Source organism: Fundulus heteroclitus, chromosome 21 (assembly GCF_011125445.2).
Source record: "Fundulus heteroclitus isolate FHET01 chromosome 21, MU-UCD_Fhet_4.1, whole genome shotgun sequence".
Lineage (NCBI taxonomy): Eukaryota > Metazoa > Chordata > Actinopteri > Cyprinodontiformes > Fundulidae > Fundulus > Fundulus heteroclitus.
The window spans coordinates 21,539,171-21,683,349 of record NC_046381.1 but is presented as its reverse complement, the minus strand read 5'-3'; the positions used below and the strand labels follow the sequence as shown (position 1 = coordinate 21,683,349).

Genomic DNA, 144,179 nt, shown 5'->3' with positions numbered 1-144,179 from the left:
TCCTAATATAATGGACCTTTCAAAGTGCTCTTTAACTATATTTTCTTTAGCTCAAGTTATAAAAATGCAGGACGTCTATGTTGTAATACAATCCACATACCCCTATACATTTTTAAAATTTTCTCACACTGCAACCAGTGGCACTAGAATTTGGGATTGTAAGTGACAGACCAACAAATCCATCCATCCATCCATTTTCTGTCACGCTTGTCCCTTGTGGGATCACGAGGGGTGCTGGCGCCTGTCTCCAGCATTCAATGGGCGAGAGGCAGGGAACACCCTGGACAGGTCGCCAGTCTGTCGCAGGGCGAGACACATGTTATTGTGAAATAAATGCCTGGCAAATAAAAATGATTCTGAAATGACACATGCTTCTTTCCATTTTACAACTGAAAGCTAAAATACGTATAAGGCCTCCTCTACTGTGATAGCCCTCGGTAAAATCCAGCAGCATTGCTTTAAGAAGACACTTAATGAGTGAATACAGTTCAACCTCTGTTCAATTTTATCTCAGATATTCTATTTCAGGCCTCAGGGGTTTGGTAATGAACATTAGAAAACAAGCCCCATCATGTAGACCAAGGAACCAAGCAGACAGGTCAGGGAGAATGTTGTGCAAAGCTGTAGCCCGGGGCCTCCTGAAGCCTGTAGCCCGGGGTCTCCTGAAGCCTGTAGCCTGGGGTCTCCCGAAGCCTGTAGCCCGGGGTCTCCAGAAGCCTATAGCCCTGTGGTCTCGGTAGCTTGTAGCCCTGTGGTCTCTGTAGCTTGTAGCCCCGTGGTCTCTGTAGCTTGTAGCCCCGTGGTCTCTGTAGCTTGTAGCCCCGTGGTCGCTGTAGCTTGTAGCCCCGTGGTCTATGTAGCTTGTAGCCCCGTGGCCTCGGTAGCCTGTAGCCCCGTGGCCTCTGTAGCCTCTAGTCCTGTGACCTCTGTAACCTCTAGTCCTGTGACCTCTGTAGCCTCTAGTCTTGTGACCTCTGTAGCCTCTAGTCCTGCGACCTCTGTAGCCTGTAGTCCTGTGACACCTGTGTCCTGTGGCCCTGCTTCGCCCTTAGATGATAGCCGCTTGTCTTCCAGGGAACTTTTCCACCGCTGGCCACATCAGACTCTGCTACTTCGCAGTCGGGGTCGGCCGCCGCGACGCCCGTTTCAGACTCTGCTGCTCCGCCACCGAGGTCGTCCACCGCGACGCCCGCGTCTAGCTCTGCCTCGTTGGGGTTGCCCACCGCGACGCCCGCGTCTAGCTCTGCCACGTCGGGGTCGCCCACCGCGACGCCCACATCTGACTCTGCCTCGTCGGGGTCGCCCACCGCGACACCCATTTCAGACTCTGCTGCTCCGCCGCCGAGGTTGCCCACCAGAGGTCCCTCCTCCTGGGCATCTAGTGCCTAACCAGACTGTCCTTTGTTCACCCCGTTGGGGTAGATTAGTGTTTTTGATTCGTCTGTTTTTTGGATTTTTTTTTTGTTGTTTCCCACCGTCCAGTACCTCCCTCCGCCCACCCTGGGTGGGTCGTTTTTTTTGTTTTGTTTATATGACTCTAGTGCCTTCGTGCCCTGGCTCCATCCCGCTTGCCAGTTCCTGCCTTCACCATCCTCCTGCTTCAGCTCAGCACAGACTCTTGGTTCCTTCCTCCACTATCCACAAACTTCAATAAACTGTTAAAACTTTACTCTGTTGTGGTTGTGTTCGGGTTCAATAACAAAACATGACAATTACGTTCAAAGAACTTAGGTTAGCTACACCCATTAAAGTTAAAGATGCTAGGGGGTGCTACATACAGCTTTTCAACAACAACCCTAATAGAGTTTGGAATGCTTTGAGAAACATCACAGCCTAACGCAGCCTGTCCTCTGCCCTGAGCAGAATCGGGCAGATGAGCTTAACACCTCCTACCATCTTCTCCAAATCTCACTCTGATAATAAAGCTTCCTTTGATACAATCCCCCCACCCCCTGACACCCTACTTGGTTTTAAGATCTATGAGGAAGATGTCAATACCCTTTTTCAGTGTCAAAAGACCAGGAAAGCTCTAAGACCTGACAATGTGTCCCTCTCATGTCTCAGGGCTTGCACTGACCAATAAGTTCCCATTTTCCATAGAATTTTCTACAAGTCTCAGGAGCTGCGTGAGGTTTCCCCCCTGCTTAAAAAGCTCCACCATCTTCCCAGTCCACAAAAAACACACCATCACAGGGTTAAATGTAGTCCTGGTGTTGGTGCTAAAACATCTGAAGGAGAACAGAGGTCCCCCACATGCCTACCTGCACTCTGCTTATTGGGTGTTGTTGCCATCAAGCAATGAGGAAAAGTCAGACTGAGTTGGAAAGAAATGAAACATGACACTTTCACAGGCACTAGGGACTGCCTCTCACAGCAGGGTGCCATACTATAAAGCCAAGCTCCCACAGACAATTGTTCTCATTCCAGCTGTTTCGTTGGAACGGCATTGGGGAGAAAACACCCTCCTCCTATTTGCATGTGAACTCTCGAGGAGAGGGTCCGCGTAGGGGAGACCAGCCACCCATGCGGGCTGCATGAGACTCAAAGACTCACAAGCATCTGCAGGGCTGACCAAGCTGAGTAAAGTGTGCTTTCTGTAAAACTGACATCATAATTAAATCAGCGGTGGTTTGTCTAAGCTGCCTTCTAAAAGCTGCATGGCTGCATGCCGCTGATCAGAAAATCAGCCTTAACCCTGCTTCAACTGCTTCCAACTGGATGCCCAAAGTGAACCAAACTGACAGAGAAGCACCAATAGATTTGGTAGCGAAATAAACAGGGAAAGTTAAATGGTTTATTTAGAACGGTTCACTGTGTTTGTAAAACACGTAGATCTTACAGGATAGCTCTCACTAGCTTCTTCGAATCCACGCCATGCTTATGTAATTCAAGTGTGTTTTTACGGTTATAACAAACGTTATCTCTACAAGGGTTTTATACATTGATGGGATATTGATGTTTTCAGATCCGCTCATTTTGACCAAAATTAAGCTGAAGCTTTTTAAAATTAGCGTTGAATGTCCACTAGCCTAATGCTATTAGCTTCCAGATAACATTCGCTCTTCCTGGATACGCAACGATGGTTCGTTTCACACATAAGGTTTGTTTTGTTTCACTCCGCCATCATTCGATAGTCCTACAAGCGTTATTACCGCATTAATATGGAACATTAATGTTGATTTAATGGTGTTTTTGTTTAACTTTAGGATTGACCAATTTTAGCGACCGCTCGCTACACTTACCCTTATAATATCAACCGTTCTAACATTTACTGACTTTTACTGAGCAAATCAATTTTTAAAATGTTTGTTTAACTCAGTATCTGCATTGTCAATGGGTTGAACACATACCAAATGTTGTTCTGAATTAGTTAAGCTGTTTAAGTTCCCATATTGACTGCAGTTAATGCAGTCAATATGGGACTACACTTCTTGCACCACCTTAACCACCCAGGAACAAACAGGTTCCTGTTTGTGGACTTTAGCTCAACTTTTAACATCAATTCAGACATCCTCCAATAGAAGGTGTCCCAGCTCATTTTGCTTGGTCATCATATATAGACACTGTTTATGAACCCTTACAGAGTGCCCATATCGATATCATGTTTATTTGCACCAATACCTTCATATTTTGGTAAAATGTGCATATTCATATTCATGGAAAAGTATGTACTGCATATCAGCATAAAAAAGCCGGGCAATGAAAGTAAAGCTCAGAAATTGGCGTTTCACTTTCTAATCTGTTTTCTGTACTACTGAGCTCCTACCATGGGTAAGGGGTGGTTCACAATGTTCAGCCTTTTTTAAAAGGGCACAAAAAAAGCTTCCAAAAAAGAGTATGTTTTGTACACTTTTGAATTGTGAATGACTCCTAAGTACAATGTTTATTGAAATGTTTTATTCATTATTTATTGAGCTGTGTATTCCGGGTCGGACCTATATAAGAATATATCTGGCTGAAAATTGTGTCTCTCTTGGTCTGACTCATGGATTTCCCATCCAGACACTGCTGCAGAGAAGTCGGTCTGCCCAGCCCCATTCACTTCAACCAGACCTAATTGCTACAATGCAATTTTCCATCAGATCGAACAGATCAGACACTTTGGTGTGTCTTGGCCTTGAGGCTGGCTTTTCAATTCAATGCAATTTTATTTATATAGCACCAATTCATGAAACGTGTCATCTCAAAGCACTTTACAAAGTCAAACTCAATGTCAGATTATACACATTGGTCAAAATAATTTTGGGTGTCCTATCTAAGGACACCCAGTAGATTGCATCAAGTCTTGACAAGCACCATTCACTCCTTCTGAAGAAGCATAGAGCCACAGGGACAGTCGTCTGCATTGTCCATGGCTTTGCAGCAATCCCTCAAGCATGAAGCAAGCATGAAGCGACAGTAAAAAGAAAAACTCTTAATGGGAAGGAAAAATCTCCAGCAGAACCAGGCTCAGTGTGTCTGCCTTGACCGACTGGGGGATAGAGAAGACAAAGCAGAGACACAACAAGAAAGACAAAAAAAAAAAACAGAAGCACACATTGATCGATATGGTATCCATATGATATGGTAATAGCGGGTGATCGGTCTTCCCTGGATGATTGACAGATTGCCAGACCAGGGTCACCTACTATAAAGAAAAAAATGACAGAGAACAAAAAGTTAAAAGCTGGAATGACATCAAGCAATGCAAATTGGAGAACAGTAGGATAACTCAGCACAGTGAGATGTCCTCCAGTAGCCTAAGCCTGTAGCAGCATAACTATAGAGAAAGCTCGGGGTAACCTAAGCCACTCTAAGTATAAGATTTGTCAAAAAGGAAAGTTTTAAGCCTAGTCATAAAAGTAGACAGGGTATCTGCCACATGGACCAAAATTGGGAGTTGGTTCCACAGGAGAGGAGCCTGATAATTAAAAGATCTGCCTCCCATTCTACTTTTAGAGACTCTAGGAACCACCAATAGATCTGCAGTCTGAGAGCGAAGTGCTCTGTTAGGAACATAAGGGGTAATCAGATCTCTGATATATGACAGAGCTTTATTATTAAGGGCTTTATACGTGAGAAGGAGAACTTTTGGTTTCTTAAGTAAAGGTTTAATAACAGCTACTTTAAAAGCCTGTGGTACAAATCCATTTACTAAGGATAGATTAAACATGTCTAAAATAGGGGCATTGATCAAGTAACTTAAGTAACTTGGTTGAAATTGGCTCTAACATACAAGGTAGAGAAGGTTTGGATGAAGCTAAAATTTTAGATAGCTCAGAAAGCTCTACTGCTTCTAAACAGTTCAAACACCGATCAGGTTCTAAAGCTTCCTCCAATGCTGCCTCACTTAATGAGGATGTGGTAATCATGTTCGAGAGGATGCCAATTATTTTATTTTTAATGGAATCAATTTTATTTATGAAGAATCCCATAAAGTCAATACTGCTGAGAGTTAAGGGAATGGATGGATCAACGGAGCTATGACTCTGGGTGAGTTTAGCAACTGTACTGAAGAGAAATCTAGGATTATCTTTATTCTCCTCAATTAATGATGAAAAACATGCTGCTATAACTCTGCGAAGGGTAATTTTATACAACAATAGACTGTTTTTCCAGATTAGGTAGGATTCCTCGCGGTGTGTAGAGCGTCATTTTCTTTCCAATTTCCTAACATTGTGCTTCAAAGAACGCAGCCCTAAATTAAGCCAGGGAGCCAGCTTCCTGTGAATAATCACCTTCTTTTTCAAGGGAGCTACATTATCTAATGCAAAACAATAAGGAAGTGAAACTGTTAACAAAGACATCTATTTGTGAATGGGAAGAAACAACATTGCTGCCATCTACAGGGCACATCTGTGACACTGAGGATATTAAAAGGGGGACAGACTCTAAAGTTTGATACAGCATTATCTGATAAAGATCTACTATAATGAAACCTTCTTTTGGGGACGGAGAACTCAAAGGTTCTCAAGGTTATTAAAAATGGTCAGATAGGACAGGGTTGCGAGGAAATACTGTTAATTCTTCACAATCAATGCCATATGTCAGCACAAAGTCCAAGTTATGAAGGCAAAAGTGCATCGGTTATGCACATTTTGAGCAAAAACCAATTGAATCTAGGATAGTTTTACAGGTTACACTAAGGTTATTACATTCAGTGTCAACATGAATGTTAAAATCGCCCGCTATAATAACCTTGTCAGCCAAATCAGATAAGAAGTCTGAGAACTGATCCAAAAACTGAGAGTAAGGGCCTGGTGGACGATACAAAACAACAAGGAGAAGAGGTTTTATTGCTTTGCAGTTTGGATTAGGGAAACTAAGAGTTAAATGTTCAAAAAGATTGTACTTATTAATTGGCCCAAGACTAATTAATAAAGCAGACTGAAAGATGGTTGCTATTCCTCCTCCTTTTCCCATAGATCTGCGTAAGTGGAAATGTGTGACTCATTTATACTAACGTAGTCCTCTTGTAGCCAGGTTTCTGTGAGACAAAACAAATCAATCTGTTTATCAGAAATCAATTCATTAACTAACAAAGTCTTTGGAGGGAGAGACCTTATATTTAATAGACCACATTTAATTGTTTTATTTTTAGGTTCAAGGTGAACCGTATTGAGTTTTATTAGATTTTTATGATTTGTTCCTTTTAGATCAGTTTTTGATCTGTTAAGTTTTGGCCGTGGGAAAGACACCGTCTCAATAGGATAATGGATGGGTAACAGTACAGAAGCTGCAGAGAGGTGTGTTAAACTACGGCTCTGCTTTCTGGTCTGGACCCTGGGTTGTTATGGAGTGAATATTGTCTTAAAAAGATTTGAATAAATATAAAAAAGATTTGGGGGCGCTGTTGAGCGGTTAATGGAGTAGAACGTGAGTGGCGATAGCTCCTGCCAATTTTGTTTACAATTCGTATTCAACCGTGCTTTTCATTGAAAATCAAGTCTTTGGTAGTTGCTTTTTTGCTTTCCGGTCCTGTTTTCATATTTTCGCATCGAGTGGCAATGTCAGGAAGGGGAAAATCTCGTACTATTCAGACGCAGCTAAAGTGCTGCTCACAGGCCTCATCTCCTCTGCCGCCAGATCTGTGCGGCGCAACTGCTCCGACTCTGACAGACCTGAACGCCGATTCCCTAAAGCTCGAATTACTGTCCTCTCTGAAAGAAGACATTGCCGGCATTATTAAAAAAGAGCTTCAAGAGGTCCTTGGTGATGCGCTGTCATCCATTAAAGCGGAGGTACAAGCCGTGAAGACGCAGCTAGCAAGTGACTATGCTGCTACTGATGCTAAGCTGGTTAAGCTAACGGCTACGGTGGGGGACGTGGAGGAGGCACTCACGGGTTGCTCTGATGACATTATCGGTATGAAAACCACTCTAGAGCAGCTTACAGCTAAGGTTATCATGTTGGAAGATAAGTGTGAGAACTTGGAGTCAAGATTGCGCCGCAACAATATCAGGATCATCGGCGTGGAGGAGGGCGGCGACTCCTGCTCACCTACCGCTGTGGCTGCGTTACTGAAGGAAGCGCTCGGGCTGGAAAAGGAACCGCTGGTGGACCGGTCTCATCGCTCGTTTCAACCCAAGCCCAAACCAGGTGAACGTCCTCGGGTAATTGTATGCAGGCTTCATTACTACAGTGACTGTCTAGACATTTTACGTCGTGCGAGGGAGCGCCAGCGGATCAGAGTAGGTGCGGGGACTATATTGATCTTTCCAGATCACACTGCCAAGGTCGCCCGGGCTCGAGCGGCTTTCAATGAGATGAAACGGCTACTTCGTGGCATCGAAGGGATCAGGTACGGTCTCTTCTACCCAGCGCGGCTGCGCATTACGCACAATGGAGTAGTAAAGGAGTTTACCGCAGCCGAGGACGCAAAGAAATACGCTCACACTTTGATTTCTGATTGAGCCCTATTTGCTCTTAATGAGCCTTGGCCATAGATTATGTTTGGGTGAATTTACAGTTCTTAATTCTGAGTCAGAGTCGAGGTTTATTCACATCACTCGGATATTAAGGATATGTTTGTATTTCATTCAGTTAAAATAATCAAGAAGGCTTGTGTTCAGTGGTATTGTTTATTGTTATGCTGTATTTTTCCCCATTACATTGAGATTTTGCGGTTCTCAATCTTGTTTTGATTTAATAAAAGCAATTATAATGGCATGATAATGCACATATTAGTATTCTGTTTTGGAGGTTGGCGGGGGTTATTAGCCAGTTTTGGTTAGATACACTTCCATATCTGTTCGCTCTGCTGTATCTCCGGGTTCACGTTTTATTGTGAACAATTGCTGGGTATTACACTGCTGTCTCCAATGTTCTGCTTTTTTTTTGTCTTTTTATGGAGACTTTGGGTGTGGTTTTGTTATGGGTTCCTTTTGGGTATGGGGTGTGGGGGTGGGGGTGGGGGGGATCTTCTCAGCTCTTTATGGTTATTCTTACTTTTATCTCTTTAAATGGTTAATACTACTGTAGACCCCGATATGGCAGGATCAGGCTCATCGCTTCGCTTCATTAGCTGGAATATTAAGGGCATGGGTCACCCTGTTAAAAGATCTAAAGTTTTTTCCCATCTGAAGCGGTTAAAACCTTCAGTGGTGTTTTTACAGGAGACCCATCTTCGCATTAAGGATCACAATAGGTTACGTTGTTCTGGGATGAATCAAGTTTTTCATTCAGATTTTAATTCCAAATCAAGAGGAGTAGCTATTTTGATTAGCAAAACAGTACAATTCTCACCCACCGATGTTATTGCTGATAAATATGGCAGATACGTGATAGTTGCTGGAACATTAATGCAGAAAAAGGTTCTTCTGGTAAATATATATGCTCCAAACATTGATGATGCTGAATTTGCAAATAGATTATTGAGCAGTATTCCGTTTCTGGATTCTCATTTGCTAATTTTAGGGGGTGACTTAAATTGTGTCATTGATCCAGAGTTAGACCGATCCAACCCCCCTAAACTAACTAAATCCCTAATGGCTCAAGCATTTTCTGATTCCATGAGGCAGAGTGGTTTTATTGACCCACGGAGATCTCGAAATCCAACAAGTAAGAAATTTTCTTTTTTTTCTAAGGTGCATCACTCTTATTCTAGAATTGATTATTTTTTCATCGACCTGGCTCTCAATTCATGTGTAGTTTTTTCAGATTACTTAAGTATAATTATATCAGACCATGCCCCATTATTATTAGATATTCAGTTAACTTCCTACAAACATAGCCGACCCTTGTGGCGGTTTAACTCTCTTTTATTAGCAGACAAAGAATTTTGTGACTTTATCTCTAATGCAATTGATGAGTTTCTGGTGTTTAATAAGAATGATTCCACTTCTCATTCATTGTTATGGGAAACACTTAAGTCCTACCTCAGAGGACAAGTAATTTACTACACATCTTTGTCTAATAAAAGACATAACTCAAGGCTTACTGAACTGACCACAGCCATCGCTAATATCGATCAAAAATATGCCGTAAGTCCCTCACCAGAACTATTTAAAGAGCGTATTGGTGTTCAATCAGAGATTGACTTAATATCTACTAAACAAGCTGAACGCTTACTTTTACACAGTAAAGGTTCTTATTATGAATATGGTGATAAGGCGGGCCGTTTATTGGCTCATCAGTTACGGCGCCAGGTCAATTCCCGTATAATACCTAGTATTCAAAATACCCAACAGGTAATTACAACCAACCTCACTGAAATTAATGACACTTTTAAATTATTTTACTCTTCTTTATATTCATCAGAATTTCCTACAAATAATAATAAAATGGAAGAATTTTTTCAAGAGCATGGACTCCTCACTCAGCCTAGTGGAAGTAACAAATTCAATAAAAGCGCTGCAGTCAAACAAAGCCCCTGGCCCGGATGGGTTTCCCATCGAATTTTATAGAAAGTTCATCGAAAAATTGGCACCACTGTTACTGGCTATGTTTAACGAATCCTTAGAACGTAAGACTTTGCCTCCGACATTAACACAGGCTATTATAACTTTACTTCACAAAAAGGACAAGGACCCAACTCTTTGTGGTTCTTACAGACCATTGTCCTTGTTAAATGCAGATGTAAAGGTGTTAGCTAAGTTGATTGCTTTTCGTTTGGAAAAGGTCCTTCCTTTGATCATATCTGAAGAGCAGAATGGCTTCGTCAAAGGGCGTCAATTATTTTTTAATACGCGCACCCTCTTCAATGTCATTTATTCAAAGCAGTCTTCAGATGTGCCCGAAATGGTCATCTCCCTCGATGCTGAAAAAGCCTTTGACAGGGTTGAGTGGGAATACTTGTTTGCGGTTTTGAAGAGGTTCGGATTCGGTGATAGATTTGTCTCGTGGATTCGTCTACTTTATGCGTCTCCCAAGGCCAGTGTTCATACTAATGATATATATTCAGATTATTTTTCTCTCGGGCGGGGAACACGTCAAGGCTGTCCGTTGTCGCCGTTACTCTTTATCATTGCAATTGAGCCTCTGTCTATCGCATTGCGTGCATCCCCCTCATTTAGTGGGATCTTTCGGAATGGGATGGAACATAAATTATCCTTATATGCAGACGATCTGCTGCTATATGTATCCAACCCCGCTATTTCTGTCCCCGCTGTCTTGCGTATTCTAAGTAATTTCAGCTCCTTTTCAGGCTACAAATTGAATTTGGATAAGAGTGAATGCTTTCCCATTAACACTACTGCTTGTGGTCTTCAACAATCTGATTTCCCCTTCAGGTTCAGTCTCACTGGATTCAGATATCTTGGTATAAATGTGACACGTTCTCTATCTGGCCTTGCTGCTGCTAACTTTTTGCCTCTTATTACAAAAATTGCATCTGATTTCCGGAGTTGGCGCAATCTTCCTCTTTCCCTTTTGGGCAAGATTAATGTAATCAAGATGAATGTTTTACCAAAATTTCTTTTTCTATTTCAATCTATTCCTCTTTTTATGCCAAAAATCTTTTTTGACTCCATGAATAGATTGATTAGTGGCTTTATTTGGAATGGGAAGCCTCCTCGAGTTCGTAAAACATTATTACAAAGATGTAAACTTAGTGGCGGACTCACATTGCCGGATTTTCAGGCATATTATTGGTCTGCTCATATACAGAAAATTTGTTATTGGCTCAAATCGTCCAGTTCTCCCTGGTGCAAATTGGAACTATCTTCGTGTGTTGGGTCTTCATTATCCGGTCTAATTTTTTCTTCATTACCTATAAAACCCTCTTTATTTACTAATAATCAAGTTGTCTTTAATACACTGAAAATCTGGTCTCAATTTAGAAGGTGTTTTAAGTTTGCTGGTGCCTCCTCTTAATGTCCCTTGATTAACAATCATTTGTTTCCTCCATCCCTCTTCGACCCATCATTTTCAGTCTGGTATGATAGGGGTTTAAAACAAATAAGAAGCCTCTACACATCAGGAGTATTTGATAGCTTTGCAAATTTATCCTCCAAATATAGTTTACCGGGTACGCATCTATTTCGTTATCTACAAGTTCGAAACTTTGCCTCCAAATGTTTCCCAAATTTCCCTTCTATACCTCCTGAACAGCCCTGGGAAAAAATTATTGCGTATAATCCGATCCAAAAAGGCACGATTTCAAGGATTTATAGTTTTATTTTAAATTTAAGAGTGGATTCTAATTTCAAGCTTAGAGATGCATGGAATAAAGAGCTGGGAAGCCAGTTGACACAAAATACTTGGGATGATGCTATTAACAGAATTCATTCTTCCTCATCCTGTGCTCGTCTTAGTTTGATCCAGTTTAAAGTTGTACATAGGATTCATCTGTCGAAATCTAGGCTTTCTCAGCTCTACCCGGATGTCGTGGATATATGTGATAAATGCAAAGGCTCCCCATGCAATCTGGGCCACATGTTCTTTTTTTGTCCCAAATTATATAATTTTTGGTTTAACTACTTCTCAATTATGTCCTCTGTCTTGAAAGTAAATTTGCAACCTTGTCCATTAGTTGCTATATTTGGTATTCTCAATCCTACTTTAGTTCTAAGTTCTGCTCAAAGGGAGATTGTTGCCTTTACATCTTTACTGGCAAGGCGAACTTTACTTCTACACTGGAAGTCTGATAAATGTCCTTCAATATCCCTCTGGGTGAAGGACATGATGTTTTTTCTGAAGCTTGAGAAAATTAAATATACCCTTCGAGGGTCCACACAGAAGTTTTACCAAAAGTGGCAATGTTTTCTTTCCTATTTTTCAAATTTAGAAGTTTTGCCCAACTGAAGGTGCCTGCCATTGTATTTTGTTACTTTATGATTAGGGGTTTTCTTATCTGATGAATGACACATTAACATATCTTATTTTCCATCAGTTGAACTTTGAGCTGAGGGGGGGGGGGGGGGGGGTGTTCCTTTTTTTTTTTTTTTTTTTTTTTTTTTTTTCTTTCTTGTTGTGAAAAAAAAGGGGGCTGAAACTGCTGTACTGTAACTTTGGAATTTATACTTTGGTGTGATGCTTCGTTAGTATTGTACTAACTGTATAGATCTGTGTGGGATCAAAGCGGGAGGCGCATCATGTATGTACATATATGTGAAGATATATTTTCATATGTATGCTTGTATGTATATATGTATATATATGGCTCTGTTTTGCTTTTTATTTCCTCTTTTTGCTCCAATAAAAATATATATAAAAAAAAAAAAAAAAGATTTGAATAAATATAAAAGGATATATATACATATACATACATTTATAAATATCTAAGTATAAAATACAAATATAAAAATGTGACATACAAATAAATAAACAAATTTATATAAATAAATGTGTCTTTGTAAATATATTTTTGAGATTTGAAAATAAATATGCTTGACTTTGTATGTGGAATATGCATTTGTGAATCTCCTTTTTGCATTTGTGAATCTCCTTTTTGTATTTGTGAATCTCTGTTTCACTTTCATGTCGATGACGTAATTTTGAGACATTCCTACTGCACACAAGATCCACAAATATAAATGCCACTAGATTTGAATGCGAAGACACCCTCCACTGAACAACCAGCAGATGGCAGTGTTGTGCAGCCACAGCTAGTCTGGCAGAGCAGTCTCGTGTGCTCGTGACACGTCATCAGCCTCAGCCCGCTTGCCCAGAATGCACCGCGGCCGCAGCTTGATTCGAGACAGTGCAAACAGTGCTCACAATGGTAAGTTAAAAATTCCCTTTTCTGCTGCTGTTGTTCTTCAAAAGTACGTTTTAAAATCGTTTGAGGCGAGAACATTATGCTTTTAAGCTTCCCTATGTGGCCTGTTTACAGAGTAAGTGCGTAATTTTAATAAAAAGTCCGACGATGAGCGGAGCAGAGAGACCCGCAGACCTCCGAGGGAAGCCACAGCCAGGGCTGATGTTAGACCGTCTTTAGGAAACTTCTGTCGGCCAACTAGTGTGCGTAGTACCGCTGGTTCTGATTTATTTGTTTTGTGTTTATCTGACTGACGTGTGTTGCTTTATTAACTCAATACTTGCTGGAATAAATTGCAGCATATAAAATTAATAAATAAATAAAACCTACAAATGTTTTTCCTATCTAAGTGAGTTTCTTCTGAGTCAGGACACAAATAATTGAGAGGAGAAAGAGGGAAAGAAAACAATAGTAATAATAGTATATGAAAATGACAGACATTTATTTTATACAAATGTTTTATCTTTGGAACAGAATGAAGGTGTAATATATTCAACAAATGATTAACAGTTACTAACATGGTTTAAAACAAATAAATAACTCCTATTAAGATCTTATACAAATAGACAACGCCTATAAACTTAGAATTAAAAATAGTTGGAATGGAAATTAATAATAATAATTATTTAATTTATTTTTACAGGTAGTGAAAACAATGAGATGAACCAGCATGTATACATGACTAGAACTGATGCATCCAGCTGGAGCAGCTCCCTGTCTTCAGCCGCTGGATGGTCATCCTCCTCTGGGTCAACCTCCTCATCCTCCACGTCTAGCTGGTCCCCTGCCTCTATACAAATATTGTGGAGGATGCAGCAGGTGACGTTTAGTTTTGGGGCAAACATCAGGCAGACCTCCAGCGCCCTTAAGAGGATGGAACGTCTTCAGAACGTCTTCAGACCACCAAAGGCACGCTCAATGATGTTTCTCGCCCTGGCGTGGTGCCTGTTGTAGCGTGCCTCCACTTGACCTGTACCAAATATAAAATTAACTTGTAATTTAGGTAACATGCTGATCTGTCTTAATGTTCTATTCAATTAATATCATCTATGTATCAATTGTGTGTCATTGTTGGCTCTATTTAAGGTCAAGAAGGTAAGAGATCTTACTGGCAAGCTGTTTCCCTATAGGATGCACCACAGGCCAGCCAGTAGAGGGTCACCAGCACCTCTATCTCCTGTGGCCATCCATGGACCTTCTGGATGGGCAGCAGCTGAAGGAGGACGATGGTGGCCCTGTTTAGCTAGAAGGCTGGTTTCAGGTCCCCTTCATTAAAAAATATTTGGAGGGTTGGCACAGAGGTGTTTATCCTCACATAGTTTGTTTCTGTTTCTTCCTGTAAATAAAAAATGCCAAATGTTACCAGAATTGTTTTTTTAAATTCTCACATTTTCACAGCATAAAACTATACCTGCTTAACATGCAGATTATTATAGTTCTCAAGAAAGAAAAGGTAAAATGTATAGTGTTGTATAGTAAATGTAACAAATGGCTTCCCTTCTCTGGTATTTTTACCATTTCACTGAAAAAATGGGCTGAACTAACTGCACATAATTTATAGATTAATCACTGTAAAGGTGGGCAGACATAAAAATGTTTTTTTTTTCCTTTCTTAATGATCAATGCTGTGAAGGTCAGTGGGTGTAATAAAGTAGCTTAACCATACTGTTACTTATGTTAAAATTGGGTTATCATTTTAATTATTTATAGAAAAATAGTCACAATTTCAACCTGATCACGTGTTTAATACCATCTTCAATGTTTTTTTTAAAGATAAAAGTAGGAAATAGGCTGTCAATCTTAAAATGCCTACCAGTTGGCAATAGATGGGTGAGCAAGTATTGAGTTAATAAAGCAACACACGTCAGTCAGATAAACACAAAACAAATAAATCAGAACCAGCGGTACTACGCACACTAGTTGGCCGACAGAAGTGTCCTAAAGTGTCCAAAGTGCCCTAATATATATATATATATATATATATATATATATATATATATATATATATACACACTACCGTTCAAAAGTTTGGGGTCACCCAAACAATTTTGTGTTTTCCATGAAAAGTCACACTTATTCACCACCATACGTTGTGAAATGAATAGAAAATAGTCAAGACATTGACAAGGTTAGAAATAGTGATTTGTATTTGAAATAAGATTTGTTTTACATCAAACTTTGCGTTTGTCAAAGAATCCTCCATTTGCAGCAATTACAGCATTGCAGACCTTTTGCATTCTAGCTGTTAATTTATTGAGGTAATCTGGAGAAATTGCACCCCACACTTCCAGAAGCAGCTCTCACAAATTGGATTGGTTGGATGGGCACTTCTTGCGTACTGTACGGTCAAGCTGCTCCCACAACAGCTCAATGAGGTTCAGATCTTGTGACTGCGCTGGCCACTCCATTACCGATAGAATACCAGCTGCCTGCTTCTGCTCTAAATAGTTCTTGCACAATTTGGAGGTGTGTTTAGGGTCATTGTCCTGTTGTAGGATGAAATTGGCTCCAATCAAGCGCTGTCCACTGGGTATGGCATGGTGTTGCAAAATGGAGTGATAGCCTTCCTTATTCAGAATCCCTTTTACCCTGTACAAATCTCCCACCTTACCAGCACAAAAGCAACTGCAGACCATCACATTACCTCCACCATGCCTAACAGATGGCGTCGGGCATTCTTCCAGCATCTTTTCATTTGTTCTGCATCTCACAAGCGTTCTTTGTGATCCAAACACCTCAAACTTGAATTCATCCGTCCACAACACTTTTTTCCAGTCTTCCTCTATCCAATGTTTGTGTTCTTTTCCCCATCTTAATCTTTTTCTTTTATTGGCCAGTCTCAGATATGGCTTTTTCTTTGCCACTCTGCCCTGAAGCCCAGAATCCCGCAGCCGCCTCTTCACTGTAGATGTTGACGCTGGTGTGTTGTGGGTACTATTTAATGAAGATGCCAGTTGGGGACCTGTGAGGCGTCTGTTTCTCAAACTATAGACTCTAATGTACTTATCTTCTTGCTCAGTTGTGCAACGCGGCCTCCCACTTCTTTTTCTACTCTGGTTAGAGCCTGTTTGTGCTGTCCTCTGAAGGGAGTAGTGCACACCGTTGTAGGAAATCTGCAATTTCTTAGCAATTTCTCGCATGGAATAGCCTTAATTTCTAAGAACAAGAATAGACTGTCGAGTTTCAGATGAAAGTTCTCTTTTTCTGGCCATTTTGAGCGTTTAATTGACCCCACAAATGTGATTCTTCAAAAACTCAATCTGCTCAAAGGTAGGTCAGTTTTGTAGCTTCTGTAACAAGCTAAAGTTTTTTCAGATGTGTGAACATGATTCCACAAGGGTTTTCTAATCATCAATTAGCCTTCTCAGCCAATGAGCAAACACATTGTACCATTAGAACACTGGAGTAATAGTTGCTGGAAATGGGTCTCTATACACCTATGTAGATATTGCACCAAAAAACAGACATTTGCTGCTAGAATAGTCATTTACACAGTGTGTGTATATATATATATATTAGTGCTGTCAAACGATTAAAAATTTTAATCGCGATTAATCGCATAATGTCGATAGTTAACTCGAGATTAATCGCAATTAATCGCATATTTTATCCTTTTATTTCTGAAAGTGTAATAGCCTGTTTGGGCATTTTAATGTGCAATTTTGCAATAAATGACACTAATAAAATACATGCTTGTACAAAACATATTTTTATGTTATTTTTCAAGCACTTTTCAGAATTGGAATGAAAACATCCTGGTGCCAAATGTTAAACTCTGGACTATAATGGCTAAATGACTAATCATGACGCCCTGATGTTTACACCATGTGTAAACAAATGTGTAAATAAATACCTGTTTTCATGCCGATATATTTTTTTTGCCTCTTAAACAAAGCTAGACTTGGTATTATGCATAAACATATAAATTAATAAAAATTGTACATTTCAATAAAGTTATAAGTTTTGTTCATTTCCTCTCTCTCTCTCTCATCTAATTCTGAGCTTTCACACCAACAACAATAATTTCTTTGAATATTTTTGCTTGCTGTTTATATCCATATTCATAGAGTTTAAGCCTGGAAAAAGGTTTTAAATCTCCAGGTCATTCCAGTCTTACACTTTGCTTGCAACTGGGCCAGGAGCTTAGTACCCTGAATGAGACTGTTTAGCAACTGTTTAGTAACTCCAGGTCCTTCGTCTGGCAACGTGATTTAGCCTTAGTTTGTCAAATACAGAGAAAACAAATTAATAAGCATTAAAGTACGGTTTATGGGTTGGATTTCTGCAATGTTATCAACGTGTAAAAGCTCATCTTCAGAACCAATCTCTGCATAAAATGGTGATCTGCACCAAGTAATCTACTTTCAGCAGTTATCACCGGTTATTGCACCGTAAACTGCAGAAAATACGTGCAGAGTTGCTCTGTCTGCCTTTACTACCGTCGGCGCCTATGGCGGAGGGATATTTCAGCTGGATACAGAGTGTGGGCAGTGCAGGCAGGTCTCATAATAACACCTATTTCGTCACTTATGTTAGAGCCCAAATAAGCGATTTCACTTTCAGAAACGTGCCCAAAAAAAACCGCAACCCGTGACTCATGAAATTTAGAAGCGCTTTTAGAAAAAAGAAGCCCAGAGTTGCATGTGTCCGAGGGTAAAAGAAACCCTTCCGGGCGGGTGTGTTTTGCTACAGTTTTCTAGCATTCTTGAAACTACGGAAAGCGCCGAGGGTAAAAGAAACACAGTCCGGAGAGCGCGGTGGGGAAAAACATTAGGGAACAGTGTGTGTGTTTTGACGCGACGCGCGTTAACGGCGAAAAAAAAATTGCCGCCGTTAAAATGGGTTTGCGTTAACGCCGTTAATAACGCGTTTAACTGACAGCACTAATATATATATATATATATATATATATATATATATATATATATATATATATATATATATATATATATATATATATATATATATATATATATATATATATATAAAATGCGTGTGTGTGTGTGTGTATATATATTTCAACTTTCATGTTGACAACTCTGAAGACACACCAAAGAAACTTTGGTTTAACTGAACATGTTATACAGCCAATGCACAAACAGGGACATATTTTAGACTTGATCATCACTAAGGGTCTAACCATTTCCAAGGTCAGCGTAACTGATGTTGCCCTATCTGATCATTTTTCTGTTACCTTTGAATCCATCATTTCTAATGACTTATTTAGCCAAAAGGGCCATCATAAGAAAACACATCTTAAAGATGTGTTTTCTTATGATGCCACTGAAACTTTTAACCAAGCTTACTCTTCTACTTCCACATTGTCCTGTAACTCAGTAGATGAACTTTGGATCAAAAGTTTCAGACATTGTTGACTGCATTGCTCCAATTACAGCAAAGGGTGTTTCTGCGAAAACAAAATGTCTTGTCCAAGTAGAAGTCCTCCAGCAGTTAGAAGTGAAAAAAGAAAGTGATGAAAAGCTGAATGCAGGTGGAGAAAGACTAGACTTAACAAACTCTCCTGTGACTGTGGCCTGCAATGCAAGTCTGCTGACACATATGTAAAACCCCTGAAGTTTGCAGAGGACACCACTGTCATTTCTCCGTATACATTGTAGTTGCTGTACTGCTTGTTTGTTTGTTTGTTTTTACACAATGTGAGCATTGAAATCTGAAGTCATATTTCTTGATATTTCTAGCTACTCTCAGCCATGTTCCAAGTACACGGTGAGAGCAGCGGAGCTAGCCAAGGAATTGTGTGACTGAGTGGAGTGACAACAGGACTAATTCTCTTACCATTCTCTGACTGCCATTCAGTGCAAATGGCAGATTGGTTAGAGTTTCTGCACGTCTCACAGAGATCTAATTTTTTAACCTCCTTTTTCTGGATACATAATGTATTCACTACTTTCAGGATGGAATGATGATTATACCTAGTATAACAAAAAGTGTTTTTGAACAGGATTACCAATTGTAGCTTTAAAGAATTATTGACTGAAATGTGTTTAACTTGAAGTTAAATTATTTCTGTTCATAAATTCTTATATTTTGAAGAGAAGTTGTTGTATATTTATTCAGGCCAGCTGACAGCTTTGCTAGGGCCCGGGACAACAAAGTCTTTTCTGGCCCCCCCTCTACCACCACCACACACACGCACATACACACACACACATACACACACCAAAAAAAAACGTCAACTTAACTGTATACTTCATTCTCATATGCCTTTTATTATATTCAATAATCTGCTGTTTACAGAAATATTTCTTTTGTCCTCCAAACAAGTCTTATATGACTTCACTTCATAAATGTGGTTAGACCCTCTGAATCTGCTGGCAGTTCATTTGCTGGCAGTTCATTTCATCTCTGAGAAAGGCTTCCTTTTTGCCGTTAAATGCACAACATGCATTCGATCAGAATCAGTCATATTTCTTGGCCATAACGCGGGATCATTGAAATTAACGGGGTGGTCCGTCTCTGAGCCACTGTGCTCAGACTATCCGATCGGGCAGTAAGCCTCTCCACCTGCACTTCTGTTATCAGTAGGGATGGTTCTCTCTGCCTCTTCCTCAAACACACGCTGTCTCAAGCCACATGTTCCTACGTTGTTCTCCTTTCTCTCTGTCCACCAAGCAGCTGGCTCTCCTGCTCCGCTCTGTCTTTCAGATTGTACCTGGACCTCTGCCATCTCTTTGCTTTCTGCTTATTTGGTGCTAAGCTCCAGTATTTCCGTAAAAGAAAAGGTGCCCCCCCATTCCACCCTTACACTAGCTAGCGGATGCTGTACTTTAAAACCACACTGATAAACGCATTGCTTTTTACCTGGCTCTGGATGGGCATCATTCCTCTGCAGTTATGTTCCTAGACCTGTTCCTGACTCATCCTCAGTTTTTAAAAAATATTTACTCATAAAATCCCTCAAGCCTTTCATGTCATCTTCTCTTTTTCGCTTTTCTCTTCTTTTCTGTGCACTGGTGATTCTTAGTTTGCAGCGGAACAAACTTTCAAAGTTGCCACCCAGGCGTTGTCTTAATGGTCAAACCATTTTATTTTGGGGTGGGGGGGAGTTTTAATGGCCCCTTATTTAAAGAAAACATATTACATAAACCTTATGCAGAAATATATCTATATACATAGTTACTCTAATATTAAATATGTTTCACACAAATATTTTCTGAAAAATTACTTCTGCCTGTATTTTAATGGTCAGTGTCAGTTTTGGGCCCCCCTCTGTCCTGGGCCTGGGACAATTGACCCGTTTGTCCCCCCTTCCATATATGTGCAGGGTTTGCTGTTTGAGAATGCCAGAGCTTGAATTGCTCTTTCATGTATTGTCCTAATACCATCACCAAATGGGGCTTGTATTCATAGGATAAAACATGACACACTGAAGGTTATTTGATAAATTATTAAATAACATAAATGTGGGTGCACTGGTGGTGAAGGGGTATCACACACAGCCCATGTACAGAGGCCTTAGTCCTTGACGCAGCTGACATAGGTTCGACCCCAGCCTGTGGTCCTTTGCTGCATGTTGATCCCCTCTATTAGCCACCCTCCCCTTCCTGTCAGCCTACTTTCAATAAAAAGACAACACTAGTGCCACAAAAAATCCCCTAAAAATAACATAAATACATTTCATCGCACACCACATCCCTCTAAGGTTGACCAAGGACCTACTTTAGAAGCCTCCATGCAAATGTCTTTCTCTTGTCTTCTGGATATAAAGTTAACTAACAGGTACTGTTTGGGCAGAGCAGTTTCTAAATTTTCTGGAACACAATCATCCATCTGGAAAAACTATTTAAGGCCCATTTACAGCATTAAATGCTGGCACTGGGCCTCCTGTGTGTCAACGCTGTAAAGTATGTTCACCCATTCTGCTGGATTGCACAGTTAGAGGTACTGGTGGGTATCTGGATTCCAACCAAAACAAAAGCACACCGCTCTCTTCTTTGTGCATCTTTAATCATCTGCTCCATAGAAAGGTCATTAGCAAGATTGAGCACTAAAGACTTGATATGATTGTAAATGATCTGGTTTCCATCTGGTTTCCAGTTGTGCTTTGATTTGTCATATTTAAGTGCTGCTACAGGTCTCTCTCTCGCGTGTACTCTCTCACTCTCTTTCTTTCTGTGTGTGCGTGTGTGTGTACTTTCAGCTGAGTGAGAATGTTTAGTGCACATCTTACTAGTAAAGTGAGGACTTTGATGTAAAGTGAGGTCAGTTTTTGTTCCGCAGTTTTTTTGGGCTAGAGGTTAGGTTAAGGTGGTAATTAGATTTAGGTTAGGGTTAGGCTGTAATAAGGGTTGAAAATGAATGGAAGTAAATGGAAGACAAGAGCCTCAATAAGTATTTAAAACAAGGATGTGTGTGTGTGTGTGTGTGTGTGTGTGTGTGTGTGTGTGTGTGTGTGTGTGTGTGTGTGTGTGTGTGTGTGTGTGTGTGTGTGTGTGTGTGTGTGTGTGTGTGTGTTTATAAAATGATGGCCTGTACTAGATGTAAATGTTTACTGCTGCTGAAAGTCTTCATGTTTAATCAATGTATATGTTCCAGTAAACCAAATTGATACAGAGCTCTGGTGTTTCTATGCTCACGTGGCCATGAAGTCTTTCAGAAGATGGCTCTCAGTTTAGACGTTGTAACAAACCGGTCAGCAAACAGGAAGTGACGGGGGACGCCCAGTCTTACATGCTTTTGTCTTAAAGGAATTTCCCCCACCCTCCAGAATCAAGGAGAGCATTTCCTTTTCCACAGAACTTTAAACAATATTAGAAATGAAGCTTCTGTAGCTCTGACAGCTGTGTTATCAGGATTATGACACTTCATCTGCAACTCACAATACTGGATCAATTTGCAATGGCTTTACTTTCTGGAATTATGTCTTTCAGACCAATAACTTGATCTGTAATGTGCACACAGAAGGCAAAATTAATATGTTAACCCTACATTGCTTTTACTCTCACCAGGCTTTAAAGCTATAGTTGGTAATCCTGTTCAGAAACACTTTTTGTTATACTGGGTAAAATTGTCCTTCCATCCTGAAATTAGTTAAAACATTATGTATTCACAAAAAGCAGGTTAAAAAAATTATTCTCCGTAGGAGCTGCAGGCCTGTAAAAACTCTAACCAATCTCTGTCGTTTGGTCTGAAGGGCATGGATTTGTCAAAGTTTAATTCCTGCTTGATAGCATAGAAATTGTACACTCACTCCCTTCTGTCCCTCAAGTTCCGGGGTAATTGCCTTATCTATTGGTTGTCCCACATACCAATCATTCTGACGCATTCACGCCTTAGATGTGGTACACAACCCAGAGAGAGCCATTCCCTTCAAGGACTCAAAAACAACACGTACAACTTTTAAGTTGTACTTGTTAAAGTTAAGTTAAAAGTATCCCATGAATGATCCTTACATTTATTTTTGGTAATATTCTCCGCATATTCAACATTAAACAATGTTGTATTTTTTTACGCTGTGCCCTACAAATGTGTGTCAAGAAAATGTTATACATGAAAGTGTACAATAAAATTTGGGCCCAGTTCACCACAAGACAGTGGGGCTTGCAAATTTGCTCTGCTTCAGTGACATTCCCACTCTCAATTGCCACTGAGAGTAGCCATTTAAAGCCATTATAACATATCCTTATACAAAATTCCATTCAACCTCTTATTTTCCAACAGAGGCTCCAGTTGAACCTGAAGAAAACACTCTGGTTCACTCATTCCAGACGTTCCAGACAAACCATGTCCTGTATAGAGTGGAAACTAGAATGAGTCTGTCCTGATCACTGGTACGCACAGAACCATGCTCAGGGTGGAAAAACTCAACGTCCTATCAGAGGAGCACACTCAGCTCTTCATGCAGCCATATCATTTCTTTATGAAAGGTTTTTAAAGTATTTAGGCAGAAAACTGACCAACCATGCCCTGATTTGAACATAGTTTGGTTTACATCTAGAGACTGGTGGGAAAATGACCCACTTTGTGAGCAGCTGGCAGGGCATGCTGGGCACACTCCTTACCTCATAGCTGTTAGATGATGTAATGGGTGTGGGTTGCCTCGCTCACCTGTTCCATCAAAAACCTGGGGCACCTGTACACCCCCCATTTTGGGCATTAGCACAGCCACCCACTCCACCCTCAAGGTAATGCTACCTACCAGGCATCCTCTTTTTATAGTTCTTTCGCTTCACATTCTGACCGTCTTTAGGATGTTCAGATAAACACGTCTGGACTCCTGATTTTCAGTTCAATTCAAATATTATGTATATAGCGCCAATTCATGAAACATGTCATCTCAAGGCATTTTTCAAAGTCAAATTCAATCAGATTACAAAATTTCAGCCTTTAGCTAATCAGGCTCCTGTTCTGGTCATGTCAGCTCGTTACAAACTTAATCATCTCCATTCCTGCTACTGCTCTGCACGTGCCACTAATTATGATTTATTATGATTATTTTAGTTATTAATTGAAGTATCATGCACCATCAAATGGTGCCCAGCCTACATAGACTTACAAGACACATAATTTAATTTATATAGCACCACTTCACAACACATATGATCTCAAGGCTCTTTCCAAAGTCAGTTCAATCAAATCCCCTTGACAAGTTGGTTAATAAGTTTTCTGTCTGAATAAACCCAGCATATTACATCGAGTTATTGAATTGCAGCATTCATTCCTGCTGAAACAGCATCCAGTCACAATGGACAGTCACATGCTAAAAATAAGCCATTATCTTTATTATAATTATGCATTATGTGTTGTCATTTCTGCTTTAACTTTCTGTTCTCTCTCTTTTCTCTTCATAGTAGGTACACCTGGTCTGGCGTTCTGTTAACTGTGACATCATCCAGAGAAGACGGCTCACCCGCTACTTCCATCTAATGTAGAACAGATTACTAGATCAATGTGTGCTTCTGTGCTTGTTTGTCTCTCTTGTTGTGTCTCTGTTCTGTCTTCTGTAACCCCAGTCGGTCGAGGCAGATGACCGTTCATACTGAGCCCGGTTCTGCCGGAGGTTTTTCCTTCCCGTTAATGGGTGGTTTTTCTTCCCACTGTCGCTTCATGCTTGCTCAGTATGAGGGATTGCAGCAAAGCCATGTACAATGCAGATGACTCTCCCTGTGGCTCTATGGTTCCCCAGGAGTGAATGCTGCTTGTCGGGACTTTGATGCAATCAACTGGTTTCCTTATATAGGACATTTTTGACCAATCTGTATAATCTGACCCAATCTGTATAATATGATTGAATTTGACTTTGTAAAGTGCCTTGAGATGACATGTTTCATGATTTGGCGCTATATAAATAAAATTGAATTGAATTGAATTGAATTATACTTCCTAAACGTTTTGAGTTTAACTATATTCAGATCACAAAATAAATGACCCATGTAAAGAAAACGTAAATCACAAAGAGCAAATATTGTAGTAATCTCTTTAGACCGAGGTAACTTTGAGCTCTATCCAAATTCAATGTCTTCCTGGTGAGTCTTTAATACCACCACCAATAATAATAATAATAATAATAATAATAATAATAATAATAATAATAATAATAATAATAATAATAATAATAACAATTATTATTATTATTATCATTATTATTATTATTATTATTATTATTATTATTATTATTATTATTATTATTATTATTATTATTATAAAAGAAAAACAGTCAATTTCATTGAACGCGCTGCTTATTCCATCCTGCTGCAGTTAACAATGGAATGGATGACATCAGTAACACAGTATGTCGCGTTAAACCTAGTCTGGTGACGTCACTGCCGGGCAGCCCTTATTTGGGCCCCACGGTGTCTACGCGATATAAACGGCACTTTCCTGGTGAACTGAGTGCAGTCAAAGAGCGGAACAAGCGGGATAAGTGGATAGCCCGCTGACAGGCTGGACTGGACTTTTTCTTCCATGAAGCTTACCTGACAAGATGAAGATGCAAACGTCTCTCTTCATGGTTCTTCTCTCCACACAGTGCGCCTCCGGTGAGTTCAGATGTTTGTTCTCGGGTTGTTCTCTGTGCAGAGTGACAGCAGAGAGGTCCTTCAGTGGACGGACACAGTTCCCAGCTTTAGTTAGACTGAACTAAAAAGTTAATAAGATCGGTTCTTTTCTCTTTAATGGCTTATATGTTGTGCTGATTTGCGTAACCTTTATTTCTGCACTTAAATATCTTTGCGTATTGTTGTTCATGTTCTTTAAAGGCTTTTATTTAAAACACCGAATGGGGTGTTCACCTGGAGTCATTTAGTTAATTGTTAACAAAGTAGGCCTACAACTTACTTTGTTTAGCTCAGATGACCAGAGTTCTGAGATTAAATCCAGGGACATTTCCAGCTCGTGGGGGGGGGGGGGAACAATGTTAAGACACTATGAAATGTAGAAAGATTGGGCAGTTAGAGTTTCCCTTATTTTTATACATTTATCTAATATATTTTTGACATGTTAATTTTTAAACAATAAAAAAACAAGTGTGTCTGTTAAACTAATAGTGATATAGAGCCGGGGTGTGTGTTGGCTGGGGGTGGGGTTACACTTGTGGGGACTTGCATACACTGACAAATGGCCATCTCCTTGTTCTCCAACGCCTGGATATCGTCCCTTCCCATCAACTTTATTTTCCTTAGATTGGTCTGTTACCTTGGTGGGCAATATGGGCTTTAAATTTTATTACAATATATTGTGTTAATGTGACAACGATAAAAGTGATGATTAACGACTACAACTTCTTCAGGTAATTGTGTGGGTGTGATTGCATGTCAAATATTGTTAATAAGCACAAAGAATTTCCTTAAAAATCTTAAGAAATTTACCAAATAAATAAATAAATAAAACAAAATTAGAAATATGTTTTTACTGTAGTTACATTAATAAGTGTGATTTTTATTACCAAAATGCACACAGTAACTGCATTTAATTCTATAATTTAATGTATTAATGTTTATTGATGCTCTCAATAAACCAACAGTGGAGAAAATAAGAAAAATAACAATCCTGCCAATACTGGCAGTTTTAAGGGGTTTCAGACACCTCTAGTTGGAATTTATCTCTGTCAAAATAAATCCAAATACTTATCATGATAAGAAATTTTTCACAAAAATGATAAAACGATATGATGAAGGCCCAGCCCTAATCGCAAATGTAGTTCTGCTTTGTTTTTAAGAGAAACACACCTTTAAAAGTATAATGTGTTATCACCGTGTGCCCATTGCAGACAGACTGTCTGTCTGCCTATCAATCTATCAATGGTGTTGTGGTGAACTAAACCGTTGAACTGTTTAAATGAGTTCTCTATTAGACTAAGAGCTTAATAATAACAATAATAACAAAACTAAGGATGCTAAAACAAAGAAGCAATTTTAATAACAATGATATAGAAAATATTAATTTTAATAATAATAATGGTACTAATAATCATGACAGTAATACCAATAATGTTGATAAAAAACAAACATAGCAACAACAACAATAACATTACTACTAATGATAACAATACCACAAATAATAACAATAGCAATATTAATAATGATAGTAATAATAATGACATTATCACTAATAATAATAATAACTAGAACTGCAAACAGTTATTAACAGGTTCCAAGCCCACCCACACCCCACACCCTTGAGCATGCTCCTGGACTTCAGTTCAGCGTTCAACACCCTCATCCCACAGCATCTGGTGGAAAAACTGGAACATCTGGGCTTCACCACACCCCTTCGCAACTGTCTGCTAGACTTCATCACCAGCAGACCTCAGTCGGTCCGGGTCGGACAGAACACCTCTGATGTCATCACCCACAGCACAGGCTTTCCTCGGGGCTGTGTCCTGAGCCCCCTGTTGTTCAGTCTGACACATGACTGCGGTCCCAGGTTCACCACCAATCACATTGTGAAGTTTGCAGACGACACGACGGTGGTGGGCCTGATCAGACACGACAAAGACCGGGACTACAGAGAGCAGGTGGAGCAGCTGGTGGGCCGGTGCAGAGACAACAGCCTAATCCTGAATGTGGAGAAAACGAAGGAGATCATCGTCGACTTCAGGAAGAACCGGCCTCGCCACGCTCCACTTATCAACAGCTCAGCCGTGGAGGTGGTCAGCAGCACCAAATTCCTCTGGGTACACATCACAGACAACCTCAGCTGGTCTGTGAACACCATGTTGCTGACGAAGAGGGCACAAAGCGCTTGCACTTACTGCGGAGGATGAGGAGAGCCCACCTGTCCCCGCCCATCCTCACGACCTTCTACAGAAACATCATAGAGAGTATTGTGACCAGCTGTCTCTCTGTGTGGTGTGGAGGCTGCAGCGCTTGTGACTGGAGGAACGTGAGGAGAGAGGTGAGGACAGCAGAAGGGATCATCGGGGCTCCCCTACCCTCCATTTAAGGCATTTCATCCCAGCGCTGCATGTCCCGAGGTCTGCTGGTGGTTCCAAGAGTCTCTAAAAGTAGAATGGGAGGCAGATCCTTTAGCTATCAGGCTCCTCTCCTGTGGAACCAACTTCTAGTTTTGGTCTGTCAGGCAGACACCCTGTCTACTTTTAAGACTAGTCTTAAAACTTTCCCTTTTGACAAAGCTTATAATTAGAGTGGCTTATGTTACCCTGAGCTACCTCTATAGTTTATTTAAGTACTTTTTGACAATATTTATTGTCATGAAACAAGGAGCTGAACATTCATGTCTAATTTACAGAGTAAAAGTAGGATGTCATATACAAAAGAAAACTAAGCATAACATTAAAATTGTGCATGCTCTGAAGTCACACAGAGGTCAGCCAGTTGCGAAGGGGTGTGCTGAAGCCCAGATGTTCCAGTTTTTCCACCAGATGCTGTAGGATGATGGTGTTGAACGCTGAACTGAAGTCCAGGAGCATGCGCAAGGGGGCGGGGCGTGGAAGGGCTTGGAACCCGTTAATAACTGCTTGCAGTTCTAGTTTCATTTTATTTTTATACATAAAAGTACAAATAAAGGCTATCTAATAATGTTAATTTATTGAACAGAAAAGATTCACATCAATCCTTCAATGAGCTAGCAAGGCCAACCAACACTAGATGGTCGCACATTATCCGGCAGAATGTAAACATAATGTGTGCATTTCCAGTATTTTGATTGAACGATTCGAACTTGGGGCCACAGGATTTATTACCCATGGCTGCCTACTTAGAGCATTTTGGGCATGCACACTGCAATTTCAGATGTTCATTATTTAAACAAACGGTGTATTGGCCCCTGTATTAAGGGGATTTTGGCTCTGAGCTTGTCAGTTTTCTTGCAGACTTAGATATTCACTTCAATTTAATTATTTTTTTTTAATTTGGTGCCAATTTGTGATACATGTCTTCTCAAGGCACTTTCCAAAGTCAAATTCAATCAAATTATACAGATTGGTCAAAAAGTTTCCTGTCCAAGGAAACCCAGTAGATTGCATCAATTCTTGACAAACAGCATTTACTCCTCATACAGGGACGGTTCTCTGCATTGTCCATGGCTTTGCAGCAATCCCTCATACTGAGCAAGCATGAAGCGACAATGGAGAGAAAAACTCCCCTTTAACGGGAAGGAAAAACCTCCAGCATAACCAGGCTCAGTGTGAACGGTCATCTGCCCTATTCAGGACCTTCAAGCTACACCAACGTAGCATCTCCAGACCTACACGTCTACCGTGTACATAGGTATAGATCCTGTATATATATATCTATTTTGTTTTGTCTGCACCATCAACTCCAAGTCAAATTCCTTGTAAGTGTAAACCTACTTGGCAATAAACTTGATTCTGATTCTGATGTTAAGTCCTTCCTCTCGTGGACTGTACAGCTCCCATACAACACAGTTATGCTGATACATAAAACACTCTCTGTGGTAGCTCTATAGAAGTTATTAAGCAGTTTAGTGGAAAGTCCAGCCTTTTCATTTTCTTGAGGAAGAAGAGCTGTTGTTGGGCCTTCTTTACCAGAGGTGTCAAGGAGGGGTTGGGGGAGAATGCCCAGGAACCTAATGCTGTCCACACGCTCCACCACCTCTCCACATATGTAGAGAAGAGTGTGTTAAGTCCTCCTGGACCTGATGTAGTCTATTATTGCCTCCTTGGTCTTACTGGGGTTCAGTATCAGGTTGTTCCTGGACCACCACTGTATAAATTGCTGACCTCATCCCTGTAGTGGGACTCATCATTGTTGGAGATGAGCTCCACTACAGTGGTGTCGTCCGCAAACTTCACCACTGTGTTTGTAGGGTGGACAGCAGAACAGAGTGAAAAGGGTGAGGAGAGCTGTGCTAAGGACTGTGTTGTGCTAAGGAGCTGTGTTCTTGTGTTGAGGATCAGTGGAGCAGATGTGCGTTTCCCTATCCTCACTACCTGGGGTCTGTTGGTGAGGAAGTCACTGATCCAGGAGCAGAGAGGTAGAGATAATCCCATGTTGTGGAGCTTCAGAGCCAGCATGTCTGGGAGAATGGTATTGAAGGCTGAGTTGAAGTTCATGAAGAGCATTCTAACGTAGGAGTTGGGCTGCTGCAGATGAGTCAGAGCTGAGTGCAGTGCTAACAAGACAGTGTCCCAACATTGGTTAACATTAAGGCGATTGTAACGTATGATGGGCTAGTAACAGTGGGGTGATTGTAAAGCGTTGGACTGCAGGGGGTAACTGCCCTCACAGCTCTTAGGAAGAAGGCTGTTTCTAAGTTTATTTATTTTGGCTTTGAGACTTCTGAAGTGTTTACCAGATGGAAGAGGGGCAAGCAGTGCATTGCCTGGGTGGGTGGGGTGAGTGGATATGCGTCTTTATTAAAGCAAAATACATCCCAGCCCTAATTATTACCTGGGCACAGTCAATGTTCACAATACTTGAAAGGTTTCCTATCACAAACCAAACCTTTATCACAGTAAAGATCAGCCCAGTCCTGACAAAATGAATAAAGACACACCATATCACAGGACAGTGGTGACGAGCTTGGGCTCTGCTTCTTCTTCTTTTTTTTTCTTAAAAGCTGCCGTGCTAGGCTCATCTTACTTTACTCTGTCTGTAACATGAACAGCGCGGTGACCGTAATAGCAGGATGGGCCTCCATGTCCTTAAAAAAAGCTGTGCACCAACTACAGGTTGCTTAAGTGCGAGCCACCGGAATTGACAAAGACTCCTGGATAGGTGTTGAAAGGTTTTCAGAAAGAACTGAGCGAAAGTCCGTATTTAAGCCTGTTTGCTGTTGCAATGACTCGGATAACTGAAAAATTGCACAGGCAACATAGGAGGTTGTCTAAAAACGGGGACTAGCCCCAGAAATCAGGGACATCTAGTCACCATACTTTTGGCACAATAGGACCTTTCCTGAAGATTATCTTCTGACTTCAGCTTTGAAATAAATGTTTGATGTTAAAAACTAATAACAATATTGAAGCTGCTAGCAGCATTGGCAGCCCTCGCAGCTCACCGCTGCTTGGCCTATGTCGGCACCGCGGAAGCGTTGCTTGACGACCTCCATGCCAACCGCGGGATAGTGCTCAATTCCACCTATCACCACCATTGCAATAGTCATAACTAGTGATGGGTAGATGAGGCGTCATGAAGCGTTTTGACACATTGCCAAACTGTATTGATACTGTGTCAATACTGTGTCACTGAATACGGATTCTGCTGGAACTTAAAAATCCCTACAGGCAACCTAGTTGACAGACTTAACTGAGATAGATTTGATGACCTAGCATCAGAATAATATAATTTAGCTCTTGCTTCTAGAAAATGGATAAGTGAGAAGACTTTTGTCAGTGACTGTGTATGATTTGCTTTGTGAGAAAATCCAGATCACTCATGTGTAACCCTCAACAATTGCCTTGTTTAAAGACTACATACTAATATGTCATTTTATTAATAAACTTACTAAAATAATTTTCCATTTTATATTTACTGTAGGTTTATTGGCATCTCTAAATTGTCCTTAGGTGTGAGTGTGTGCGTGAATGGTTGTGTGTCCTGTTTGTCTCTGTGTGGCCCTGCGACAGACTGGCGACCTGTCCAGGGTGTACCCCGCCTCTCGCCCAGTGAACACTGGAGATAGGCACCAGGGTGAAACAGCGGCAATATTGGCCGAAAGTGGTATTTATTTTTTCCATAGACAATGAATAGGGCAGTTTATGTAAAATTCAAATATTTATAAAATTCAACCATTGGCCACGGTTGAATTTCACTGGAAATCATTTTGGGACTAGACCAAGATCAAATTTGTTGAATGTGGTACAGATCAGTAACCTGACTCCGGCAGATGTATTTCGTTCCGCCTAGCTTCACTCACATACATCTGGAACACCGCCATAGGAATTGCCTTTATTGAAGGCTGGGCCTTATCAAAAATCCTTGCATATGATTGGATAAGCCACTTGTCTGTCATCTTTATCGACGTGCTATTTCAACCACTCACACCGAAGCTAACCCGTGACGCTGATGAGAGCGACGCAGGAAAAAAAAAAAAAAAAAAAACTTTTTTCTTCTTTATGTGTTTGCGGCTCTACTGGCTCGCGTTTTATTGACAGTGAGCTGACAGGAAGAGGGGGGAAGACAGGCGGCAAAGGGCCGTGGGTCGGAGACGATCTGGATATAAATAGCAGCATCAAAGTTAACGCTTGCTTCCTCGACGAGCCGCCATTGCTATCAAAACAGTCTCACGTCATGGTCGCGTCTCCACTACGTCACATCTATGAAACTCCAGCCCTGCGTGCTGATTGGCCAGACCATAAAATTGGTTGGAGAAATCAGTTTCAATGGGCGATGTCCCAGATGTATGTGAGTGAAGCTAGGCGGAACGAAATACATCTGGCGGAGTCAGGTTAACAGATCAGATGAAAAATGTGGGATCTGGAGCCAAACATATGGTCATGGCGAGATGCCTGACTTCGCCATGCCACCATGGCCAGACGCTGCATCCAAATGTCTTTGTGCTTATAAGCAAGTGACACCTACATGTTATCTGTCTTCTGACTCACTTTCATGTGGACTAGGTCAAAGGGGTCTGCATGGGACCTTTCCAAGCTAAAAACACTTTCTGACCTCAGGGGACGTGGCTTTGATGACGTCATCTTTTGACCACAGAATTTCGTAGGGGACCTGACAAGCATCCATCATGACAGGTTTCAGATTTTTTGGTCTTTCAGTTGGAAGGTTATAAGGGTTTGAATTTTTTTTATAAAAGGTCAAGTTCGTGCCTTGGCCACACCCCTTAAACATTTTCAAAAACTCAATGAATTCCATAACTTTTACTCTCACATGCCTCAATGGCAAATACTCCGAATTTGAAGTCACTAGTTCGAAAGCCCTAGGAGGAGTTTGTTAAAGTTCGAGGTGAGTAAAAGTAAAAAAAAGGCCCAAAAATTACCTTTGATCCAAAATGGCCGACTCCCTGTTGGTTTTAGGGCATACCCCCAAGCGACTTTTTTTCATGATTTGGGAAGATCTACCTACATGAATTTTTTCAAATTTTTAGGACTTACCAGTAGCCCCAACTCACTTTAGGTGGTGCTGTAGAGCAGATTCGTTACACCCAATTTCAACTCCATTAATATCCGAAAATTTTCATTGAGGGACAACTTTCTGCCAAGTTTTCGTATATGTTTAGGCCCCCAAAAAGGCCGCTCAAGTGGCGGAAAGACAGATACAACAGGCCTTCGCAGGGCTTCGCTGCTTGGCTGTAATTACCACTTTAACATCCAGTCCCATCTCTAGGAAAGGTTGGATTGCTCTTACAGATGAGACTGTATAAGGAGAGACCAAGCAATGACTGAGAGCTAACTGATTGCTCTTCAGTTTTTTGAAGCCCTTCACTTGTACAGAATGAAAATATGTTTGCTTTTTCTTTCTTGAAAAGTCTGACATTTTCCATGTACACACTGTGTAACCTACAGGGTCTGCAGTCCCATATCCCCGAGCTCAGAATGTCACTTGGATATCCACCAACTTCAAAACTCTCCTGACTTGGGAACCCAAACCATCAGATGATTACTCATACACTGTGGAGTTTTCTGTGTAAGTAGCAGCTTGTGTGGTGTCCTTGGAGTTACCTAAATAAAAGATCCCCTCATACAAATATGTTCCATAACATGATTGTTAGATTTGTTTCAAGAATTGTCTTTGCACACATTGAAGTAGAAACATCTTCTTACATTAAAAGAATATTCAGCACTCTTGTTTCAGTGTATTTAGGCTGAGAGACAAAGTAATACTGCTACTACTAATGCTACTACTGTTACTACCAATCTCTGCTGAAAATGGTGATCTGCACCACTTAATCTACTTCCAGCAGTTATCATCAGTTATTGCAATCGTAAACTGCAAAAAATATGGAAAGAGCGGCTCTTTCTGAGTTTACTCTCTGGTCCTGTCAGGATGAGTTGCAGTGCGTTATGAGGCAGAGGGATATTTCGGCGTCACTTAGTTTAGAGCCAAAACAAGCGACTTCACGTTCAGAAACAGGCCCAAAAAAATTGCAACCCGCAACTCATGAAATTTACAAGCGACTTTTGAAAAAATAAGACCAAAGTCGCATAAAATAAGTGAGCTTCGCAACAGTGAGCATACTTTCTAAGTGTGTCGTATCCCTCCGCCGCCCTGGTCGGTACACAAATGTTCCGGCAAATTCTACATTATAAAAAAGACCTACCGAAAATTTTCGCTCTCATGTCATCTTGAAGACATTCTTCTTCCAAATGTTGGCTACAGACGACGTGTTTTCTCTCTGGCCAGAAGCATGATGGCAAATCCTCTCTTCAAGTAGAGGTGAAAAAACTAATGTTTTTTCCACTTTTACCTGATGTACTGGAACCCTAACCAACTGCCATGCACGTGAGCATTGTTGCATACCCCATATACAGTGATCCAGACGACAATTTATGCTTTTATTTTCTTATTGATTAACGCTAAATTCATTAAAGGCATACTATGCAACATTTTTCAGTTAATTAATGTGTTCCATACCGTTTCGGATGATTAAATTCGTCATTTTAGGTCGAACAAAGGTTTTCTCGGCCGCCCTGGTGGTCTGTGGGGGAAATACCGTACTTGCAATTGCAAGAGCCCTCGGCCCGCAACCACAGGCTCAGAAGTCTCGTGCAAGACCGCGAGAGTCGGTCTTGCTTTACGGCGAGAACTCCATGTGTTTTTGCCCTGCCATTTACTATATGCACGCGCAAAAGCAACAACAAAGAACCGCGTGTTAACGTTAAATAAACATGCAAGCATATTGAGTGTTTTTATTATTATTATTATTATTTTATTTATTTATTTATTTATTTATTTATGTTGGCGAGAGCGTGAGTTTGGCGAGGCGGCCGCGGCTGTGGCCGCCTCGCCAAGATAGCGCTGCGGGAAACCCTGATGTTCATACTTTCACTGTGTTAGTCATTGTTTGTACTGCCGTTTTTTCGACTTTTCGTTGCGTTCGCCTGTCTGCTAAGCTCAAAACAACCGCGCCTGGCTTGACGGAGAAACCAGAACAGCTGAGCATCTTTATGACAGTGCACTTTTACTTTCGCCCTCTGGGGGGAGCCTCGCTGGAAAATCAACCCCGGTTGCATAGTATACCTTTAAATGACCACAAACGTATTAGTTTTAGTTATAGCTAATGATCCCCTGATTTTTCCCTGTTGACCGGACTTCCCCTTTAATTGGGCAGACCTATCCAAGATGGTGGCCGTGCTGAACCGTCAGTTCCTGTAGGCAGTGCCACTCAATGGGGCGTCTACCTCCTAGAGGAGGAGGGGTCAGATTTTAACTTTCAAAAACTAACAACACAGCTATAGGTTTGAGTCCTGCCAAGTTTTACTCCAATTCACACCTCCATGCATCTGACCACAACATTTCTCCTGTGAGCCAGGCAAACGTTGAGCCTAACGACTGGGGTGATCAGTTCCAGGTGAATTTGAATCTAGCTCTAACGAGGCCTTGCTAGCAGGTCTATAAAGCTTGGAAGTCCATACTACTCCAGACATTTTGAATTGAGAAAGCTTCCTGGACCGGAAGCAAAACGTCTTCAGCTTCAGAAAAGGAGTCCAGTTGTTTTATTTTTTTTAACCTTTATTTGATTGATCATGAGCTGGATGACTAAGAATCTTCACCAACATTTAGGTGTGATGGGTCAAGGCATGGTTTTTTGAGTTGTAGTTCCACAACCGCATGTTTAAATTGGCTAGCAAACACATCGGATGACAGGGATAAAGCATTTTGGGAACCCAAGGTACAATTGAGTCAAAGATATTCAGTAGAGGTTTGGTGGGGAGGACATCAGATACACTTGAGGATGGTTTCATTTAAGCATATGGTTAGGCCAGTATGTGAAAAGTATTTAAAACAAGAATGTGTTGTATGTGTGCGATGTGGATAATTTTTATTCCATACTCAGGGACTGTCTCAATAATAACAAACTTGTGTTCCTTGCTGTTGTAGGGCTGGTAGAGACCAACAGAGAAACTTTCACTGTATCCGCTCCAATGTCACAGTGTGCGACCTCTCTGTCTATTTACGTCCACTGAACTCCTGCTACACAGCTGATGTCCTGTCAGAACCACCACTGGGAACCACATCTGATGACACTGAGTTCCCCCATACCACCTCACCCAGATTCTGCCCTTACCAAGACAGTAGGTTCCTCATGTTTGCTACATCCCTCACTGGCCTAGCACAGGCACATACACTACATCTGTATTTTGTTGTGCAATTATTCACTGTTTAAAGTTATTTAATGTTTAATAAATAACTCTTAGTTAGGTATTGCCCGGTGAATATCAGCTCTAGAGCTGATATCAGGATAATCGTTTAAAGGGATTATTAGAGTACTGGCAATCTTTTAACAGCAAACTCTGCACACACATAGAATAAGGAGTGACAACTTCTTTTCAAGTTCAAGAATTTATTAACAGAAATACAATGAACATCCAGAGAACATCACTATAGAATGCTGTTTATCTGAATTAACACTATATTTCAATCAAAAAATCCTCTCTACTAGGCTAGTGAAACTTAAATAAAACTACTAAGCAAAATTAAGATAAAAAAGTACACACAAAAGACACACAAAAAAAACAAAAGACAAAATAAAGTGGTTGATCATCTTCATCAGAATAATTCAGTGAATCCAGGTTCACTGCAGATCTAAGTTAAATAACCAAAGTTCATCTTAAAGAATGTGGAATAGTTAAAGGGGAAGTCCGGTCAACAAGGAAAAATCAGGGTATCATTAGCTATAACTAAAACTAATACGTTTGTGGTTATTTAATGAACTTATCTTTAATCAATAAGAAAATAAAAACATAAATTGTCGTCTGAATCACTGTGTATGGGGGCTGACATTACTGCCCATATTTGGGCAGTAAGGGGCGTTTGACATCACATCCTGGGGCGTGGAAAAGCGGAAGCGGCGACAGCATTTCTCTCCGCTTTCCATGCAAAGTCAATAGGAGCCGTTCTACATAGCTGCGATCATCAACAATTATTTCGGATTTCCAGAGGACTTCACCACTGACATTCCCAAGAGCTTTTGCTGAAAAAAACAATGCCCACGTGCATGGCCATCGGATGTTCCAACACAACTGGTAAAAGTGGAAAAAACATTGCTTATTTCAACTTCCCAAATCATGAGCCACCGGGCTCGGTGCTGGATTGCCAACTTGAAGAGAACAGATTTGCCATCTAACTTCTGGCCAGAGAGAAAACACGTCATATGCAGCGACAATTTTGAAGAAGAATGTTTTGAACATGACATGAGAGCGAGGATTTTCGGTAAGTTATTTTTTATTTTAGAATTTTTTATTTAGAATTTGCGGGGATGGTCACCGAGCAGAGGGGCGGAGGGATACCACATGTGATGTGGTATCCCTCCGCCCCAGCATGTGCTGGAACGCTTTTATATTTTAATATTTATACAATAATGACCACCTGCCCTATTTACTTAAGTCACTTCAGCGCGATCTCTCCTCCGCTGTGTGTGTGTGTGTGTGTGTGTGTGGTTGTGTGCGCCCCGCTGCAGCGCCGGCAAAGCCGTACTTCGGCGGAGCGCGCGCACACACACACACACACACACACACGCGTGTATACATATATACTGTAGGACCCGACTGAGTTTGCACTGGAAATAGGTACGCTGGATTCCGTCAAAAGTCCGGTTTCTGTCAAGAAACTCTTCTAAAAAAATCCATATCGCTGTCAGATGATGATAGCTCCACAGAACTCTCATCAATGTCACTAAGTACTTCATCACTCTCTGCTTCGTACAGAACACCAGTCGTCACCATGTTGGAAAATAGTGCGCCGTGACAAACAGAGCGTTGAAACTTGCTCAACTGCGGGTCCGCCGAGTGACGTCAAAAAATGGGAGGTGACAGTACTATTCTTGACCAAGATGGATTCCTCCACATAAACATGATTAAATAAAAATTATTCATAATTAAAAAAACGTATAATTTTTTGCACAGTATGTAGTAGTTTTATATTTAAAGTACTTTCAGCAGTTTGAATTCTGATTTTGACCGGACTTCTCCTTTAAATTAGCTTAACTAATTCACAACAGAGTTAAACAAAACATTATTTGAGGAAATAACATTTTCTCTGAGGATTTTCTCAGTAAACATCAGTAAACTTTAGGGACGCATTATTTTATTAATGCGATTATACCTCCGGGAGGCTAGGTGTTTCTGTAGCGATCCAACGCTAAAATCGGTTACTTCTAAAGTTATACAAAACACCTTCAAATCGACATTAATATTTCATATTAATGCAGTGATAATGCTCATAGCACTATAGAACGATAGTGGAGCGAAACGAAACAAACTTTACCTTTGAAACGAAACGTAGTTAAGTATCCGGAAAGAGCGAATGTTACCGGTAGCTAATATCATTTAGGCTAGCGGACTTTCGGCACTAACTTTAAAAAGCTTCGGCTTTATTTTAGTCGGAATGAGTGGATAACACAAACATCAACATCCCATCAGTGTATAAAACCCTTGTGACGTTTGTTATAATCAGGGCTCTCAACTCTAACGCATTGAGCGTGTGACACATGCATTTCACTGACTTCACACACACACTCACACGCAACACATGGCATTTTGAGCTCAGTCTAAACCCCGCCTTCTGCAAAGATGTTTCAGCTTCTTTCACAACTGGTCACCATCAGTAATTCCTGCTGCAGTTCGTGTTAACAGAGCAGCAGGAAGAGCCATCAGAGTTATCAATAATTTTGGTCTTAACCAGTGGAGAAAATAAGCCGGTACAGTCCGGTTCTACGTACACAGGAGGCAAGGGGGGGAAGGGGAGCGACTGCCAGATGAAGCCTTCATTCAGAACCAGTTATGGCTGCACGCTGAATCAGAAAACAGATCTGCTAACCGGATGCAAAATGGCACTTAGTTTGTTTATAAGTTTCGTTTTTATTTATTCTGCCTTTTTTGAACTACATGTGCTGTGTTTCTGTGCCTCAACACTCTTACTGCTCCTCTGCCCTCCCTTCCTTCGGACCCAGGTGCTTTAACAGCGGTCACCATTCAAAATGTTTAATGTCCTCACACCCGTAGCAAAATGTTGAAGTGAACAGGAGAGTTAGTAGCTGTCTTTCATGGTCTTTTGTTTTTAACGACACAGAACCAGAGGTGCTTTGGTGGGCGCGTTGCCTTGCGCTTTAATTCAGTGGCGCATAATTACGTAACATTAATTTAGGTGCACACTTTTAATGGTCATTTTAAGGAACTTGTAACATCAGCGGTTTTAGCTCAGACCCATCATTCGTCCTGTTCTCTCTAAAGGAGCCCTTTACAGTCTTTATTTATGCATTTTCCCACCGTTTATCCCTCCCGTGTGGCGCACCAATGGGGGTAAAATCCGCCTACCTCAAAGCCTCAAAGCAGTATGGTTAAGTATAAATTATGCTGATACCAGACATTACCAAAACAGTGTTTTTTTTTCTGCTGTCAGGAACCAGTGAGACACAGAGCTTGAAAAGCTGAGCCTATAGTCATTCAGGGGTTGCAATGCATAAAAAGTGCTATTTTTCCTATAGGATTCCCCATTTAAGACTATTAGTAGGCTAAAAGTGAAGCAAAAAGTCATCATTTCGTCCACTCCGACCACAAACAAAACGGGCTCAGAGAACAACTTTAAATTCAGCCATCGGCTTGCGTAATTACACACCAGAGCGCATTGGGCCATAGAGGATATTTGTCTGGTCAGGACGGAAACTGAGATGAGAAACCTGTCTCTATGAAAGGTGATGAAGATGGTTATAAACTGTAACAGGCTAGAAGTGCATGGAGCTGAAAAGAGGGAAACATCAGCAGCTGGATCATGCATAAAGACGCAGCGTGAACACCTGTGGGCTTCAAGTGCTGCAGCTGAGGGGAAAATGTTGGACTATATAGGCTTGATGAAACTCAGCCTGATTCACCAATGAGGTTATAGATCTACACTGATAAACAAACCCATAGATTAATGTGTAACAGTGTAATAATATAGTCAATAACTTAAAACTACTTTATTTTATTCAGTATAATTTGAACAATTGTGTGTTTTTTTCCTGTTTTAACCCACTAACTGAACAATAACGTGTTAACACTTGTATTTCACTTTTTAACAAACGTAATACATGTCTACTTCCATGTCTGGTCAGATAAAAATCAGACTGAGTTGACTGGATCGGCTCTTCCAGGATCCAGTCAGCTCCGCCCCCAGCCACGCCCCCAGCTCCACCCCACCCTCAAACATTACAGTAATCTCACTGTTAACTTTTGATAAAAGTTGAGAGGTCTGGTTAACCATAAAAACACACTTGAATCACATCAGCAATGACATGGTATCAAAATGCTAACGGGAGCTATGTCAGTCAGCTCCATGTGTTTAAAAAACACCATGTGAACGCATTACGCAAACCTGAGCCATTTAACTTTCCCTGTTTGTTTCTCTGCCAAACCTGTCGGTGCCTCTGTGCCAGTTCGGTTCACCTTGGCCATCCAAGGGAGAGCATTACTATTACTACATTTAATATGACTGCCATGCATGTAAAATGTTGTTTATTAGCACATCTGATAGCTTGGATCATATTGTATCTCATAGTGCTTTACAACGTCAATTTGGCAACATGCTCCTTCAGCGTTTGAATTCATAAAATGGGGACAACTTGTTTTGAAATACATAATAATCATTGCAACATACATTCCAATGAAGCTTGTCCTTTGCATTTAATCTATCCCTTGGGAAGCAGTGAGCTGCCATTTTCTGGAGCCGGAGGAGCATTGAGGAGCTAAGGGTCTTGCTCAGTGGAACCCAGAACCTCCAGAATGCTAGTGCAGTGCTCTAACCACTACGCCACGCCTTCCCCTGCAGGTTTTCAACCTGCAACTACTTTCACACACACAACCTTTCTAGAACTTTACCAGCTTAAAATTCCTTCTAATGTTTTCAGTCCTGCCAGAGTTCATTAAGACTTAAAAAGGAAACATGTTCAGGGTGTTTATTTCTCCATATAGGACTACTCCTCTGCAACTTTTCTGCAGCGTCAGGCTATCTGGAAGAACACAGAGTAATGAAACTTGGAGACAGTAGCACCTGATGCATGTTCTGTCCTGTTCTTTCGAATGTCCTTAATCAAAGACACTCCCTTTCTGATCACAGCTGTACGCTTCATATCAGTTTAATTCACCTTATTCACACAGAACTGAGTCCCATTAAAAACCAGCTGGACACTCAGGAAGAGTGTCCAGCTGGTAGTGTCCAGAGCTGAAAGCAATTTTAACAGACTCAAGTTAAATCAAGCCAACTTAGTTAAAGTGTTGTAGGGTGATAAAATAGGATTAAAAAAAATCTTTCTGCAGCTTAATGTAAAATAATGCTGTCATAAATGTTTCACAAAATAAACGTGTCTGCAGGCCCACATATAATAACCTGAAATCCAGTAAGCAGATGTGCTTACTTTAGCAAAAGTACAGATACTTGACTGATAGACTGATAAAAGTAAAATTACTGATTGAACTTCTTTATTAATGGAAAAAAGTGCTGGTTCTGAAATGTAGTTGAGGACAAAAATAAAGAGTCACATTCAGTGATAAAATAAAAACTGTTAGAAACTCTCCGAAGCAAAACAACATTTTGGAGATAAAATATAGGATTGCTCCATTACTTGAATAGCCTTCTTTCCGAAGACTTGAGTAATTATATTGGTTGGCTGCTTTTTACCTTTATTTGAGTAAAAATTCAATAAAATTTGATCGATACAGCGCCAATTCATGATACATGTCATCTCAAGACACTTTACAAAGTCAAATTCAGTCAGATCATACAGATTGGATCAGATTATTCAGATTGGTCAAAAAGTTTCCTACCTAACGAAACCCAGTAGATTGCACCAAGTCTTGACAAGCAGCATTCAGTCCTCCTGAAGAAGCGTAGGGCCACAGGGAGAGTCATCTGCATTGTTGATGGCTTTGCAGCAATCCCTCATAATGAGCAAGCACGAAGTGACAGTGGAGAGGAAAACTCCCCTTTAACAGGAAGGAAAACCTCCATCTTAACCAGGCTCAGTGAACAGTCATCTGCCTCTAACGATGGGGGTTAAAGAAGACAGAACATAGACACAAAAAGCACGGTAGCACACATTGATCCAGGAATGCTTTCAGGAATGATCGAGAGAGTAATGGCAGATGGTCTGGTCCCTTGAATGATGTCACAGCTAATAGAACGCCAGACCAGGTGTACCTACTACGAAGAGAAAAAAGACAGAGAACATAATGTTAATAGTTGAAATAAATATTAAAGCAATTACCTCACTTACAGTAACACCTTCATTATTTGGTGGATCCAACTAGTAATAATAGCTTGAAATGTCTTTTCTAACCAGCGCCAATTAATGAAGCATGTCATCTCAAGGCACTTTACAAAGTTAAGTTCAATCATATTATACAGATTGGGTCAGATTATACAGATTGGTCAAAAATGTTCCTATATAAGGAAACCAGTTAAATGCATCAAAGTCCAGACAAGCAGCATTCACTCCTGGAGAAGCGTAGAGCCACAGGAAGAGTCATCTGCATTGTCCATGGCTTTGCTGCAATCCCTCATACTGAGCAAGCATGAAGCGACAGTGGGAAGAAAAACTCCCCATTAACGGGAAGGAAAACCTCCAGCAGAACCAGGCTCAGTATGAACGGTCATCTGCCTCGACCGACTGGGGTTACAGAAGACAGAGCAGAGACACAACAAGAGAGACAAAAAGGCACAGCAGCACACATTGATCCAGTAATCTGTTCTACATTAGATGGTAGTAGCAGGTGAGTCGTCTTCTCTGGATGATGTCACAGTTAACAGAACGCCAGACCAGGTGTACCTACTATGAAGAGAAAAGAGAGAGAACAGAAAGTTAAAGCAGAAATGACAACACATAATGCATAATTGAAGAACAGTAGAACTCTATTGAGTGAGAAAATTAGATCCTGATGTCCTCCAGTAGCCTAAGCCTATAGCAGTAAAACTATAAAGGTAGCTGAGAGTAACATGAGCCACTCTGACTATAAGCTTTGTCACAAAGGAAAGTTTTCGGATTAGTCTTAAAAGTAGACGGGGTGTCTGCCTCACGGACCAAAACTGGGAGTTGGTTCCACAGGAGAGGAGCCTGATAGCTAAATGATCTGCCTCCCATTCTACTTTTAGAGACTCTAGGAACCACCAGCAGACCTGCAGTCTGAGAGCGAAGTGCTCTGTTAGGAACATACGGGGTAATCAGAGCTCTGATATATGATGGAGCTTGATTATTAAGGGCTTTATACGTTAAAAGAAGAATTTTAAATTCTATTTTTGATTTAACAGGAAGCCAATGAAGGGAAGCTAAAATTGGAGAAATTGTCATAGTTTGACATCTATTTTCCTTTCTTTCATGCGGAGGAGCAATGTTCCCAACCTGGCCTGACGCACGCCACCAGCAGTTCCTATGCCACATCCCCTCACTCAGATTATACAGATTGGATCAGATTATTCAGATTGGTCAAAAAGTTTCCTGAATAAAGTATCTAATTTTTTTCCCCCGGTTCCATAAACCAGATGTTTTTCATGGAAGACAGTTATATAGCTTCATATACATATACAAGACATCCTTGTTTAAATTTTTAGTAATCACAATGATGATAATCATTTTGGCCTTCATGGTAAAACATTTTTTTTTAAATACAAAATCAACATGACAATTTTGATTTTGTCTGTTCTGCTGAAGAAAAATATTCACGCAGCAGCAAAACCTCTACTTTGGTCTCATCAAGCCAGAGCATTTTCTTCAACATGTTTGCTGTGTCCCCTTCAAACTCTAAACAGAATTCTTATGCGTCTCTTTTAAGATCGTCTTTCTTCTTCTTTTTTTCCATAAATGCCAGATTTGTTCTCTGAGGCCAGTCACCGCACAGCTGCATTAACCTTCAGATGAAATTACACCGCCCCATGCTCCGTTTGCCTACTAGGTGAAGGCAATCGTGTTATAGAATTTTCTTTAGGTGGTATTAGAGTAAAGAGGCCTGAATACAAGAGCAACCCAGCTTTTTGTATGTAGAAACATTTTTAATAAAAAAATCTTCTACCTTACTGTTATGCACTAATGTGCATTGATCTATATAACGAGAATTTCCCCATTGTGGGACAATGAAGGACTTTCTTAAAATTTAACTAAAATAGCTAAACGTTTGTGGCTTTAACTTGGGCTGCAACTAACAATTATTTTTATCGTCGACTAATCTATCGATTAGTTTTTCGATTAGTCGACTAATCGCGATTATTTGTTGTATGATCTCCATCATCATTTCAGGTGTTTGAAAAACTATTTTATAAATTATCCTCCATAAAATTAATAATAAATTTGTTTATTTTTAATATTTCTAGATTTCTTTTACTATAAAAGTGTTTTCTTTTTGTTTTTTACTTATTTTCATTAAAATGCAATTTACATAGACATATATATAAACCCACATTTAGTCTGCTACTCATCACCTACAATATACTTAAAGCAACTTTAAAAGTATACGCATCAGGTTAAACTTACAAGTAAAGTAGGTTACATGATTAAACGGGAGTAACATAGCTATAGGTGGTACATTAATAAGCAACGCAAATTAAGATAAATGAGTCGGGGAATAAAAATAAGAGAATTTTACTGCATTAGTATGGTCATGGCCGGTTTCCATCTGTTAACAAATATGTCTTTTTGAAGCCTCAGGCAATAACTTATTTGTTCCGTATGATAGATTTCCCAGACCTTTTCAATCCACATATTGTACGTTGGAGGGTCAGGCTTCAACCATTTAACGGTGATACATTTAAGAGTCGTAATCAGCAATATTTGTAGAAGGTATTTTTTTTCTCCTCTTTCAGTAATGTCATTTGGTATTAATCCAAGCAGTACCATTTCAGGACTTTTGTTAAAAGTTTTCTTAAATACTTTTCAGTAGTATGTAAAACTTGCAGGTCATTTTCTTATTCCCACTACCAGTTTGCAATTTTATCAACAATTCTTTGATTGGGATGGGCTTTAGGATTTTAGTCAACTCTCTGTGTTTTGTTACAAAGTCCCTTATTTGTAAATACCTGAAAACGTCTGTATTGGAGAGTGTGAATTCCATTCTTAATTGTTAATATTATTTTAAACACCCATCTTTGTGAAGTTGGTGTAAGTTTGTAAGGCACTGCTTAGACCGATTTCTAAATCCTGAGTCCATCTCTGAGGGGACAAAACCATTTATAAGACCAATGTTGGTTTGTGCTGAAGTTGCTTTAGGCAGCCCATAGGATATCTTTATTTTCCTCCAAATCTTCAATGCGTTCCTTGTCCGCTTGCTCAGTTGAATCACCCTAAGCAGGACATCCAAGACATGCAGTCTGTATGGGCCGTTGGCATGTGCTTTTCTCAATATTTAGCCATCTTGTACATACAGAATTTTGCTATCATGCTATTAGGGGTCTCAACTTTGCATCCCAGAAATACAACTTAAAGTTTGGAAGTTTAAGACCCCCATGTGAAGTATTTTTAGTTTTGATTGCCATATAAACTTTGCAATAAACTTGTCTAGTTTATCAAATGCAGATTTAGGAATGTCTACAGGCAGCATCTGGAATTGGTGGAGTAATTTAGGTAGTACATTCATTTGTATACATTCAATGAGGCTTATCGTGGATAAGGGAAGTGTCGACCATCTGTCCAACTCCTAACCAATGTTTTGTATTAAGGTTGTATATTTCACATCAAATAGGTTTTCTAACAGTGGGGGGATTCTGATGCCCAGATATTTAATTCCATCTTTGGATCATTCGAACCCACTCTGGGCCTTGACTGTTCGGAAGATTGTATTACCTATATCCATAGCTGTTGTTTTGTCTATATTAACTTTATATCCTGAAAAAAACCCAAATGTCGAAGTAATGTCCTTTATGTGTGGAATTGTTATTGTAGGTTCAGCGAGATACAGAAGAACATCATCCACGTGTAATGATATTTTATGTTGTTCTCCGTGTTTTGTCAGTCCTTTAATGTTATTATTGTCCATAATCAGCTGTGCTAATGGTTCGATACTCAAATCAAACAATAGAAGTGAAAGAGAACAACCCTGCCTATATCCTCGCTCCAGGGCAAATCGGTCTGATAGAAATCCATTCACTTAAACAGCGGCTTGAGGATTAGAGTATTAAATTGGTACCCACCTAATGAATTTGGGGCGAAATTAAAATTGTTTCAGTGTTTGAAAAAGGTATTGCCAGGATACTCTATAGAACGCTTTCTGGGCATCTAGTGATAGTAGCATTGGTTCCTTCCCTTTAGCCTCTGAATGGGTCATCAAATTTAACAATTTTCTAATATTGTCGCAGTAATATCCCCCAATAATAAACCCAGTCTGATCTGGGTGAACAATGTTTGTTATGATTTTATTAACCCACCTTGCTAATATGGATGTTAATATGCGTAGGTCTGTATTCAACAGAGATATTGGCCTATATGATTCACATTTGGTAGGGTTCCTTCCCTCTTTATGTATCACAACCACGCCTGCCGACAGGGAGGCTACGTATATATCTATGTTTGTTCACAAGGGATTGACTCTATACTGCCCTTTGCTGAAGCCTTAGTAAACTGCTTGTAGTTTAAACTACCACTGAAAATTAGACTTTGAGACCGCAGCAATGTTTATATATAATTTTATAAGACGCGTCAATGCGTGAAGTCTTGCAGACAATTTTTCATTATGAACGTCAACTAATCGTTGCAGCCCTAGCTTTAACACAAAAACATGTGGCAATGTTGAGCTGTAGGAGATGACTGCAACACAAAGTCTGACAGGGTTGAATCCATGAAGAGCTCAGAATCAGGGCTCAAAATTAAGATTTCATTGTTTCTGTGCTGAAACGATTTCATTATGAGATGACACTTATGGCTGCGGTGCTGGGCAGAGAGAACCAGATACCACCAGGTCTGGATGAAACGACGATAGACTGGAAACATGTCTGTCAGAGAGTGGAGGAGCTTAAAGGAGCAAGCAGCAGTCATGGAAATGTTTAGTGTAATTAGGCTGATATGAGGACAACCTTGTTGTTAACTGGACGTGTACAGTTAGTGTACCTATCCTGGAGAAAGTCCAACCTTGCTCCTCCTCTTTGTCCTCCCCAGCTGAGATTGGGAGGCCGGATTTCAACCTGAGTGTGAATGAAGACAAGAAGACCATCACCTTGTTTGTGACTGACCCACCCACAGCTCTGTTTGAAGATGATCGTCAGCTGAGCATCAGAGATATCTTCTCTGATGAGCTACAATACAAAGTCATGTACCGAAAAAAGAAGAGTACGGGAACAGTGAGTACCACCATGCGTCCATGCTGAGAACCCCCCCCCCCCCCCAACAATGTTGTCTTATACAATCATATGGACAATGTGTTTGGAAGTCAGGCCTTTGACTAATACTTTTCATTTTCAGAAAACTTATCTGTCCAAATCAAGTGTGATAGAGATGACCGATCTGGATAAAGGTGAGAGTTACTGCTTCAACGTCCAGGCCTACATTCCCATCCGCAGCGCTGACAAGCAGCTTGGAGAGCTGAGTGCAACTAAGTGCTCTAATAATGATGAGCAGTCGATCTTTAAAGGTCAGTTCCTCTGATCTCATCATGCATCACAGTACGCCTTTCCTATTTCTGCTGAAAATTATTCATCTAAGTTATTGATGGTGTTCCAGTGGTCATATTCACACCTATCACCAGGTTTCTGCAACTTCTACTTAATCATGTCAGCAGAACCACTTCTAAACATCCTATATATATGCAACATCATTGAACTTCTGCATCTGTAATATGATTTGACAATGTACACCGTGTTGTTGTTCTTTGTAAAAGATCAACAGAGGCAGTAAGGTTGAAAAGATATCTGCACAAGGACAATTCTGTTTGCTGAGCTCAGTGGCAACACTGGTTGAGATCAGTGACCCAACACTTCTTCTTAGCATTCAGAAAGAAACATAGTGGGCAGTTTAATATTCTGGCCAAACAGTGGGTATTAATGTGGACTTCCCATTGCAAGGGCTCAATCTGGCAGAAGGGTGTTGTTGACTAGCTTCCATGGTGGAAAAAGTTTTTCAGAAGGAAAATGTCCTCCATCAACAGATCTCAATGTTCCACTGATTGAATGTGCAGATCATTAGAAAACAAACTTCACAGATAGATTTTGTTTGTTTGTAGTTTCCTTAAGATAAAGTTAAAGGGAATAAATGTCATCATCTCTCCTGAGGGTAGCAGCTGTTGATCCTTTGATATACATATGAAAGTACAATACATTATTTTTCCTTTATTAATGCGAGGCAGTTAAAGCCTTAAGTAGGCAGCACCAGAACCAGCATGCAGCAAGATGTTATGGTTAGTTCAGAAAAGGTGGAAACGGTGGTCTGTGTCCAACATTTGTAGATGAAGCAAGGTTTTCCACATCATTTGTGTTGTTAGGAACCAAATAATCAGCAGCATCATGGAAGACGGCAGAAACACTGGAACGGAGGCAGACATCAGCCACAGCTTTGGGCTCATGCTGCCTGCTTTGACATTCTTTCCATACCAGTATGTTTCTGTATGCATCTGGTAACGTATTACAAAGAATTATTATTCTAATAATTCTATTATTCTAATAGCCCTACCGGGCTTTTTTGGCCTGTGGGACTCCGGAAGCAGCTGATGTGTACCGGCAGTCGAAGCGGCAGGCGGCTCGGCTGGTCGCCGAGGCAAAAACTCGGGCGTGGGAAGAGTTCGGAGAGGCCATGGAGAAAGACTTCCGTACGGCTTCGAAGCGATTCTGGCCCACCATCCGGCGTCTCAGGAGGGGGAAGCAGTGCAGTACCAACACTGTTTACAGTGGGGGTGGTGTGCTGCTGACCTCGACTCGGGACGTCGTGCATCGGTGGGCGGAATACTTCGAAGACCTCCTTAATCCCACCAACACGTCTTCCATTGAGGAAGCAGAGCCTGAGGACTCTGGGTCGGGTTCTCCCATCTCTGGTGCTGAGGTTGCCGAGGTTGTTAAAAAGCTCCTTGGTGGCAAGGCTCCGGGGGTGGATGAGATTCGCCCTGAGTACCTTAAGGCTCTGGATGTTGTGGGGCTGGGTTGGTTAACGCGGCTCTGCAACATTGCGTGGACATCGGGGGCAGTTCCCCTGGATTGGCAGACTGGGGTGGTGGTCCCCCTATTTAAAAAGGGGGACCGGAGGGTGTGTTCCAACTACAGAGGAATCACACTCTTAAGCCTCCCTGGTAAGGTCTATTCAGGGGTTCTGGAAAGGAGGGTCCGTCGGATAGTCGAATCTCGGATTCAGGAAGAGCAGTGTGGTTTTCGTCCTGGCCGTGGAACACTGGACCAGCTCTACACCCTCAGCGGGATTCTTGAGGGGGCATGGGAGTTTGCCCAACCAGTCTACATGTGCTTTGTGGATCTGGAGAAGGCATTCGACCGTGTCCCCCGGGGGATCCTGTGGGGGGTACTCCGGGAGTATGGAGTACCGGACCCTTTAATAAGGGCTGTCAGGTCTCTGTACGACCGGTGTCAGAGTCTGGTCCGCATTGCCGGCAGTAAGTCGGACTCGTTTCCGGTGAGAGTTGGACTCCGCCAAGGCTGCCCTTTGTCACCGATTCTGTTCATAACTTTTATGGACAGAATTTCTAGGCGCAGCCAAGGTGTTGAGGGGATCCGCTTTGGTGGCCTTAGGATTGCGTCTCTGCTATTCGCGGATGACGTGGTCCTATTGGCTTCATCAGGGCGTGATCTACAGCTCTCACTGGAGCGGTTCGCAGCCGAGTGCGAAGCGGCCGGGATGAGGATCAGTGCCTCCAAATCCGAGACCATGGTCTTGAACCGGAAAAGGGTAGAGTGCCTTCTCCGGGTTGGGGAGGATGTCCTGCCCCTAGTGGAGGAGTTCAAGTATCTTGGGGTCTTGTTCACGAATGAGGGGAAGATGGAGCGGGAGATCGACAGGCGGATTGGTGCAGCGTCTGCTGTGAAGCGGGCGCTGTACCGATCCGTTGTGGTGAAGAGAGAGCTGAGCCAAAAGGCGAAGCTCTCGATTTACCGGTCGATCTACGTTCCTACCCTCATCTATGGTCACGAGCTTTGGGTCGTGACCGAAAGAACGAGATCCCGGATACAAGCGACTGAAATGAGTTTTCTCCGTAGTGTGTCTGGGCTCTCCCTTAGAGATAGGGTGAGGAGCTCAGTCATCCGGGGAGGACTCAGAGTAGAGCCGCTGCTCCTCCACGTCGAGAGGAGCCAGTTGAGGTGGCTCGGGCATCTGGTCAGGATGCCTCCTGGACGCCTCCCTGGAGAGGTGTTCCGGGCACGTCCCACCGGGAGGAGACCCAGGGGAAGACCCAGGACACGCTGGAGGGACTATGTCTCCCGGCTGGCCTGGGAACGCCTTGGGATTCCTCCTGAGGAGCTGGCCCAAGTGGCTGGGGAGAGGGACGTCTGGGCCTCCCTACTGAAGCTGCTACCCCCGCGACCCGACCCCGGATAAGCGAAAGACAACGGACGGACGGATTATTCTAATTTAATCCATTTCTATTTTCTTATTTGTGCAGTATATTCTCCTGCCGTTTTTGCTGGTGGCATCCTCTTCATCTTGCTGGTGATGGGTCTGCTTATCCCGGTCACTGTGATCTTGTGGAAAAAGAAGAGAAAAGCTCTCAAGAGTGGGACAGAAGGACGTCCACTGCGGGATGTCTAAGTCCCTCCTGCAGCCGTTCCTGGGAAAACCTTGCTGCAGCACAGGGGAAGTTCAACCTTCCAATGTCCAACACTGGAATGATCCTACATGAAGTTTCTGTGAAACTGCCTTTTGCTATGTCAGATATTTTTAAATGGTTGTTGATTTCAGGCTGCAGATGAAATACTGTTTGAACTCATACTGAAACTAATTTACAACTTTTTAAATATTTTTGATTGTTCTTTATCTGGTGAGCGGTACATCTATACCACAGCTGATTTATAGAGTAAAAATTGTGCATCTTAACTAGTTGATATGATGGATTTCTTTTGGGGTCTAGAAAAGTTATACTAAATGAATACACTGCAATAACTCTATCTGCTGTTTAATTTATTGCCTTTAAATTTAATGGAAGGTTTTGTTTGATGATATTCTATCCATTAGATTTTTGGATTGTTTTTATAGTGTAAAATGTATAGAATGTGTTTTGATATGGACTTTGCGAGAATGTTTCTACCAAATGGTTTTAATAAGTAATATTTTAATAAACTAATATGCGTTATGTACAGTCCATTTGCCATTATACTTTTGAATCCTAGCCATTGGTTGAATATATACACACACACACACAGACATTCTAGTTGAGTTTCAAATTGATTTTTAACTTCAAGCTTGACGTGGCTATTCAGATGAGCCTAAAAAGGCTTAAACTTCGCATTTTACAGATTGCTTAAACCCTGTGGATCCGCAGATGTCTGAGCAGCTTCATTAATCCTTCCCCAAAGCCTGGTCATCTCCCTGTTCAGGCTAAGCAAGGGCCAATACTGCCCCCTCGTGGATATGGAAAATATGTCACAAACACCTCTTCCAAAAAGCCCAGATGGATTCCGTGTGAAGATCTCTTAAAAGATTTTGTTGTGATTTGATGCTACATTGATATAGACCACAACCATGGTACTACATCTAATCAATCAAATCTATATCATGTCTTTGCATTTTGTAAATCTAACAGCAAACAACATAGGGTTTCTTTGGGACTATTCACATGTACCAAAGGTCCTTAAATAGAACACAAAAACCATTCATTAGTGCCATAAAGTGCATAATTTGAAAAGTCTGAGTTAAATTAGAATCAGAACATTTGATGATATGTGATCTATGCATTTCTCTGTAAGATAAAAAAAGGTAAATGTATAAAGAAAGGAAGAAAAACAGACAATGAAGATTTGGTTGTCCTACAATTTATTTTTACATTTTAAGTGCAAAATGATATGACAGTAATTATTCATATAAAACCAACAGTGCAGTTAAGGCCTCTTTACACATTCCAAAATGTTATTTAGCAAGTACATTAGAGTGAAATAAGCATTGTGTGTGCGTCTCTATAATAATATAGCACTAACTTTAAACCCAGTTCAACCAAAATGAGTTTTAAACCCTTTGCATCCCACCACCTGAGCAACACCAACCGCACGTTTAAAAACTGCTTTACAAACCTGAAATGAGGTCAGTTAAAAAGGGAGCAAACACTCTATATACCTGCTGGTCTCTGGATCTTCAGGTGTCAGCAAACATAATTACGACCGTTAACTGAAGTTGCATTGAAACTGTGTTCAGAAGAGTACCAAAACCTGTTTTAGGTAATTCTTATAAGTCTACATGATTTAGAAAAAAAATTACAAACTTTAGTTTAAACAACTGTTCTATCAGTCCCCAATTATCTTTATGATTTGGGTCTAGAAAACAACGAGAAAAGAACAGCAATAATAATCAAGAGAGGAGCAATGATCAGTGCCCACAGTGGAATGATTAAGATCTTGAACAACTGATGTAGACCCGACCAAGTGGCCTTATTACTTTACAGGAAAAGCAGCTTTTCTGCTCACAGTTTTAGAGGCAGCATGTGAGATGACCATGATTCCTGGAGAATCAATCATACATTTTGAAAAATACTTCAGATTCTTTTCTAAAACAATGCAGCTTTTCAAAGGAGATCACATTATTTCATCAGTCCAACCTGTCACTGCAGTGGGATATGATCTGGTGCACAGACGGTCAAAGTGCAGTTTAGTAAAGTCTAACACCCACTTCACTGTCTTTATAAACAGGCATCTTAGATGTGAAAAATTAACAACATATAACAAAATCACAATAATTAGCCCAAACTAAATTAATATGTTACATAGCAAAAAACATACATTATAAATAATTACAATTTTCTAGTATTAGCTGTAAATTGCATTTTGAAAGAACCGGGTAAATGGACTGTTTCTTAGAGAACAGTGGATGCATGGCCTCTGCCAAGAGGTATTTAAGAGCCAAACTCTACAGTTTCCTGTGTGATGGGCTTGAACTCGTAGTTTCCTCTCCCGTCCATGTGGAGATAGTACTTCATGACAAAGAAAGGAACAATAAAGCAAAAGATTAGTTGGACTGATCGTTGTCTGGTTCAATGGTTAATCCAAAGGAATGTGCTGTAGTATATACAGAGGAAAAATTACACAATATTTGATGAAAGTCTGAAATGGAACATTTCAGCATATAATGAGCAGCTATAGATAGCTGCTCATTATGAATTAAAGAGCTCAAGATTTATCTCAGGAAAAACTGAACTCTGGGGAAAGTGGACTAGTTTCTGTCTTTACCTCATGGTGCTTCCACAGGGACTTTCTGTGTGACACTGTAAACAACGAAATGCCCACCTGTGGGTCAAACAGAACACAACATGTATAGAAGACACATTAAACGTTGGGTTAAAGTGTTCATTCTTGATCTGATTTACTTCCAAGAAACCCCTGATGAAGACTCCACGACATAGTGCATGGGACATGCAGACCAAGGTCTACACAGTCAACAAGCCCCAAAGACCAAGGTCCATGTAATATACTCTAGAGCAAGGGTCACCAACCTTTTTGAAACTAAGAGCTTGGTGTTGTGTTATACGAAGGGCTACCAGTGCTGACCTTTGAACTAGAAGAGTCAGCGTTCACCTTAACCTTATGTAAAATAACTAGTGCTGTCAAACGATTAAAAATTTTAATCGCGATTAATCGCATAATGTCGATAGTTAACTCGAGATTAATCGCAATTAATCGCATATTTTATCCTTTTATTTCTGAAAGTGTAATAGCCTGTTTGGGCATTTTAATGTGCAATTTTGCAATAAATGACACTAATAAAATACATGCTTGTACAAAACATATTTTTATGTTATTTTTCAAGCACTTTTCAGAATTGGAATGAAAACATCCTGGTGCCAAATGTTAAACTCTGGACTATAATGGCTAAATGACTAATCATGACGCCCTGATGTTTACACCATGTGTAAACAAATGTGTAAATAAATACCTGTTTTCATGCCGATATATTTTTTTGCCTCTTAAACAAAGCTAGACTTGGTATTATGCATAAACATATAAATTAATAAAAATTGTACATTTCAATAAAGTTATAAGTTTTGTTCATTTCCTCTCTCTCTCTCTCTCATCTAATTCTGAGCTTTCACACCAACAACAATATTTTTGCTTGCTGTTTATATCCATATTTATACAGTTTAAGCCTGGAAAAAGGTTTTAAATCTCCAGGTCATTCCAGTCTTACACTTTGCTTGCAACTGGGCCAGGAGCTTAGTACCCTGAATGAGACTGTTTAGCAACTGTTTAGTAACTCCAGGTCCTTCGTCTGGCAACGTGATTCAGCCTTAGTTTGTCAAATACAGAGAAAACAAATAAGCATTAAAGTACGGTTTATGGGTTGGATTTCTGCAATGTTATCAACGTGTAAAAACTCATCTTCAGAACCAATGTCTGCATAAAATGGTGATCTGCACCGCCTAATCTACTTTCAGCAGTTATTACCGGTTATTGCACCGTAAACTGCAGAAAATACGTGCAGAGTTGCTCTGTCTGCCTTTACTGCCGTCGGCTCCTATGGCGGAGGGATATTTCAGCTGGATACACTCAAATGTAGTGCAGGCAGGCCTCTTAATAACCCCTATTTCGTCACTTATTTTAGAGCCCAAATAAGTGATTTCACTTTCAGAAACCTGCCCAAAAAAACCGCAACCCGTGACTCATGAAATTTAGAAGCGCTTTTAGAAAAAAGAAGCCCAAAGTCGCATGTGTCCGAGGGTAAAAGAAACCCTTCCGGGCGGGTGTGTTTTGCTACAGTTTTCTAGCATTCTTGAAACTACGGAAAGCGCCGAGGGTAAAAGAAACACAGTCCGGAGAGCGCGGCGGGGGAAAAAACATTAGGGAACAGTGTGTGTGTTTTGACGCGACGCGCGTTAACGGCGACAAAAAAAATTGTCGCCGTTAAAATGGGTTTGCGTTAACGCCGTTAATAACGCGTTTAACTGACAGCACAAAAAATAACCAAATATTTCATGCTTTGTTATAGATATTGTCATTTTTAAATCCATATAAATGCAAGTGTGAATAAACAGGAAGTGTAAAGGAATAAAATCAAATTTTAGATGCAGCTCACCGGAGGATTGTGCTTTTTACAGAAGAGGCTCGTGGGCACCACATGTGGTCCTCGGGGGCTACTTGGTGCCCGCGAGCATTATGTTGGTAAGAGCATTTATTTACCATTTGTTTGTTCCTGGTTAAAAATGTTTAAAAGGGTATCATTCAATACAACATTTTATATAGGCAAAAATATCACGGTTTTGAGGACTCACAGTCAGGGGCGTTGCATAGGGGGGAAAGGTTAGGACAATAAAAATAAAATTGTATATATTTATATCAGGTTTTGGGATGAGTTATTTAGAAATAGTAACATTTGTTAATTTTTAAACAATATAAAAATAAAGAATGTAATATGTATCCTAAATAAACAATGATAACAGATTTTTTTCTAATCAAAAAATTTATTAAAATAAGTGCAATCATTAATTCACCACAATAGCAAACTTTCTTCTTCTTCTTTAGGATTTAACGGCAGCTTGCATCCATTGTTGTTGCATTACTGCTATCTATTGGATCCTAATATATATCCTTCAAATCCTCATCATATAGCAAACTTTAATTGTTGGAAGGTGCTTTGAGATCACAAGTGTCGTGCTGAAATTTCACTCTCCTGCATTCATCGATTTTCCAATTATGTATCGATTCTCATATTAATTCCTAAAGATTGACTCACTTAACTAAAGATCAATTTAAAAAATAAAATAAAAAATTCCACCTTGAACTGTGTGAGCCGGCATTACTTGCCGGGACATGAGTGTGGGAACTCTATGCTGACAGATACACGCAGAGCTCAATTTTTATGATCACTACGTTGGTCGTAAAAATTGAGTGGTCGTAATTCAGAATCAGAATGAGACATACTTTAATAATCCCGGAGGGAAATTACTTTTGTTACATGCTCCAGATATACACACATTTTTATATATATATTTACAACGTTCCACACAAAGTAATATATATATATATATATATATATATATATATATATATATATATATATAAGGGCTGTCAGTCGATTAAAAAAATTTATCTAATTAATTACATACTCTGTAATTAATTAATCTAAATTAATCGCATATAATTTTTGCTGTGAAAGTATTTTAAATATTTAAATTCAAATGATTCAATGAATAATCAGCATTAGATACATTAAAGTATCGGCTGTATCTAATGCATTATCCGTTGAATACTGATAATGCATTTGGCCACCGGGCCGGACTAAATCGTTTGTCCAGCAGTCACAGACTCGTTATCTGGACGGTATCTGGCAATCTGATACCATCAACTTACTCTTAAAACGATCTTGTGATACATTATCAAAAGAAGAAAAATACGTCAAGAACTCGTCGTTTGCTCTGTTTGCGTCTGCCACTGTGCTCGCCTTCTGCCTTCCAGTCCGGCGCGCAGGCGTGAAAAACCCGGATGAAAACAATAGCAGTGAACTACCCTATACCAGGGCTTTTCAAATTCATTGAATGTGAGCCTCCCCTTGGAAAAAGTAAAGAAAACCAAGCCCCCCACCCCCCCCCCCCCCCCAACCACAAACCTACCCCACACAGGTCCCTGCAGTAAATGCATTTTTCTTTTGTGTTCCTAGAATGCTGTGCTTCAAAAACAACTGATAGCCCAACACATGTTTTTTTTTGTATTTCTTTTAACAAAGTTCATTCATAAAAAAGGCCTATTCATAAAATATCCATCCAAATATTTCCATCTTACAGGCTACTTTTACTGAAACATCACGGACAGAGGGCTTAGTTTTAAAATTGAGCTCTCATTAGATCAAATTCATAAACAATTGTTTTCAACAGCAGACAAACTGAACTAAACAGATGCCAATGTCAAACTGAACTCACGGCAACAGGAGACATTAACTGAAATAATAATAAAAAAAGATAACCTGAATTTAACAGACGTCAACATATTCCATATTCCAATCTACTTTTTAGGCTAATATACACAATTGAGACCTATTGCTATTTTATTAGTTGTTATCTCTTATCTGATGTATTTCTGATGTTTGGCACTTTGTTTTACCTCGTGTTAAAGTGCTCTTTAAATAATGATGACATTCATGATGATTATGATCAGAATAAACTTTTCCATCACCTCCCAGAAGCTGGAAAGAAAAGAGACAAAAACATTTTGTCTCTTTTTCACACCTCACTTACTAACTCTAATATTTTAGTCTAAATACTTTAGCCTAAATATTTTAGGCTAAAATATGACACTTTTTATTTGTTTTTCTTCAATCCCTCGGTGATGTTTAGTAATTTCTGCCAAAGGCTGCAGCATTTTGATTTAATTCATCTGAATGCAGTATTTGCAAGCCATACTCTGTTTGGATGAAAAAAAAACTGTCTTTGATTGGCTTTAACTGCCGAGCGAGCGCACAGCTGGTGTTGAGCTTAGAACGAGCAGGTGCGTATGGAGCCAGATGGGTCTCGATATTCACAAATGCACAAATAAATCCACACACACACAGGACAAGATCCACGCTTGCACAGGCCCGATTCATGCAAGCACAAAAAAATCCACACATGCACAAAAATATCTACACGTGCACAAAAATATCCACACATGCACAAAAAAATCCACATGTGCACAAAAATATCCACACGTGTACAAAAAAATCCACACGTGCACAAAAAATCCACACATGCACAAAACAATCCACACACACACAGAACAAGACCCACACATCCACAGCTCTAGGCTTTAAACTTCACAGCATTTGTGTGTGGATTTTTGAGACTGTCCTGCCGTCTTGGGATTCACATAAGCATTTTTTTCAGACAGGTGGGCATTTTTTCAGAAGCCTCCCTTGTATAAGCCAATCACTGGAAAGTACTCCACGTGGGGTGACTTACTCATAAGCCAATCACATTCAACCTGTTCAGGAAGCGCGTAGTATGAACACAATGTGCTCTCAGGCTTCAGCGGGCAGCAGCCGTTTGTCTCCCTCTCTCTCCGCAGGTGTTTGTTAATGAGCGGAGGCGCCCAGCTGCAGGTGTCCGCTTCCACCCCCCGGCCTCAGAGCCGACGTCAAAAGCCGCCTCTCTGCTCTCTTCTCCGAGCTCTCATCGGCCTCGCCATTACCTGCTTCAGTGATGGAATCACTGCTGGCCGGCTGGAGATCAGACGGAAGAGGCCGCGGAGTTAGAAGTTGGGAGCTCAGAGACCAAGGAGCGCTGCGGGCGGATCCGGAGCGACTTGATTTTTTTGTGCTTGCATGAATTGGGCTTTGCATGCGTGGATCTTGTCCTGTGTGTGTGTGGATTTACTTGTGCATTTGTGAATATCGAGACCCATCTGGCTCCATAGGTGCGCGCCAGCAAAGTACCGCGCGAGCAGAGATGGAACTCACCGCGAGGACAGTGGGTTGAGAAGAGTTTTTCAGACCGTGCCAGACCGGTTTTGAGCGTTGAGAGTTGTTTCACTGCGCGCTCAAACAGAAGGCACGAATAGTTGAGCGGCAGCGCTGTCTTCTTCTATGTCTTCTTGCGTCGCCCCTGTGACTCTTTGGCGCCCCCCCAGGGGAGGCGCGCCTCACCGATTAATCTGCGTTATTTTTTTTAATCCGTTTTTTTTTTTATTAATCGAAATCAACGCGTTATTTTGACAGCCCTAATATATCTATATCTATCTATCTATCTATCTATCTATATATATATATATATATATATATATATATATATATATATATATATATATATATATATATATATATATATATATATAAATAAATAACTATAAATCCAAGTAAAGTGTGATAGTGAACAGCGTCCCACAGATGTTAAAGGACCTCAGCCTCCTCAGGAAAAAGAGTCGGCTTTGGCCCTTTTTGTAGACTGCCTCTGTGTTTCTTGTCCAGTGTAGCTTATTGTTAAAGTACACTCCCAGGTACTTATACTCCTCCACAGTGTCAACAGGGACCCCCCGGATGGAAACAGGGGTCACAGGTGTTTTTGTCCTCCTCAGATCCACTATTAGCTCCGTAGTCTTTGTCACGTTGAGCTGCAGATGGTTCAGCTCACTCGAAGTGACAAAGTTGCCCACCACAGTCCTATATTCACTCTCATCACCCTTTTCAATGCAGCCAACTATAGCTGAGGCATCAGAAAACTTCTGAAGGTGGCAGGACTCAGTGCAATAGTTGAAGTCTAAGGTGAAAAGGGTGAAGAGGAAGCGGGAGAGGACAGTGCCCTGAGGGGCGCCAGTGTTGCTGACCACCCTGTCAGACACACAGTTCTGTAGGCGTACATACTGTGGTCTGCCCGTCAGTTAATCAACAATCCAGGACACGATGGGGGCCTCCACCTGCATCGCCGTCATCTTCTCACCCAGTAGAGCCGGACGGATGGTGTTGAAGGCACTGGAGAAATCAAAGAAAATGATTCTCACAGTGCTCGCCGCCCTGTCCAGATGAGTGTAGACTCTTCAGCAGACTCTGTTCCATTGAGTGATTGAGTCGTAATTGAGTTGTGGTAAAAATATGCAGTGTCAGATTATAAACTGCTCGCCCGAGAGAAGCCTGCAAGAAGTCTTCACATTGAACTGTTTTATGTGTGACACGAAGCTTTATGCAGTGAGCTAGGGCTGTCACGATTCATCAAATGATTCAAGGACCTCGATTAATAAAATTAATTGAGCCAAAAATATCTGCCTTGAAGCTTCGTTACATTTGTCGTGTAGTCAGTGCACGGTGTTCTGGGGCCAGGTGGCTAACACTAATGATAGCCTAGCCTTCTGATACAGGGATGCCAACTGTGGTTATCCCCTATAGAGACAGGAAGCAACTGGCAAAAAAAAAAAAAAGCGCAGAGAAAAAGACCTAAAGTTTTAAAGGTGTTTGAATACTTTAAATTCACCAGAAAAAAAACTGCACAGCAAGCTAGGTTGTATTGACTGTGCTTCTTGTTGCCGAAGATTATCACTTTTACTCGCTGCTCGGCCCCGCCCTTCCTCTGTACCAGAGCTTGTTTTCATTGGTCAACATGGTGGCCAAACAACCAATCACGTGAGGGTCAAACCATTAAGTTAAAACAGATAGTGGTGCAGCAGGACCAGACCATTATGTGAAAAATCTTATCTGTCAGACAGATTCCAATTTGTTCATGTTAATAATAAATCTTCCTCAAACTCTAGGGTCACCTGTGGAGTACCACAGGGTTCAGTCCTTGGACCAATTCTATTTACTATATATATGCTTCCGATAGGCAAAATTATCAGACAGCATGGGATTAATTTCCACTGTTATGCTGATGATACTCAGCTATATTTATCCATAAATCCTGATGAATCCAATCAATTACTTCGACTGCAGTCATGTCTTGATGACATCAAAAGCTGGATGACTTTAAATTTCCTGCATTTAAATTCTGACAAGACAGAAGTTGTAATCTTTGGGCCAGAGTCCTCAAAAAATAAACTTCTTAACCAATCACTTAATCTGGGTGGCATTAATCTGGCCTCTGGTAATAAAGTAAAAAATCTTGGTGTTATTTTTGACCAAGACATGTCATTTAAATCACATATTAAACAGGTTTCCAGAGTTTCCTTTTTTCACCTCCGGAATATCGCCAAAATTAGAAACATTCTGTCCAGGAGTGATGCTGAAAAACTGGTCCATGCATTTGTTACTTCAAGGCTGGACTATTGTAATTCTTTACTATCAGGAAGTCCACAAAATGCAGTTCAAAGCCTTCAGCTGGTCCAAAATGCTGCAGCAAGAGTTCTGATGAAAATCAACAAGAGGGATCATATTTCTCCAATTTTAACTTCCCTTCATTGGCTTCCTGTTAAATCAAGAATATAATTAGGCGCCCGCCTATGCATTGAAAATGCATGGCGGAGGCCTTATGTTATGCACCTAATAAGGGTTTCTTTAATTTTATTAGGCGCCTGCCATAGCATTTGCAATGAGGAGGCAGTGCTGTGCGAAGCACAGCACTGCCTCCCAATGCAAATGCATGGAGGCACCTATTACTATTCACCTCTAAACGGACTCTATATTTAGGCGCCTGCCTTGCATGTGCAATGAGGAGGCAGTGCTGTGCGAAGCACAGCACTGCCTCCCAATGCAAATGCATGGGCAGGGCCTATTACTATTCACCTCTAAAGGCGTCTCTTTATTAATATTCTTTTTTATTCTTCCGTCACGATTAATGCGGCCCGAACCATAGCATGCACCCCCACAATATAGTTATCAAAACGTGCGGTTTGGTCGGGAATAGTGTGCTACTACTTTTATTGGGATTTCGAGTTACCATGGCAACAAAATTAGTGAAAAACCAACCCCCAAAAAACCCATAATAATCAATGGAGTCAGGTAGAAAGAAAGCCTCAAAAAACACTCAAAAGGACCATTTTCAAAGCTGTACTGTGTCGCCATGCTTTCACCTACGAACACCGTTTAACTTCCAGTTTGTAGATATATCTGTGACCTACTCAGAAGTGAAAACGGGATGTGAATATCTTTTATCGTCTCTTCACAGTTACTCCTCAAAGCTCATGTCCGAAAACCAGCGAAATCATCGTTTACAATGAAAGTCAATGACGGAATTCTCCAACTGCTAGAGTGGCCCACTCTAGCTTTTTTAAAGATTTCAAAACTCCGAACAACTTGACCTTTCTCGCTCAATTTTCACTCTACGTAGACAAATTATACATCAAAACGTAGGTATTTTTGTCAGGATTCGGGAAATGTAACCCTCATTGGTGTGGCATTTATAGATTTTTCGCAAATCACCTCAGAGCGACACAAACCCGAAACCTCCCCCATTCATTTCCTATGGAGCGGTTTTGAAAAATGACGTCTGAAAATCCAAAACATCACATGTTTTCGCATCGTCGCTACTCCTAAACCGTTTTATGTACAGACATGAGACTTTCACACATGAATGTCCCAACCCTTCTGGCACTCAAGAAAAATAAATTTTGTGGATATCTATTACGGTTTTTCCACAGGAACAATTTGTTCGGGAGTAGCGAATGTGCAAAATCCTGAAATCGCTTTGGAGCTGCATTTTCCCACATCATCCACTTTTTTACATCGTCGCTGTGCCTACACCGATTTTAATAAAAATATGAAAATGAGCTACATGGTCATCAAAAGCCTGCTGATACTCACAGTGAAAGAATTATTTTGATATCTCTTATGCTTTTTTAGCCAGAGTGATTTGTTCGGGATCATTTTCAGAGGATTTCTGAAATTTCATAAAAATGTCCTTTAGATCATAATTTTTTACGCCTTTATTAAACTTTTTCCAGCAAAAACCGATAGCAAGTCTTCTTCCCCTATCCTTTACGAAATAAACACAGAAAAAATTACGTCTCTACCATTTACGGTTCCGGAGAAATCGTGCGTTGTTCGAGGCAAAGTTCTCCATTATAATCCAATAGGCAGACTTGGACACCAAGTGTCTGCACTTTTTTAGACTGGCCCGCTGCAGCTGTGTCAGTGAGTTTCCATGACGACGGAACTCTGAGGGCCAGTGGGAGACGTTCCATTGAGATAGAATGGCAACTTTCGACGCCCGCTGCAGCGGCTGTGATTAATGTAGGAATCTGAAATTCGCACAGTCACTTCCTCTTAACATTTTACAATTTTCATGTGACTTTCAGCCATGTGTCAGTTTTCTGTCCCATTTGGGGTTTCACATGCTTTCCTATTGGGCCTTTGCTTCCAACAGGACCTGGCATGATAACCAGACACGACCCAATTGGCCAATACAGCACCACCCACATGTGGGAAATGGCACTACTGACCATTTTGGTCAAATGTTGAGTTCTGGGCCCAGATGTGGTGAGGCTGAGTTGCTAAAGGAGGCCAATCTGACCCATGAACTTTGGTCACGTTTGGTGACAATAAGTATTGGCACCCCTATTTGAGGCACTTTCCAGTACAGGATTTGGACCAAACTGACAGAGTACAATCACCCGGTGGTACTGAACACAACCTTGTTAGCGGCTAACGGTTAGCATGTTGCTAACCGGAAGTAGCTCTAGGAAGGTCTCACCAACTTCTGCTTCACAAAGTCTGTTCTTCCTTTAGAGAGAAAGGTCCACAAGAAATTTGGGCTACGTGGCATAAAGCATCTCCAAGCTATGAGGTGTCAAATATCCCATGCTTTTCAATGGGAGACCAAACCCCTTATGGTCCCAATAATGCATGCCCATATATGGCGTTACAGTATAGCTCAGAGGAAGAGTGCAAGCTTAGTATGCAAGACGTCGTAGGATCGATTCCCGGTGTGGGAGACTTAGAGTTTTGTATTATAATCCCCACAGTGTGTATATTAAAACATATGTGCTGATCCCATGAAGTATTTCTTTGTACCACCCGCCATTTTCAGTTACCATGGCAACGTTATAAACGACGTTTTTTCTCCCTATTTAAGGCTCATCCCAGTACAGGATTTGGACCAAACTAACAGAGTACACTCACCCAGTGATACCAAACACAACCATGTTAGCGGCTAACGGTTAGCATGTTGCTAACCGGAAGTAGCTCTAGGAAGCCTGTACAAACTTCTGCTTGACAGATTTGGTGAATTTTAGCATTTTCTCCCTTTTTAGGCACTTCTCAGTACAGGATTTCAACCAAACTAACAGAGTAACATCACCCGGTGATACTGAAATCAGCCATGCTGAAATCAGCCATGCTGCTTAGCCAGGGTTCTTCTGCCTTTACAGACAGAGAGGGCTGTAGCTGTCAGTGAGTCTCCATGACAACGCTGCTAGCAAGAGGCTCCTAGGAGGTCCATTGACTTAACATGGCACCTTTAAACGGCCGCTGCGAGGGCTGTGAAGACCATAGGAACCTGAAATTCGCAGTGTTACTTCCTGTTGCTATTTCTGACGGTACGGTACGCACCAAGAGGCAGGGGCCTTGCTAAATTTCTTCAGAAATTTTTCTAGTATTCTTTATTTTTCTTCCTTCACGATTAATGCGGCCCGAACCGTAGCGTGCACCCCAAAAATATAAACATCAAAACCTTCGGCTCGGTCTCGAGATGTGTGCTACTACGTTTTTTGGGGTTTCGAGTTACCATGGCAACAAAATAAGCGAAAAACCACCCCCAAAACAACCCCATAGGAATGAATGGAGTCGGGGAGAAAGAAAGCCTCAAAAAACCCTCAAAAGGACCATATTCAAAGCTGTACTGTGTCGCCATGCTTTCACCTACAAACACCGTTTAACTTCCAGTTTGTAGATATATCTGTGACCTACTCAGAAGTGAAAACGGGATGTGGATATCTTTTATCGTCTCCTCACAGTTACTCCTCAAAGCTCATGTCCGAAAATCAGCGAAATCATCGTTTACAATGAAAGTCAATGACGGAATTCTCCAACCGCTAGAGTGGCCCACTCTAGCTTTTTTAAAGATTTCAAAACTCCGAACAACTTGACCTTTCTCGCTCAATTTTCACTCTACGTAGACAAATTATACATCAAAACGTAGGTATTTTTGTCAGGATTCGGGAAATGTAACCCTCATTGGTGTGGCATTTATAGATTTTTCGCAAATCACCTCAGACCGACACAAACCCGAAACCTCCCCCATTCATTTCCTATGGAGCGGTTTTGAAAAATGACGTCTAAAAATCCAAAACATCACATGTTTTCGCATCGTCGCTACTCCTAAACCGTTTTATGTACAGACATGAGACTTTCACACATGAATGTCCCAACCCTTCTGGCACTCAAGAACAATGAATTTTGTGGATAACTGTTACGGTTTTTCCACAGGAACAATTTGTTCGGGAGTAGCGAATGTGCAAAATCCTGAAATCGCTTTGGGGCTGCATTTTCCCACATCATCCACTTTTTTACATCGTCGCTGTGCCTACACCGATTTTTGTAAAAATATGAAAATGAGCTACATGGTCATCAAAAGCCTGCTGATACTCACAGTGAAAGAATTATTTCGATATCTCTTATACTTTTTTAGCCAGAGCGATTTGTTCGGGATCATTTTCAGAGGATTTCTGAAATTTCATAAAAATGTCCTTTAGATCATAATTTTTTACGCCTTTATTAAACTTTTTCCAGCAAAAACCGATAGCAAGTCTTCTTCCCCTATCCTTTACGAAATAAACACAGAAAAAATTACGTCTCTACCATTTACGGTTCCGGAGAAATCGTTCGTTGTTCGAGGCAAAGTTCTCCATTATAATCCAATGGGACTTATTGTGACCAAAGTGTCTGACTTCGGCCGCTGCAGGTGTGTGAGTGAGTTTCCATGACGACGGAACTCTGAGGGCCAGAGCTAGACGCTCCATTGAGATACAATGGCAACTTTCATCGCTCACTGCAGCGGCTGTGATTAATGTAGAAATCTGAAATTCGCACAGTCACTTCCTCTTAACATTTTAAAATTTCCATGTGACTTTCAGCCATGTGTCAGTTTTCTGTGCCATTTTGGATCAAACCACTTATGTTTCCAATAATGCATGCCCATATATGGCGCTACAGTGTAGCACAGATGGAAAGTGCAGGCTTTGCATGCAAGAGGTCATGGGATCGATTCCCGGTATGGAAAACTTGGAGTTTTGTATTATAATCCTCACAGTGTGAATATCAAAACATGTGTGCTGATCCCATGAAGTATTTTTTGTACCACCCGCCATTTTGAGTTACCATGGCAACGTTATAAATGACGTTTTTTCTCCCTATTTGAGGCACATCCCAGTACAGGATTTGGACCAAACTGACAGAGTACACTCACCCAGTGATACCATACACAACCATGTTAGCGGCTAACGGTTAGCATGTTGCTAACCGGAATTAGCTCTAGGAAGCCTGTACAAACTTCTGCTTGACAGATTTGGTGAATTTTAGGATTTTCTCCCTTTTTAGGCACTTCTCAGTACAGGATTTCAACCAAACTAACAGAGTAACATCACCCGGTGATACTGAACACAGCCATGCTAGCAGCTAACCGTTAGCATGTTGCTAACCGGAAATAGCTTTAGGAAGGTCCTACCAACAGCTGCTTAGCCAGAGTTCTTCAACCTTTACAGACAGAGAGGGCTGTAGCTGTCAGTGAGTCTCCATGACAACGCTGCTAGCAAGAGGCTCCTAGGAGGTCCATTGACTTAACATGGCACCTTTCAACAGCCGCTGCGAGGGCTGTGAAGACCGTAGGAACCTGAAATTCGCAGTGTTACTTCCTGTTGCTATTTCTGACGGTACGGTACGCACCAAGTGGCAGGCGCCTTGCTAAATTTCTTCAGAAATTTTTCTAGTATTAATATTATTCTTTATTATTCCACGATTAATGCGGCCCGAACCGTAGCGTGCACCCCCACGATATAGGTACCAAAACGTGCGGCTCGGTCGGGAATAGTGTGCTACTACTTTTATTGGGGTTTCGAGTTACCATGGCAACGCAATAAGTGATAAACCACCCCCCAAAAAACCCATATTAAGCAATGGAGTCGGGTAGAAAGAAAGCCTCAAAAAACCCTCAAAATGACCATTTTCAACGCTGTACTGTGTCGCCATGCTTTCACCTACGAAAACCGTTTAGCTTCCAGTTTGTAGATATTTCTGTGACCTACTCAGAAGTGAAAACGGGATGTGGATATCTGTTATCGTCTCCTCACAAGTACTCCTCAAAGCTCATGTCCAAAAATCAGCGAAATCATCGTTTACAATGAAAGTCAATGACGGAATTCTCCAACCGCTAGAGTGGCCCACTCTAGCTTTTTTAAAGATTTCAAAACTCCGAACAACTTGACCTTACTCGCTCAATTTTCACTCTATGTAGACAAATTATACATCAAAACGTAGGAATTTTTGTCTGGATTCGGGAAATGTAACCCTCATTGGTGTGGCATTTATAGATTTTTCGCAAATCACCTCAGAGCGACACAAACCCGAAACCTCCCCCATTCATTTCCTATGGAGCGGTTTTGAAAAATGACGTCTGAAAATCCAAAACATCACATGTTTTCGCATCGTCACTACTCCTAAACCGTTTTATGTACAGGCATGAGACTTTCACACATGAATGTCCCAACCCTTCTGGCACTCAAGAAAAATGAATTTTGTAGATAACTGTTACGGTTTTTCCACAGGAACAATTTGTTCGGGAGTAGCAAATGTGCAAAATCCTGAAATCGCTTTGGAGCTGCATTTTCCCACATCATCCACTTTTTTACATCGTCGCTGTGCCTACACAGATTTTTGTAAAAATATGAAAATGAGCTATATTGTCATCAAAAGCCTGCTGATACACACAGTGAAAGAATTATTTTGATATCTCTTATACTTTTTTAGCCAGAGCGATTTGTTCGGGACCATTTTCAGAGGATTTCTGAAATTTCATAAAAATGTCCTTTAGATCATAATTTTTTACGCCTTTATTAAACTTTTTCCAGCAAAAACCGATAGCAAGTCTTCTTCCCCTATCCGTTACGAAATAAACACAGAAAAAATTACGTCTCTACCATTTACGGTTCCGGAGAAATCGTGCGTTGTTCGAGGCAAAGTTCTCCATTATAATCCAATAGGCAGACTTGGACACCAAGTGTCTGCACTTTTTTAGACTGGCCCGCTGCAGCTGTGTCAGTGAGTTTCCATGACGACGGAACTCTGAGGGCCAGTGGGAGACGCTCCATTGAGATACAATGGCAACTTTCGACGCCCGCTGCAGCGGCTGTGATTAATGTAGGAACCTGAAATTCGCACAGTCACTTCCTCTTAACATTTTAAAATTTTCACGTGACTTTCAGCCATGTGTCAGTTTACTGTCCCATTTTGGATTTTACATGCTTTCCTATTGGGCCTTTGCTTCCAACAGGACCTGGCATGATGCCAGACACGACCCAATTGGCCAATACAGCACCACCCACATGTGGGAAATGGCACTACACACCATTTTGGTCAAATGTTGAGTTCTGGGCCCAGATGTGGTGAGGCTGAGTTTCTAAAGGAGGCCAATCTGTCCCATGAACTTTTGTCACGTTTGGTGACATTAAGTATTGGCACCCCTATTTGAGGCACTTCCCAGTACAGGATTTGGACCAAACTGAGAGAGTACAATCACCTGGTGATACTGAACACAATGTTGTTAGCGGCTAACAGTTAGCATGTTGCTAACCGGAAGTAGCTCTAGGAAGGTCTCACCAACTTCTGCTTCACAGAGTCTGTTCTTCCTTTAGAGAGAAAGCTACACAAGAAATTTGGGTTACGTCGCATCAAGCATCTCCAAGCTATGAGGTGTCAAACATCCAATGCTTTTCAATGGGGGACCAAACCCCTTATCTTCCCAATGATGCATGCCCATATATGGCGCTACAGCATAGCTCAGAGGGAAAGTGCAGGCTTTGCATGCAAGAGGTCGTGGGTTCGAAACCCGGCTTGGGTGACTAAGATTTTTGTGTTATAATCCCCACAGTGTGTATATTAAAACATGTGTGCTGATCCCATTAAGTATTTTTTTGTACCACCCGCCATTTTGAGTTACCATGCAAACGTTATAAACAACATATTTTCTCCCTATTTGAGGCTCATCCCAGTACAGGATTTTGACCAAACTAACAGAGTACACTCAATCAGTGATACCAAACACAACCATGTTAGCGGCTAACAGTTAGCATGTTGCTAACCGGAAGTAGCTCTAGGAAGCCTGTACAAACTTCTGCTTGACAGATTTGGTGAATTTTAGGATTTTCTCCCTTTTTAGGCACTTGTCAGTACAGGATTTCAACCAAACTAACAGAGTAACATCATCCGGTGATACTGAACACAGCCATGCTAGCGGCTAACCGTTAGCATGTTGCTAACCGAAAATAGCTTTAGGAAGGTCCTACCAACTGCTGCTTAGCCAGAGTTCTTCTGCCTTTACAGACAGAGAGGGCTGCAGCTGTCAGTGAGTCTCCATGACAACGCTGCTAGCAAGAGGCTCCTAGGAGGTCCATTGACTTAACATGGCACCTTTCAACGGCCGCTGCGAGGGCTGTGAAGACCGTAGGAAGCTGAAATTTGCAGTGTTACTTCCTGTTGCTATTTCTGACGGTACGGTACGCACTAAGTGGCAGGCGCCTTGCTAAATTTCTTCAGAAATTTTTCTAGTTATTGCTTTTTATTCTTCCGTCACCGTCAATACAGCCCGAACCGTAGGCTGTACCCCCACAAACTATATATCAAAACATGTGTCTCGACGCCGCGAAGTGTGCTATTTGTACTTGATGCTATTTAAAGTTACCGTGGTGACAAAATTAACCAAAAACCACTTCTCAAAACCACTTCCTACACACAGTTGACCTCACAAAAATGCAGAGCTCAGCATGGCACTTTTTTTCGGTACAGTGGTTTAGGTGTTGGGCTGGTGCACCAAAGGTCGCAGGTTCGCAACCCGCCTTGGGGTACCCAATATTTTTTTATTTTTTTTACAAGTAACAAATAAATAATTTGAACAACTGATGTAAATGAATGAATGATGAAAAAATTGCAACAGCAAGAACTACCCCCGGCCAATACAGCACCACTCACCTGTGGGAAATGGCACTACACACCATTTTTGTCAAATGTTGAGTTCTGGGCCCAGATTTGGTGAGGCTTAGTTGCTAAAGGAGGCCAATCTGACACATGGCCTTTGGTGAGCTTTGGTGACATTAAGTATTGGCACCCTTTTTGAGGAACTTCCCAGTACAGGATTTGGACCAAACTAACAGAGTACAATCACCCGGTGATATTGGACACAACCATGTTAGCGGCTAACGCTTAGCATGTCGCTAACCGGAAGTAGCTCTAGGAAGGTCTCACCAACTTCTGCTTCACAGAGTTTGTACTTCCTTTAGTAGTTTGTAATGCCTTTAACATTTTTACTCACATATTTAATTTTTTCATGCTACATTGAAGTATTTAATCATGTTTTAATAACACCAATTTTCCATGCTGCTTGGATGCAGACCTTCTCCTGTCGGCTGGTTTCTTTGGTGAGGCTTAGTTACTAAAGGAGGCCGATCTGACACATGGCCTTTGGTGAGCTTTGGTGACATTAAGTATTGGCACCCTTTTTGAGGAACTTCCCAGTACAGGATTTGGACCAAACTAACAGAGTACAATCACCCGGTGATACTGGACACAACCATGTTAGCGGCTAGCGCTTAGCATGTCGCTAACCGGAAGTAGCTCTAGGAAGGTCTCACCAACTTCTGCTTCACAGAGTTTGTACTTCCTTTAGTAGTTTGTAATGCCTTTAACATTTTTATTCACATATTTAATTTTTTCATGCTACATTGAAGTATTTAATCATGTTTTAATAACACCAATTTTCCATGCTGCTTGGATGCAGACCTTCTCCAGTCGGCTGGTTTTGACGAAGACAAATCCTTTTCACACTCAGAAGATTTGATTTAAAATCCCCAAGTGATAAAAGCCTACGACCAAGGAACTCGGAAGCTTTTCCTTTGACGGTTACGCGCACCACCAGGCGGGCGCCTTCTTCAACTTCTTCAGAAGTTGAACGTTTCTAGTTTAAAATTCTTCTTCTAACGTATAAAGCCCTTAATAATCAAACTCCATCATATATCAGAGCTCTGATTACCCCGTATCTTCCTAACAGAGCACTTCGCTCTCAGACTGCAGGTCTGCTGGTGGTTCCTAGAGTCTCTAAAAGTAGAATGGGAGGCAGATCCTTTAGCTATCAGGCTCCTCTCCTGTGGAACCACCTCCCAGTTTTGGTCCGTGAGGCAGACACCCTGTCTACTTTTAAGACTAGGCTTAAAACTTTTCTTTTTGACAAAAATTATAACTAGTGGCTCATGTTACTCTCAGCTACCTTTATAGTTTTACTGCTATAGGCTTAGGCTACTGGAGTATATCAGGATCTAATTTTCTCACTCTATTGAGTTCTACTGTTCTTCAATTATGCATTACGTGTTGTAATTTCTGCTTTAACTTTCTGTTCTCTCTCTTTTATCTTCATAGTAGGTACACCTGGTCTGGCGTTCTGTTAACTGTGACATCATCCAGAGAAGACGGCTCATCCGCTACTACCATCTAATGTAGAACAGATTACTAGATCAATGTGTGCTTCTGTGCTTTTTTGTTTCTCTTGTTGTGTCTCTGCTCTGTCTTCTGTAACCCCCAGTCGGTCGAGGCACATGACCGTTCATACTGAGCCCGGTTCTGCCGGAGGTTTTTCCTTCCCGCTAATGGGTGGTTTTTCTTCCCACTGTCGCTTCATGCTTGCTCAGTATGAGGGATTGCAGCAAAGCCATGTACAATGCAGATGACTCTTCCTGTGGCTCTACACTTCCCCAGGAGTGAATGCTGCTTGTCAGGACTTTGATGCAATCAACTGGTTTCCTTATATAGGACATTTTTGACCAATCTGTATAATCTGACCCAATCTGTATAATATGATTGAACTTGACTTTGTAAAGTGCCTTGAGATGACATGTTTCATGATTTGGCGCTATATAAATAAAATTGAATTGAATTGAAAACATAAAGGGGTGCAGCTGTGAATAGAGGGTGTTTGCCAGGTTGTCTTGTAAAATTAACTGAAAAACAGGAGAAAACAAAGCATGCGGTTGCAGCTCAAAGATGTTGAACTAAGCAGAGCTCCTTTACCACAGAATGAAAATAACTTTAAGAGTAGGTTCCACTAAAAACCTGCAGAGACATATCAGAGCGGTCAATTTAGAGAAGATTTTAGTTCTGGTTCTTTTCTATGGATGTGTTTGCAGTTGTTCTTAATTTGTGCAACCAAAAAGTTTGACTAAAATATCACACCGTTCTGTAAATAAACTGCTGTATTTTCTTCAATTCTTAACTTAATTTTAATCTTAATAAGCCTTATCTATTTATAATTGCACAGTATTTTTCTTTCGGTTCAGCTGTATAGTTTAACTTTAAATTTAGCATTTTTTTTCATATTAATTAATCTTGTGTGTAAGTCTGGTGTCCAGGCCAGGGGTTAAAGCAAAAGTAATCAATTTGATGGAAAATCTTCAGTTAGAAACACTTCTGTGCAGTTTTTCCTTTTCTTTTTTGGACTTAGTTTCCTTAATATAATCTGTATGCATCAAAATCCTTATTTTATTTTACGAGTGTCCTGGTATGGAGCTGCATATTGATCGACAGTCTGGATTTCTTTTTTTTTACCTTTTCCAAATCTGACCCAGTCAATTGAGGGACATTGTTTTAGTTTGTGGGACTGAGGGACACCATCGTCAACAGTCGATATATCCGACCTTTCAAGAAAAAGCACATTCACGCTAAATTAGCCTGAGAAAGTGCATTACTCTTCTTCATGTTTTGAATATAAACTTAATGGCGAATCAGGAAGAGATCCCTTGTTGGTCACCCGCGTTAATCAGTTATGTTACTGGAAGCGAGGGAATAAACGCTGACAGATGACATGGCCACAAGCGGAAACACTACTGATTACAAGAGGGACCAACACAGATGGATACGCTTACTCAGGAAGGTGTCAGATGTTCAATCCCCTGAATTCTCTGACTTGCTGGTTTGCATATATCCAGAGAAAACCTTTGGCCACCACTACTTTCATTCATGTCATCTATAGCCAGTTTGAGATGTTCTTCCAAAAGTTAAAATGATGGAACACCGACAAACTGGCAGATGTCCACTTTCAAAGACCCATCCTACACTTTTTGTGATTGGCTAATGTCCTGGCTCTGCCAGTTTTTATTGGTTGAGAGCAGCTTCAGTTTAAAACCTTGAATAAAAAGTTTAAACAGAACCAAGTGGATCTATTTTTTTTGCCCTCATCTTCCAATTGATGGAAATCCATCGCAGCGACAGAACTTTAGCCCATGGTCTAGGCCAGGCATCATCAACCTTTCAGAAGTTGAGAGCTACTTCTTTGGTACTGTGTCCTACGAAGTGCTACCGGTACTGACCTTGGAACTACAAGAGTCAGAGCTCACCCTAACTTTATGTAATATAAACACGTTTTTTAATGGAGTTATCATTTTAAATCTATATAAGTACAAGTATGATTAAAAAGCAGACGCAACTAAATAAAGTAAGATATTAGATGCAGCTTACTGAAGGGTTGTGCTATTTTTTAACAGGCTTGAAGGCACCACATTAGGTCCTCTAGGGCTACCTGGTGCCCGCGGGCACTGTGTTGGTGACCCCTGGTCTAGGCCTACCCATTTTTTCCACTTTCACACCTGAATTTCCCAACTATGGGACAGCACAGGTATTTCTATTCTATTAAACATGGGCAAGAATGGTTTGAAAAAAAGACAGCATTTATTATGCCTGAATTTAAATCAGCAGCTTACATTTTTGATGAATGTGTAATTATTTTTAATGTCTATTTGTGGACTAAAAAACAAAACAAAAACAGCTTAACTTAGCCTTGAAGTACACTACAAAGGTTCTGTTTTATATAAATAGAATTACGGTTTTAAATTAAAAAAAAAAACATCCAGAATGCAATATGCAAGTGAAATTTTAAGCAGTTTTGGCTTCTCACCACTTTCACTACAGGGGCAGTTAACCAAAAAACGGCTTTTGACCCTAGAACGTTTTAGTTAGGGTTAAGGATTTCTCCTAAAAAAGAAATAATCCCAAAAAAGAATTACATAATTTTTACTCATAAAATGAGTTTAAGTAATTATATGAAAATCTGCAGAATATCTACATTTTTTAAATAATCGATTACTAAAATAATCGTTTATCACAGGCCTGCACTGAGCTGCTCCAAGCAGGTGGTCGCAAAAACACGTGGCATCACTGTCCCGGGTGTCTGCTGGAAAAGAAACAGCTCTACGTGCTCAACTAGCTAAGCTAACAAAACATTTAACCATCCTATCCCCACTTTGTCCTGCTGGGAAAAGGTGTGGGAATTGTGGGAATTTGCCACAAGAAATGTAGGCAACAGGTATGCTCAACTACAATCAGAATTTACTAAGGTAAAAGGTCCGAGGAGAGTCCGCAGTATGTGCACAGCATGCCCAAGTATGTGGGAGCTGTAATATTGTATTTTAATCAGTAAGGCACACCAAGAGCCAACTTTAGCTTAACAACCGTGTTAGTCCATTTATTAGTTGTTCTTCTGGGGCCCGTTCTTCGTACGTCGCTAACTCAGTTAGCTGGATTTGATTGTTGACGATTTGGCATGATCTTGGATCGTTTGGTTCTTCGAAACTCATCTTGGACTTGCTGTCATAGCAACATGTGCGCCAGCTTAAACCTGCTGGCGAGCAGGCTTATTTCATGTAAACAGGATTAGATCACGGCTGTATAAGCGGAGGAGATAGGGAAGTCTGTCATAGCCATGTCCATTTTTACGACTGCAACCTGTTGCGGAAGGTGCAAAAATAATTTACAGAGTTTTTCAAATTAATCGCGTATTGCGCAATAGACAGGATCCTTTAGCACAGCGCGACAGTGTAATTGTGGAGAGATTTTTCTTGGTGGCTGTTATAAACAGACACACACATCATTTAACAGTGGCTTTTAAAGAGGAAAAAGTGGTGTTGGAGCCATAAATCTAAAATATTTAAGTTATTTGTATGATGGTTTGCTTTTTATTTTTATCATATTCAGTAAGAAGATTTGTTCAGGCCATTTTATTGTGAAGTTTAGTTTTACTTTGAAAGGCGTGCTTCCTGATGAGCCGTTTATTGTATTACAAAAAAACTATGGATGGATTATCTAGACACGGAGCAATACAGTTTTACCGTGTAAACTGTGTATGACTTGGAAAAGGAAGAACTTAAATTTTTTATAGATAAAGTTTTTTTTGTTAAAATTCCTAGTTTGCACGTGTCCTTCACTTCCAGTGTCTAAGGAATGACACCAAAATTTGGATCTCTTGACATAACAAGTGCCTTTTTAAAATAAAGTATAATAATTAAAGGCTACCATTTTGTAGAATATTCTTGTATTTCACTTTTACTTGTTCCCATGTTCTAGTGGGTCCCGTGAAGGCTCTGATATAAAAGAACAAAGTAAATATCAAATTATTAAAATGCAAAAATTCATACTGTAGAAAGTGATAGAAACATCTACCATGGACAGTATTTACGCATTAATTTGTCTGCTGCTTTTTGCCAGCCCTCTCTCCTGGCTTTAACAGATTTTGAGGTGTTTTAATTATTGACTCAAATTTGGCATAACCTTCCAAGCTCTTGTTTTGCTTGGGAGAAAAACTGTGGGCGTTCTTTGGCCATGCTGAACAGCCAATAGCAGCGTTGCTGATCATTGTTTCTGCTATTGATACATTTCCCCTTTTTAACAAATACATGAACGCGCAGTTATCTCAGATAACTCAATACAGCCATACTAATCATATACAACAGGTGTGTTTGAAGAACCCAATTAGCCGGATCAGGATTAGACGGATGAAATCATCTTGGATGTCTCATTTGATCTCGGATGTTTTAAGCAACGTACGAAGAACAGGCCATTGCTCTGAGACCTCAGCAAAACAAAAACAAAACAAAGTGCCACGCTCCACCTAGTGGTCAGAAACATGCTTCACAGAAGCCTACCCACCTCAGTCCAGAAGGTGAATTTTGAATGTCATATTTTAATAATAATAATACGGTTTACGGTTTACTGTTTACAGAGTTTTAATGATCAAATCAGAATAATCCATATCTGCATCTGGATGCATTGATAAATATCCACCCATCCAGAGTTACTGCTGATTTCACCTGTATGGGAAGTCATCTACATCTATGCTGTGCCTTTGGCCTTACCGTTCTGCAGTGGCTGTAAATGTAGTCCTCCACATCGACACTCACTGCACTGGTACACTCATCCAGGATGGCAAACTGGGGCTTGTGGTAGAACAGTCTGGCCATCTTCACATTGAAACATATCCAACAAAAAAATAACTGTGTTGTTTTGAACTTCTTAATTCAAGTTCTATACAAAGCAGTGAGAAAAGAGTTCAGTACCATGGTGAGTCCTTACCGCCATTCGCTGCTTCTCCCCTCCACTGAGAACATCCATCCAATCCTGGACAGCGTCCCAGCTGCCCTCCCTGTCTAGAATGTGGCCAAGCTGAACGTTGTCAAGATACTCCTTCAGTATCTGGACAAATATGAATCATGCTGTTCATTAGCCCACAGGCAATGTAAGCTGAACATGCATTAATGAATGTCCTGTGATCTACCTGATCTGAGATGCCTTTCCTTCGCTGCTCTTCAACACTGTCTGGATAAATTACTTGATCCCTCAGAGAACCCAGGGTCATGTAAGGTCTCTGTAAGAAAGGCAATCAAACAAAACAAAAGCATCTATCTCAATTTTGCTGATTTCAGCTGAAGTTATCAGTTATCAATAATTTCCCCGGCTCCTGGGCTTTTTCCATATCCAGCTAAAAGTCAAGACAGTGTTCCCCAGAAAGTGTCAAACAACTAAAAAGTCTAAAAGATCTGAAGTGAAAGTCTTTATGAATACAGTGACTCGTTTACAGATTCAAGGTAGCCTACTTTACAAAATGTGTGTGTGGGCAGACTTCCTAATCGAAGTATGGGTGGGATTTTCACAATCCAATGATTTGGTTTAGGCCTACATTACAAAAATCACCATTAAGCTATAATCAAGCTCAATGCAGAAACTAGATAGTGCCGTTTCAAACTGATAGACATTGTAGAGTGAAATGGACACAAGGAGACCAGTGGTGTGCACAGTCACGCTAATCCGCAAACAGTTTATTGGCTTTCGACACCTCATGGGTTAAAGTAAAAATAATCAGTTTGATTGAAAAAAAAAATTCTAGTTAGCCCGTATATTCCCGGGCCGTGGACATCATGCCACATTAGTTACCTAACTTGCTTATTGTGCAAAGTCAACATTAACCAAATCTGGTACTTTTAAAATATGCATTGACAATTATCTCTGACACCTTTCAGCTTTAGAGCCTTGGTGTCATCCTGGACAGCCCTCTCCATCCTCTTCTTCACTTTCCTTCACTTTCCACATCCATGACATCACCTGGTTAACTTTCATATTTGCAGCATCAAGTTCTTCCTTCACACTTTTGCCAAACTGGTTCACAGTCCATTCACCCCTTGACTTTTCAATTTCATCTCCCTTCCCTCCCCGTCCTCCAGAAAACCTCCATAAATTGCAAAGACAGCAGCTTGCATCATTACATCGCCTACTTCACACCACCTCATGTCGCTTCATACCGCGCTCCACTCTTTTTAAAAATAAAAAATAACTTCATAAAAGCTTTCTGAGAATCGCCTTTCTCTGGCCTCACCCAGTTAGAACGTGTTCTCCAGTCCATGTTGTAGCTGCAGTTTATGTTTTTATTTATTGACGTAGTTTCCTTAATTATCTGTATGCATCAAAATCCTTGTGATTTTATATAACCAGTGTCCTGGCTGAGCTGCTCCTGAGGTGGAAGCGGCTGCTTATTGACTGACAGCCGATGCAGCTCTGCCTTCTTTGTTACAGAAAAGCGCAGGTGGAATTTTTTTTAATTTTTACTTTTTTTTTTACTTTTTCTGAATCAGACCCACTTAAATGCGGGACACTGTTTCACATTCCGACCCTTCTAAAAAAAAAAAAAAAAAAAAGGTTACACTTCATTTGAAGCTGTTCAAATAAAGTGTTACCAAAAAAAAAAAACGTGCCATGCTAAATTAGCCTGAGCTAGCGTGTAGCTCAAGTTTTAAATAAAATGTAATAGCGAATCATGAGATCACTGGTTGGTTTATCAGCTAAGTTACTGGCAGGGAGGGAATAAACGCTGACAGGTGACCTAGCTACAGGTGGAAATAACTCATTAATTAACAGACACGCTTACCGATGAAGCTGTTGTCAAATGTTCATTCCGGTGAACTTTATTACCTGCTGGTTTGCATAAATCTAAAGAAAACTTTGACCACCGCTACTTTCATTCATGCCATATGAGGGCAGTTCAAAATGCTCTCCCAAAAGTTAAAATGATTGAACACCGATACACCTCAGACTGGCAGATCTCCAATTCACAAAGATCCGCCCTACTCTCTTTACTATTGGCTAATGTCCCGGCTCTGCCAGGTTTCATTGGATGAGAGCAGCTTGTTTAATACCTTGCATTAAAAGTCTAGACTGTCTAGACCAGGGGTCGGCAACCTTTACCACTCAAAGAGCCATTTGGACCCGTTTCACACAGTAAAGAAAACAGTGGGAGCCATAAAACCCTTTTGAAATTTTAAATTAAATCACACTGCATATAACACATTTTTTTGCGACACAATAGACCAGGAGCAGAACCAACGCATCTTTGCCTTTTTTTTTTTTGTAGAAGTACAAAACTTCTACTGTTGTTTTATGGAAATCATCAACTCTGCTAATGTCAGAGATTTTATTTTGAATAAAGCTTGGTGCGAGTAAACGCACGTCATGGTTGGATTATTTGATTTTCATCCCATATAAACGGTAACCTGACAACAGCCAGCTGCATGTATCGCTCCGCCTAGCTCCACTCATATACATCTGGGACACGGCTGATTGAAAGTGATTTCCCCAACCAAATTTTTGGTCTGGCCAATCAGGACGCAGGGCAGGTGTTTCATGGATGTGACGTAGTGGAGAAGCCACCGTGAGATTCCAACAACAATGGCGGCTCGCATCGAGGAAGCAAGCGTTAGCATTGATGCTGCTATTTCTTCCGTGTTGTCCAATCTATCTGATATTGTTTCATTAAAAGAACATCAGAGAACGGCTCTTAAGGCTTTTGTTGGTGGAAACCATGTTTTCGCCCTTCTCCCGACCGGATTTGGCAAGTTTTGTTTTCCGGGGCGCGTACGCAGACGTGCAACGCGGACGCGTCCCCGGAGCGGTTAGCGGGAACCATATTAGGAGGCCTTTAGTCCTCAACGCGGTCAGCCCGGGATCGACTCCGACCCGTGGCGCTTTGCCCCCTGTCTTCCCCCTCCTCCTGTCAGCTTACTGTCAATAAAAGGTGTGCCACTACAGTGTTTCCCGCAGGAATTTGCTTATGCGAGGCGGACCGACTCGCGGAGGGGGTGGTGGACGACACGTTTTCCGCGGACCGGCTCGCGGAGCGGGGGGTGGGGGGGTGGGGGGGGGCGGGAAACCCTGCACTAGAGCCGCAAACACATAAAAAAATAAATAAAAAAAAAAAGGTTTTTTTTTCCTGCGTCGGTCTCATCAGCGTCACAGGTTAGCTTCGGTGTGAGTGGTTGAAATAGCACGTCGATAAAGATGACAGACAAGTGGCTTATCCAATCATATGCAAGGAGTTTTGATAAGGCCCAGCCTTCAGTAAAGGCAATCCCTATGGCCGTGTCCCAGATGTATGTGAGTGGAGCTAGGCGGAGCGATACATGCAGCTGGCTGTTGTCAGGTTATATAAACGGTACTTTCGGAATACTTTTCTTTTTAATCTGAACACATTTTAATCACATCCAGGAAAGTTACGCACGTGAACGAGCTCCTGTCATTAACCAGCTAACAGCTGCATTAGACAAGCTATCAGACGTTCAGGCGGCACCTGCAGCTCGACTTCAGCTGCGCAGTACTCTGCTCACAGCCTCAAGCCAAGCGCAGTTCAGTTTTCCTCACTTTGAAAATGAACAAACGTCAGATATAGAAACGACTCTTACCCTGCTGTTTAGCTCTCTTCACCCTCATCAATGACTCCATGTTATTTTAGGTCCCGTGTCACTGTGGTCCCCTTGTCATTTGTAGAATTTACTACAAAAAAACAGCATCTGAAAATGCCGCCTTCTCTGTGCTCACTGTGTTTATTTCGCTCTGCAGCCACTCAGCAAGCATTATTTCTTCTTCTTGAGTTTATTGGCAGTTGGCAAACATCTTTTCAGTGCGCATTACTGCCACCAACTGGTGAGGAGTGTTTGTCAGCCAACATTGACGACTGCCTGCATGAGGTACAGTTCTGTGACATAATTGTTTTCAACAGCTGAGCCGCATCAGAGGCATCAAAGAGCCGCATGCGGCTCCGGAGCCGCGGGTTGCCGACCCCTGGTCTAGACGCTCATTTTCCAAACGGAAATCCGTCGCAGCAACGGAGAACTTTAACCCATGCGACACCTGTAAGTACGATAATGTTCAAAAGATGTCCTGACTCTCACTATACATGCACACAGACTTCTCCACAACAGTGGCACAGATCCACAAATCCATGGTTAATAGCTGTGCTGACTTCTTCTTGTTATGATGTGGTCTTATCGTGATATGCTGGTGTATTTTTTTCTTTTATTTTATGTAAACAGTGCGCTGCTGTGTGACCCTTACCCACAGATCTTCTACATGGGGGTCGTGGAGGTATGTAAAGATGGTTAATTTGATTGAAGTTCTAATTTCAGATGCGTATACGGTCCTGTTTCACAGGAAATAAATGTTCACTTCCGGAAGTATCCCAAAATAGGAGTCGTCGAAAGTAAAGCCCCATGGACGAAGTAATTGTGATAAGCTAACAAACTAAAATATGCTATATTCTAATCAGATATGGTCAATACACTGACTTGTAGGAGATCAAAACATAGGATATATTACTGATAATTTAATACTTTACCCCTATATTACTGGTAATTTGTCTTTCTTTAATTGCTTACCAATGACAAAGGTTTTCTGCAGAATCACACAGCTGCGTACTTTGTACTATCTGGAGTAAATTTACGCTTGCCTGCAAGCCGCAGCGCTTACGTTACGCGGCCAGTGTATTTCCTCATTAAAGTGACCAGATATGATTTCTTTAATGAAAACTAGGGGTGTCTTTGATTTTGTTAAACACAAAATCTCTGCCTCGAGGTTGGTTTGTTTTGTCTGAACTGCAGACATCGATGGGGGTGGGAAAGGTGAGCTTGTAAAAGCCCTACTACATCGGGACAGCGGCAGGACCGGGTAAATACCTCTTGTTGCGATAAACTTTTTTTACTCCATCATGATACACTGAAATGGGGTACAGCTTTTGCCAGGGACAGGTCATCCAAAACGGGGTCCATCTCAGGAAATCGGGGGCATCTTGTCACCCTACCGAATGGGGTGGAGTGATAATACACACTTGGGAAGAATATGTAATCCGCTTTATAATCTGGTGCATCATATATGGACAAAGACTCACATAGACACGTAAATTCACGGTGTGCCTTATACTCCAAAAAATAGGGTAGGTGTGTTTATGGCAGCTAACCAGATGTAAATGGTTGGCTAAAGAGGTAGAAGAAGACAGTATGTTTTCCCGCTGCACACAGAAAGATGTGACGATATGAAGATGGGGAATACTAACCTGACTCTCGCCAGATGTATATCGCTCCGCCTAGCTTCACTCACATACATCTGGGACATCTCCATAGGAATTGCCTTTTTTGAAGCCTGGGCCTTTTAAAAAATCCTTGCATATGATTGGATGAGCCACTTGTCTGTCATCTTTATCGATGTGCTATTTTAACCACTCACACCAAAGCTAACCCGTGACGCTGTGAGAGCGACGCAGGAAAAAAAACACCTTTTTTTAATGTATTTGCGGCTCTAGTGACATGCGTTTTATTGACAGTGAGCTGAAGGGAAGAGGGGGGAAGACAGGCGCCGTGGGTCGGATTCGATCCTGGGCCGACCGCGTTGAGGACTAAAGGCCTCCTAATATGGTTTGCGCTAACCGGGGCGCATCCGCAGCGGACGCGCCCCGGAAAAAAAACTTGCCAAATGTGGTCGGGAGAAGGGCGAAAACATCGTTTCCACCAACAAAAGCCTTCAGAGCCGTTCTCTGATGTTCTTTTAATGAAACAATATTAGGTAGATTGGACAACACGGAAGAAATAGCAGCATCAATGTTAACGCTTGCTTCCTCGATGCGAGCCCCCATTGCTATCAAAACTGTCTCACATCACGGTCGCTTCTCCACTATGTCACATCTATGAAATTCCAGCCCTGCGTCCTGATTGGCTAGTCAATAAAATTGGTTGGAGAAATCACTCTCTATGGGAGATGTCCCAGATGTGTGTGAGTGAAGCTAGGCGGAGCAACATACTTCTGGCGAGAGTCAGGTTAGGGGAATACAGCCTGTATGTGAAGAACATATGGATGTTTTTCAACTAAATAAAAGCTGAATGCTGTGGGTAGTTGTTTTAGACTTCATTTATGCTACAGGTGATGCAAGCACAAACCAAAATCCTTGTTCGTACCCACCCACAGGCTAGGCCAATAAACTCACCTTTGAAAGGATGCCAATATGTTGTGTATGCTGTTTTCAGTTACAGAATAAACAGTAAAAACATAGCATTTAACAAAACTGTGCCACTTGAAACATTTAATGTCAGTACAGGCAAACTTGTTCGGCGAGGGCTACTTTGAATCCGACCATTTTGAATGAGGATGGTGCACGCGAGGTGCACAACCTTGCTCTGCGGCTGATCACGGTACCCCCGCTCGGGGACAACATGATTGCGTCACTTTTGGCACACGCACCCTCATGCCTTGAGTAGATTGCATCAAGCCTTGACAAGCAGCATTCACTCCTCCTGAAGGAGCGTAGAGCCACAGGGACAGTTGCCTGCATTGTCCATGGCTTTGCAGCAATCCCTCATACTGAGCAAGCATGAAGCAACAGTGGAGAGGAAAACTCCCCTTTAACGGGAAGAAAAAACCTCCAGCAGAACCAGGCTCAGTGTGAACGGTCATCTGCCTCGACCGACTCGGGGCTAGAGAAGACAGAGCAGACACACAATAACACATTGAAAAGCGCACATTGATTCAGGAATCTTTTCTATGTTATATGGTAATAGCAGGTGGTCTGTCTTCCCTGGAAGATGTCACAGTTAACAGAACGCCAGACCAGGTGCACCTACTATGAAGAAAAAAAAATGACAGAACAAAAAGTTAAAAGCTGAAATGACAACAAGCAATGCAAATTGGAGAACAGTAGGAGAACTCAGCAGAGTAAAGCCTCATTTACACAACCCCTTGTTAAACCAATCCATGCCAAACTCGGTCCAAGCTTGGATCAGTTAACCCTGTCGAGCTTGCTTCTGACGACCGTTTACACATCACGCAAGCACGGTTCCTCGCCTCCTAGTGATGATCTACGGTACTACTGCTCTCTAGGATTAAAGGAGGGACTCAAGCAAATCAAAATGGCGCCGCCCGAAACATTCAGGAAGTTATACTTGGTTATAATTGTGATATTTCGTTGTTTGCGTAGAGTCAGGCAAAGAAGGCAACATTTGGTGAATTTACTTGACAGAGTCGGCTTTTGGGAAGTGGATAAGACAAACGAGCGTCTAATCAGGGCTTACAGACGCAAGAAACAACGACAGGCGTTAAGGCTCATCACACTGCGAAGCAGAATCATCACTGGAAACCGTGTGGCACGGTAAGGAAGCTAGTACTTTTGAGAATGTCTGAAACCGCAAAATTAGTCAGCTGACTGTAAGGAGATGTTTACTGGTCTGCTCATGCGCTCTTTGTTGTTGTGATATTATAGCCATGATCATCAAAATGGTTTGATTGAATGAGAGTAAAATCTGACCATTCAGCCACAAGGGAGAGAGGCACAGCCCCTCTCTCTCTCTCAGCAGGATGCCAGCTGGGGACCACTCCCCACAGATAAAAGTGAGAGCACACATTCTTCAGACACTTCTTCAGCTCTTCTGTTCTGTGACCCAATCTCCTCTCCAAGCAGCTCAGACTATGGGCCCTGCACGGGCCCATGACTGACACACAAGCCATGCTTGACCCAGGGTCTGCTGAACTCACCTGCTGCTTCAATGGAATGACCAAGGGGAAGCAGAGGACCTGACTGAATCCGGATAAACAACACACTGGAACAGAGCTAAGTTTCACTCTGACTGCTGAGCAAACCAGCCGCAAAGTACAGATTGCCGAAACAGCTTTGTTCAATTTTGTCAGCTGTTTCAGGAGAGACGGTGGATGCCTCCCCTCACCAAACAAGCTGAGCGATCGGACTATTGAATGGACATCGGTACCGACCACACATGCGTGTTTCTGCTAGGCCGCAGAAACCCCAAGCATTCCCTCCACACGCTGTTGGTTAGCTCATAGCTGGAGAGCTAAGTGCTAGCCCGCCAACAACAAACAAACAATTCTCCCTGCTTTTACGTCCTTCCTGGAATGGCTAAAGTGGACAGAACTGACACGAGGCAAGAGACAGGTTTGGACAGGGAGCTGAGGGAGAAGTTAAAAGGTTTATTGTGAAATGTCTTGTAAACCGTTGTACACATGGTGCTTTAGAACAAAGGGCTAACGGACGTAGCTCACGCTAGCCTTCGTTTCATGGTATTGCTAATATCATTTGAGTGTGTTTTTCTTTTGTTATAACAAGGTTACCTCCACAAGGGTTCATACATTGATGGGACATTAATGTTTACATTATCCAGCCCACTCATTATGACTAAAAATAAAGCTAAAGCCTTTATCTGTTAGCGCTAAATGCCCGCTAGCCAAACTGCTATTAGCCTTGCTAACATCTGGTTTCGGACATTTCAAAAGGAGCAGTTTTGAAGCATAAAAGCTTAACCGTTCTGCTCGGCCATCCTTCGATGGGGCTATGAGCCTTATCCCAGCATTACTATTGAATATTAATGTTGGTAAAGGCAATTTTGATAACTTTAACTTGTAACCTCATAGCCACCGATTTGCTACAGCGACCCCAGACGCCCGGAGGGAGAATCGCATTAACAAACTCGGTCGTAAGGGTTTAAATTATTTTACTAGGCAAATCAGTAACCAGAATGTTATTTTCTCAAAATAATGTTCTGGTTAACTTGTGCTTTGCATTGTGAATGGGTTGAAACATATGTCGAATGTTGTTCTGAATTAGTTAAGCTAATTTAACCACGAATCACATTCTTCAAGGTGAACTTCGGTTCTTTAACTTAAACAAAATATTATTTCATCAAATAATGCTTGTTTAACTTGGGCTTTGCATTGTGAATGGGTTGAAACACATGCCAAATGTTTTTTAAGTCCATTCCATTCTTTTTGGAATCAGATCTTCAGTGAACAAGGATTCACTGAATTAATCTGATTATGATCAACCACTTTCGTTTTGTCTTTTGTTTATTTTGCATGTAAATAGTTCCTTAGCTTTGCTTCTTTTTATCTTAATTTTGCTTAGTAGTTTAGTTAAGTTTCACTAGCCTAGTAGAGAGGATTTGTTAATCGAAATATTGTGTTAATTCAGATAAACAACATTACACAGTGATGTTCTCTGGATGTTCATTTTATTTCTGTTATTAAATTCTTGGACTTGAAAACAAGTTGTCAATAGACAGACTGTTTTTCCAGATTAGTTAGGATTCCTCATGGTGTGTAGAGCGCCATTTTTTCTCCAATTTCCTAACATTGTGCTTCAAAGAACACAGCTCTAAATTAAACCAGGGAGCCAGTTTACTGTGAATAATCATCCTCTTTTTCAAGGGAGCTACATTATCTAATGCAAAACAATGAGGAAGTGACACCATTAACAAAAGTGTCTATTTGTGAATGGGAAGAAACAACATTGCTGTCATCTGCAGGGCATTTCTGCGATACTGAGGATATTAAAACGGGGACAGACTCTAAAGTTTGATACAGCATTATCTGACTACTATAAGGAAACCTTCTTTTGGGGATGGAGAACTCAGTTAAACTGAACTCAAAGGTCATTAGAAATGGTCAGATAGGACAGGGTTGTGAGGAAATGCTGTTAATTCTTCGCAATCAATGCTATATGTCAGTACAAGGTCCAAAGTACGAAGGCAAGAATGTGTCGGTTTATGCACATTTTGAGCAAAACTAATTGAATCTAGGATAGTTTTAATCCTAGATTAAAACTATCCAAACCAATCACAAACTCAGGATAGATCCATCCAAAAGAACACGTGCTCAGAGAGCACGTGTTCTTTTTTTCCTTTTTAACTCTCCTATTACACCATCTACTTCATACAAGGCCAAACACAACCTCGAACAACGCAGGACACATAACCAACACTATGATGACGTTATACATTTTAATTTAACACAGATCACACATTAAAATAATCAGTTTTTGAAGTTTAACAAAACGGTTAAACGGTTAGGCAGAGGAATAACTAAACACCAGACATAGAAAGCAGGAGACAAGGGGAGACTTAGACTGCGACAGAGAAGCTGATGGAAGGATAGGGGAGAAAGCCATTGTGAGGCTAAAGCTAGGCTAGGCTAAAGCTAGGCTAGCAACCTCTTACCAGGCAGAGAAAAGCAAACCGTGTGAAACACGAGGAGTTCCCATATGTGAAGTGCAGCAGAGAATGTGTTTTAAAAGTGCTTATGTGTTAGAAACAGATAGATGTCACAACAAAGACTAAAGATAAACCGCAAACATTTAAAACATTTATAAATTTTTTTTTGGCTGATGCGATTTATATTCTGGAGCGATTTATAATCTGAAAAATACGGTAATTTAAAAACATATGATTGAAGAACACCGATTACGGCTGGTTATTGCTGTATTATTTCTTTCTTCCTTCATTTCATAGCAGCGATTCCACAATGTAAATTTTAAGATCTTTCAGCATGCTTGCTCGGTGTGAAGGGATTACTGCAAAGCCATTGACAATGCAGACGACTGTCCACTGTGGCTCCAAGCTCTTTCTGGAGGAGTGAATGCTGCTTGTCAAGACTCGATGCAATCTACTGGGTTTCATTAGCTTGAAAACCTTTTGACCAATCTGTCTGGAGGATTTGCACATACATGATCAGACAAGAAATCATTTAGAAATTAAATAAACCTACGGGTAATGACAGCGTTGTGGTCACCAGCATCAGTGTTGGTACAGAAGTTGTTTTTTTAAATTAGTTTGTTCAAAAACCCCAACCTGAATTCACCCATGTTCAGAAATCATTCTTCAGTAAAGTGCACAGAGCATAGACTAAAATTGGGCTTATAACTGTTTGGTTTTTCCTAGGGCTGGACAATAATTCAATAACAATATATATCGATCGATAGACGTGTGGCACGATAGGAAAAAAAGGGTCGATAAAAGTTTGATATAGACAGTTTTCCTTCCTTCCTTTCAGCCTATCATATTAGTTGATGCTACAGTCATTACTTCCTCTTGACCAATCGTAATCGCGGACCCAGGCACGCCGTCACAAAGCGCCGCCCTCTCAAACCACAACACAGAGCACGTGAATATGTCGCAGCAAGGAGCGGCGGAGGAAACGGTCCCAAAATGGGGTTTTACTAGTTCGCCGGTATGACAGAAATAGACCACAGTGATTTGTAAAACTTGCAAGGAACCACTAAAAACAAAGTCTGGTAAGGCAACCAACTTGTTTCATCACGTAAGCCGCTCACACCCGCAGCAGCGCGAGCTGTGTCAGCCCCGCGCGACTCCGCGTCGTCTTCGTAGGAATCTTCTGGAAGTTCTTCCAAAACAAAGAAGGTATAGCAGCTAAACTGGGCTCCCTTCTTTGTGATAAAATGACAAAGCGTCCAAGCGGCATAAGGACATCACGCATGCAGTAATATGCTTCATAGTGATGGATATGCTGCTGTTGTCTGCAGTTGAAAAACCTGGCTTCAAACAATTACCTGCCACTCTAGATTCGAGATATAAAGTTCCAGGATGCAAGTTTTTCTCTAACAGTGCTACCTAAATTGTGCAACTAGTGCCGCGAATCAGTGCAAAATGAGCTGTAATCTGTGTCTTTTCATGCCACAACCTCGGACCTCAGCCCTGCGTACACCTCTCAATTATGAAACCTGAGAAGTTACTAGTGTACTATTCCCACCTACAGGGGTTGGACAATGAAACTGAAACACCTGGTTTTAGACCACAATAATTTATTAGTATGGTGTAGGGCCTCCTTTTGCGGCCAATACAGCGTCAATTTGTCTTGTGAATGACATATACAAGTCCTGCACAGTGGTCAGAGGGATTTTAAGCCATTCTTCTTGCAGGACAGTGGCCAGGTCACGACGTGATGCTGGTGGAGGAAAATGTTTCCTGACTCGCTCCTCCAAAACACCCCAAAGTGGCTCAATAATATTTAGATCTGGTGACTGTGCAGGCCATGGGAGATGTTCAACTTCACTTTCATGTTCATTAAACCAATCTTTCACCAGTCTTGCTGTGTGTATTGGTGCATTGTCATCCTGATACACGGCGCCTCCTTTAGGATACAATGTTTGAACCACTGGATGCACATGGTCCTCCAGAATTGTTCGATAGTCCTTGGCAGTGACGCGCCCATCTAGCCTAAGTATGGGGCCATGGGAATGCCCAAACCATCACTGATCCAGTCCAAACCATCACTGATCCACCCCCATGCTTCACTCTGGGCATGCAACAGTCTGGGTGGTACGCTTCTTTGGGGCTTCTCCACACCGTAACTCTCCCGGATGTGGGGTAAACAGTAAAGGTGGACTCATCAGAGAACAATACATGTTTCAAATTGTCCACAGCCCAAGATTTGCGCTCCTTGCACCATTGAAGATTGGCCACCAGGCTGGTCCAATTTAGCCATGAAACCTCCCACGCTAAAATGAAAGGTGTTTCAGTTTCATTGTCCAACCCCTGTAAATAGGCTATTTTATTTATTTATTTGGTATATTTATTTTGGTCATTTTACTGGTCACTTTTGTTTATTCTTTGTCAGTATTTAATAACATAACTCAGGTCTCTTAAGTTATTTTTCTTTAAAAAAAATTCTGTTATGGTTAAAAACGTTGGTTAAATAAAGATTTAATTGGAATTCTGTGTTTGTGTTTATTAAAATTAAATCATTTAGCAATATCATAAAATGTCCAGGCAGAGCTGCACATAAAATATGGTTTTAAATATTTTCAATAATTATCGATATCGATCAATATGCATTTTTTTCCCTTATAAATTAACTTGTGCCACCATTTTTTTAATCTCTCATCCCTTGGGAATTAGTGGAAACTTCCATCTGTTTTTGAGTACCCTTGGACATAATAGTTACCATTGTTAGTAGCCATCCTCTTCTGAAGTGGAGTAGTCAAACATGCTAGCGCCACTCACGCCATTAAATTATCTTGCTGATGTATCATCTGGGGGAGGAGGGGAAGGGACGGGGAAGGGACGGGGAAGTGTGTGCTGATGGTGTGTGCTGATTTGTCGGTTTTTGAGCAAAAGAACAAAGCTTACTGCCCATGAGCTTGACATGGCCTCATCAGTCCACAACAGATCATATTATATCCCCAAAACCACAGAAAAATGAAAATTTTGCCATGACCTCACAGCTCTGGTGAAGGTCATGAATTATATTCTCATGGCCTAAGATAATGGACTTGTCCTGTTAGATCTCAGTGCTGCATTTGATACAGTTGAATACAATATCCTGCTAAAAAGACTTAACTATAAACTATAACTATAAAGCCATCTCTATAGTTATGCTGCTATTAGCTTAGGCTGCTGGAGGACATCAGGGTCTACTTCTCTTACTCTGCTGAGTTCTACTGTTCTCCAATTTGCATTGCTTGTTGTCGTTTTAGCTTTTTACGTTTTGTTCTCTTTAATTTTTTTCTTCATAATAGGTACACCTGGTCTGGCATTCTGTTAGCTGTGACATAACCCAGGGAAGACAGATCACCCGCTATTACCATATAGTGTTGAAAAGATTACTGAACCAATGTGTGCTTTTCTGCTTTTTTTGTCTCTATTATCGTGTGTCTGCTCTGTCTTCTCTAACCCCGAGTCAGTCCAGGCAGATGACCGCTCAAACTGAGCCTGGTTCTGCTGGAGGTTTTATCCTTCTCATTAAAGGGGAGTTTTCCCGTCTAGTGTCGCTTCATGCTTGCTCAGTATGAGGGATTGCTGCAAAGCCATGGACAATACCGATGACTGTCCCTGTGGCTCTACGCTCCTTCAGGAGGACTGAATGCTGCTTGTCAAGACTTGACACAATCGACTGGGTTTCATTAGATAGCAATTTTTTTTTTACTATTGTGTATGATTTGATAGAATCTGTATAATCAGATTCAATTTGACTTTGGAAAGTGCCTTGAAATGACATGTTTCATGATTTTGTGCAATATAAATAAAATTGAATTGAATTAAGATATGCATTTTAAGCATCATAAGTTCTTTAAACTGCATATCTGGAATAAATGTTCAGACTTTGTAGACGCATAGGTTCTGATCTGATCATGACCAGTTTACTTTAGCAGTCTCTCAGGTGCTAAGGTGCGCTTGCACACACCTGAGCTACTTCAAAATGCTGCTGCATATTATCTCATATTGTTCAATAATAGGCTGATGTTTTTTCCCAATTGTTTTCCTTTAATATTGCACCTTTTTACGTATATGCCATATTACCAATAATTTAGCTAAATTTACTCTGGTATTTATTTATTTTTGTACTTTTAACTAACAAACCTGAGCCAAACTCTGAATATTAACCAAACTGCAAAGAAAAATGAGAGGAGGTGGTTTACCTGTGGAACATAGAACAGCTTTCCTCGCTCAGGTTTCGTCAGACTTCCACCAAACAATGGCCACAACTACGAAGAAAAATAAACAAAGCAACAATACATAAGGGATTGAGTCATGGATAAACTTTGGCAGTTGTCAGACTGACTCACTTGTTTCTATTTTCTAAAGAAATCCTTAATCCTATTTCAATGGTAAGGTTGATTTTACAAAGAGAAATCTCCATGGCTAAAGGAGAACAGTTGCACTTTTTACCTGAAACATCAAATTTGTGATTTAAGCCTGCTTTTAAATATCTTACTCTGTTGCATAGTTCTTTAAAGTATTATTCTATGTCTGTATTTATGCTAAAATCCTTATAATGAGTATTAAAGAATTTATTGCATTGAAACTCATACTATAAGTAAAACATGCCTTTCAGAGATCAGTTACATTAGGTAATACATATGAACTTCTTAACTGTACAGATAGATTTCAAAACACCTAGAGGGTGCAGCTTGAACACATCTTCAGTGAAGGACCCAGGGTCATAAGGTGTTTCGGGTATTTGATCTTCAGATACCCTCACCTGGGCAACCCAACTGCGGTTGATCAGGCCCTAGTTTGTGTTCAAGCAGCGCGTTACTCCATGCGTCTCCCCTCTTGATCCACAGCCACCTTGAGGCTTTTTCAGCAGCCTCACTGATGTCTCTGATGGCTCTTCTCTCAGGCAACCCTCTGATACCAAGGAGCCTGAATGCCCGATGCACTGTTTGACCTAGGAAGCCCCTGCAGCCCACTTCTACTGGCTCCAGGTGATCCTCTGCATGCCTCAATCAGCTCAAGATATTTAACCTTCTTCCTTTCGTGAGCCTCCTCCATCCTTGTCTTCCCAGGGGACTGTAAGCTCCATTAGCACAACTTGCTTTTTCGAGTCAGGTGTCAAGGCCTGATCTGGGCTCAGTGACATCCTTGCAATGTGCTTTGGGAACTTTAACTGCCTCCCGAAGTCCACATGCAACTGCGAATCACGGGCTATGGCTAGCAGTCCAGTTGTGGCCTTACCTTCTCCCCGAGGTTTCTCTCCCACCCTGACGAAGGAGATATTGTGCCTCAATGGGGACTGATGCTTTGACTCCCAGATTCCGGTGTAGATGGTGTCTGCTACTGCTTTCAACACCTGGTTAAGGCGTCACATGTACCTCCCCTCTCCTAGCACTTCAGGGAACCATGAGCCGGGCACAGTGGGCATGTTGCTGCTTTTGCAATGCCCCAGGTATAAAGGTTAGATGGACTTGGAAGGACATCATACACCGACTGGATCAGGAACTTAATTCTTGCTGGTTTAGACTTCAATAGTTCTGTCCAGGTGATTTCCGGGCAGATGCATGGTCCCAATTAGCCCAGGCTCCTTGCTGGTGCATTGCCACAGTTCTACCTTGGCGTTCCTCCTCCACCTCTGCACGAAACTCTCCCTGCACCATCTGGCGTCACTCTTGTCCTCGGGCTTGGTCATAGTGTGGCTTTGTGTCGCTACCTAGACCAGCTCGTCCAACTGCCACAGAGCCAACTAAGACGCTATGTCTTAGTCTCGCTTCTGCTTGGTCAACTGCCTCTTGTGCTCGCCATTTCCTCCCAAGTACATCAAATATATCAATATATCACTGATTCTTCCATGGGAAGAACAGTCCAAGTAACAAACGTTAACATCATCAATTAGAGTTTATCAACATTAAATTAAATCCCAGTTGTCATTATGATTCATATTCCCCATAATGATAAACAGTATGACTATAGTTTTTGTGACTGGGCTTGGGACTTTTTGACAGGGCTTATGGTTGGAGTGGTTTGACTTGCCCTGAGCTGTTTCTGTGGTTGTGCTGATGTGGGCTTGGGCTGCTGGAGGACATCATCGTCTATTTTTCTCACTCTCCTGAGTTCTCCCACTGTTCTCCAATTTTCATTGCTTTTTGTTATTTCAGCTTTAAACTTTTCTTCACAGTAGGTACACCTGGTTTGATGTTCTGCTCGCTGTGACACAATCCAGGGAAAATAGATCATCCGCTATTAACATATAACAGAAAGGGAATCCTGGATCAATGTGTGCTTCTGGGCTTTTTTTGTCTCTCTTTTGTGTCTCTGCTCTGTCTTCCCTTTTTTTTACCCTAGACTTCCTGTTTTCCTTTGTGTTCTTAGTTCTAGCTTTAGTTATCTAGTTCTTTATCAGTTTAGCTGTACCAGCCCTCATCTCCCTGTTCTGCTTTGTTTCATAGTTTTGCTTTAGCGTTTGGTTTCTTTCCTAGTCTACCAGTCTTGTTTTGATTTTTCTGTTTTAGACCCGTAGTTCCGGCTTTAGACCCTGTAGTTTCGTCAGCCCTGTAGTCCCTGTCTAGCTCCTGTAGTTCCAGTCTTGACCCTGTAGTCCCTGTCTAGCCCTGTAGTTCTAGTCTTAGTTCTGTATTTGTTTTTTTATTAAGTTTTGTTTGTCTTTATTTTCCCCCCTTAGTATCTATGTGTCTGGGTTCCTGCGCTGTATGGGTTCCTGCGCTGTATGGATTCCAGCGCTCTTAAAGGTCCCTGCGCTCTCTAAGGTCCCTGCGCTTTCGAGGTCCCTACGCTTTACTTCTCCTGTTTTTCTTTGTTTTATTTTAGCCCTGTTTAGGTTAGTATTGTTCCCTCTAGCCTTCAGTAGTTTTTATTTTGTTCTGATTTCCCCTAGTGTCTCTGTTCTGTTCACCTAGCCCTCTTAGTTCTTGTTGTTTTCCTGTTTAGCCGCCGCCAGAGCCCTCCGGCGTTCCTAAGTCGCCAGCTGAGCGCTCTGACGTGCCCAGCCTGTCGCTGCCCAGCGCATGCAAGTCGCTGCCAGAGCCCTCCGGCGCTCCCATGTCGCCGGCAGAGCCCTCTGGTGCGCCAGACTGTCGCTGCCCTGCGCACGCAGGTCGCCGCCAGAGCCCTCCGGTGCTTAGAAGTCGCTGTCTGTGCCCTCTGGCGCGCCTGGCCTGTCGCTGCCCAGCGCACGCAGGTCGCCACCAGAGCCCTCCAGTGCTTATAGTCGCTGTCTGTGCCCTCGAGCGCACCTGGCATGTTGTTGCCTTGCTCACCCTCTAGTTCTTGGTGTTTGCATTTTTCTTGGTTCCCCAGTGTGTTTAGTCCCCCTCTGTTCTCGGTTCCCCGGCGTGTTTAGACGCCCTCTGTTCTCGGTTCCCCGGCGTGTTTAGACGCCCTCTGTTCTCGGTTCCCCGGCGTGTTTAGACGCCCTCTGTTCTCGGTTCCCTGGCGTGTTTAGACGCCCTCAGTTCCCTGGTATTTAGGTCTTGGTTTCCTGGTGTTTAGATTCCTGGCGTTTAGATTTAGTGTTCCCTGGCGTTTTAGAAGTTCCTGTTTCCCTTGTGCCCCGGCGTTCCCCTTGCGCCCCGGCGATCTCCTTCCTCGCGCCCCGGCGTTTTCCTCGCGTCCCGGTGTTCTCTTTCTTCGCGCCCCGGCGTTCTCTTCCCCAAGCCCTGGTGTTTCCCTCACGCCCCGGCGGGTTTCCCCAGGTGTTTCTGTACACCAGACGTGTTCCAGCGTGTGTTGTTGAGCCTTGGTGTTTTCGTACGCTTGTTCTTCCCTCTGGCGTCGCCGTACGCCTGTCCTTCCCTTTGGCGTTGTCGTACGCCCGTTCCTTCCCTTTGGCGTTGTCGTAAAGCCCGTTCCTTCCCTTTGGCGTTGTCGTACGCCCGTTCCTTCCCTTTGGCGTTAAGTACGCCCGTTCCTTCCCTTTGGCGCTGTCGTACGCCCGTTCCTTCCCTTTGGCGTTAAGTACGCCCGTTCCTTCCCTTTGGCGTTGTCGTACGCCCGTTCCTTCCCTTTGGCGTTGTCGTACGCCCGTTCCTTCCCTTTGGCGTTAAGTACGCCCGTTCCTTCCCTTTGGCGCTGTCGTGCGCCCGTTCCTTCCCTTTGGCGCTGTCGTGCGCCCGTACCTTCCCTTTGGCGCTGTCGTGCGCCCGTACCTTCCCTTTGGCGTTTCCGTACGCCCGTCCTTCCCTCTGGCGTTTCCGTACGCCCGTCCTTCCCTCTGGCGTTTCCATACGCCCGTCCTTCCCTCTGGCGTTTCCGTACGCCCGTCCTTCCCCCCTGGCGTTTGTGCACGCCTGTCTTGTCTCCCTGGTGTTTCCTTTCGCCTGTTTCCCAGAGTTCTCTGGACTTTCGGTTCCCCAGAGTTTTCTAGCCTCTTTGGTTCCTCCGTGCTTTTGACCCCTGGTTTCCCTGTGTTCTCTAGCCCCTTTGGTTCCCTAGTGTTGTCTAGCCCCTTTGGTTCCCTTTGTTCTCTAGCCTTTGGTCCTCCGTGTTCGTGACCTTTTGGTTTCCCGTTTTCTCTAGTTTTGTTGGTTCCCCAGTGTTTCTCCTAGGCTTTTGGTTCCCCTGTGTTCTGTTTTTTGTTTTTTGTTTGACTCTTTTTGTTTGACTCTTCTTGTCAGCTCAGTTTTTTGTTACCGTCAGCCTGAAGACTTCCTTCAACTTGGTTTTTTGTTACAGTCAGCCAATAGACTTTCCGTCAGCTTTGTTTTGTCCAGTCTCAGCCTAGATCCAGCTCAGCTCTGTTCCCACTCCTGCTCTCATCTCCTGGTGAGCTGTTCCGGTCTCTAGTCCACGGTTCAGAGGATCTGCTCTCCAGTGCACGGCTCAGACGTTCTGCTCTCCAGTGCACGGCTCAGACGTTCTGCTCTCCAGTGCACGGCTCAGATGTTCTGCTCTCCAGTGCACTGCTCAGATGTTCTGCTCTCCAGTGCACGGCTCAGAGGTTCTGCTCTCAAGTCCATGGCTCAGAAGTTCTGCTCTCCACGACCCCAGCTCAGATGCTCCGTCCTGGTCGCTAGTCTTCGGCTCCAGAGTTCCTCCCGGTCAGTCACTCCACACGCCTCCTGCCGGCCAGCTTCTGCACCCTACACCTCCGTCCGTTGAATGACTCTGATCCCATCATCATCCATCTTCCACACTTTTCAATAAACTCACTCTTAAGAACTAGCTCTGTGTGTGCGTGCTGTGTCCGGGTTCATCCTAGACAAATATAACAATAAGTATTTACAAATTAAACATTTTATTATGTCAAAACATAAAACGATTGAATCCAAACCACCGCTTTCATACCTAGAGAATATTGTGCTAGGAAATTTAGAGAAGAGAGGTCATATTTCTTTATTTTATAGAGCTTTACTAAGGCACGATGAGGAATCCACTGCAGATAAATTGGATGCATGGGGAGCTGACATTCGAGAAGAGATACAAGTAGCGGACTGGAATACTGCATGCGTAAAGGCCCAAAAGCAATCAATCAATACAAGCATGAAACTCCTTCAGTACAAGTGGTTAATGAGAACTTACATAACTCCAGTCAAATTGAATCGCTGGACACCTAACATCCCAGATATCTGCTGTAAATGTTTGGTTGGAAGGGGTACTCTCTTTCACTGTGTATGGGAGTGTCCAAAGTTACAACAATATTGGAACTTGGTTACACAAACTTTGTCAGAGATTGTTGGAGTGAATGTACCTGCTGAGGCCAAAATGTGTGTTTTGGGTATTTATTCAGAGAATTGTGCTTTTAATTCCAGTCGGTTAAAATTGATTGACTTTGGACTCCTGCAGGCCAGGAGATTAATATCTCTGTACTGGAAAAAAATGGATATACCATCAAAGCACATGTGGGTGAAGGAGATGGCATCGTGTATGGCTCTGGAGCGACTCACTTATATTGTCAGAGGAAAAGGAGCGAAATTTGAAAAGAGATGGTCACCATTGACCGAGTTTCTGAAACATTACAAAGGACATAAAGAGAACTGTGCAGAGATGGCTGGGTTTTTTTTTTTTCTTCTTGTTTTTTTCTAGTTTATTTGTGTTTGTTTGCTTTGGGGACTAAGTTATTTAATGAGAATCTGTGTTAAGTGTATCACTGTCACTTGCTCTTTCTGTTATGTTATAAGATTCAATAAAAAAAAAAGAAATATAAAGAGGCCTGCTGCGGGCCTGAACAGTATATGTGCATCATGGGACTGATCAACCACCTTTTGCACCATGTTTTATGTTCATCTGTCATGTAAGAGCTGTCATGTAGGTTTTGTGTTTGTTCTGTTCTGTGTCTAATATGTCAGACACTGTTTGTTTAAACACTGAAAATGCAATAAAAAAAAAAGTTATTTTAGTAGAGCTGTTTTGACAGTATGGTTCAAATGAGAAGAATTTCTAACCCAGAATGAGGTCAAGCTGTGTTACTTAGAGAAATGAAACGGAACAAACTCACCTCTCCAAGCACTCTAAACAAGGAGCTTTTTCCACAGCCGTTTGGTCCACACACAAGAACATTGGTGCCAGACCTCACCTTCAAAATACATATACGAAAACTTATGAGCTTACTGAACATTTTCTTGTTTCTCTTATTCAAACACCACATTTGCATCCCTTTGGGATACTGAGAGTATCATTCAAGGCCACCCAGACTAGTTTCACACATCAACACCGTTATGTTAGATATATACTTTCCATTTATCCTTTTTAATAGTTGTACAGACAAGAATGAAGACATGGTGCAGAATCAAGGCTGTGTAATAAAAGAGTACATACTTTTTAACATGGTTACTCTGTTCCATGTAGGCTGCTGCCCTTTATTTTCATTTTTGAAACAACATATAGTGGAGAGACATTCTCTGCTATATTGTGTGTCTCTACATATAATGAAGGGCTGCTTAAAAAACAAACAAAAAAAAAAAAAACAACAGGGCTATTTTATGATCCCAGCCAAGCACTGAACAGCACTAACGGTTGTTGCCAGCTGTTATTTTGCTAACAAAGCTAACAAAGGTACTCAATGTAATACATTATCTGAGTATTCTCTATTTCCATATGTTCTTTGCAGTTAGCCAATTGGAGCAAAGCAGTCACAGTATGTTGCAACAAAGTTGCTTAATTTTCATATTAAATATTTTAATAAGTTTATGAAAAAAGTAAACAAAATATTAATGAATGGATTGTTCAGGTACTCTATGGTGGTTGTTCATTTCAGTTACTGAGTAGATAAGCAATGTTCATCTATCCTCTGGCCATAGTCCTTCAGAACTCCATACCTCAAATGTGAGGTCTCTGATCAGTAGGTCTCCGTTTGGTGTTGCAAGTGGAGTGTGGTCAAACCTGTAAAATGACAGAAAAAAAGGTTTATGCCAAAGAGGCAAAAAAAATAATCAAAGATAACTCTGTTTTATCAAAACACTGAACATGAAACTTACTTAATAATATGGTCTCTGTTAATCACTTGACCACTTCCAGGGACCAGTATGTTTTTTTCTGCAGTCTCTGCTTCAAAAGAATGACACAAAAGAAACCACTGGGTTTTGAAAAGACAGCTTTAGTCATAATACATGACAACTACTTTGAGTGAAACAAGTTTTAGTACCCCTGTCCTGTTGGGAAACCATGGTGCGTTCATATTTGCCAGCATTCAGCTCCTTCAAAACTGTCATCAGTTCAGTGATTCGAGCAGTGAACCTAAACAGACCACACAAAAATAACATTTGATTTCATGTTTTCATTGTGTACATTCATACATTATGTACAGGTACATCTAAAAAAAATTAAAAATTAAAAATTTGCATATGTTTTGTCCCTCATTTTGCAGGGGGACTGGATACCAGATCTCAAAGAGAAAACACAGGGATGCAGACTACATAAACAATCGCTGGTGTACAGATGTCACACTGATGAAGAAATAATGCACCCCTCACTTAGAGACATCGCTCTCATGTAAACCCTGCATTTACATGACCATTTTAGGCAGGTGTTAGTGAGGTGTTACTACACCTGGCTGAGCAGATAACTAACCTGGACAAAAAACATTCGGATTTCATGATCATTGTTCTTGGTGACTAACAGAGCGAACCTCAGCAATGAAGTTCCAAAGTCCTGCCAGCATATTAAAAGTTCCACACGAACATACTGGACCACTGCTACACTACATTAAAGGATGCTTACCACTCTGTCCCCATCCTAACACACAGGCAGAAACTGAAATCTGCAAAAGCTGTTGTTGAAGGAGTTATAAGTAATACTGACACCTTGTGACTCAAGTTGGTACAACAGCTTGCCAATCAACAATCTAATAGGCTGCTTTTAATTGGTGTGTCATCCTCTCCCGGAGGTATAATTGCATTAGTAAAATCGAGCGTTCTAGAAGTTTACTGATGTTTACTAAGAAGATCATTCTTTAAAATGCTATTTCATCAAATAATGTTTTGTTTAACTCAGGATTTGCATTGTGAATGAGTTGAAACACATACCTAATGTTGTTCTGAATTAGGTAAGCTAATTTAACCACAATTCCCATTCTTTAAGATGAACTTTGGTTCTTTAACTCAGATCTGCAGTGAACCAGGATTCACTGAATTATTCTGATGATGCGGATCGACCACTTTATTTTGTCTTTTGTTTCTTTTGTGTGTAGCTCCTTAGCTTCTTTTTATCTTCATTTTGCTTAGTAGTTTTAGCTAAGTCTCACTAGTCTCGGAGACAGGATTTGTTGACTGAAATATAGTGTTAATTAAGATAAACAGCATTATATAGTGATGTTCATTTTATTTCTGTTAATAAATTCTTGAACTTGAAGAGAAGTTGTCACTCCTTACTCTATATGTGTGCAGAGTACAAGTGCTCAAATCATTTCTTTCAACTATTGTACTGATATCAGCTCTTGAGCTGATATTCACCAGACAATACCAAACAGAGTTATTTATCAAACATTAAATAACTTTAAAAACTGTGTAATTGCACAACAATAACAACAACAATGGGACATTATATTTACTCCTGCATCTTTTGTACTCTGCTACATTTACATCATTGTCTCAATTTGTCCATTTTGTTTATGGTGTATTCAAGTTTTCTATAATGTAGACTGATTTTATTAGTGGCATTATTGTGTTATTGTAAAAGTAAGTACATCATGAACAACGTACAATACAGAGTCAATTTCCCTAGTTGTGTACAAATTAAGCTGATTCTGATATCAAAAAGTAGTACTGTCAAACGATTAAAAATTTTAATTGCGATTAATCGCATAATTTCAATAGTTAACTCGAGATTAATTGCAAATTAATCGCATATTTTATCTTTTTATTTCTGAAAGTGTAAAAGCCTTTTTGGGCATTTTAATATGCAGTTTTGCAATAAATGACACTAGTAAAAGCATGCTTGTACAAAAAATATTACAATTTTTTTTATTTTCAAGCACTTTTCAGAATTGGAATGAAAACATCCTGGTGCCATAAAATATTAAACTCCGGCCAATAATGGCTAAATCACTAAACATAACGCCTGATGTGTACACAATGTGTAATTACTAGTGCTGTCAAACAATTAAAAATTTTAATCGCGATTAATCGCATAATGTCGATAGTTAACTCGAGATTAATCGCAATTAATCGCATATTTTATCCTTTTATTTCTGAAAGTGTAATAGCCTGTTTGGGCATTTTAATGTGCAATTTTGCAATAAATGACACTAATAAAATACATGCTTGTACAAAAAATATTTTTATTTTGTTATTTTTCAAGCACTTTTCAGAATTGGAATGAAAACATCCTGGTGCCAAATGTTAAACTCTGGACTATAATGGCTAAATGACTAATCATGACGCCCTGATGTTTACACCATGTGTAAACAAATGTGTAAATAAATACCTGTTTTCATGCCGATATATATTTTTTTGCCTCTTAAACAAAGCTAGACTTGGTATTATGCATAAACATATAAATTAATAAAAATTGTACATTTCAATAAAGTTATAAGTTTTGTTCATTTTTTCTCTCTCTCTCTCTCTCTCTCTCTCTCTCTCTCTCTCTCTCTCTCTCTCTCTCTCTCTCTCTCTCTCTCTCTCTCTCTCTCTCTCACACACACACACACACACACACACACACAGACATCTAATTCTGAGCTTTCACACCAACAACAATACAGGTCATTCCAGTCTTACACTTTGCTTGCAACTGGGCCAGGAGCTTAGTACCCTGAATGAGACTGTTTAGCAACTATTTAGTAACTCCAGGTCCTTTGTTTGGCAACGTGATTTAGCCTTAGTTTGTCAAATACAGAGAAAACAAATTAATAAGCATTAAAGTTTATGGGTTGGGTTTCTGCAATGTTATCAGCGTGTAACAAAATCACCATTAGAACCAATCTCTGCTAAAAATAGTGATCTACTTTCAGCAGTAATCAGTTATTGCGACCGTAAACTGCAGAAAATACGGGCAGAGTTGTTCTTGCTGCCTTTATTCCCTCGGCTCCTATGTCAGTCTAGAGAAGGTTGCGCTGCAGCGCGTTATGAGGCGGAGGGATATTTCAGCTGGTTATAATCACTGTGTCTGTAGTGTGGCAGTGTCACTTACTTTAGAGCCCAAATAAGCAACTTCTCTTTCAGAAACAAGCCCAAAAAATGCAACCTGCAACTCATGAAATTTACAAGCGACTTTCGAAAAACGAGACCCAAAGTTGTTTGAAATAAGGGTATTGGCTATAGTAAGTGCAGGTCTGATTTGCTAGTCTCTAGCACTCTTGGAACAACGGAAAGCAGCGAGGATAAAAAAAAAAAAAAACAGTCTGGAGAGCGCAGAGGGGAAAAAAAGCATTAACTCGATTAACACGCGTTAAAATAAATGTTGGCGTTATGGTCTAACAAAGTTAACGTGTTAACGCGTTAAAACTGACAGCTCTATCAAAACGTGAAAGTCGTACAAGGACTCATTACAAAGAGTGAAATTTTCTAAGACTTTATTTCTTGTAATATTGATGATTGGGCTTATAGATAATGAAAACTCAAAATTCAATGTTTTTATATTGTGAAAAAGTTATATAGTAGAAACTTCTGGTGTTTCACCCTAACCTGCAAATTAACTTCAAACAATCTGCAAAGGTTTGCTGAGCTTTTAAATTGTCTCTCAGCGCCAGTAGGCAAACAATAATGGGCAAGACTCCTGACTTGACATATGTACAGAAGACAGTCACTGACAACGCCACAAGGAGGGGAAGCCATAAAAGGTAATTGCTAAAGAATGTTGCTCATAGAGTACTGTATCCAAGTGTATGAATAGAAAGTTGAGTGGAGGGAAAAATTGTGGTAGAAAAAGGTTTACCACAAAAAACGGATAACAGCCTTATCCACAGAGTATTGCTGAGTATCATCAAGCAAAATCCAGATATACTCACCCAGAAAGGCGGGTCATCTCCCGGCCAGCTAGTACAATCCTGCCGAGGGCCTGAGACATTCTCAGGAGCATCCTGCCACTCTGGTAGTAGTCCTGATATGCAAATGGTAGAAATAGCTGTTCAACTTTGGTGTAACTGTATGTTGGACAGGTGTGTGGCATTAATTTGCAAGGGCACATTACAATGCTTTATCAGTCAGCATTGTCAAGACCTACTTGCCTAAAACATCACTTACACCAAATAGCGCAACAACGTGGATGTTTTAATCAACAATTACTTTGTGTTTACCGAATACTCTATAATATAGCTAAAATAATGTGGAAAAGTTGTGGAAAGAAAACTAGAGTGAACGTCTGTTCTTAAACTTGCCGCTGAGTGAGAATTTCTTTGCTCATTTTACTAGTAAAGTGAGGACTTTGATGTGAAGTGAGGATCTTTTTTTGACCTCACTTTTTCTGGGCTAGGGGTCAGGTTTAGCACTAAGGTGTCAATTAGGTTAGTGTACTTTTCAGACTATAAGTCGCACTAGTTTTGCCAATCCTGCAACTTATAATCAGGTGCAACTTCTATGTCAATTTTAAATGGTAAATCATAATGACCAACATGAACCAAGTAGTAAACATTAGGCTTCAGGCTTCTGAAAACTATATACTGCTCCTGTACCACTTACAAATTATTTGAAATATTAACTTATAGACAACGAAGACAGAACACATGTTTGTATGTTGTTTTGCTGTTTCAGTACGCATTTACGCAGCAGAGCATTACGTGGTGCAGCTATAAAGGAGAGCCCAGACCGAGACAGAACCCTGTTATTGGGCTGTCCATGAAGCTAATAACAAGTAGCGGTAGCTTACAGGTCTATTGTCCGGGTGTTTTACAACTTCACTGATACTGCACATGAGCTTTATGTTGCCCTCAAACATCGGTGTCATTCTGTTAGCTCAGCACGTAGTTTCACTACGTTCATGGCCTAATTTCAGCATAATTTTGACAACTTTCAGTGCAATAGCCTGTTACGCTGAAATACGCTGTCGGGAACTTTCCAGGTTGATGACTTGCTATGCTAATTTACACCATTCAATCTGCCAGGTATGTTTCATATTATTCAGCCAATTGTGGATGCAACTGTGTAATTGAATACTTTACCTCATCTGATTTTAAGAGTCAGTTTTTAGTCTTGCACTGTGTGAAATAAATTCCTAAATAAATGTAACTTATAGTCTGGTACGGCTTAGACTTTGTTGCGACTTACATGTTTTTACCCCTCCTTATGACACATTTTTTGACTGACGCGACTTATATTCCGGAGCGAATATCAAAAAGTCAAAAAATGTAGTATATACTGATAATAGTTAGGGTGAGGGTTAGGCCATAGAAAGGATTGAGAATGAATGGAGCTCCATGGAAGTTAAGCCACGGTCCTGACTTTGTATTTAAACAAGGATGGGCGTGTGTGTCTGTGTGCGCGCACTTGTTTTTGCTCCTTTGGGGGACCCAGTGGAGGGAGCCTACAAACAAAGGGGGGGTGGGGGGGGGGGGGGGTCTGTGCCTGTGTGTGGCCCAAAATCCTGGACCCCACATGACAAACCACTCTAAAGTGGCTCAGGGGCCTAAAATGTCTCTTGCTTTTTCTTTTTTTTTTTTTACTTGGCCCTTATGGTAGCAAACTCTGGAAAAGTGTGTTTGAAGTGTGTGAGCATAGTAGCAAGCAGGTACTGCAAGTATACACACTAGAGCGGCGGTTTTCAAAGTGTGAGGCGCGCCTCCCCTAGGGGGCGCCAGAGCACTTTAGGGGAGGCGCGGTGCGAGGGGAAAAAATAAACCGGAAAAGAAGGGGATGCGCGAGCAGTTTGGAGAGTATTTTGGATAGGAGACAATGGCAAACTAGTGGGTGAGAAACCCATTTTCCTTCACCGTGACACTCAAAGATGGACTTTCAGCAGGAGAGGAAGAGGCTCTGGCTGAGCTGAGCTGTGACATGGACTTGAAACAGAGGATGAGTGACGTGTCACTTGCGCACTTTTGGCTGTCAGTAGGGACTGAATTTCCACAGCTCTCCACGAAGGCAGTGAACGTGCTCATCCCCTTCACTTCAACCTATCTCTGCGAATGTGGGTTTTCCGTGCTCGCAATGATAAAAAGCAAATATCGGTCAAGGCTGCTGGTTGAAGATGATCTGTGGTTATACCTCTCCACAGTGCAACCCCGCATTAACCGGATTTGCGCATCAAAAGCACAAGCACATTGTTCCCACTATAACTAAGGTGAGCTGTACAGTAATGTTGCCAATGTGTTGCCAATTTAGTTAAAATCATAAATAAAATGAGTTACACATGATTCAGGACCGTGATAGAAAAACAAAGGGTGCGCATAGCGTGCGTAATTGTTTTTCCTTTGTATGCCTCCGCTCTTTCATACAGCACGCTCTTTTAGCTCGAGATAAATTGTTTAGATGAGTCACAAAAAGAGCTCCACGATTTTGCAACTGTTTACGTTTTTGATTTATTTTTTAATTTTAAGGAAATATGCAACATTTACATATGTGTTCCAAAGATCTGATCAAAAAGTTTTTGTTAAGATGTGAAAACACTGTTGGTATCTCAAACATTAAACTCAGAATCTCAGATGTAACGTTTGTTTGAGAAAACGGTTGAAAAATGAGTTTGGGGTTGTTCTTATCATTAGAAAAATTAAAAAAGGGCGTATTTGCCATACAAAGGCCCTGATAAAATAATTAAAATGGGAGGAAATGTTTTAAAATGTTCATGTGTTAAATTTCATTCAGATAAAGTGTCATTTTAAAGATGAGATGGTTCTAAAATAAAAGCAATTAGAAGGTGTTTTGTAGTGGCATTTGTTTGTGTGTGGGTTGATAATTTGGGGGGGGGGGGGACTCACCCTTTCATACTTTGAAAACCCTGCACTAGAGGAAGTGTGTATCATTTGACCTATCAGGACACCCTTTGTTCCCAGTTCTAACCAATGACAAAAATTCCTCATGTGATTTGCTTGGCTGTGATCTAAAAGACAAATATTTAATTATTTTACTTAAAAATCATGATGACAGCACTAGGTAGGCTTGTTTAATTTTTACCTAACTGACATTTTCATGATGTTTATGTCATATAAAAATGCATGGCAACCAAATAACAGATTTTCTTTTAAATGCATTGATTTTCAGCAACACATTTACAGCATTTTAGTTTTATACAACGCTGTTCATTTTAATATACAAAACCACCACATAAAAAGCAGCAAAAATCATACACACATACAAAACAAACATACACAAGAAATATAATAAGGGAAAATACAAAAATCTATTCACTTTACAGCTAACTACAGTATAGCAGCGACTTGGTTTTGATGAGGTGCTCATGCTAAATCTTTCCATATATAGTAATATTGTAAAAATGGCTGCCATGTCTTGAGAAATTTAGCAATTGAACCAGCCAATGTACATAATTTTTTTTTCTAAATGCAAAACCCTCATGAGCTCTGCAAGCCATTGTTCATTTCCACCTCAAAAGTATAAGATGTCTTTCAATCAGTGTAGCAAAAGCTATTGCATTTGAATTATGTTTAGAGTGTAAAAAATCTGGGTCTCCAAAGATTACTGTTAGAACAGAGAGGCCAAATGTAGCATTTTATATTTCTGAAAGAATATTAAATATGTATAAAAGGCTTGGATATTCTTTGTTGGTTCGGCTGCTATCAGGAAGTGACTTGGTGTAAGTTCAGGGCGTTATCTGCTACTTCCGGTTCACTTCATAGCATGTCGGCTGTTTGCAATTATAACTATCGATGCTCCGAGTGTTAAGTTAATGAATGAACGTAAGTTACCACATTCGGTGCTTGGTTTGTTGATTACACACAGAAGTATTTTATACCTAACAGTTCCGTTGGTCTTCATAAGTTTATGTCAAAACTGTTTACTTACGGTTTGGATTTTCGCTGCGTGTGCGCTGCGTCGGGGTTGTGCGTCATGTGTGCATGTTGTGATCGGGCGTGCTGCCGGCTGACGCCATGGTGTAGTTTATTTATTTGACCACATGATGGCGCCAAAAGCTACTCATTATAATTTGAGCCAGAAAACGTCTGTTTATTATGTTTCCTTGAAACTGTGCTCACTTTGAGTTCTTGCAGTATTTAAGCCAAGTGATGCTATATTTTCATAATTAGAATTATATCTATTATGCTGGGGAAATGTATTTCCACAGATCAATGTTTAAGTTTGCTTTTTTGGATATGTTTAAGTTTATTTGGTTTAAACTTCTACTGTTGCAATATATATTTGGCCTAATGGCAATTCATATGTTATTGTAGACTGTTGGCAACACTGAGTAAAGTGGAATAAACCTGCTGACAGCAACAGTTAAAGGAGTGCGAGCCTCATTATAATCCTACCTGTATCCTGACGGATACACCATCTTGTTGGCTGTTAAAACCTTAAAAGAACCAGCCTCTATCCTATTACCCCTTAATAAATATATCTATATATATCTATATATATCTATATCTATATATATATATATATATATATATATATATATATATATCTATATATCTATATATATATATATATATATATATATAGTATGGGCTCACCAACTGTAGGAGGGGCCAAAGGGCTCGGGTGATTTGTGTGATGGGTGGCAGTCAAAGGCAGGGACCTTGGCGTTCCAATCCTCAGCTGAAGAAACTGGCTCTTGGAATGTGGAATGGCACTTTGCATTGTCTCTGTACTGAATTGTGCTATATAAATAAATTTGCCTTGCCTTGCCTCTCTGGTGGGGAAGGAGCCTGAGCTAGAGCGTGTGGTTCCGGCTTGAGATAGTCATGAGATCTTGAGGGGCGTGGTTGGGAGGAACGACCCACCTGATTTGAACTCGAGTGGTGTTCTGTTGTTGGACTTCTGTGCTCATCATGGATTGTCCAAAACAAACACCATGTTCAAGTATATAGGTGTCCATATGTGCTCTTGACACCAGGACCCCCTAGGCCATAGTTCAATGATCGACTTTGTTGTTGTTTCATCTGACCTGCGGCCGCATGTCTCGGACACTCGGGTGAAGAGAGGGGCCGAGCTCTCCACCGACCACTACCTGCTGGTGAGTTGGCTCCAATGGCACGGGAGGAAGCTGGTCAGACCTGGTAGGCCCAAACGTATTGTGAGGGTTTGCTGGGAACGTCTGGCAGAGTCCCCTGTGAGACGGAGCTTTAACTCCCACCTCCAGGAGAGCTTTGAACATGCCCTGAGGGAGGTGGGGGTCATTGAGTCTGAGTCGACCATGTTCCGTGCATCTATTGTTGAGGCGGCAAAGCTGTAGCCGCAAAGTTGTCGGTGCATGGCTTGATGGGTTGAATAGTCGTCGTGCAATCGGATGGTTGTGGGTTCGATTCCAGCTTCCCCATGTCAATGTGCCCTTGGGCAAGGCACTTAACCCCAAGTTGCCTACCGAGCTGCGTATCAGTGTATAAATGTGTGTTAGTGAGTGCGATTGGGTGAAGGTGGCTCTAGTGTACAGCGCTTTGAGTGGTCAGTATGACTGGAAAGGCGCTATATAAGTTCAGTCCATTTACCAATAAACATTGAAGCAGGAATAAAATAATAAAAACAAGAGAAAGGATGGGATCCTTACAATAAAATAAAAAAATCATAGAGTATGCCTGTCTAAAAAGATACGTTTTTAAGTGAGTTTTAAAAGTAGTTATGGACGTGGAGTGTTATACAATGGTAACCATTGTCCCTTCGCGGGTACCGCCGGAGATTTGTCCTGACCACAAAGTATGTCAAAACAGGTCTGTGATAAATCTGGTGGGGTTCCCCTGCTCCGTACCTTCAAGTACTCTCAGTAAGCGTAGGTTACATCGTCTTCCCAAGTCGTCTGTTTTTGCCAAAAACTTATTAAACTGGTTGTTAAGGACCGTGTGGCTGGTATCATTAACTTCCAAGCGCTTGTCTAGATTCACCAGACCTTCTTCATAATCACCAATCAAAAAAGATTGGTGATTGGTGAGTTTGTCAATAGCAACTTGAATGGGTGGCACAACTTTTGTGATTTTCTCCATAATTTCTCCCCGTAGGTTTTCATTTTCCTCTTCAACCGCTTCTTTAAAAATATTTCAGAATGCAAGCAGCTGGTGGTCTGGTCTATAGCCACCATGCTAGCAGTCGGCGAGTTGCTAGCTTGTGCTCCTTTAGAAGATGGTTTACAAGGCATTTCGCTTTAAGACAAGGCGGAAGTATCTGAAACAACATCGACTTTCCAGTTTGCAACTCAAAGTATCTAAGAATTAGGCCACTTTGGATGATCTATAAATTATTTTTAGCAAAAATGTTGGGACCTCATAGTTTGCACATCTACTCCATAATGCACCCCTAGCGGTCTACCTCACCAATTTACAGACTTAAGCCAGGTATTTAAACCAATGTTTTTATTTTAGTCCCTAATGAAAATGTATGCCTAACTGTTTGCATAAACCCTTCTCATAATTTGGTGTCAAATCTCTTCATTAAATCCATACATTGTGGCTGTAATAAATCCACATGTTCCTGAACATGTACATTAAACTTTAAATCTTTATAAAAATTAATAAACACCTCTGTCAGGGTTTAGTTTTACCTGTCTTACCCTGGGCTATTTCTAGGACTTTCCACCTTCCATACACCCCATTTTCCACTCCACAGCTGATCAGTTCCACCTGCTGCATAATCATGCCAAGAATCTCTCCACCTGTCAGCCTACCTACATAAACCCTCCTCAGTCTGCTCTTCCCCACCGGATCGTCATCACCTCTACCTCGTCCTTGCCTTGTATTACGTCTGCCAGCAAGTGCTCCGTTCGTCCCCCTACCTCTTTGACCCATGCCTCACTCACCTTCCTCATGCCAGCCAGCTCTCCTCCTGCTTCTTCCGTGTCTGCCGGCTCCAGCGCTCCAACGGCTCCACCCTGCTGAGCTGCCCGCTCTGCCCCGGACTCAACGTTCCTACAGCTCTACCCTGCTGAGGTGCCCGCTCTGCCTCGGCTCCTGCGCCCACTCACCACCTCCACTAACATCCGTCTGTTTCCAGTCCGGTATAGTCTTCTAGTCTCCATCTTCACAACTCACCTTTACAATAAAAGCTCTAAAAACAAGGCTCGGTGTGTGGCTGTGTTTTAGTGCTGCTGCTTGAGTGAGTCCAGACAGAGCGCCCTGGATCCACGAAACCCAGCTGTGCGACATTTATTATGGGGACACGGATAACCTTCTCCCGTGTTGGTCCACCCCTGTCTCTGCTGCCAAGAGTCCAGCTGCCTCTGTAGGTACGCACACCCCTGCACTGGCCATCACAGTGGCTCCGCTGGCCGTCACAGAGGCTCCTGCTCCGCCGGTCGTCACAGAGGCTCCTGCTCCGCTGGCTTAAGAGGGTCCTGTGCTCTTCACTGCACCTGAGTACCACGAGGTCCGGGTCTTGGAGGATCTGTTGACCCCCAACACTCTTGAGTACCGCGAGGAATGGGTCCAGGGGGACCTGTTGGCCTCCTACACACCCGAGTTCCGTGAGGAGGGGGTCCAGAAGGATTCTCCTCCCTCCAACGCACCTGAGTTTTGCGACACCAGGGTCCAGGGGGACCCGCCGGCCCCCAATGCGCCCGAGTTCCTGGAGGTCCAGGCCCAGGAGGACACGCCGGCCCCCAACGCGACGGAGTTCCTGGAGGTCCAGGCCCTAGAGGGCCTGTTGACCTCCAACGCACCCAAGTTCCAGGAGGGCCTGTTGAACCCCAACGCACCCGAGTTCCAGGAGGTCCAGGTCCAGAAGGGCCTGTTGACCAACAACGCACCCGAGTTCCTAGAAGGAGGACACGCCTCAGTCCAACACTCTCGAGAAGTGTTGGACACTCGAGAAGTGTTGGACACTTCACAGACTCAGCCTTGTCTGGAAGTCCGGGTCCTGGAGGACCTGTTGCTCTGCCCCGGTCTCATCGCTCCAATGGCTTCACCCTGCTGAGCTGCCGGCCCTGCCTCGGCTCCTGTGCCCACTCTCCACCTTCACTAACATCCGTCTGTTTCCAGTCCGGTATAGTCTTCTGGTCTCCATCTCCACAACTCACCTTTACAATAAAAGCTCTAAAAACAAGGCTCAGTGTGTGGCTGTGTTTGGGTTCATCAAGATGAATCTTGACAGCCTCATTTATCGAAGCCGGCCAGTGGTGCAATACGTCAAAGCATCTGGCCAAAAACTATAAATATATATTGAAAATACCGTTTTCTAACTTTTCTTTAATCCATTACCTCTCATTTAACAATTTAGAATCACACACTAATATACTGTTAGGCCCAGAAATATTTGGACAGTAACAAAAGTTTTGTTATTCCAGCTGTTTATGAAAACCTATTAAGGATACAATTATATAATCAATATGTATCCAGACTCTCAGCTATAATTTGAAAGTATTCACATCCAGGTTGGAGCAAGGGTTTAGGAATAACAGGTCTTTCAAAAGTAACCGACTCTTTTTCAAGGGGCTAAAAGCAATTGGACAATTGACTCAGAAGACTCCAAAATGGCTCTGGCCGGGTGGCTCGTGCGGGTCGTGTTGGCCCGCCCTCTTGGGGGGGCCCGGTCCGGGGGGCGTCTGGTCGGGGGCCGGGGCCGGGGGTCGGGCACAAGCAGTCGTATAGTCGATTTGGGGTGTCCCCCCCCCTTTGGTCAGTGTTGGATGTGAGTGTTATGTGGGAATGTGTGTACAGCGTCTTTTTTTTTTTTTTTTTTTTTTTTTTTCTGTGTGTGGCGAGTGGGGCGGGGCGCCCCTGGGGCCTCTGGCCCTCAGGGCCCATGGCCGGGACCACTTCAGCGGGGCTGGCTGCCGGCGGAGCCCACGGGCTCGTCTCCGCGGCTCTTGAGGGCGTCGACATTGCGGTGGCTGGGGGATTTCCTCGGGGTCGTCTCTGCTCCTTCCTTGGGGGGGGGGGGGTTGCAGATATCCTGTGTCGGCCCCTCCTGGGCGACCTGCTTTAGGGACCCCTTTGGGAGTCCGGGGTTACGGGTCCCCTGACGCCTGCCTCTGTGCTCGGGGAAGGTGGGTCTTTGGTTCTCCACAATCACTATCAAGCTATTTCTGGATAATCTTCACCTAAACTAGTGCACTTTCACATCTCCCACTGGTGCTGGGTCCCAGGTATTAAGTGTTCACTTATATACAGTAATCTTATAATTTATTTATTTATTTATTTATGTTGTGTCACTTTCTTTTTTCAAATATCACATTACACATGTCAGCTTACATAATAATATATATGATTTAGCAATGGCATCTAGGTGTTATTAGAGTGTATCTGTTGCTTTATGTCTGTTGGTTGTGCTGTTCTTTTTGTGTCTCTTTCCAGGTGATGGAGCAGACAGAGGACATTTTATCATTCTCTTCCTTTTATCTCCTCTTTCTTTCACCTCTACTCTTTTTTTTTTTTCTTTTCTTTCACTTTTTGTTCTTCCTTTACTCTCCCATTGTCATGTCCATATAATTTGAAATTCTCCTTGCAGGAATCATAATAAAGCTATTTACAAGTATAAATCAAGTGGAGCACTATGGCGAAAGCTGTTTGCTCCACTTGTAAAAGCAAAATCTGTCGAGCTCCATCTGGCATTGAGATATCAATTCCTATTGCCATAGTGCTAGACAGGACACTGGGAAAAGAAAAAAAAAAAAAAAAAAAAAAAAAAAAAAAAAAAAGAAGACTCCAAAATAAATAACAAGGCTGCATAGGCTCTTCCCTCGGTAACCTGTCATCAATTAAGCAGTTAAAAGGTCAGGAGTTAATTCCAGTTGTGCCGTTTGCATTTGGAAGCTGTTGCTGTGAACACACAACATGCGGACAAAGGAGCTCTCAATGAAGGTGAAACAGACCATCAGGAGGCTGAAAAAAGAAGGAATCCATCGGAGAGATAGCAGAAATGTTAGGAGTGGCCAAATCAACAGTTTTGTACATTCTGAGAAAAAAAAGAGTGCACTGGTGAGCTTGGGAACTGAAAGAGGCCTGGACATCAACAGAAGACAATAGTGGTGGATGGTCACAGAATCCTTTCCATGGTGAAGAAAAACCCCTTCACAACATCCACTCAAGTGAAGGACACTCTCCAGGAAGTTGGTATCCAGGTTTACCATAAAAAGAAGACTTCATGAGAGTTAATTCAAAGGATTCACCACAAGGTGCAAATCATTTATCAGCCTCAAAGCCTAGAAAGCTTAGAATTGACTTTTTCAACAAAAAAAAAAAAAACAACCTGAAGAAGCCAGCCCAGTTCTGGAACAGTATTCTTTGGACGGATGAGACTAATTTCAACCTGTACCAGAATAATGGGAAGTAGAAAGTTTGAATAATTGGAACAATTCATGATCCAAAGCACGCCACATCTTCTGTAAAACATGGTGGGGGCAATGCGATTACATGTGCATGCATGGCTTCCGATGACACTGGGTCACTTGTGTTCATTGATTATGTGACAAAAGACAGATGCAGCTGGATGAATTCTAAAGTGTATGGGGATATATTTTCTGCTCAGATTCAGCCAAATGCAGCAACATTGATTGAATGGTGCTTCACAGTACAGATGGACAATGATCCAAAACATACTACAAAAAGAAACCCAAGAAAATGGAATATTCTGCAATGGCAAAGTCAATGACCAGATCTCAACCCAATCGGGTATGCACTGCACTTGCTCAAGACAAAACTTAAGGCAGAGAGACCCACAAACAAGCACCAACTGAAGACAGCTGCAGGAAAGCCCAGGCAAAGCATCACAAAGGAGAAAACGCGGCGTTTAGTGATGTCCATGGGTTCCAGACTTCAGGCAGACATTGCCTGCAAAGGATTCTCAACAAAATATTGAAAAGTAACATTTTACTTAGGGTTATGGTTATTTGTCCAATTACTTTTGATTCCAATTTCAGTGGTCTGTATAGTGGTGCAGTGGGTAGCACTGTTGCCTTGCAGCAAGAAGGTTTTGGGTTCAAATCCAACCCTGGGCCTTTCTGCATAGAGTTTGCATGTCCTCCCTGTGCATGCGTGGATTCTCTCCGGGTACTCCGGCTTCCTCCCACAGTCCAAAAAAAAAAAAAAAAAAAAACATGACTGTTAAGTTAATTGGCTTCTCTAAATTGTTTTATGTGTGAGTGTGTGCATGAATGGTTGTTTGTCCTGTCTGTCTATGTGTTGCCCTGCGACAGACTGGCGACCTGTCCAGGGTGTACCCCGCCTCTCACCCAGTGAACGCTGGAGATAGGCACCAGCAACCCTGGCGACCCCATGAGGGATTAAGCGGGTCAGAAAACGGATTGATGGATAAGTTGTTTAATTTCAAATCCAACGTGGTGGCATGCAGAGCCCAAATCATGAACTGTAACTGTAGATATATCTACAGTTACAGTTACAGATACAGTTACTGCCTAACTGTGTCATTTAGAAGTGACTGGAATTTTTGTCAATGACATTTTGTTCTAGGTTAAAAAAAATAAATAAAAATGCTGTGTTTATGCCTTTAGGTAGAGACAAGGTTGTCAAAAATAGACATTTGAGGAAAAACAGTGACAAGCCAGGTTCCTGGTAAGATTGACTGAACGGTGCATTGATACAGAACCACAAGCACTTCCTAACAGAAACTGGAAAGCAGTTAAGTACTTTGTCAAAAATAGAATTGCTACGATGAGAAACTATGAGTGAAAATCTTCTCTAAATGGAGGTACAACATGCTTGGTCTTGTATTTCACTTTTTGTTTATTGTACATTTTGGATGCCTCTTACCTACACATCTTTTTTGGTCATAAAACAGGAAAGATATTTTAGCAATTTGGTGTTGGCAAATAATCACAGAATAAGATAAACAAATGTTTAAATTGTACTTTCAGTGGTGAAATTGAAAATGCTTCTCTTTTTTGTTCATAAATGTTAGACATTTGAACTACTGGAATATCCTTCCCGTTTAATCAATCTTGACGAATAATCCCAGAAAGAGATGAGCAAATGTTTAAATAGCACATTCAATAGTATAATTGAAAATTTTAAGTGACTTGCAATTTGATGTTAGAATAAGACCTGTCATTTTGCAGGCGATAATAAAGATCCTTTCTTGGCTACATTTGTAATGTGTACAACATAAAGTTACCCAAGAAAAGTTACTAATAAGTCCTCTGTAATTGATATTTTGCCAAAAATAAGAAACCATTAATTCCATTAATAAGAGACCAGCAGGAAAAACAAACAAGAAGCTGATTAAGGACAGATGTACTTGAGAATGCACATTTTGCTGTATAACTTGGTTATTTAATCACGTGACACGCTTAATGCTACTAATTAATTTTATAAGCCTTCTCCCACTGGATTATACAATCAAGACATGTATTTTTATATGTAGGTTTAACTAAATCAGAGATCCTAATTTAAAATGAGGTGTGTGTGTGTGTGTGTGTGTGTGTGTGTGTGTGTGTGTGTGTGTGTGTGTGTGTGTGTGTGTGTGTGTGTGTGTGTGTGAGTGATCTGAGGATCCTACCTCCAGCAGCTCAGAGTGTGTACTGTGCAGGTGTCGGGGGTCGGACAAGTTCAGAAAGGGCCGGCTGACAACCAAGTAGCCCACCACTGTTGCTACGTCTGCAGACGGACCCCAAATGGTCAATTTCGGAAAAAGGGGAGAAATGTTCACAAGTTTAAAAAAAACATTAATAGTCATTAATAGACATTAATACGCATTAATCTGCCTTGAAACTGCAAAACCCCAAAAGAAGAACTCCTGCTACACATTAATTTTCTAGGCCTAAATTAACATTCATTCAGAGTAAACAACTATATGTGTCTACATTTCAACTTACATTTTGCAATAATGCTGTCCACAAACCCCATAGAGAAGCGAAAGAAGATAAAGTTATGCAAGTGATCCACCTGGTGAGAGAAATACATTTTCCTTCAAAAACAACATACTGTATAAAACATTATGATAATAAAATCTAATGAGGTCTACCCAAAACTCAGGGCATGCATCAATGCTTCCCCTTTGAACAAATATTCAAAAGTGGTACACTGGCAACACATTCATAAATCTAACCTTGACAGAATTTACCCACAAACTGACCTTACATGTGACAGACGTGAATCTGAGGAAGCCACATTAATACATATGTTTTGGCATTGTCCCAAAATACAAATACATTGCGGGGGTATCTTTGAAGCGCTTTCTGCTGTACTTGGCATTAAGATTACTTCAAACCCTTTGTGCTACTTTCTGGAATCACCACTGGAGGATTAGGGGTGAGGCTTTTCTCAAATGATTTCAAAATATTTAGAACAACCCAATACGCATGAATCGCGGACATTTTGGAGTCGTACAAACAGAGAGGTAACGCTTGAATAGTTTACTTGTATGAGTCAAATAGTGGACAGATCTGTCCTGCATCACCTAAACAGACTTTATGGCAACAACAAAACCCCTCTGTGTTGGTATCTGCTGGAGTGACTCGCAATATGATGATCATGACCATATAAAAGGAGTTTTTTTTCTCCATTGATTTTAATAAACTCAGAAGGATTGCCAAGAAATGTCAAGGTTAGATATGTTCATAAAAAAAAGGTATTTACTATGGAATCGGACCAAAGACAAATATGTGCTCTCTACATTTTGTCAGTGGTAAGGAGTCAACACTTGAATGTCCAGACCTAATTCCAGTGACTGTAACATCTGTGCAGGTAGTCTACTTTTATTTTACCTTTTCTCAGCGGAATGGAAACCTCATACAATCCATGAGGGTGTTAATGTATGTGAACTTCAGTGTATGAATGACTTTGAACCTGTTTCTCTAAAAGTTGCTTGGTCCAAACTTTTTTTCCTGGTCTAGGGTTATGTTTCGTGCCAAAGTGTCATTTAGGTTTAGGTTAGGTAAAGGTTAGAGTCAGGCCATAGAAAGACTTAAAATGAAACATTAAACCAAAAAAAGGTACCATTTTTAACCTACTTTCTAAAGTGTGATAAAATAGGCATGGCTCTATTGGCCTTGAAATTGGGCCAGACGAGCTTAAGAAGTTAACAAACGTACAACAAATCATGGCTTTTTTGGGTTACTTATTGTTGAGTAAGATATTACTTACAAGTTTCTTGAATGTGGCATGGATAGTCTGCTTTTCCCTCATGTTTCCATTGTAGAAGGCAATCTCCTCACTAACAAAGAAAAATTTATGCAAATAAGTGTCCTTCATGCAGTACAAACTTCTTGTGCAGTTTCACACGTTTCCCTGTAAAACACTGACTAGTGTCCCACAACAGAAACGTGGACAAAGTATCGTATGTGCTTACCTGTTTGTGATGAGGCGTGAATTCACATAGCGGTACTCTCCCTCAAAGCGCTGCTCAGCCACTGTCATCTTTCCGATGGGCCTCCTCAGTCTGGTCAAGAACAGGCCTGAGATCAGCAGGTAAGTCATCATGACTGCTGGGCCCTATTCATGGGAGAGGGTAAATCATTTAATTACCATTTATGGGACCAAAGATACTGCAGTCTGTTCTTTAATAAAAGAAGAAAAACATTCAGAGATGAACAAACTCTCTATCAACCTTTTCTGATGTGATATTTCAAAATGCACATAAAAAACCTTAATGGAAACACAGCTTACATCTCAGGATAAAAAACAAACAAATAAAACACAGGAAACTGAGCAAAATAAAAATTCCTTCATATTAACAGATAAACAAATAAAAATAGTTGAAAATAAGTATGTGTGGAAGCTACAATGTTCTTTATCAAGAAGTCACAATAAATTATAAAGTGTATATAGAAAATAAAAAGAAAGAACTTAGGGGCCCGTTATCGTCTAGCTGGGTATAGTTTCTCTGCCCAATGCCAGCAGTTGTCTGCACGTCAGGAAGTCTAAACTCGAGCTGTATGGAGAAGCAATGGTGCTCGAAGAGCTTTATAAGAAGTGTGAATGGAAAGATGGTTTGAAATTGGAGCTGTAGCCACATCACCAACATCACTGTGTATTTACCAGCCCCAGGTGGGAGAGGCCAGTGTGCAGTACAGAAGCTCAGGATCAGATAGAGATCTGTTTGGTTTTAAGCTAACTGAAGTGGGTCAGATATGTGATGTGAGCTTTGACTGAGTTGCTGCAATACTGGTCAGTGATTTAGGCTCTAATCATTTAGGCAGCTTATTTTAGACGTTGTTGTAGATGAACATGAAAATACTGCTTGATTACTGAAATGTTTGATTAATAAACAAAAAAGAATGTCCTGATTGGTTAGAGATTTTTCTTTCCCAAAATCTCTCTGCTGTTAACAGGAACCTGGTATCTCTCTAGATAAAAGTGATCCAAGAACATGAATGAAGAGATGTAGCCCAAAAGCGATGAGATCAATCAGTACCACAAATGTCATAGTAGCCAAAATGATGTAATATAGCTGTGTGGACCTCATATATGCATCAGTCATGAACCTGGCTTTAGTAGGGCTGGATGGATGGAGGTGTGTCTTACCTATTAATGTCTAACAATTAAAAGCTCATTGCAACATAGTTTTATCATCTTGCCCATTTCATGGGTGTCTCTGCTCATTACTTTATTCATAACTCATTATTTCATTCAATGCACAGTCAATCTCAATAAAATAATATTTTAAAAAACCCTTTGGAAACTTTTGCTGAACCAAAATACTTTACATGTGTTTTTGAAACCCAAACAGTAAACCTCTAAGTTTGTTAAAGAGGTACTACTCTGTGGATTTCGAGAAATTAATTTTCCTTTAATCAGAAGCATCCCCACATATTTTTGTCTTATTTTGAAAAGCTCAGCTGAGAAAAAGGACGTGTTTGCGTGCCTAAGAGCCCCACTAAGTTGTCATTGGTTGATATTCAGGAAGTGGGCGAAGCCTAGGGAGGAGATGGGAAGTAGTTTTGTGATTCAGTGTAAGCTTGACTGTGCATCAAACCTCTAATAACCTCTAGGTACCTCTAATTGAAAGCAGATGATCCTTCTTATGCCTAAAGTTTACTGCAATTATAACCCCTTTAATTGCATATTTTAATAATCTCTGTTGGCTTTAACAGACAATATATACTCAACACTGGATATTATATCACCCCCTGTTTGAATGGGTTTGAAACAAACCTTTAAATATTAATTTCATCCTGTGAACAGTAACCAATCATTTCTTTTTAAAAACATCTCCCCCAGTTCATTTAACTGCTTCACACAGCTGTAGATAAATATAAGACTTTAAACCGGTTTCATACATTTAACATTTGTTTCATTGCTAATACACATAATTACGCTATTAACTTGGTCTGATTCAGTCCTTTATTAAGTGTCCAGTTCTCAGCTCTCATGTGTTTAGTTTAAACCCTTCAGAAGGAAGAAAATAATATAACCAGACAGTACTTTGAAGTAGATTTTCCTGTCATTTTCATTCATCCATTATTAGGCGCCCGCCTATGCATTGAAAATGCATGGCGGAGGCCTTATACTATGCACCTAATAAGGGTTTCTTTAAAATTATTATTAGGCGCCTACCTTGCATGTGCAATGAGGAGGCAGTGCTGTGCCCTGCCAATGCAAATGCATGGGCAGGGCCTATTACTATTCACCTCTAAACGGACTCTTTATTATTAAACTTCTTATAATATTCTTCCGTCACGATTAATGCGGCCCGAACCATAGCGTGCACCCCCACAATATAGTTATCAAAACGTGCGGCTCGATTACGAGATGTGTGCTACTACTTTTATTGGGGTTTCGAGTTACCATGGCAACATAATTAACGAAAAACCACCCCCAAAAAATCCCATAGGAATGAATGGAGTCGGGTAGAAAGAAAGCCTCAAAAAAGCCGACGTCTGAAAATCCAAAACATCACATGTTTTCGCATCGTCGCTACTCCTAAACCGTTTTATGTACAGACATGAGACTTTCACACATGAATGTCCCAACCCTTCTGGCACTCACAAAAAAGGAATTTTGTGGATAACTGTTTATACGGTTTTTCCGCAGGAACAATTTGTTCGGGAGTAGCGAATGTGCAAAATCCTAAAAACGCTTTGGAGCAGCATTTTCCCACATCAACCACTTTTTTAGATTGTCGCTGTGCCTACACCGATTCTTGTACAAACATAAAAATGAGCTTCATAGTCCTCAAAAGCCTGCTGATACTCACAGTGAAAGAATTATTTTGATATCTCTTATACTTTTTGAGCTACAGCAATTTGTTCGGGACCGCTTTTAGAGGATTTCTGAAATTCCATAAAAATCCCGTTTAGATCATAATTTTTTATGCCTTTATTAAAGTTTTTCCAGCAAAAAACGATAGCTTGTCTTCTTCCCCTATCCGTTACGAACTAAACGCAGAAAAAATTACGTCTCTACCATTTACGGATAAGGAGATATGGAGCGTTGTTCGAGGCAAAGTTCTCCATTATAATCCAATAGGCAGACTCGGACACAAAGTGTCTGCACTTCGGTAGAATGGCGTGCTGCAGGTGTGTGAGTGAGTTTCCGTGACGACGGAACTCTGAGGGCCAGAGGGAGAGGCCCTATTGAGATAGAATAGCAACTTTCGACGCCCGCTGCAGCGGCTGTGATTAATGTAGGAATCTGAAATTCGCACAGTCACTTCCTCTTAACATTTTAAAATTTTCATGTGACTTTCAGCCATGTGTCACTTTTCTGTCCCATTTGGGATTTCACATGCTTTCCTATTGGGCCTTTGCTTCCAACAGGACCTGGCATGATAACCAGACACGACCCAATTGGCCAATACAGCACCACCCACCTGTGGGAAATGGCACTACTGACCATTTTGGTCAAATGTTGAGTTCTGGGCCCAGATGTGGTGAGGCTGAGTTGCTAAAGGAGGCCAATCTGACCCATGAACTTTGGTCACGTTTGGTGACATTAAGTATTGGCACCCCTTTTTGAGGCATTTTCCAGTACAGGATTTGGACCAAACTGACAGAGTACACTCACCCAGTGATACCAAACACAACCATGTTAGCGGCTAACTGTTAGCATGTTTCTAACCGGAAGTAGCTCTAGGAAGCCTGTACAAACTTCTGCTTGACAGATTTGGTGAATTTTAGGATTTTCTTCCTTTTTAGGCACTTCTCAGTACAGGATTTCAACCAAACTAACAGAGTAACATCACCCGGTGATACTGAACACAGCCATGCTAGCGGCTAACCGTTAGCATGTTGCTAACTGGAAATAGATTTAGGAAGGTCCTATCAACTGCTGCTTAGCCAGAGTTCTTCTGCCTTTACAGACAAAGAGAGGGCTGCAGCTGTCAGTGAGTCTCCATGACAACGCTGCTAGCAAGAGGCTCCTAGGAGGTCCATTGACTTAACATGGCACCTTTCAACGGCCACTGTGAGGGCTGTGAAGATTGTAGGAACCTGAAATTCGCAGTGTTACTTCCTGTTAGTATTTTTGACGGTACGGTACGCACCAAGAGGCAGGCGCCTTGCTAAATTTCTTCAGAAATTTTTTTTTCTAGTTATTACCTATTTTTCTTCCGTCACCGTTAATACAAGCCGAACCGTAGGGTGTACACCCACAAACTATATATCAAAACGTGTGTCACGAAGCCGTGAACCGGGCTATTTGTACTTCACGCCATTTCAAGTTACCATGGCGATGGAATTTTGCGAAAAACCATCCCTAAAACAGAGCTAAACTCAACATAATGCGTGACCATATATGGCGATGGTCTTTGGCACAGTGGTTTAGTTCTGGGATTGGCAGTCAAGAGGTCGCAGGAACACAACCCCGTGTGGCAAGTTTAGAAAATTAGTTTTTCACCCCCGTAGTATATGTATCAAAACGTGCGTCTTCATCCAGTCAACTGCTGTTTTTGTATCAGCCGCCATTTTGAGTTACCATGGCGACTTCAACAACAAAAAACATGCAAAAATCGCATTTTCTCCCTTTTTCCAGTACAGCATTTGGACCAAACTAACAGAGTACCATCACCCGGTGATACTGAACACAATCATGTTAGCGGCTAATGGTTAGCATGTTGCTAACCGGAAGTAGCTCTAGGAAGGTCCTACCAACTTCTGCTTGACAGAGTATGTATTTCCTTTACAGAGAAAGCTCCACAACAAATTTGCGACATATCGGATAAAGCATGTCTCCACAGACACCAAAATCACATAATCCACAATTCGACGTTCACTGCAGGGGCTGTGATGAACGTAGGAAATTGGTATTTGCAAGGGTAACTCTTACAGGTAGCACAATATGCACAACGAGGCAGGCGCTTTCTTAAATTTCTACAGAAATTTTCTAGTTGTTTCCAACAATTCTTCTGAAGTTAGGCCGCAGTGTTTATGAAATTTAAATTTTTTGTGTTTTGTGCGCGGACCTGGTCAGGACAAAGAAGGTTTTCTGTGATACTTCTTCTTTTGGCAAGCCCAGTAAACCCCAAAAACGTTTACAGTAAACATTAGGTTTCAGGTAATCCATGTGGGACCACCTCGTCATCTCCTGTGTCCCACCTGGTTCCAAGTACCTCAGCCATCAAAACACTTTCACCACACGTGATAAGTTCATAAAAGTTTCAAATCACAGCAGCTTGTCCTGGGTATCTCCACACCCCGAGTGTGAAATGTCTCTCCACATCATCCTCTCCCTGTTTTCAATGATCATAAAAAACATAATGATCAATATTTGTTCCTTCTTAGTTGACACTTGTGCTGTTAACTTGTGCTGGGAATCCAGTGTTACTGCCTGCGTGCCATTATGCTGTAGACTCCTCCCACAGCCCCAACCGGTTTTATTTCCTTCGGCGTCAGTTATAAACCCTTCAGGAGCAAGACTGAAAAGTTGAGCAAGGCTAAAGACATCAGGATAATGGGCAGAAAAAGAACTGTTGGTAGAAAAGAGAGTCAAAACGACTTCAGTGATGTGGAAACATTTTGGTTAAGCGGAAGCAAACGTCAAACAAGTAGCAATAGTGTGCAAACCCTGCTATGCTATCGCAGCTTCACCGCAGAGTGGGCTTAACACATGGGGAGCAATGTCGCCCTCTTTCTATTCATTTGCTATGGAACTTGTGTGATGAGGTAACCGTCGCCAGCGAAATTTGTTTGTGTGAAATTTCAAGCTAGTACACGTCGACATGCACCTGCGGGCTTGCGACACAAGAATGTTCAACCATGTTCAACTTTTGTCACTAACGCTTGGCACAACAGCCATTAGTCGCTGTCGTTGGTCGCTCCCTGGAGTGACCAACGACTTTATTTATCTTTATTTGTTTAATTTTTCCTAAATTAATCCTAAGGAAAACATTGTTTAACAACCATGTTTATGTTGTATAATCTCATGTTATCAAAGTTGATCAATATTCTTGTTAAATAATCGAGATCTCTATTCTAATCAAAAACTAATTGTGATTACAGTTTTTGCAATAATCGAGCAACCCTTGGTTTAGGCCCCCTTCCTCAAGAGAAGTTCAATGTTTCACATGCAATGGTCTTATTTGACTTTACATATCATGGTGACATATTCTCCAATACGAAAACAATAACAAGGTGAACCTCTAATCTTTACCCTAATATGCTGTGCATAGGAGTAAATGTACACTTCAAACTGAGGTCTATAAAATAAATGAATAAAAAACAAAGGATTAAAGGTCAAATATAAATAACCAATAACATATACATAGAAACAGATAAAGGGACAGTGGTCTGCAAAATCAGTGGTTTGGATAGGGTGTAAATGTGCTTACCTGAGCACCGATGGCACTGGTCAGCTTGAAGATGTACAGAAAAATATCTAGCAGAGGCTAGAGAACAAACACAGAAAGCAATATAACATATTAGAAATGCAAAAATTTAGACCGAGTCTGAGCACCCCCTGATGATGATGGAGTAGACTTTTACATTGATTAGCAGATTTCTAGCAGGAGTGATGTGCAACAGCAACAGTAACCTTAGGGCTGCCAGTGAAGGATATTTCATACTCACTAATGAAATACAATGGGCTTTACAAACCAAAACATATACACAAACACGTCTGGTCAAAATGGGTTAAAACTTTTTGTGTTGGATTTGGTGTAGTTCTCATATCAAGAGGCTTTCTTATTAAACATAAAAAACTGGAGTCAAGACTGTTGGCATCATGCTACATCAGTTTCAAGAACACACAGCTAAAGATTCCAAAACCATACCTTGCTGAGGTTTGAGTAAAGATCCACCACACTGTTACAGAATTTTTCCACATCTTGTGTCAATAACTGGTCTGCATTAGCTATGCGGTTGTCCAGGTTTCCCATTTTGTAGTAAGTGAAACCTCTGGAAAGGCAGAGAACAGTGAAATATTTCTACATCCAAAATGTCAAAATGATGGCATAAATATAGTCCCTTAAAATACATGACATTAAAAAGTGCTGAACGTACTGGAGGTACTGATCGTACAGCTTCTTTGTGAGCCTCTCACGGAACCTCAACTTTAGCTCGTTTAGGCCCAACTTCAGGAAGTTGTTCACCAAAGCTATCTGTAATTAGCCAATCACATATCATTAGGCAAGGTTATTTGTACAGTTCTATTCATTCACTGTGTAATTTATTGTGCTTTACAAAAAATAAAAACAATAAAAAGATACACATAAAATACATAGAAAGAATAATAGATAATATTCAAGCAACACATAAAAGATTATGTTAAAATTCAAATTTAAAAAAAGGGCCTAGTCACGTACCACGACTTTATGAATTTCTATGCCTGTAGCTCATGCTGGTTGAATACAAAGGTTTTTCTGAATAAATTATTGTGTCCTGTTGGCTAGTTATATTTTATTTCTGTGATTTGCACTTTGTTTTTGCTCTATTTTTAGAATCAAGAATCTTTATTGTCTTTATGTAGTCATATTGAAATGTTGTTGAAACACCAGCGCAGAATTCACATATGACACCAGAAACAAATCAAAGACATACTTTTCAATTTGAATAAAATACTCAGGTAGTCAGACACCAAGCTTTTTGGGAATGGTACTGTTACTGCCAAGACGGAGCAGCTTTGATTCTGAACCCAGTGACATGCCACAGTCTAGACCATGTTGCGCCATGATGTTAAAGCCAAGATTAAATAATTGATCCATCCATCCTCTTCTGCTTATTCGGGGTCGAGTCACGGGGTAGCAGTTTTACTAGGGAGGTCCAGACGTACCTCTCCCCAGCCACTTGGGTCAGCTCCTCCTGTGGAATCCCAAGGCGTTCCCAGGCCAGCCGAGAGACTTAGTCCTTCCAGCGTATCCTGGGTCTCCCTCTTTGCCTCCTCCCAGTGGGACGTGCCCGGAACACCTCACCAGGGAGGCGTCCAGGAGGCATCCTAACCAGATGCCTGAGCCACCTCAACTGGCTCCTCTCGACATGGAGGAACAGCAGCTCTACTCTGAGTCCTCCTCGGATGACTGAGCTCTTCACCCTATCTCTAAGGGAGAGCCCAGACACACTACGATTGAGCCCAGACCGGCTCAAGACCATGGTGTCGGATTTGAAGGCACTGATCCTCATCATGGCCGCTTCACACTCGGCTGCGAACCGCTCCAGTGGGAGCTGTAGATCACGCCCTGATGAAGCCAATAGAACCACGTCATCTGCGAATAGCAGACGCGATCCTAAGGTCACCAAAATGGATCGCCTCAACACCTTGACTGCACCTAGAAATTCTGTCCATAAAAGTTATGAACAGAATTGGAAACGAGTCCGACTTACTCTCGGAAATGCGGACCAGGGTGTGACACCGGTCATACTGAGACCTAACAGCCCTTGTTAAAGAACCTGGTACTCCATACTCCCGGAGTACCCCACACAGGACCCCTCGAGGGACACGGTCGAATGCCTTCTCCAGATCCACAAAACATATGTAGACTGGTTGGGCAAACTCCCATGCACGCTCCAGGATCCTGCTGAGGGTCTAGAGCTGATCCAGTGTTGCACGGCCAGGACGAAGACCACACTGCTCTTCCTGAATCCGAAATTCGACTATGCGACGGACCCCGGAATACACCTTACCAGGGAGGCTTAAGAGTGTGATTATTAACTGATGTCAGATTGAATTCTGACCATGTAGCCGGAGGATAACTCAGAATGGGGTTGTGAGAAAGAGTTTCCCGCTTTCAAGCTGGGAAGGCCTCTCTCAGCAGTCTGCCCATTCTTCTGCCTGGGACATCTGGAGGAGAGGAGGAGGTTGGGGAAGTTAGCCACACTGACTAGCTACGATGGGGCCTCATGGGGGCCGAAAGACGGGAGAAATCTCTCTTCGCCGATGTGATTCGAGTGTTTTTTTTAGGGTTATAACAAACGTTATCTCCACAAGGGTTTCATACATTGATGGGATATTGATGTTTGTGTTATCCATTCCAATCATTACCGCTAAAATAAAACCGAAGCTTTTAAAGTTAGCGCCAAAAATACGCTAGCCAAACGGCTATTAGCTTCTGACAACTTCCAGTTCCTGGATAGGCACGAAAAAGCTTGTTTCAAGCATGAGGTTTGCTTTGTTTCGCTCCGCCATTGTCCGATAGTGTTATGAGAGTTATTACCACATTAATATGGAATATTAATGTCGATTTAAAGCCATTTTGTTTAACTTTAGGATTAGACGATGTTAGGATATCAACGAGCTCAAGTGGAACGAGCTGTTTATCCCAGAACTGCATGGCACACTTAGATAGCACTGACCCAAAAGATTTCTATCAGATACCACCCCGGAGGTGACACAGTTTCTCTACTGATGTCACAGTTTGGATGTGTACAGCCCTTGCATGGGTGTGTACCTAGATCCCTATATAATGTTTGTGTGATGAGTAATCGGGGCTTCTTGCCGATCAGGGGCCCATCAGCGCTGGTGTGACTGTAACTGTTTCTCTGTCTTTGCGTAGATAAAATATAACTAAAAGTAAACTTGTCTGTTTTATGCGTCCTACATTCAAGGTAATAAGTGGGGGTCGCCTGACTGGGTAAAAAGAGCTGGCTCCACCGAGGGTGTTTCACCGTAGACGGGGTACAGTGAATACAGTAACAAATTGGTGTCTCCGCCCGGACCCAAAAGGCGGCGTACCACCTTCCGTTTTCCAGCCAGGACGTCATTCCAGAGGAAAAACACACAAAAAGGTAAGGAGATTCCATTTATCTCCTAGTGTCTTTTTATTCCTGGAATGGCCGACTTTTTGCACTCCTAAAGGCAGAGAAAAGTTTGAGGATAATTGTTTGCAAACGTGTCGGTAAAAACTTGGGATTTGCGTGCGGTCACAGCGGTGAAAGTCCGGGAGACCCTGGCCAGATCTCTGAAAATACTGTGAACCTTGAGAATTTGGGTTTAGAAGGTTCCCTTGTTAGGCACAGAGGAAGATACTTCTTCCTTTGCGTTTAGCATAAAAGCTGCCATTCTAAGAATATTGGGTTTAGAAGGTCCCCCTTGTTAGGCACGGAGGAAGATACGTCTTCCTCTGTGTTTAGCATAAAAGCTGCCATTCTGACTGACAGGCACGCTGTTACGCGTGGCTTCTAAAACATCGTGTAGCCTAGAAATGCGGGTTTAGAGCCCCTTATTTTCGCGGGGACGAACATAAAATTCTTAGTTTTCACGGAAATATAAAAGCTGCCTTTTCGAAAAACGAGCGCATATGAGTTGGCTTACGTTTAGAGTCCAGGGACCACCATAAGTAGTTCCAAAAGCTGCCAGCCGTTGGATTTTTGGTTTCGATTGCTCCAAAAGTTCTCTTAAAGAACTTTAAAAGCTGCTAGTCCAACTATATTTCAAAAAGGTAAGTAAAAAGGGTACGTACAGAGTTAACTGAAGCTTGGCCAGAAAGAGTGTGTATGTGTTTGTTTGTGTGTGTGTGTGACACGTTATTGACATTGAGCCAGTGGGTAAGGGTGCACCTGTTCAGGTGACGTATAACCTGCTCATCCAGAGTACACTGGCTCATTGAAACTGCCGAGTAAAAACACTATAATAAGGCATATAAGAACATAAGTTTTGGTATCTGAGAGATAAAAAAATAAGCTCTCACTGGACCGGGCTCCGGGCATTATACCGGCAGGTTGGCCAAAACGTGTGAGTGCTGGAATGGCTGAAAATCCAGTAGTAAATGAGCTCCAGGGGTGTTCTTTAAGAATACTGCTAGTGACAAGCTTTCCACACAAAGACGCTGAACATCATCTGAAACAAATCGAGGAGTGGTGCGAAAAAATGAGGGGAGACAGGGTTTTTGGTGATGCAGAGGGGCCTCCGCCAAAAGTCCAGATGTGTACTCACTATTTACAAATGTTAAAAAATAGACTAGCCCAAGCACAAGTAAAAACGGCTGGTGCTGGCGAGGTTGCTCTGGAAAAATGCCAAAAAGAGGAAATCAAAATACAGGCTTGATAAAACTAACCGAACTTTATTGCAGCATATGCTTCTCAGGCCTCGACAAACAACAACAAGAGAGTGAAAGTCTGCAGGGGGTAAGTAAATCATCTTTTTTCAAACAAGAAGGTAAGTACACAACTCCTCCAGTCCTTCTGAACATGTCTGCTTCTGGTGCAGCCGCTGTTATGCAAAACAATCTGTGCGGTGATACTAGAGAACTGTTATCCAAGGCCAGGAGTGTGGTGACTTCATCAGACCCTTCAGTGCAGGTGCCTGGTATGGAGTTATGTGGGGGACAGATAAGCTGTGACGTAAGACCGATACATGCAAAAAGTAGGTTAGATAAACACAAACGAGACCAGCTACGGGATGTGATAGAACAAGTGGTAAGACACGCTCTTAAAACTGACCTTTCTTTACCTGCAACAAAACAAAATGTGCAACTGCCATTGTTTCAGACTCACAGTGCTACAGGACAGGTGCATGCAGTTGCTTACAACCCTCTATCATGGCTGACGGTGTTCAGCTGAGGAACATGCTCCCTGATCCAAGAGAAGGGGCGCACCTTTGGAAAGTTTTTTGAAGATTTTGAGCAGGCATGTATTGGCTATCGGTGATGTGAGGACTGGCTTATCAGCATACCTGGAACCACATGAGGTACATGCGGTTGAAGTTTCTGCTGGAACTGACAAACTAGGAGCAGCTGCTCCTTTGGCCCCGGTGGCACAGCAACTTTGGAGAACGTTTTATCCGGTAAGTACGGATTCTGGCCTTTTAAATGACACTACACGTTGTGCAGGGGAGACAGCTTCAGCATATGTGGACAGAATGTTGAAAGTATGGGAAGACCAGACGGGCTCTTGCCCATTATCGGGCACGCTGCAGGAACTCTTTAAACAGGCAATGTTAAAGGGCCAAACCGAGGATGTTAAGGAGGACATGGACAGAATGGTTGCGAGTTATGTTATGCCTTTAGATCAATGAATGGCTGCTTTGGTACATCAGCTAGATAGGGGTGAAAAGAATATAAAACAGATTAGCAGTAATTCACAGAAGTTAGAACAAAAACTCTTAAAAAAGCTGAGAGACAAACAAAGTAGAAGGAGGAAGAAGAAGAATGTTGCAAAAGCTCAGATGGTTACTGCCTCGACACCTGTGTTTGGTTCAGACCAGGTTGTGTGGTCCCTCCCTCCAGATGTCCCATTTCAGATGTATCAGAAACCTCCATGGGGTCAAACACCCAGTAGAGATACATCGCGGTACAGAAATCATAGAAAGGGACCAACCAAAGATTACGATGTGCCCTTGTGCTGGCCGTGTGGTTGGCCAGGGCATTTTGAAAGACGCTGCCATAACCGTCGTTAGGATCTGACTAAAGTCCCTTAAATGAAAGTTGCGTCATGGGCGTTCCATTTTTTTCGGGTCACGTGATCTCCTGGGGCCGTTTTGGGTCTAGGCTCAGCTAAGCTCAGCGCGTTTACAACACTGCGAGCGACCGATTTCTTTTATTTTTATTTTATTTTTTCTGATTATTTCGAGTATTTCTTTATTTAGAAAATAAGCCACAATGCCAGGGTGTTGTGCCCACGGCTGCAGCAACAGCACTGATAAAGGGACACGGATGTTCCGTTTTCCAAGCGATGAAGAGCGGCGTTTATTGTGGATCAACGAGTCAGTCGCTTGGACCAAGAGACGAACAAAACTTGGAGACCTACAACAAACTCTCGCTTCTGTGAGGTATGTGGGCTTTTTTTTTTCTGAAGTCAGGGTTTCCCGCAGCGCTAAGTTTGGCGGCCGCCTCGCCAATATAAAAACAAACAAAAAAAAAAAACGCGCAGAGCTTGTCTCTCCCCGCCAGTCCCCAACCGCTAAGCCGGGCATACACTGTACGAGTTTTTCAGTGGTGGTACTAATATGCATCTCAAACTGTACGATGGAACCGCAGGGGTTAAAAAGTTCACCGCTCACGATCTGTGCGGCGCGACGCTCGGACGCGACCGGACTGCGTGCCCCCTGTGGGACCGCTCGCTGTGGTGACAGAGGCAGGCGAGCGACGGTGGGTGACAGGGACCCAGAGCAGGGGGTCGAGCCCAGCTCACGCACCGCACCGGCGGCCGCGCGGCACGGCAGGTCGCCCGGCCCGCCCGGCGAGCGGAGGCGTGCCGAAACAGGCGGCCAGCGCGTCGCGCGGACCGGAGCGCTTGCCCTCCCCCCGCCCCGCGAGCCGACGTCCGGGCCCCGCGGGTCCCGGGCCGGGCGAAGGTCGCTTCAGGGACGCCTGCTCCCCTCCCTCCCTTGGCGGGGACGGAGAGGAGGGGAGGGCGCTCCCTCGTAGCTCTGCTTGAACAGCAGGATGCGCTCACGAAAACCTCACGACGGCCGACTGAATTTCAAACATGTTTGATTTTCACCGACCATCCGATTTTTTTATGTGAAATTTTCTTCTGGACTTCTTGCTTTATTTCAATATGCTGTAGCATAATGTGTGTCTGATTTTTGTCCTATGGGACCAATTCTGGACTTCAAGACAGTAAAAGAGAAGTATACAGTTCACTTAAATATGTCTCTTTAAAAGTCTTATTAAAATGTAATATCAGCTTTTCTGGATGCCTAGTAGGTGATCATCAACACTCAGTTGTGTTTTATTCAGAACACCTGCCTGAAGGGTATTAGAAGGTGCGAAACGCGCATAACATAACAGTGTTAAAGCGCCTGCCTGTGGCAAGTTTAGACCCAAAATGGCGCCACTCGCTGAGTTGGCGCAACTTTCATTTAAGGGACTTTAGATCTGACCAGCCCTCCCTCCCTGTCAGAAGTAAAGGCCTGCGTGTGTTTGTTTGTCTGAATGTCGTCATTTCTATGTAACTGTATGTATGTATGTATGTATGTATGTATGTATCGTATGTAACTAAACGTTCATCTGTGTGAATTAATTCAGTTCAAATTATAAATATCATGGTTTCAAAAATGTTAATTTGTTTATGGAGACTGCAGCTCCGTAATTCAAATACATTTTTAAGCATGAAATAGGTCAAAAGCTAAAGAAGGAAAAGGGAGACTTCGATAAAGTTTGTTTTCTTCCCACATTAAATATTCAGCCAAATTAAATTGATAAACTGAGAAATTAACATGGCTTGAACAAAAAATATTTTAGCTTTGTTAGAAATTGAAACTGGTAATAATCCTTACATAAAGCTTTGTGAGTTTACTGTGGGAAATTAATTCAATTCAATTCAATTTTATTTATATAGCGCCAAATCATGAAACATGTCATCTCAAGGCACTTTACAAAGTCAAGTTCAATCATATTATACAGATTGGGTCAGATTATACAGATTGGTCAAAAATGTCCTATATAAGGAAACCAGTTGATTGCATCAAAGTCCCGACAAGCAGCATTCACTCCTGGGGAACCGTAGAGCCACAGGAAGAGTCATCTGCATTGTACATGGCTTTGCTGCAATCTCTCATACTGAGCAAGCATGAAGCGACAGTGGGAAGAAAAACCACCCATTAACGGGAAAAAAAAACCTCCGGCAGATCCTATCACTTGTTTTTAGCCCTACAGTAATACAATTACTGAGATCTCATTGCTTGTAATCACAAACTAGTCCATTTAAATAGATGTAAAAAACTGTGCTTTGGGTTTGAACAAAACTGTATGGAACCAAATATGGTTTCTTTTTCAAAGGGTTTTCTGTTTATTTATTTTATTTCCTTTCTACTTGGAATTTGAATGCAACTAAAGAGACATTTAGAGAATATCACAAAGGCCATGCTTAGCGCATAATCAGTTACAAAATCACCTGATGTTAATAGTTATGCTGAGCTAAGGCGAACGTCAGAGGGACAGTTCAGCCTGAAACAGGACAATAGATATGATAAAACAAACGATTTTAGCAACCCATTGCTACAGCGACCCCTACTTCATGGAGGGGGTGCTGGCCTAGTGGTTAGAGCAGCGCGCTTGCACTCAGAGAAGGATGCAAGTACCTGGTTCGATCCCCAGTGCCTGCAGTCTGGGTCCCTGAGCAAGACCCTTAACCCCCGAACGCTTCCCGGGCGCCTCACAGTGGCAGCCCACTGCTCCCCTAGGGGATGGGTTAAAAGCAGAGATACCACATTTCGTTGCTTGTACTTGTGACAGTGCAATGACAATAAAATTTAATTCTATTCTAATCGCATTGATAAAATCGAGTGTCCCTAAAGTAATAATTTTACTGAGCAAATCATTCTTTAAAATGTTATTTCCTCAAATAACGTTTTGTGTAACTCGGGATTTGCATTGTGCATGGGTTGAAAACCATGCCAAATGTTCTCAATTAGTGAAGCTAATTTAAGGTAATTCCATGTTCTTTAAGGTGAACTTTGGTTCTATAACTTAAACAAAATGTTATTTCTTCAAAAGTTTTGTGTAACTCGGGATTGGCATTGTGAATGGGTTGAAACACATGTCAAATGTTCTAAATTGTTGGATTGCAGCGCCCTTATGTGGTGGTTATTTCGTAAGACATTGTTTTTGCATCCACCTGTTTCATTTTCAGAAGCCTTTTGCACAACTAGAATGACCAATGAAAGTATTGCTAATATTTAAAATCTACATAAGGCTGAAGAAAATGTGCTTTTTGTCTACCTTATTTAAGTGCATTATCTGTGCATAATACACTGCCTAAAAAAAAAGAAAAGAAAAAGTCGCCACCTGGATTTAACTAAGCCAGGGGTCGGCAACCTGTCCCACTCAAAGAGCCATTTGGACCCGTTTCACACAGTAAACAAAACACTGGGAGCCGCAAAACCCTTTTGAAATTTTAAATTAAATAACCTAATTTTTTTGCAACAGAATAGACCCGCACTAGAACCAACGCACCTCTGCGCTGCTTGTTGTTTTTTCCGCAAAGTACAAAACGTCTACTGTTTTATGGAAATCATCAATTCTGCTAATGTCAGAGTTTTTATTTGGAATAAAGCTTGGTGCGAGTAAATCCACGTCATGGTCGGATTATTTGATTTTCCGCCGATATAAACGGTACTTTCGGAATACTTTTCTTTAAATCCAAACACATTTTAATAACATCGGGTAAAGTTACGCACAAAAACGAGCTCCTGTCATTAAGCTAACAGCTGCATTAGACTTCAGTTGTGCAGGACTCCGCTCACAGCCCCGAGCCAAGCCCTGTTTGCGTTTCCTCACTTTGGAAATGAACAAACGTCAGATATAGTAACGACTTACCCTGCTGTTTAGCTCTCTTCACCCTCGTCTATGACTCCATGTGTATTTTAGGTCCTGTATCACCGTGGTGCTTGTCATTTGTAGAATTTACTACAAAAAAGCAGCTTTTGAAAATGCCGCCTTGTCTCCGCTCACTGTGTTTATTTCGCTCTGCAGCCAGTCAGCCAGCATTTCTTCTTCTTGAGTTTATTGGCGGCTAGCAAACATCTTTTCAGTGCACATTACCACCACCAACTGATGAGTGTTCGTCAGCCAGCATTGACAACTACCTGCATGAGCTAAACTGCTCCGTGACGCAATTATTTTCAACAGCTGAGTCGCATCAGAGGGATCAAACAGCCGCAGGTTGCCGACCGCTGAACTAAGTAAATAGGTATGAGCCTCCTATTGGATAATTACTGCATGAGTTATTATGTTTCAGCTGGCAACAAGTTATTTAACCCCAATCGGTGCAATGAGTTTCTTCTCATTTATTAAACAACCAATGTCTAACGACACATCCCCTAGTCGTGAAAAATATGTCAGTCTTTTTCAGAAGGGTCAAATCATTAGCATGCATCAAGCAGAGAAGACATCTAAGGAGAAATCGCCCAACACATTATTAAAAATTGGATAGATAGTGGGGCGGTCGTCTTTGCGGAAAAGAAATATGCCCCGGAAAAAATTCCTGAATGATCGTGATTGTTGATCTACTAAAAAGTTTGGTGAAATCAAAGAAAAATAACAGTAGAACTCCAGGCTATGTTTAATAGTGAAAGTAAGAGCATTTCCACATGCACAATGCGAAGGGAACTTAAAGGAGAAGTCCGGTCAAAATCAGAATTCAAACTGCTGAAAGTACTTTAAATATAAAATTATCACATACTATTCAATAAATGATAAGCCTTTTTAATTAAGAGTAATTTTCATTTGAATCTCCTTTAGTGGAGGCAGTCATCTTGGTCAAGAACAGTACTGCCACCTCCCAGTTTGTGACGTCAAGTTGCGGGATCGGCTGCCGAGCAAGTCCCAATGCACTATTTGTCCCGTTGTAAATAAATATCCGTTTACATGCCGAAATATTTTTTTAACCTCTTAAACAAAGATAGACATGGTATTAAGCATTTAAATTTAAAGTAATACTAAATTTTAGTGCTGTCAGTTAAACGCGTTATTAACAGCGTTAACGTAAACCCATTTTAATGCCGACAATTTTTTTGTCGCCGTTAATCACGCGTCAAAGCACACACACCGTTCCCTAATGTTTTTCCCCCCGCCGCGCTCTCCAGACTGTGTTTCTTTTACCCTCGGCGCTTTCCGTAGTTTCAAGAGTGCTAGAAAACTGTAGCAAAACAGACCCGCGCTGCGCTCACTGACTGTTGCCAACAGTGAGCGCAAAGTTTCTTTTACCCTCGGACACATGCGACTTTGGGCTTCTTTTTTCTAAAAGCGCTTCTAAATTTCACGGGTTGTGGTTTTTTTGGGCAGGTTTCTGAAAGTGAAATCGCTTATTTGGGCTCTAAAATAAGTGACGAAATAGGGGTTATTAAGAGACCTATCCAGCTGAAATATCCCTCCGCCATAGGAGCCGTCGGTAGTAAAGGCAGACAGAGCAACTCTGCACGTATTTTCTGCAGTTTACGGTGCAATAACCGGTGATAACTGCTGAAAGTAGATTACTTGGTGCAGATCACCATTTTAAGCACATTGGTTCTGAAGATGAGCTTTTACACGTTGATAACATTGCAGAAACCCAACCCATAAACCGTACTTTAATGTCTATTAATTTGTTGTCTCTGTATTTGACAAACCAAGAATGAATCACGTTGCCAAACGAAGGACCTGGAGTTACTAATCAGTTCCTAAACAGTCTCTTTCAAGGGTATTAAGCTCCTGCCCAGTTACAAGCAAAGTGTAAGACTGGAATGACCTGGAAATTTAAACTTCACCCCTGTGTGTTTTTTTCTCGTCGGTTGTCCCCAGCCAAATGCAATTACGATGTAGGTGACAGAGAACTTCTAGCTATTAAGTTAGCTCTAGAGGAGTGGCAACATTGGTTGGAGGGGTCCGAGCAGCCAATAATAATTTGGACTGACCACAAGAACTTGGCATACCTTCAGTCCGCCAGACGCCTCAACCCCCGACAGGCTCGTTGGTCCCTCTTCTTTTCTCGGTTCAACCCATCCATCACCTACTGTCCTGGCTCTAGGAACCTGAAACCAGACGCTCTGTCCTGCCTCTATGCTCCACAGGACTCTGATGAAGAACTCGCTCCCATCTTCCCTCCAACCTGCACCTTTGGTGTCCTTCGCTGGGAGCTGGAGGATCTCATAGCTCAAGCTCTGCAAGAAGAATCCGATCCTGGAACCGGACCACCTGGCCTAACCTATGTTCCCCGCTCAGTTCGTCCCCATGTCTTCCGTTGATGCCACGCCTCCAAGTTCTCCGCTTATCTAGGCATTTCAAGAACCCAGTCCCAAGTTTCTCGTCGTTTTTGGTGGCCCTCCTGGACTAAAGATGTCCGAGAATATGTTTGCGCCTACCCTGTTTGTGCTAAAATAAGGCGTCTAAGAAACCCCCTGCTGGTATCCTACATCCCCTTCCTGTACCTAAGCACCCTTGGTCTCACATTGCTCTAGACTACATCACCGGTCTCCCGTCCTCCCAGGGAATGACAACCATTTTAACAGTTGTAGACCGGTTCTCTAAGTCATGCCACCTGATTGCACTTAGAAAACTGCCCAACGCTTTCCAGACCATCAAAACTCCTTGTTAAACATGTTTTCAGACTCCACGGAATTCCCAGTGACATCCTCTCTGACCGGGGTCCCCAGTTTGTTTCCCAAGTCTGGAAGCACTTCTGTTCTGCTCTCGGTGCCCATTACAACCTCACCTCTGGATACCACTCTCAGACCAATGGACAAACAGAACGTATGAACCAACAACTTGAAACCACTCTCCGATGCCTCACCTCCTCGTCACCCACTCCACTGCCACTGGTCACTCTCTGTTCGAGATTTTCCATATCCTTTGCCACTCATCGATGATTGTATTGATGAAATTGGACCAGCAACATATGTCACTAAACTTGACATCTTGAAAGGATATTGGCAAGTACCATTAACAAAACGGACTTCAGACATTTGTGCTTTTGTGACTCCAGATAGTTTTCTCCAGTACACAGTGATGCCTTTTGGACTGAGTAATGCTCTTGCTACATTTCTAAGGGTTGTAAAAGTACTGGGAGATGTGCCGAACTGTCGGGTATACTTGCATGATATTGTTGTATACTCTAGAGAATGGACTAACCACCTTGCTACTCTGCTTGAGGTTTTCAAACACCTCTTGGCTGCCTAACTGACTCTCAATCTTTCAAAGTTTGAGTTCGCTAGAGGTACCATTATCTATCTTGGTCAAAAGGTTGGTGGAGGAAAAATGTGTCCTGTGGATGCAAACCTCAAGCTCATTTCTGACTTTCCTGTGCCGTCAAACTGAAGGGAGCTTCGTTGATTCCTCAGGATGGCAGGATTCGACTGTCGCTTTTGTAAAAACATTTCAATGGTAGCTGCTCCTCTGACTGCTTTGACTAGTCCTTCAAAACCTTTGATTTGGTCTAATGAATGCCAGCATGCCTTTGAGAACCTTGTTTTCCTGTTCAAATGTTCTTTCTGCCCCAATTCTCAACCTGCCATTTAAACTGGACATAGATGCCAGTGCAGTTGGGGTAGGAGCTGTCCTTCTACAGGATGATAAGGATGGTATTGAGGATCTTGTGGGTTACTTCTCGAGAAAGTTCAACTGTCATCAAAGTAAATACTCTACTATTGAGAAGGAAACACTTGCATTACTCTTGGCACTCTTGAAAGTTATCTCGGCTTCAGTGTCATTCTTTCCAGGATGTACAATCAAAAGTGATAACATGAATAACAACACAAAAATAAAAATAAGCCAGAGCTCATTGGTTCCTGCAGGGTCCTGTGCCGCCATCCGCCGTCAGACAGGAGTGCAGTCAGGGCTCAAAGAATGAGGTCAGCTGAATACCTGAATATACTGAATGACCAGGTTATTCCATCAATGGATGTTTTTTCTTCCTTGATGGCATGGGCATATTCCAAGATGACAATGCCAGGATTCATCGCGCTCAAATAGTAGTCTTGTAGTCAAACAAATAGAGCAGTAACGCTTGAATACTGTATTTTTTGGACCATAAGGCGCACTGGATTATAAGGCGCACAGTGAATTAACGTGTGTGTGTGTGTCTTCGTACATATATAAGACGCACTGGATTATAAAGCACATTACACATTCTTCCCAAGTGTGTAACAACACTCCGCCCCTCCAGTAGGGTGACCAGATGTCCCCAGTTTATGTATGAGCTGTCCCAGACAAAAGCTATCCCCAGAAATGTCCCTGATTTCAGTATATTGTGATGGAGTGAAAAAGTTTAGCACAACAAGAGGTATTTACCCATTCTTGCTGCAGTCCCAACAAAGTAAAGCTTTGCCGAACGTACCATCTCTGCACCGTCAGTGTTGCAGTTCAGACAAAACAAACCCCAAGCAGAGATTCTGTTCTTAACAAAACCCAAGACGTCCCTGGTTTTCATTAGAGTAATCAAATCTGGTTACCTTAAGAAGGAAATACACCGGCCGCGTAACATAAGCAGTGTGGTTTACGACTGTGTTTTTACATGCGTAAATTTATACCAGATGCTTCAAAGTATAGTCAGCTGCGTGATTGTGTGCAGAGAAGAACTTCCGTCATGGGTGAGTAATTAAAGTGAAACATATTATCAGTAAAATATGGGTAAGGTATTAAATTACCAGTAATATATTCTATGTTTTGATCGTCTAAAGGTCCATGTCTTGACCATATCTGATTAGAAATCGCATATTAATCTTCATTTTGCAAACCTTGCACGCTGTGAATATCATGTCAAGCATGGTCCTCCCAGGTCTTTCATAAAAAAAATTGTCTAAATTAGTCTCTTTCCTCCATTTTTAAAAAGTTTCCTCTTTGTTTTGGCGTTTCTGCGCAGATTTGGCTGTGTATAATGTCATGACGTCCTGCGTAGTTACAAAATCAGGACCAACAGCCATTGGATTTGTTTGATTTTTCTCATTTTTAAAATTGATTTTGGGACATTTTATATTGATTCTGAATCTTAGTAACTGTGAATCGTGATTCTTATGTAAGTTGATTTCTTGGCACACCCATAATGACCTAAATAAACTTATGTCATTGCCTCAGATATTGATGTAGCATTTCCTAAACTGAGCAATCATGTAGACTCAGGTTGAATAAAAGTGACTCAAATGTATGGAAGAACCTCTGAACAGCACTGGAGGTGTTTAGAAAAAACATTCCAGCAATAAGTAGGAATATACAGAAACAGAGATTTTACACATTTTACATCAAACTAACACATAAAAGAGAAAAAGGTTACAAAAACAAACTTACAATTGGCATGAATTTGATAAAGCTGAACAAGAAGATCTTGAAGTCTTTTGTTGAGCGCCCGATGATTGCACTGAGTCAAAAAACATGCACAGAGATAAGCAATTATTAGCTGCAGAAGGAAGAAGACGCTACTTCCTCCTGTAGGTATGTCTGATTTAAGCAGGGAAAAATAATTTAACAGGTCTGTTTCTTGAAAACAGTGTACATCATTTATTTTCCTCTGAAATGTGTGTTTTTCTTGGTCAATCCATTTATTAACAAAGTGCCAATTCCAGGGTGTCATCTCCAACAACTGTGAGTTTTTCAAAATGCTGCTCCCAGGTTTCCTAAAAGGTACTATGGAAGACATTTCACATGTATTAGCTTCTCTACATTCATTGCCTGTGAAGTGCATAAATTATCTTGAGATTATTCACCTGAAAAATATTTCATGGCCTGGCTGCTTCATTTATTGCAGAACTTAGTTGAGGTAGTATCAACTAGAAGTTCTATTCATTAATTGGATATTTCATATTAATTTTAGTATTTTTAGCTTCCTGTTAGCAATTTGGTTGGTATGAGCCGTTTTTAAATGTGCTTTATAAATACATTTGAGTTGAGACAAATATCTCATTCAATAACAAAACATTATTTTGATCTCAAAGATATTTTTATAATAAATCAATTAAGTAATAGAAGGATGTAAGAAGATTTTTTTATCGTGGGAAGTAAAGGGCAGCCATATAAATGCACTGTGTTGCTTATTTATTCAGGGTTGATAGCAGATAAAGCTTGCATGCTGAGGGTCTGATTGTACAGAATGAAAACAAAATGTACTTTGAGGTTGTTAGCTTGAAGCCCAACTAAGTCTACCGTAAAAACACTAAGCCTGAAGTCATGCTGACCTTTCAATCATGGTACCATTTTGGATCATCCACACGTCACAATAGGTCCTGGCCACCAACATGGTAGCAATGAGGAGTAGGTAAGCGGTCTGTGGTGAAGAAATAGGAGAACAGTGAACATTCACAACATACCCAGTTTTTTTTTAAATCCTTTATCTTCCTGACCTTGGCTCAGGTAAGATATACCTAAGCTTTCAGATAAGCAGAATGTTATGAAGCTATGGTTTCTGGGTCAAAGGCCTTTGCCATCTGTACAGCCATGAGAACATTTTGTCAAGTCCAATCGAGTCAAATTCTTTAATGGGGATTTTTGTTGTTAATTGTATCTTTTTGTCCTGTTATTATATCCAGTTAAAGAAAATTATGTTAAATCTCATATTACAACCATAAGAGAAAATGGAGCAATCTACAATAATCACACTGACTGATGGAACTTTTCTTCTACTTCTGTAAACACCCCCCACCCTCACCCCCAAATTGAGGACTTGAAATAATTTTTTATTAATCCAGGAGGAAACCACTTAAGAAAAATATGTCCTCATTTCAGGTACAGGTACTTATTACTGGCCTAACGACGACTGGCACACCCAGATAGGAAAGCATTTTGTCTTGGTTAACCCACTTTTATTACACTATGTGAATATTTTTCACTAATATAGCATCATTTAAATGAAACATACCTCCATAGAGAAAAATCGTGGCACCATGATGCGAAGAATTCGGAGGATTCGGAAAAAAAAAACCTTATCCACTGCTGCTTTGTCTTTTTTTCCATCTTTCTGCATTAAGACAAAAGAAAGGATATTTAGTGGGAACAAAATTACTCTTTTCCATTCATACAACTGCTAGGAGAAGTGTGGGCTGCTATATTGGAGGCTGTTCAGTAAATTGGATCAGTTTGTTCCCACAAAAATGAAATTACTGGAAAACTGCTTTACCAGCTTGGATTTCTGGCTTTCCTGCCATCCCAGTTACTATTTTATGGTGCCTCTTCTGGCATCTGTAGCAGCTGTATTTCTTCCCTGATGATTCTGTAACTAGGTTCTAACATTTACTGTTTAGATTCGGCAAATGAGCTCTGCGAGCATGGAGCCTTGTAATGCACCTGTTATTCGAGTTTTCATTGGATTTGGGATCTGGGTTGTTTGCTGGTCATTGTCATTATGTTATGTTTACCGTGTTTTTCGGACCATAAGGCATACAGTGATTTAACATGTCTTTGTCCACATATATGGTGCATCACATTATAAGACGATAGCATACCTACAGTCCGCCAGACTGTAGGTATGCCATCTTCCCAGGTGTAGAATATCCCTCTGCCCCTTCATGTACACAGCTCTCTACTGAGAGAGAGCGCTATCCGTCTCTGTCGGGAGAACAGAGTAGTTGGACTACACTGCCCTCTTTCTAACACAAGGCCAAAATAATTTACCTTTTATATTGAATTAACTTACTAGCTTTATTGTTGCTAGGGTGTACTGCGGGAGCGGACTGCCTAAAAGCTCCTACATACTCAGGCGTACTGTGCGTGTACTGTAAGCTTGGCGGACTCCACGCTGACTCTCCGCAGAAGTTTACCCTTCGTAGTCGAGTGTGGTGTTGCCTACATTTCTTGTGGAAAGTTCCCAAACTCCCACACTTTCCGCCAGTGGGACGAAGTGGCAGAATGGATAGTAAAATGTGTGATTAGCTAGCTGAGCACCTAGAGCCATTTCTTTTCCAGCATGCTCCCACCTCACCTGTTGGTGAGAACAGAGAGGGACTGTGATTGCACACGCCCTCACGACCGCCTGCTTGGAGTAGCTTAGTGTATCAAGCTTAGTGTTATAGAAACATTTGTTGTAAAGACGTCTTTGCCGCTGAGAAGTTTATAGTATGACAAGTATAAGTACCTGTATGCGCAGTAAGCACAACTTTAATCATACATATGGCGCACCGGATTATAAGGTGCAACGTCAATTTTTGAGAAGATTTAATGATTTTAACTGTGCCTTATAGTCCCAAAAATACGGTACACCTACCCATTTTTTATTAGGATTGCACCACAAACACTCCAGCATTGTATTACAGGTGAACCCAGACGAATGAATCATCAGTGACTTCCACTTTTAGCTTATCAGCCACACTCCACGACAGCTCTTTCCATCCTTCAGCAGATGTCTTTAAAGTTCACTCACAAACAGAAACTGCAGTATTAATCTGTCTTTTTATTTGTGTTGTTACAGTTTTTCTATTTTCAGTCTGTACTGTCTTTGCTACAAAGTAAAACAAGTGACTGAGCAGTAATACATCTTTTAGCCAGTAAAACATTGCTGAGGCTTACCTCTGTGCTCACTACAAGTTGGGAGGTTCCTTTGAGACTGGCAAGAGAAATAAAACATAAGATATCATACATTTTTCCCAAAACCATAACCATTCTTTCATGGTCCCATGTCAGAATGTTGCCTTTAAGAGAGGCACCATAATCCATGAGGAATCTCCATAATCTAGTCACTTCCAGACAGAGTCTGAACACCCAGGGGAAGGAGAGTCCATCACAGAGGCAGATTGTTCAAAAGGCTGCAGGGTGCCAGATGAGTGGATAAGGTTTGTTTCTGAATTTTTAAGACAGGGGAACAGAGGAGCTGTTTCAATTATCACAGGATTGCACTTCATTACCTCCATGGGAAAGTCTACTCTAGAGTGTCAAAAAGATGGCTCCAACCAATAGTCAAGCCTCTTTTTCAGAGGGACCAGTGTGGGTTTTGTCCTGGTCATGGAACAGTGGACCAGAGGTTTAAATTCAGACACTTGCTGAAGGGCAGACGGGAGTTTGGTTGTCTAGTCTGTGTGTGTGTCTGGATTCCAGGCCCCAAGTTGTACTGGCTGAGCTTTTAACATTTTGATCCTAGAACTTTTTAGCTGCAGATTTATCCTTGTAATTCAAAAAAGAATTGCATTATTTGCTTATTTACTTTTGCCCCTTCATCATAAAATAATTTGTGTTGCGCCGATGCTATTTTTTGGCCCCGATACTGATACCTGGTTGTGCAGTATTGGCCGATACCATCTGTTTGAAATTGATGTGTGTTTGTATATATGAAGAACTGCATACTACTTAGGGTTGTAGAACTTTTTATTGCTTACCTGAAATGGGTTAAAATAGCTGAATAAACTTTTGGCTCTCAAAGGCCAAAATAGTGCAACATTGGTGAAATTATAACATGTATAATAGTAGTGCAGCAGTAAGACAGTAAAATTACATTAATAATTGAATAATCTCTTTTAAACCTTGAGTTTTGGCTCTCAAATGACAGAATAGTTCAAATTTCATGAACTTATATAACATGTATAATACTAGTCGGGAGAGAGAAGGCTGTGTTCAAGTGACTTACAAACATCGAAATGGTATCAGTGCCCTATTTGTTGGTACTCACCGATACCACCATTTTAGTGCTGGATCGGGGTCCCGGCCGATACTGGTATCGGTATCGGTGCAACACTAAAAATAATCTTAAGAAATTATGCAAAAAAATCGTCATATTGTCAATTTTGTATCTGATTACTCAATTATTCATCAGAATAATCAATAGAGTAATCAATTATGAAAATAATCATTTATGGCAGCTCTAGTTCCCTCTGGGTTGGGGTTAGTGTATGTCTCAAGAGATGGATATATAGATTTTGGCTTTGTTTGTAATTGTGCCAGGCCTCCTCTGCTGTCATGGTGATGAAAGAGCAGAGCCAGAAACCAAACCTACTTACTTTACTCCAACGCTCACAGTCATTAGATATGGTTCAAGATCCTGGATACAAGCTGCTGAAATAAGCACTGTCTGTACGATGGCTGGGTTCACTTAGAGATAGGATGAGGACCTCTGCTATCCAGAGGGCGCTTGCAGTCAAGCTATTGCTCCTCTCTATCAACAGGAGTCAGTAGAGGTGGTATGGGCATTTATTGGGATGCCTCCAGGACACCTCCCTTTGGAGGTTTTTCCAGAGTTCCTCAGAACGAGCTGAAAGTGTTTCCAGGGAAAAGGATATTTGGGTTTTCATGTGTCTTCAAAACGTATCCAGTGAACCGATTTTATACCTTTTTTCCCCACTTAGCTGTGCTGTCATAACATATAACAATGAACTTCTGTGGTATTTCTGTTTTTGACCCATCAGATCACTAAAGGAAAAGAAGCTATTCTACTGTTCTTTGGCTCATATTGTGAAATGTACACATTTATATTTCAGCAGATAAAGTGGTCTTCTCCAGATAAGGAATGTCTTGCCTTATCCAGCTCTATGTGTGCCGGCCCCCATGTTGTGAACTCCTGACACCCCCCTTCTTTAAAGTTGATAATAAAGGCAGAGAGAAAGAGGTGGCTCAGGGCAGATGAGCTCAGACTGTCAGGGAGCCTGTTCTCTGTGTTTGGCCCCTTTGCCATCTTCTGCAGAAAAGTCTAAACTTGTGTTTGTGTGGTTTTCTTTGTAAGATAATAAGGGGTTCATCATAACCCTATCAGTAAAATTTCCCAGTTAAACTCTCAGGGTTGTCTAACTTAATATTAACATTATTCCTGGTGTTTCCAGGGAGACTGAGTCAGATTTCCATTCAACTCCATCAATCATTTAGTTAAGGCCAGTTCTCTCACGCTTTACTAATGTGAAGTACACACAAGCTTTTTGATGTGATGCAGCTGCTGGGGAAAAATTATGTCTATTTCAATTAAAGTCACAGAAAAAGAAATAAGTAAGACCCTGCAGAAAGAAGGCAAAAGTGAAATTTTACCTATTGAAAAGTTACCTGAACATACAGTTCTACAATTCGAAGGAAATTCGCATTTCTAAAACTTCCGAGATTATTCGTGATGAGATTCATTTGTGGGCCAAAATGTAAAAAGAGAACATGAATAGGCAGCTACGCAGTAAGCTCCTCTTTCCTACAGCTAAGCCAAACACCACCTCAGATCAAGCCCCGATGACCAGCAGAACATGGAACCAATCTGCTTCCATGTTTCGCCTTCAGGCTTCCAGTGAGGTCAGAGTGAACCTGCAGACGAGCGCTGCACTGAAACACCTGCGATAAAAGCTCTAACCAGGCTAGGTCCGCCGTTCAATAAAGCGCTTACAGGGTGTATTGGCACGGATTCGCTTTTGCTGGGTTATATGGGTCACAGCCTGCGCAGAAAGGTTCCTGACCCCATTGAACAGGCTGAACTGAGGAACGTCTCGGCAGCCTGTCGCTGTCTCTTGTTACGCCAGCAGGAACAATCAGAGAAATAACCACTGACCTGAGTTTTCTGCGCGCTTGACTTCTGTGCCTTAACAAGTAGAGCAACAACAAGCCACCACATGCTAAGCAGGAGTTTTTCGCAGTTAGATATTTACTGAAAGCCGCCATGTTTTCAACAACAACCGGTTTGGTTCGTTTCAGCTGACTACTGCGACCTCATGCCCTGCGAAAGGGGCACATGCGCAGAACCAATTGTTCTTCTTTGCCAGTCGGCACAGATTGCTCCTGAGGCACATAGCGCCATCTACAGCACTATGAAACAAAGGTAACGTGTGCAACTTCATGAGGGTCAGTCAGTCCCATAGACATAATATGGTCAGTCCTCCTCACTGAGCTATATAATACACTGGAGTGCTGATTTAGCCGAAAAACTGAAGCCACTGGCCGCCATCTTGCTACTCCCTACTCTCACAGAATCCCACAGGATTTGGTTCCAACAAGAAGCAGTTTTCTGGCTGTGGGAAAACGTTTCATAGGTAATTCTACAGTCAGTGGATGTACTAACATTATCAACTACTAGGAAATTAGGTGCTGAAATATTTA

At 41.5% G+C, this 144,179-nt stretch overlaps 2 protein-coding genes across 3 annotated transcripts; one reads left to right on the top strand and one right to left on the bottom strand.

Moving 5' to 3' along the window:
• The first annotated feature begins 25,019 nt into the window (after positions 1-25,019).
• On the top strand, positions 25,020-50,975 carry LOC105918013 (tissue factor). Its single transcript, XM_012852983.3, has 6 exons — positions 25,020-25,176; positions 33,081-33,201; positions 35,617-35,810; positions 46,844-47,025; positions 47,147-47,315; positions 50,280-50,975. Exons 1-6 carry the CDS (start codon positions 25,122-25,124, stop codon positions 50,423-50,425), a joined length of 867 nt encoding a protein of 288 aa, XP_012708437.1. The 5' UTR covers positions 25,020-25,121; the 3' UTR covers positions 50,426-50,975.
• A 653-nt stretch (positions 50,976-51,628) lies between these two features.
• Positions 51,629-143,821, bottom strand: LOC105918014 (ATP-binding cassette sub-family D member 3). 2 transcript variants are annotated; one of them, XM_036124859.1, is made up of 23 exons: positions 143,635-143,821; positions 140,697-140,733; positions 139,054-139,152; positions 138,374-138,462; positions 137,490-137,559; positions 122,860-122,957; positions 122,631-122,754; positions 122,190-122,246; positions 115,773-115,915; positions 115,568-115,637; positions 114,298-114,367; positions 113,982-114,079; positions 101,447-101,538; positions 97,646-97,737; positions 97,479-97,548; positions 97,320-97,383; positions 96,500-96,577; positions 90,249-90,314; positions 75,999-76,088; positions 75,797-75,916; positions 75,580-75,684; positions 53,050-53,106; positions 51,629-52,793 (listed from the first exon to the last, which is right to left on the bottom strand). In XM_036124859.1, the coding sequence occupies exons 1-23, from the start codon at positions 143,742-143,744 to the stop codon at positions 52,716-52,718; spliced, it is 1,977 nt and encodes a 658-aa protein (XP_035980752.1). In that variant the 5' UTR covers positions 143,745-143,821; the 3' UTR covers positions 51,629-52,715. The 2 variants fall into 2 exon arrangements, with proteins under 2 accessions (XP_035980752.1, XP_035980753.1); XM_036124860.1 differs by having other exon boundaries at positions 97,479-97,545.
• Between the last annotated feature and the right edge of the window lie 358 nt (positions 143,822-144,179).

Coding starts and splice junctions, on each gene's coding strand:
- LOC105918013 (XM_012852983.3), top strand. CDS start 25,122: ATGAAGATGCAAACGTCTCTCTTCATGGTTCTTCTCTCCACACAGTGC. Junction 25,177..33,080: donor CTCCACACAGTGCGCCTCCG/GTGAGTTCAGAT, acceptor TGTAACCTACAG/GGTCTGCAGTCCCATATCCC. Junction 47,316..50,279: donor TGAGCAGTCGATCTTTAAAG/GTCAGTTCCTCT, acceptor TTATTTGTGCAG/TATATTCTCCTGCCGTTTTT.
- LOC105918014 (XM_036124859.1), bottom strand. CDS start 143,744: ATGGCGGCTTTCAGTAAATATCTAACTGCGAAAAACTCCTGCTTAGCA. Junction 137,560..138,373: donor AATGGTACCATGATTGAAAG/GTCAGCATGACT, acceptor TTTTTGACTCAG/TGCAATCATCGGGCGCTCAA. Junction 53,107..75,579: donor TTTACAGCCACTGCAGAACG/GTAAGGCCAAAG, acceptor TTTGACCCACAG/GTGGGCATTTCGTTGTTTAC.